The sequence below is a fragment of the Anolis sagrei genome, chromosome 1 (assembly GCF_037176765.1).
Source record: "Anolis sagrei isolate rAnoSag1 chromosome 1, rAnoSag1.mat, whole genome shotgun sequence".
NCBI classification, from domain to species: Eukaryota; Metazoa; Chordata; class Lepidosauria; order Squamata; family Dactyloidae; genus Anolis; species Anolis sagrei.
Window position 1 is genome coordinate 81167522 of NC_090021.1, and position 144179 is coordinate 81311700.

Here is a 144179-nt window from a genome sequence, read left to right on the forward strand (position 1 = left end):
ACATCAGGAATCCAGCACTGTGCAAACAGAATTCCACTTTTGGGAAAGGATTGTTTCCTAGTTTTCTTCTCCTTGCAGCTCTACATAACGCATGTATGCTGCCAAGGGAACCCTGCTCTTAAAGAGCAGGTGTTGATGTTAATTGCATTTTTTCTTTTTGCAGATATACTTCTTACACAGAAACAGGAACAGTGATGATTTTTCTTTCCTACTTTGCTGATAGAAGCAGGAAGACTTAACTATCATCAAGTTCAATGGAACTTATGCCCAAGAAAGTATGAAAAGGAAATAAGTGCTTGGCATTGCACTGCGATAACTGAGTATAAAGTGTAGTCTTCTATTTATATAAATAGCAATTGGCACAGCTCGCTATTGAAGCAGAAAGCCAAGAAGTAATCTGTTCCCAGTTCCTGTATTTAGTACAATGCTTTCCATTATCCTTTCTAAATAAAGAGGGTCTACTTTTGCAGGTTTAAATGCTTTGCTTAGGAGCACAATCCAAATTGCCTGAGGGCCAGCAAAGGCAATGTTATCTGAAGCTGCAATGCATTCCAACCCCTCCCAACCTTGAAGGGATGGAAATTATTTAAGACTTTTCTCTGCTCAGCCTGACTCTCCCATCCTGTGGCTATGATCTTGGGTAGGAGAGATTTGGATCAACTCCCTTACATCTGTATGTTCTCTGCTCCCTTTCTCTCTCCCCCTCTCTTTCCCTTGGCAGAACATAGTCTGAAAAGTGGAATTGCCAGCAGATTGGCAGATGTCTGAGATCAGCTAGGAAAAACAATATTTCTGTTGGTTGAAGAGGCTTGGACCAAATCCTCATGTGATGCAACAAGGACATCTTTGGGTTAGGACTATACAGCCAGCCATCTTATAACAAAGTGTGTGGGGGTCCTTAAAGTGGAAGCTAAGATGATGAGAGCTGAGATATCAAAAAGGTCAACATCATCTGTATGTCAGTGTGAAATACATCCTTCATAACACTTCACATTTTCTTAAATATTTGAGTTTATTGACGGAATCAATTATTACATTTGGCCTGCAGTCCTGAATAATTTATGTTGAATAGCTCCCATTAGACTCCATAGGATTTACTTCTGAGTCAACATGTACGTAAGAGACGTATTGAAGAAACAACAGTAGTCAGCGAGTCACACAACATTTCCTCTTCTTTTCTCTTTTCAGCATTGTACCTGGTTTCTAAAGAACCGTAGTGGAAAAGAGATATTGTTGAAGCATATCTTTAAGATATTGTTGTGTGTCTACAAGTTATGGTAATGCTAACTTGTTATGCTGAAGCTAAAGTGTAGCTATCACCAAGTTTTGGGGCAAGATTTGCTCAGAGAGGACTTGTCTTCCTCTAAAGCCAAGAGAGTCCCAGGGTTCAAATTCCTGCTCAGCCATGGAAAGCCCTTGGTGACCTTGGGCAAGTCACATTTTCTCAGTAATGAAGGATCATGGAAACTCGGGTGCTGTCGATGTGTGCCTTCAAGCCATGTCTGACTAACAGTGACCTTCAGATGAACCTATTAAGTTTTTCTTAGTCCAGTGCTCAAACCACACTGGCTCTTATAAATTTACACAATGATTTTACATAAAACAACACATAAACCCTTGTTAATAAGATTTAAAATTCCATAAAACGCAGCAGTGCATGCAGATATAAAATAAGCTGTATTCAAAGAATCAGTCCAAAATGTATCGTATCAGTTCATTAATATGAGAGCTGTGCTATTGCCATCTCTACATTTAAACACAGGCTCCATCCAGTTCAAAGCTAGCTTGAAACTGTGGCAGCCAGACAACAAACTGGGTTGTTGTGAGTTTTCTGGACTGTATTCTATGTTCCAGAAGCATTCTCTCCTGAAGTTTCGCAGGCATCCTCAGAGGTTGAGGGGTCTGCTGGAAACTTGGAAAATAGGATTTATATATCTGTGGAATGTGGAACGTCCAAGTTGGGAGTAAGAACTCTTGTCTGTTTGAGGCAGGTGTGAATGTTTCAATTGGCCACCTTGATTAGCATTTAATGGCCCAGCACTCTTAACATTTACCATGTCAGACTACACAGAAAAGCCACTGAAATCCACAAACATGTGGACAATGTCAACAGAAAAGAAGAAACCATGAAAATGAACAAAATCTGGCTACCAGTATTTAAAAACTCTAAAATCATAACAGTAAATAAGGAAAAATACTCAAAAATGGGAATTCCTGACAAGAAACAACCAGGGCCAGCTAATCACCTCTCAACAAAGGATTCCCCCAGGCAGGAAGCAGCCAGACCTTGAAAACTGCTAGGCCATTAGATGCTAATCAAGGTGGCCAATTACTACATTCACATCTACCTCCAACAGACGAGAGTTCTTTCCCACACCCTGGACATTCCACAGATATACAAACCCCATTTTCCTAGTTTCCAACAGACCTCTCAATCTCTGAGGATGCCTGAGATAGATGCAGGTGAAATGCTAGGAGATAATACTTCTGGAACATGGCCCTACAGCCCGGAAAACACACAATCCAGTGATTCTGACCATGAAAGCCTTTGACAACACACCTCAAATTCCATTTGGTTTGCCTTGACTGGGTGATCTATCAGGTTGTGCATGTGCAAGCTCTGGTTAGTGAAATGGGACCATTTAGTAACAGACATAGATAGCACTTTGGTCATGGAATTGGATATGGAATTGACTGGAATGGTGATATAGCTGTTAATACTGTTTTTTGTTTTTTTACTGTTTTATGGAATGTTTTACTTATTGTTTTAATTGTTATTATATTGCTCTGTTATATGTAGTGGCATCGAATTGCTGCCAAATGTAAGCCGTCCTGAGTCCCCCTTCGGGGGTTGAGAAGGAACGGGATAGAAATACCGGAAATAAATAAATAAATACATACACATCTTAATAATAGATTGGGGAACATGAGAGAAGCCTCCACACAGGACTGCAAGACATCTGGGCATCCCCTGGGCAACGTCTTCGTAGATGGATGATTCTCTCACTCCAGAAGCGACTTGCTTCTGTTTTATTTTTAATGCAATACAACTGTTTTGGTTTGCTCCTGACATGATAAATAAATGATAACAATAGCAGGAGATTTAAGACCTTCAAAAGACAAGTTGGGCATCTCCTATGTCAAGGAGATCAGTTTAGGCTGAAAAAAGCTCCCACTTATCTGGTGATTTGAGCACTACTATTCTACCAAACAGACATTCACCGCCACTTTTATTTTACTCTGCTACTAGCCATATATCTGGTTGATGGCGCTGTCAATAAGATGCTTTAATGTCCACAACAACCGAGTGATTCCGGCTATGAAAGCCTTCGACAATACAGACAACAAACTCCCACAAAAGCCTGAGAACGAAAGCGTCAGTGCTCTGTGGTTTGTGAAATCACTCTCTGGGCCTCAGACTGGTTCCAGGATTTACTACCACATGTAGTCATCTGCACAGCAATGCCACTTTCTTCAATAGTGGTTTGAAACTGCAGATGGGGCCACAGTCACACTCTCTCCCATTTCCTTTTAGTAAACAAGAAGCGACACAATTTCCCCTCCTGGCCAGCAGGGGTCACTGTGGCATTTCAAGACCACAGCCCTGGCTTTGTGACCCTCTGCTGTATTCTTTGGCCAAGTAGGAAATGAAGACACGCAAGTCAGGGTAAGTGGCCGGGGCAGAACTGCTGGGCAACCGCTGGAAGGAGCCCTGAAATGGTGGAAATGCTGCTGGACTACATATGAGGCCTTGAGAAGTAAAGCAAATGCACAGGCAAAGCAAGACTAGCTGGGCCACAGTGCCTTGTGGAAAGTTATGTTTATCAGTATGGGCAGCTTGTTAAACATTGCTGTTATGCCCCTAGCAGCACAACTTTTGCTTTTACAGTGTTTCAAATAAATACCACATCCTGACCATGTAAAGAGTTGAATATGGGAAAATCTCATAGGCCAGGGTTTTCATCTGATGCAGGATTCCACTTCTGGGCCTTATTTTAATGCCAGGTTTTAGTCCCGGAAGATGGAAAGGGGGTGATTAGAGTACAATACACACCCCATGCCTGAAAGGGATGCATTCAAGACCTTCCCACGGACACCTGAAACTGTGGATAATAGCAAAAGCTAGATTTTGACTGTACCTGGGCTAGATTATTATTATTTGAAACACAACAAGGCGAGTCCATAACAGTGTATTTATTTTATGCTTTGTCTCAGCATTTTGTGCCACATATAAGCTGCCCCAAATCCCTTCGGGGAGATGGAGGCAGGGTACAAAAATAAAGATGATGATGATTATTATTTGATACACAACAAGATTAGTGCACAGCAAACAAGATCATTCTGCTGGCTTTTGTATTTGATCAGATGTTGAATACTTCCCTAATGTCTAGGATTGTGTGATGTATTGGCGAATAATGCATGCAGATCCCAGTAGGGTGGCCTTTTGCAGCTGACAGATAGTAATTTTGTTAGCGCCAATTGTGCTTAAGTGCAGGCCAAGGTCTTTAGGCACTGCACCCAGTGTGCCAATCACCACTGGGACCACCTTGACTGGCTTGGGGCAGAGTCTTTGCAGTTCTATCTTTAAATCCTCATATCGTGTAAGCTTTTCCACTTGCTTCTCGGAAATTCTGCTGTCACCTGGGATTGCAACATCAATGATCCATACTTTGCTATTTTCCACGATCGTGAGGTCAGGAGTATTATGTTCCAAAACTCTGTCAGTCTGAATTCGGAAGTCCCAGAGGATTTTGATGATGATGGTGATGATGATGATGGTGATATTATTATTATTATTATTATTATTATTATATTATGTTTTAATACCATAACCTTATCATATATGGAATATACTTGGTCTTTAACATAAATAATCCCGAACTGAATTCGGAAGTCCCAGAGTAATTTGAAGTGTTCATTTTCCATAACTTTTTTCAGGCTTGTGATCCCACCAGTTCTTTGTCACAGGCAGATCGTATTTGTGGCACAAGTTTCAGTGAATCATCTGAGCAACGATATTATGCCTATGCTTGTAGTCTGTCTGTGCAATCTTCTTACAGCAGCTGAGGATGTGATCTATCATTTCGTCTGCTTCCTTGCAGAGTCTACACTTGGGATCTCTTGTCGACTTTTCAATTCTGGCTTTGATGGCATTTGTTCTAATTGTCTGTTCTTGGGCTGCAAGAATCAGGCCCTTGGTCTCCTTTTTCAAAGTTCCATTTGTTGTTGTTACCATCATCACCTTCCGATGTTCATTTATTGTGTCAGAAGCAAACTGAGGGTACAGTTGTAATGTATTTAAAAACACAAGCAAAGTTAAAAAAACTTGGCATTGTACTAAATGTACTTTGACAGAAGCTGGCCACTTGGAGTGCCTCTGGTGTTGTATAAGAAGGTCCTCCATTGTGCATGTGGCAGGGCTCAGGCTGCATTGTAATAGGTGATCTATGGTTTGCTCTTCTCCACACTCACATGTCGTGGACTCCACTTTGTGGCCCCATTTATTAAGGTTGGATCTGCATCTTGTGGTTCTAGCGCACAGTCTGTTTAGTGCCTTCCAAGTTGCCCAGTCTTATGTGTACCCAGGAGAGAGTTTCTCATTCAGTATCAGCCATGGCTTGAGGCACCAGATTTTAGCCTGCCACTTTTGGCACCTCTTGATTGCTGAGGTGTTCCTGTGAATATCTCTGTAGATCTTAGAAAACTATTTCTTGATTTAAGGCATTGGCGTGCTGGTTGATATCCGAACAGGGAGTGGGCTGGAGATGCTACTGCCTTGGTCCTTTCATTATTGGCAGCTACTTGCCAGCAGATGTCAGGTGGTGCAATACTGGCTAAGCAATATAATTTCTCTAGTGGTGTAGGGCATAAACATCATGTGATAATACGACATGTCTCATTAAGAGCCACATTAAGAGCCACCGTTTTAACATGGTGAGATGTGTTCCACCTTCTAATGTGATTTGATAGTATGTTTTGATGTAAAAAGATTATTATTAGTAGTATTTATTACAAATAAATTTGCCTTATAACAATAATAATACTGTAATTTGGTACCTCAAAACATACCATCAGATCACACTGGAGGACCTGAAGAGGCTCACAAATCCTTTCAGGAAGAAATATTTTTGGAGCATGGGTAAGTTAAACCATAGATATCGAATCTGTGGGGAAGTGGATCATACTGATTGTATGATTGTGTGCCTCAAAAAGAGGGCTGGTCCAAGAGGAGGTAACTTGTGGCTCACCTGGTCTCTCAGCCCCTTGAAAGCCATTTGCAAACAGCCAATGCCAGATTTGTCCAAAAAGGGCCTGTCTCTGGGGAGGAAGAAATCACACAGAAAGGGGAAAGGGAAAGGGTCAGATCTACCTACTCTGGACAGTGGCAAAATGATGACATTCTTCCCCTGACAGCATTTTCCCAGGAGAGAAAGCTGACATGTGTGGCTGGTCACAACAAAACAAATGGATGATAGCTCATTATGTTCTGTTAAGTGTTTTGATAACTGTGTTGCCAAAGGCTTTCACTGCTGGAATCACTGGGTTGCTGTGAGTTTTCTGGGCTTATTGGCCATGTTCAAAAAGCAGGGGAATTCCAGACAAGAATCATTCAGGGCCAGCTAACACCTCTCAACAAAGGATTCCCTCAGCCAGCAGCCAGCCAGGCTTTGAAGTTGCAAGGCCATTAAATGCTAATCAAAGTGGACATTTACAACATTCACACTTGCCTCGAGCAGACAAAGAGTTCTTTCTTCCATCCTGGACATTCCACAGATATATAAACCTCACTTGCCTAGTTTCCAACAAACCCCTCAACCTCTGAGGATGCTTGCCATAGATGTAGGCGAAACATTCTGGAAAGAATACTTTTGGAACATGGCCATACAGCCCGGAAAACTCACAGCAAACAACAGTTTTGACAAAGCTGAAAAGGTAAAATAGAAAAAGGGATTGCTTCATGACTCTGTTTACTCATGTTGACTACCATACATTTCATTGGCCCTGTAAGGGCCGCTTTAATGACCATGATACATAGAGCGATAACGGCAGCCTGCATTATTATTCCTATTATTTATATGATGTTTTTCTCTCTTAATAGAGACTACCAGGCTGTTCAAAACAAAAGTAGAGCCATATCAGCAAAGGTGAGATTAGATCTTCTGCAAAACAAAATCCAGGCTCAATAGTAGCCTTGTTAGGCCTTCTCAATCAGTTAAAAGATCTGCCATGACCAAGGAGGAACTAGGGTGAGTTAAGGATTTCTTTAGCATATTTCTCAAAGATATTCAGCTCACCCCCGAGGCTGTTTTTGTCCCATGGGGGAACTTATACCCTATGGAACAAGTGAAGTTATGTATGCAGAGTGCTTTTGTGCTATATATATGCCATATTTATGTGTGTGTATGTGTGCATGTGAGAATCCAAAGTCAATGTCCAGTGAGTACAGCACACATTTGTGATAGATTTAGATATTCATATGCCTCTTTTCAGGGAAAACATTTTATCATTTTTTACTGCACCCCTCTGGTTTAAGCTGGGGTTGATGTCTCACTGAAAACAGATTGTAGTCCTGTGTCTGCTAAAATGAGTTGAATCTCCATAGATCTGGTCAGTTACACATAGGATTGAGTAGAATATGGATTGGATAGTATTGTGCTGTAAGTCACCTAGAGTTAAAAATAATTGGGTCTTCTTTCCCACTATAATTCAGCATGCATGGAAATTTGTACACAGTGTGCTCAAATTATGTACTTTATTAATAGAATAATCAGAGATTAACCTCGCAAGTCTGTTATTGAGATTCATGATTTCAAGGGGAGGAATGCATTTTGTAGATATAATGGTTTTGACACAAAAGTTTCTTTACTATGGTAAATTACAGTGATTCTGTACACCCTATCCCTCTCCGAAAATTCTATCCTAGTTATATTTCACCTGGTCACGCTCAGCATTATTTTTTAAATTTTAATTATTACATTTGGCCTAGCCATAGGTTTTTAAACGTTGTTGTGTTATTGTTAATGTTTATTGCTTATTTTCTGTTTATGAGTTTTATTTATTGTTTTGTATTACTGTTGTTATTGTTTTTACTGTTGTGTTGTGGGCTCAGCCTCATGTAAGCCGCACCGAGTCCCTTGGGGAGATGGTAGCGAGGTACAAATAAAGTTATTATTATTATTATTATTATTATTATTATTATTATTATTACAGAGCTTCACATCTGGAAAGAAGCATTAGGAATATGTAGCTAGACCTGGCCAGTCTTGATGTTAAACAGTGAAACAGTTATCTCAGGTGGCAATTGCTGAGGGGAAACAAGAGACGAGAACTGTGTGCCATATGATTTGCCCTATTACACTCCCTTTCTGCCTTTAAGTGTTGACAATGTATACTGCCCCAGTTTCCTTGTTAAATAAAAGGGCCACCTGCCTGTCAGCTTTTATGCATAGAATGGAAGGAAGCACCATTGGTTTATTCACCTCAAATAGCAAGATGTCTTGGCCTGTCCTTATGTTTAGCAGTTTTACAATGACCCATTGTGTCAAGTCCTTCCTCCAATTCATGGAACAATCCTGGTCTGCCAGTTAATTCAATGGTTGAGTGTACTGATATTATCACAAAGAAGAATAAGATGATTTTGATCGTGTCTGAAGTGAAGGCCATGTCTAGTGTTGTGATTCTTTCTCCTGATGGGAGGGGATTCCTCGCCTTCCCCTGTTCCAGAAAATCATCCTTTGAATCCTATAATCCTGAGTGCAGGAAGCATGAAGTGCTGGTATGTGGGTGCAAGTGGTTTCCAGGATGTTTGTTTCTTCAAAATTTATCTTACTCCATTTGTAGGGAAGAAAGCAGCAGGGAGGAGTGATTGTGACAGGACAAATAACAGACAAGGGAAGGGTTAACCTGATATCTCCGCTTGTCTACAAGTTTCTAGCATCTTGTAGAAATCTTTTCTTGGACAAGAAAGGAAGAAAATTAGTATAAGTGTATGTGTGGTCTGGCAAACAACTGCAGAGATTCATGTAGTATGTAATTTAGAGCTCCAGGTCCATCTATGGCAAGTTGTTGTTTTCATTGTTGTTATTGTTTGCTCTTAAGTAATTTATGATTTAGATAACCCTAAAGTGAATCTATCATGGGGTTTTCTTGGCATGTTTTGTACAGAGGGATTCTGCCTTTGCCTTCTTCTGGGGCTGAGGGACATGACTTTTGAAAGGCAACCCACTGGGCTTCTAAAGTTGGTTGGTTGGAGATTTGAGCCTGGTCTTCATAGTTCAGTGTTCAAACTACTACAATACACTGGCACTTTTCTGATGTTTATGTGTGAGTTCAATTTGCATGTCAACTGAGTGTAAAGTCCTATAGTTTAGAACAACAACAAAAAACCCCTAACAACAATAACAACTTTACAGGATATGGTTCAAAGTGCAACTAAACCCAAACGTCTTCCTTAACAGTGTGCCTAAAATGAAGTTTTGGTGACATCTACTGGAAGAAATGTGAATATATGTCACAACTTTTACTGCGGATCTAATTTTAGACTTTATTTTTCTTCTGCTTGCTGCAGAAATCAGTATTACCTGCTTACATTAGTTTTTTAACAACAAGTGCTAACTGCTGTGTTTAGAATCTTGGAGTTTTGGAAGTAAGAATGTAGACTCCTCTGATACTTCTAAAATTCAGATTTTATTGTGTTGGTAGCCGGAATCTCTGCGTTGCTGTGAGTTTTCTGGGCTGTATGGCCATATTCTAGTAGCATTCTCTCCTGACATTTCACCTGCATCTGTGGCCGGCACAGATCTCTGAAAATGACGGCCATAGATGTAGGTGAAAGGTCAGGAGAGAATGCTACTGGAACATGGCCATACAGCCTGAAAAACTCATAACATGCTGCAGATTTTATTTTTCATAGCTCCGCATCCAAGAACAACTGTTCTAATCTTCACAGTTAGAAAACCTGGGATAAACTTTCAGGTCCCATCTACACGGACCTACATTATATAGTCAATGTAGACTCATATCACCCAGTTTAGTGCAGTTAAACTGCATTAGATGAGTCAGAATGTAATTCAGTCCGCATTGTAATGGCAGTGTAGATGGGACCTTAGTCAAGCCTTTAACAAGGAATGGATCTACTGCAACGTTAAACCCACCATTGCATAGAAACGTAATTGTACCTTGAACATAATTGTTAACCGAGACCATTTCACCAACAACAAATAATAGAAACATTATATAGGACACAGATCACATAATTGGAAGAGGAACAATGACTTAGTTTAATAAAAAGTTTCCATCATATTATCATAGAGATAGTTTGGAGCTGCAGGCTATTTTATATAACATGAATTTCCCAATACTTTTGCTCAAATTTGCTCCAAACTAGTGCTGGTAGTATACAGTGATTGACACCAGTGCTTTTAAAGTAATAATAATCGTAATCATGGACGTCATAATTTGTAAGTAACCACATAATGGGGAGAAATTCACTCCAGAGCTGACCCCTGCTGTAGAGATACTACTGGGGATTGCTATCTTTTAAAGCAAGCAAGCAGATGGCCATAGTTAAGTATAGGGCTAGTTTGCTCATTGGCATTGTTAGTGGGAATCCATGACTCTGGCACAGCTAATTTTCACGCCACCCTTCATTGTTGTTGACTCACTGATATGGTACTTCACATGTGTCAAAGATAAATTTGGAGGCAAAGGACTTTAAAAAATACTCAAAACCACACTGCCTCCAAATCTTTGTGGTAGTCCCATTAATTTCATAGGGCTTTCTTAGACTTTTCATTCCTCTGAAACTGATAGAAAATAACATTTTTGAAAAAAATTAAGTAATGTTTTACTGAAAGCAAGAGAAAAGACAAGACTTGGTTGTTTTCTTGTTGTTTCAAACAGCAGAAATCTTTATTAAGACATTTTCCCCAAATGAGGAGTGAGAGACCTCTTTTTTGTCCAGAGAGCAGAATTGGTTCTAGGCAACTATGAGGTCTACATGTGGACAAGGGCTGTTTCCTTTGGTGCCAGTGGAGTATTTTAAGAATTGCATTACATGGCATAACAGTCAAAACATTAGAGACAAGTATTTAGCTGCAGCCCTTCCCTCTCCCCTCAATAGCAGTGTAGTGAGGCGTTTAAAAGCTTGTGAGGACACCAATTGAGGTTTCTTTAAAGCTTCATTTTAACATATGTGAGGACTTCATCACATTATGACAGGGAAGTGTCTGGCAGAGAAGAGCTCAGTCTTACTCCGTTTTGTTATGAAATGGATGTTTTCTCTAACTTCATCACTGTAAAATGTCTCAGTTTTCTTTCCATATTCTTTCACTGCAGTTGCCTTCAGACTGCAGAGATTTGGCCCCGCTCACCATCCCTTTTCCTTTTCATTGTTGAAAAAAAGAAAACCACCTCTTTGAAATCCCTACTAATGCGAGATTCTAGGTGAGATCTGAGAAGTTCTGTGCATGCTCAGTCTGTCCAAACACTACATGCTCCATGCATGGAGACATATAATAATAATAATAATAATAATAATAATAATAATAATGAAAAAGGAGACAGAGGGCCTGATTCTGGCAACCCAAGAACAAGTCATTAAAACAAATGCCATCAAAGCCAGAATTGAAAGGTTGGCGACAGATCCCAAATGTAGACTCTGCAAGGAAGCAGATGAAACAATAGATCACATCCTCAGCTGCTGTAAGAAGATTGCACAGACAGACTACAAGCAGAGGCATAACACAGTTGCTCAGATGATTCATTGGAACTTGTGCCACAAATACCATCTGCCTGCGACAAATATCTGGTGGGATCATAAGCCGGAAAAAGTTATAGAGAATGAACATGTTAAGCTACTCTGGGACTTCCGAACTCAGACAGAGTTTTGGAGCACAATACTCCTGACCTCACGATCGTGTTAAAAAACAAAGTGTGGATTGTCGATGTTCCAGTTCCAGGTGACATTAGGGTGGAAGAAAAACAACTGGAAAAGATGACACGATATGAGGATTTAAAGATCAAACTGCAAAGACTCTGACACAAGCCAGTAAAGGTGGTCCCAGTGATGATCGGCACACTGGGTGCAGTGCTTAAAGACCTTGACCTGCATTTAAACACAAGCAGCGCTGACAAAATTACCATCTGCCAGCTGCATAAGGCCACCTTACTGGAATCTGCACACTTTATTCACTGATACATCACACAGTCCTAGACACGTGAGAAGTGTCTAACGTGTGGTCCAGTACAACAGCCAGCAGAGTGTCTGCTGTGGACTCATCTTGTTGTGTTTCTAATAATAATAATAATAATAATAATAATAATAATAAATGCAGATGCATCCAGAGAAGGGTATGGATCTTCGGAAACTATAACTCCCAGGACTGCACAGCATGGAGACATGGCATAACAACAACAACAACAACAATCCTTCTCTCCTGGCTTTCCCATGCAACACAAGGCTCAGACCTATCACGGAAGGAAGGAAAGGACAGGGGAGGGGAAGGAAAAGACCCAGAGAGGCTATTTTTAAAAAAGAAATTGTTCTGGTAAAGTAAAAATTCAGTTAGCAAAAGGGAATGCTAACAAGGACACTTTGGGCTCCTCCCACAATTTCCCTTCTCACAAATTGGGGAAACTTTTCATTTCAAACCTGGGAGCAACAAATGCTGTCACATTAGAGAATTGGCCAAACATCCGGATCATTACCAAAAATCTACTTACCCATCACCTCCTGAAGCGTTTGAAAAGCATGCTCACCCCCCATGCTTAAAATACGCAAAGAATGCTCTATCCTACACTTGAAGCCAAACTAATGTGATGAGAACAGTGGCTTCTCGGATTTTAAGTGTAGCACTCAGTGGAATTTAGTAAATGTGTTGAAGTGTTGAGTGAGGTGTGTGTGTGTGTGTGTGTGTGTGTGTGTTGGGGGGGGGAGGTAGTTGTGGGGAGAGGAGGGTTAACCTAGGCCCCTTCTACACTGCCATATAATCCAGGTTATCAAAGCAGATACCCCACATTTTCTGCTTTGGACTGGATTATCAGAGTCTACATTGCCATATAATCCAGTTCAAAGCAGATCATTTGGATTGTATACAGCTGTCAGCTGTGTAGAAGAGAACCTAGATGAAGGGACATTGTGGGGGAGAAAGAAGGTACACATTGAAGTGTTGATAAGATCCTTTACTAACTAGAACTCTAAAAGCAATGGAATCTATTGTGTCTAAAATTCAGCTGCTTTTCTGAACTGTAGAAATGCCTTCTGGTGGCTTCAAGCTCACATTTTCCTTGATGGTTTGTTTTGATAACCTCATCTAAATACTTCTTCCTTTTCAAAATGGCATGGTGGTGTAAAACCACTGAGCTATGTTTCACACGTTTCTTATTATCATGTGTCTTATCATTTTTACATAACCAGATTGTGCCTCCTTGCGGTATAATTTAACCCTAAGATACTAGATGGTTTTCATTGCTATTTTTATTATTTTCATTATGTGAGTTGTCATATTTATTTTGGTTTTCAGAATTTCATTGTATTGTGGAATATTTAAAATGCTCCAATTTCAAGGGAGCAATTACAGTATGTGTTTCACTCAAACGCCTACAACCAGAAAATACAAGGTGGGATGAGATAAGATTGAATGAAACACAGTTCTTAGATCTCTTTCACATTACACAGTCATAACACTTTGATACCATTTTAACTGCCTTAGTTCCTGTATAATGTGTAATTCTGTATAATGCTGGGAGCTGTAGTTTAGAGAGACTTAAAATCATTCAGCAAAATACAAATCCCAGGATTTCATGGATGCAGCCACAGAACTTCAAAGTGATATGAAAGTACTGCAATTGTGTAACATGAAAGGGCTTGTCGTCCTTCTTAACCGTGACCAAATGGCAGGTTTATTGAACAGAGGGAAAGAAAGCAATGTACATTGTCTTTAGCTCACTTGGGGGGGGGGGGGGATTAGTGTAGCTATTAAATAACAGTTAAGCTGAGTTGCCATAAGGAACATGTTGCACTAGGAGGGGAGAAGATGTTCATATTTGTTAACAAGAGGCTTTACCAAGCGAGAGGGCATTGCTCTTTAGGTCATATGTTTGGCTAATTTTGAAGAAGGCAAATGGCATTTTTTATTCCAATGGAGAGAATTCCTGAGCTGGCTGGCTGCAAAAAAATGTTCAGTATGTGTTCTGGGTTTATGACTTATTTGTTCCCAAGGTTTTCTTAGCTGAACAGTGGCGGAGCCTGCTGGTGTTTCCTTTCTTTGTTCAGATTTATTTGCTACGGCCAGAGCTTTTTCCAGTTTATTCCTACATGAGGATCTCCGCTATGTATGTATAGTATTCATGCCTCAGCTTTTTCACAAAGTACAACTTGAATTATCCTCTCAAGTTACTGTACTTTGCTGCTTTTCTCTACGACACCACAAATGGTAGTAATAAACCAGCACAAAGAACTGATGTGAATCTGATAGAGCATGAAGTCATCAGTTTTAACAGAATCATACTCAGAAAGGGAAAGCATCTTGACTTTGACATCAAAAATCCCACATTTCATGCACATAACATGTGTTCGTAGAAGTAAATATTCCCGTAGAAAAAAAATCATTAAAATAATGAAACCACAAACAATCAAACTGCTCTGATTAGGTGATGATGCCATCACTTTATTTATCTACCATTTTCACTTTCCTGAGCATGTGTGGATGTTGGCAGTCCTAGCAGAACAATGACCCAAACTCACAACGTGTAGGATGAAATAAGGTCTCAACTTTATTTGGTTACAGCTTATAAGGTTGGCACATCCGCTGGGTCTTAGATCCCCTTTCTGTGTGGCATGTTTGATGTTAATGTGTTGACTTGCTCCCTGAGACAGCTGCTGGGCTGTCTCAGTCATGACCTGTCTCAGGATATATGAATTTTGATGCCCTCGCTTGGAAAACCCTGATTCCACCGCATCTAGAAACCAAGGTTACCATGTTGGAAACTCCTCCAGTTTCCAGTATCTGTATACACCGACACCTATTTCTGCATCCAGGATTCATGCTAACTTCCACAAAGTTGGGCAGAAATGACTGACTGCTGCCAACCCTAAGCTGCAACAAAGGAAAGTTTATTTATTTATTATTTATTTATTTGCTTTATTTCTATACCGCGTTTCTCAACCTATAATAGGTGACTCAATGCGGTTTACACAATATTAATTACCACAACAATAACAATTAAAACACAGCATACCCAATAACAAACACACAATCATTCATACAATGCCTCGATCGCAACCAAGATCCAGTCTCATATCCTTATACCGTTCCTATGTTCAGTTTACCGTCATTCTGTGTACAATTGCGCTGATTAGCCAAACGCTTGCTCAAAAAGCCAGGTTTTGAGCTTCTTCCTAAATGCCAGCAACGAAGGGGCCTGTCTGATGTCGCTTGGTAGGGCATTCCATAACCGAGGGGCCACCACCGAGAAGGCCCTGTCTCTCGTTCCCGCCAACCGTGCCTGTGACGCAGGCGGAACCGAGAGCAGGGCCTCCCCGGACGATCTTAATGTCCGTGTCGGTTCATAGGAGGAGATGCGTTCGGAGAGGTAGGTGGGGCCGGAACCGTTTAGGGCTTTGTAGGCTAATGCCAGCACCTTGAATTGTGCCCGGTAGGGAATTGGCAGCCAGTGGAGCTGGCTCAACAGAGGAGTGGTATGCTCCCTGAGAGCTGCTCCTGTTAGCAACCTGGCTGCCGAGCGCTGGACCATCTGGAGCTTCCGGGCAGTCTTCAAGGGCAGCCCCACGTAGAGCGCGTTACTCTTTAAGCAACCACACTACACTGGCATTTTATCTGACAGCAGTTGCTGAATTGTGACAGCAGTATTGGATTTAGGACAAATGAGGTCCTGGGCTAGTAAAGTTATGAGCTCCTTGCTTGGGTCCTGAGGGAGGTAGGACTACACTGTCTGCATTGTGGCACACTCCTATATGCGATCAACTTTATCATTATGCCTGGCATCGCTCTGAAACAGAACGCCTTCAAATTTAGAATTGAACCATGAAAGCAAAATCCATCGTAAAAAAAAATTGGCAGAAAGATGAGGCCGCTTGGTCAACGGGGCCCTGTGCTTAAGCACACCTAAGCGCAATGCTAAATACAGTACTGAGTGACATACAAATGGACACACAGGCACAGATACAGATACACACCAGGTTGAGAAACATTCCTGTTTTGTATTACAGGTTGAGTATCCTTCTGCCAAAATGCTTGGGACCAGAAATTTTTTTTGGGGGGGGGGGGGGGATCCAAAAATATTTTTGGAATTTTTTTTGGTATACCTGTATTTTTATATGAGATATCTTGGAGATGACACCGAAGTCTAAACACCAAAATCATTTATGTTCCATATACAGTTTATACATGTAGCCTAAAGGTAATTTTATACAATATTATAATAATTGTGTGCATGAAACAGAGTTTGTGTACACTGAGTCTTCGGAAAATGGAAGTGTCACTTTCTTAGCCACCCATATGGGCATTTTTGAATTTGAAGTATTTCAGATTTTGGATTTCTGGATAAGGAAATTTATATGTATTGATTGTCCATAGTCCATTCATAACTACAGGCTCCTTTGTTGCAGAATAATTCGTTGGATGCGGAAGTATTAAATTAAAAATGGTAGATTCAATCTTACACAAAAGTTGTACATTTAACAACTTTTAGAGGTCATGATTGTGTGGACAAGTGATTGATTGGCTACAGTTGCAGGGTATTATGGAGGCAGGCAGAAAATTGTTTGTAATACTTACATGTGTATTTATATATTTACTTTGAAATACGCCCTACTTTCATCTACGGTGCTATCCTCTTGCACAACTACATTTACTGCTGTGATTATAGAACATGATCTTATGCTAGGCAATATTAGAATCAAGCATCAGTAGTTCTTTTGGCTTAGATGCTGTTTACAGAGATATGGAGTAAATGCATGTGCAAACCTTACTGTTGATTTTTTTTTTAGCTCAAGGGATGTGTGTCAAGCTTGAATTCATTTCTTTGATGGCAGAGGTTAATAGGGGTGTGGTGAGATATTACTTGCTTTCTGCCATACTTAATATTAAACTAGAGATGTATTCATCTTCCCATGACCATTCATATTTATCTCGGTATATAGGAAAGATGAAAAGCATGTATGATAAGAAACATATCTTTCACTGCTCATAGGAGAACCCCTTCTAAATATGAGCTTATGATTAAAATATGTTTTATTTGATGCCTAGGTGGCATAGAAGTGGTCCTGCCCTGCAATCCTATCCGATCAACTATTTTCAACTTACCTTAGCTGAGATGTAACTGAACTACATAGCTCTTATTATAATTTTTAAATTGCCATAAAAACTTATGTATAAGTCAACCTCATGTATACATTTAAACCAGGTTTGGGGGCAAAAATAATATGTTTTCATCTGACCCATGGCAAAGTCAAGGGTCATTCTGTGAAGAGAGAGAGCATCAATGTTGCTTCAAGGAACCAGTGACCTCTGACCCCCTCCTACATTTCCCCACCTGGGAATTCAAAAAGGCCAGAAGTAATGCCACAATGGAGAAAGTAGAGGTGGTCAGTGCTTCTTTTAGATCAGTAGTTCTCAACCTGTGGGTCCCCGAATGTTTTGGCCTTCAACTCCCAGAAATTCTAACAGCTGGTAAACTGGCTGGGATTTCTGGGAGTTGTAGGCCAAAACACGTGGGGATCCACAGGTTGAGAACCACTGTTTTAGATTATCCCAGGACAGATTAAGATCTCGCCTATAACCACTCTGCCCAGAGAAAGGGATGATCCACCCCCTTTTTGGTAAGAATTAAGGTACAACACTAAACATTAAAAAAACCAAGATTATGGCAACCAGACAGATTGATAACTGGCAAATAGAGGGAGAAAATGGAGGCAGTGACAGACTTTGCATTTCTAGCCACGAAAATTACTGCAGATGTAGACTGCAGCCAAGAAATCAGAAGATGTTTACTTCTTGGGAGGAGAGCAATGACCAATCTCAATAAAATAGTGAAGAGTAGGGACATCACATTGGCAACGAAGATCCGCATGATTAAAGCAGTGGTATTCCCCGTAGTAACCTATGGATGTGAGAGCTGGACCATAAGGAAGCTGAGCGAAGGAAGATAGATGCTTTTGAAATGTGGTGTTAAAGGAAAAGTCTGAGAATGCCTTGGTCCGTGAGAAGATCAAATTGGTCCATACTCCAGGAAATAATGCTTGGCTGCTCACTGGAGGGAAGGATAAAGAGGCAAAGGTGAAGTACTGTAGCCACATAATGAGAAGACAGGAAAGCTTGGAGAAGATAATGATGCTGGGGGAAATGGAAGGAAAAAGGAAGGGGGGGGGGCGACCAAGGGCAAGATGGAAGATGGATGGTATCCTTGAAGTGACTGGCTTGACCTTGAAGGAGCTGGGGGTGGCAATGACCAACAGGGAGCTCTGGTATGGGCTGGTCCATGATTTCAAAAAGAGTTGGAAGCGACTGAACAAATAACAAAAACTTACACTGACCTGTGGATAAGTTGACCCAGGCTTTTGGGGTTGATTTTTTTTTTACTAATACTTCTAAACCTGTTCATGGGTATATAGAATATTTAGGCATCTTTGGGAGAGAGTTGGGGGATGGCAATGATTTATTATAAAATATAGATAAAGAGATAGCCACCATTGCCCCCTGTTCCTTATTTGTAGAATACGAACATGGTACTTTAGCTTTTACTAATACCATAATGTGTCTTCTATATTACTGTTTGCCACCTGTTCTATTCAACTCTTCCTTCCTTTCTTGGTGCTACAGCCTTCTTGTAATTCAAATGTAGTTTTTCCCTACAGGTTTGAAGTTCAGTAGCAGCTATTAACAAACAATCAGTCCAGGCATGAATGACCTTGCCATACTGTACTTATGCTACAGTGATACAATGCTACAGTGATACAATGTTAAAGTGTTCACCTCATTATGAGAACATTGGTCTCCCTCATGTTCCAGCTCTAGAAATTTCATCTGTAGCAAAGAAGCATGGGGATGATAAAGTATTATAATAACAGAGCACTAAGGGCCAGGTAAAACAAGATCTCATCCTTCACCTCTGATGACAAGCCTTTTTATATAGTTTCTAAGATAAATAAAGAATGTGTGTGCATTTTCTTTCCAAGAGAGACTGGTATTAAAATAATCCTGATGCTTAAAAATGACCTATGTTCTGAACCAGGACAGTTTAATCTTTTGCACAGGATATATATTTAAAGCACAACTGGTTCTTCTGTGGTACTGGCATACATCACACACATGGAAGGACAGGAGCAGCTGAAGAAGCAGCTTCCAACACACCATAATACTTCATAAATAATCATATCTAAATTCAAACCCCACTACCCTGACTAAACAGAACAAACTGCAGCTTTCCAAATGTTTCTGCATCACAACTCCCATCAGCTATAGTCATGATGTCCAATAATGAGGAATACATGACATCTATCTAGAGCAGTGGTTCCCAATCTTTGGGCCTCCAAGTGTTTCAGACTTCTGCTCTCACAGTTCCCAACAGCTGGTAAGGTGGCTGGGTTTCCGGAAGTTGAAGTCCAAAACACCTGGAGGCCCAAAGGTTGGGAACCACTGCTCTAGAGGGCCATACAAAATAACATGGTGGGCTGGATTTGGCCTGTGGGCCTTGAGTTTCACACACGTGTCCTAGGTCCTCCAGGGCAACTCTGTGGCCAACCTCTGCTGGCCCTGGTGAATCTAGATATTCCTAAAGAGATGTTCTCCCAGGTAAATGAATATAGCATTTTTAAAATTTGCATTTTCCCCACTTTTATGGGGTTCTTTTGCCTCTAACCCATGCAAAAGTGGAGAGCCTACTGTACAATAGTAAAACCAATTTAGCTCTTTATACATACACACATATACACATCCAAACAATGTGTATATCTTATTTCTGTTGGTTTGGGAAGTAGCTCCTGATGCCACATATTTGAATGAAAATGTTATTGTTAAAATAACAATCCATATTGACACAGATAACAAATCTTCAGTTCAAAAAATCAAAACATAATTCAATTTTAAAATACCCACTTGATTAAGGGTGGGGCAACTTTTGCCAGACAGCACAAAAAGTCAAGGAGAGGAGCATCCAGGAAGAGGTATTGCCCTTGAGCTATGGGTACATGCAAAAAGAAGCAGAAAAGGTTGTTTTGTGAACTTGAATATAGTGTGTAATTTAGTTTGTGCAAAGTATCTACCAGAATATGGGGTGTGCAAACAGTTCATTTAAAGTACATGTAGAAGCTGAAAATGACATCTTGGACAAAAAGCGAAGTGCTCTTATGTACTGGTGTGGAATTATCTAAATAATTCCTAACTGGTTCCCACATCCTCTTAGTTATTGTAACCTTTTCAATTTTATCTATATTATTCCATTTGCAATTTGTTATTTCCACATTCATAGAATCATAGAATCAAAGAGTTGGAAGAGACCTCATGGGCCATCCAGTCCAACCCCCTGCCAAGAAGCAGGAATATTGCATTCAAATCACCCCTGACAGATGGCCATCCAGCCTCTGTTTAAAAGCCTCTAAAGAAGGAGTCTCCACCACACTCCGGGGCAGTGAGTTCCACTGCTGAACAGCTCTCACAGTCAGGAAGTTCTTCCTCATGTTCAGATGGAATCTCCTCTCTTGTAGTTTGAAGCCATTGTTCAGCGTTCTAGTCTCCAAGGAAGCAGAAAACAAGCTTGCTCCCTCCTCCCTGTGGCTTCCTCTCACATATTTATACATGGCTATCATATCTCCTCTCAGCCTTCTCTTCTTCAGGCTAAACATGCCCAGCTCCTTAAGCCACTCCTCATAGGGCTTGTTCTCCAGACCCTTGATCATTTTAGTCGCTCTCCTCTGGACACATTCCAGCTTGTCAATATCTCTCTTGAGTTGTGGTGCCCAGAATTGGACACAATATTCCAGATGTGGTCTAACCAAAGCAGAATAGAGGGGTAGCATTACTTCCCTAGATCTAGACACTATGCTCCTATTGATGCAGGCCAAAATCCCATTGGCTTTTTTTGCCGCCACATCACATTGTTGGCTCATGTTTAACTTGTTGTCCACGAGGACTCCAAGATCTTTTTCACACGTACTGCTCTCGAGCCAGGCCTCCCCCATTTTGTATCTTTGTATTTCATTTTTCCTGCCAAAGTGGAGTATCTTGCATTTGTCACTGTTGAATTTCATTTTGTTAGTTTTGGCCCATCTCTCTAATCTGTCAAGATCATTTTGAATCCTGCTCCTGTCCTCTGGACTATTGGCTATCCTTCCCAATTTGGTGTTGTCTGCAAATTTGATGATCCTGCCTTCTAACCCTTCATCTAAATCATTAATAAAGATGTTGAACAGGACCGGGCCCAGGACGGAACCCTGCAGCACTCCGCTCATCACTTCTTTCCAAGATGAAGAGGAAACATTGGTGAGCACCCTCTGGGTTCGTCCATTTAACCAATTACAGATCCACCTCACCGTAGTTTTGCCTAGCCCACATTGGACTAGTTTCCTTGCCAGCAGGTCATGGGGGACCTTGTTGAAGGCCTTACTGAAATCCAGGTACGCCACATCCACGGCATTCCCCACATCTACCCAGCTTGTAACTCTATCGAAAAAAGAGATCAGATTAGTCTGGCATGACTTGTTTTTGATAAATCCATGTTGACTATTAGCGATGACCGCATTTGTTTCTAAGTGTTTGCAGACCACTTCCTTAACAATCTTTTCCAGAATCTTGCCTGGTATCGACGTGAAGCTGACCGGACGGTAATTGTTTGGGTCATCCTTTTTTCCCTTCCTGAAGATTGGGACCACATTGGCCCTCCTCCAGTCTGCTGGAACTTCTCCCGTTCTCCAAGAACTCTCAAAGATGATTGCCAATGGTTCTGAAATGACTTCCGTTAGTTCCTTCAGTACTCTTGGGTGTAGTTGATCTTGGCCCTGGGGACTTGAACTCATTTAGAGCGGCCAGGTATTCCTGGACGACTTGTTTCCCAATTTGGGGTTGGATGTCCTCTGATCCCTCATCCACTCCATCTTGCTGAGGTTGAAGATTACCTTCTTTTTGTGAGAAGACCAAGGCAAAGAAGGCATTAAGTAGTTCTTAACCCATGGGCAAACAGGACATTTGGGGGGGGGGGGGGAGGGAAGGGAGAGAGAGAGAGAGAGTTCTTCATCCCTGAAACTTAAGATGCACCAAACTGGATTCAATCAAAGCCAGGAATTGTATATGATCCTGAAGACATTCTTCCTGTCACATCAGCCTATCAGCAGAATTAAATAAAATGATTACAGAATCTATATAATGCAGGGAAGCAGACAGAAATGTCAGATGAAATTATGCTCAAAAGAAAGACTCTAATTGTCCTGGTTTGTCTTACACTTGGAGAAAACATTGCAGCAGTTTAAGCTGCATTCAGTCAACTGCATACTGGTGACTAGATGGAGGAGACTTTATGAATCTTTTTGGAAAGACAACCAAACAATTCTATATTAAATTGTGAAAGTCTGGTGGTAGCATTGGAGATTCACTAATGTAAGCTTTTAGGCAGAAATGTGAGCACATGCAAGACTGGTGTTGTGATATGGGGGCACCAGGAGGGGAATGTATATAATTTGTTTCTGTCAATGAAAAAGACTGCATGTTAGCAGGAAGCTGGGTGGCACAGGTGTGCACACGTCTCCCTATGTTCAAGCCAACTTTGCAAGAAAAACTTTGCATGCTGTCTAGCCACATGGATAAGAAGACTATGTCCAGAAGTCACACATAATAACACTGGGCAATTTGATTATTTAGGAACAAGTTCAAGACAGGAGAGTGAATGTGTGTACTAAACTATTGGAAAGCATGTGCTGAAAGTGACTTATACCTTTGTACAGTACCTGCCGCATGTAAATTTGCAAACAATTTATCTCAATAGTCTGTTTATGGACAGCAAGATCAGTGCCCAACTAAAAAGCACAATAGATCTTGAAAATAAGAATTTTCGAAAGGGGGGAACAACACTGATATTTTCAGTCTGATGTGCACATAGATCTGCCTATATAGTCTGAGTACTTTCTGAAGTGAGGTGAATGGAGAACTGAGAAAAGGATCTTTATCATGGTGATACGTTTATGGAACTTCCTTCATAAATATGGTGGTAATTACTGCTAGGAGGCACAAACTTTATACCCTCGCAAACTTTTCAAGTTGATAGACTCTGACTTTCAAGTTTTTATCTACTATTATTCACTATGTTTCCTTCTGCCCTGTTTGATTTTATTCTGATTTTGTGTTGGTTGAAGCTGTATGTGATGCATGATAAAACATGATTTTGTGAGACTGTGTTTCTGTATTTTAGAATAATGTCTAGGTGTTGTGATAGAATCATGGTTCATAATGTACCCAGGCATCTCTTTTTCCACTCTGGAAAACATATTTTGCAAGAGTTTGGATTTTTCCATAAACAGAGCAGAGCTTGTTTGAGTACAAGAAAGATTGGTGGTGGTGGTGAAACAGAGAGATTCAGTGTGGCTGAATACATATAGAATGGCTCAACGTATGCATAGAATTACAGCTAATGAAGTTTATAATAATCTCAATATTGCACCTTTTGCAAGAGTTTGGAAGAAATAAACCAGAACCTCTTTTGGACCAGAAGTGGTTTTAGAATACAAGAAAGATGTATTGTCAAAGGCTTTCATGGCCGGAATCACTGGGTTGTTGTAGGTTTTTTCGGGCTATATGGCCATGTTCTAGAGGAAGGCGAAATGTCAGGAGAGAATGCCTCTAGAACATGGCCATATAGCCCGAAAAAAATCTACAACAACCCAACAAGAAAGATGTTTTGTCTAATACACCATAGAAATGATTGCCTGTGTAAAACCAATGATTGTCCCTGTCTAGCTTATATATACCCATTTTTCTTTCAGACACTGTTTTTTTTCCTCTTTAAATGGGTATGTCACAGATTGCTAAGAAATAATAATAATATAAAAATAAAGACCACCAGTAGTTCTAACATGCGTAAAGAGGCTGTTTTCCTTTTGCTTTTTTCCCAATTGCTCATAGTGGCACAAGAATTAATTCCAGCTGTTATGTGCTTTTTTTGGTGCCCTATTTTTTTTCAAAAATATTTGCTGACACTGCAAACACATTAGTTGTTATTATTATTTTTTTAACAGAGGGAAGAAAAGGCGAGAGGGGAAAGTATGCTGCCTGGAGAGATGGAAAAGCTTTAAGCCAAAAGCTCTGGAGTGCCTGTTGAGCCCTGTGCAAGTCTTTGGCTGTTTGTTTAAAGGCAAAAACAATACTTCTGAGCGAAAGCCCTCCCCTCTGGCTCATGATAGGCTCACCCGGAATAGCAACAAGCTGTGTCACTTAGGAGGCAAAGCCTGCTGAAAGAGAAAGGAAAGTTGTTCATGGATCCCTTGGTAACTTTCACTGAGCAGCCAGCTCCTGTCATATGTTACCATGCTTAACGGCAGCAGGAAGTGGCGCCAGCTTTGACAGCAAAGGTCTTGGAAGGAGTCTTTCAGCTCTGAAGCACACTTGGAAAACTGTTTCCACAGCCATGATACCTGTGCCGAATACCGAGGACCTCAGCCAACAGTGCCAGAAAATAAGGGGAGAGGAGTGCAACCAGTACAGCAACCTGAATAGGCTTCCAGCTCAAACAGGTAACGCAACATAGCCTGGATGGCAATTATGCCTACAGGACAATAGGTGCAAATACGTGTGTGATTAATGTTCCAGCTTTAGAGAGTGTAATAGCCAGAGGAACCAAATAAAAGAGACCAAAGTCCCAGTCTTAACCTAATAAGCCAGACTTCTGAATCCAGATTTTCAAATAGAACTGTTTTAAATGTTATATTTTAATATGTATGCATTCATTGGCTTTGCATTTCACCTTTCCTCTGGAGAATAGAGGTAGGTGAATATGGAGAATTCTGGTTATTCCAGTTTGACCTCAAAACAAGGCCGTGAGGGGAGTGAAGCTGTGACACCAGAGCAAGGAGGTTGTGTGGCCCAGTTTTCTATCAATTCCAGTACCATTCCAGTACTCACATTTGAATGATTACTATTGAAAAACTCAGTTTAATGCTTGGTATATCTTGTGATGAACATCTGAGAGCTTTCCCCCTTTTCACCAAATCCATCATTGCCTAGAACAGATGTAGTATTTGCATCACAATGTGGAAATAACATTTGTTAACTTGTATTGAAGTTTCTAGATTTCATTAGAAGTTCGGTTTTGGTTTCTAAACCGACACAGCAAAGTACTTCTAAGGGGCACAGAATTCAATGTTGCTGTTCTTTCCTTATGATTATCCCAAGATAGCATTTTTGTTTCACCTTTTAGTTTAGAAAGTAACACATAATGGTTCTAGAACATACAGATATGAGCTGAGTGAAGATATAATGATGATGATGATGATGATGAATGATGATGATGATTTTATTTCTTACCTGTCTCTCCTCGTGTATAGGACATATTATAGTGGAACATTTTCTTTTGATAGTTGGAAATAGATCGAGTCATTTGCAGTCTATGGACACAGGTTCACTGACACAAAAAAGACAAATAAAATAGAAATATTCTTCAATAGCCTGTAAATCTGAGGTCTATTCAGCCCAAGTTCTATTATCGGTTTTCCTTCATGTTGCGACTTCTAGTGCCTCATTCCCTTTCCTTCTGTATTCGTGGTGTGCCCAAGTTAATCAACTTGTAAGATTCTTGGCTGCTGTTTTTCTTGTTTTTAAAAGGCCAAATGAAAGAAAACCTATATGTATCTGTGCAATAGGGGCCTGTGGAGTGTGTTTCATTTTGTAAAAATCCTCTATTGTTCAACTTTGGGATTTTAGTGAAATATAAGTCTGTGGTGATTCACCATATATGTTAAATAGAAGTTGGGGGTTGTTTATGTTACAAACAAGTATATTCCATATATGATAAGGTTTTGGTATTAAACATAATAATAATAATAATAATAATAATAATAATAATAATAATAACCATCATCAAAATCATCATTGTCGTCAAACTCCTTTGGGACTTCCGAATTCAGACTGAATTCAGAGCATAATACTCCTGACCTCACGCTCGTGGAAAATAACAAAGTACGGATCATCGATATTGCAATCCCAGGTGACAGCAGAATTGACGAGAAGCAAGTGGAAAAGCTTACACGATATGAAGATTTAAAGATAGAACTTCAAAGACTCTGTCCCAAGCCAGTCAAAGTGGTCACAGTGGTGATTGGCACACTGGGTGCAGTGCCTAAAGATCTTGGCCTGCACTTAAACACAATTGGTGCTGACAAAATTACTATCTGTCAGCTGCAAAAGGCCACCCTACTCGGATCTGCATGCATTATTCGCCAATACATCACACACATGGGAAGTGTTCAACGTGTGATCAAATACAAAAGCCAGCAGAGTGATCTTGTTTACTGTGTACTAAAATCGTTGTGTATCAAATAATAACAACAACAGCAACAACAACTTCATTTTTGTACCCTGCCTCCATCTCCCCGAAGGGATTTGGGGCAGCTTATATATGGCACAAAATGCTGAGACAAAGCATAAAATGAGTAGACAGTACAATATAAAGGAAAAACTATAGCATATACTAGTCTGTCACTAGTAAGTATGTGTTTTCATTATCAAGTTGACTTTGACTTATAATGACCCTATGAATGAAAGATATCCAAGTCACCCTGTCATCAACAGCCTCATTGCAGTTTGCGGACTCCAGGCTATAGCTTCCTTGTTTGAGTCTATCCATCTGGAATGTTGTCTTTCTCCTTTTTACTGCCTTGTATCTTACAAAAACCTACTGTTGTCTTCGCACGATATGGCCAAAGTTGTGGCAAACCCATTTCTTTAAGCATGATCCAAAGTTTATCATGATATCACAGTCTTTGCTATAATCTATAAAGTGCAGGCTGATTTTCTTCTAAAATTCTTTTCTGTACTTCATTAACCAAAATACATGTACAATATGAGCCCTAGTGCTCCTTTCTTTCCTGAACCCAGCTAGGACATCCGGCATTTCTCACTTCATATGTGATAAAAGTATTTGTTATAGAATTTGAGCATTATTGTAGCTGTGGCTGTTGTAATCAATGGTGTCATCTTTCTTGTGGACTGTATATTGAGTAAAGTACCACCTCTGTGCCCATAAGAGAGTACCTGAAACCCTGTATTTTGACTATATTTGGGGTGGAAACATATCACAAAATTGCACTGGAGGACCTGGTGAGGCCCACAGACATTTTTATAGAGTATGGGAAACTGAATCTGGATATCTTATTCATGGATAAGAAAATCATACGGTATTTCCAATTTGTGGGTCATTGTTTTGTCTTCCATATTTGTTGAAAGATTTTAGTTCGAACTAGAGTACATTCCATCCCAATCACATCTGTTAATGTTGATTTATTTCTCCCAAATGCCTTGAGTGAAGCTTCCAATTCATTTTTGTACAACTACATTGGCTGCAAACTCATTTCCAGACCCAATTCAGAGTGCTGTTTTTGACCTACAAAGCCCTTATACAACTTCAGTCCAGGATATATGAATGATCTTTCTACAAAACTGTCAGACATCTACGATCAACTGGGGAGGGTCTTCTCTCTATCTCACCATCTGCTCAAGTGTGTTTGGTGGGAACATAGAAGAGGGCCTATTCGGTGGCTGCTCCCAGACTCTGGAACTCCCTCCCAAGAGAGACCAGGAGGGCCTCATATCTGCTTGCCTTTCACAAGCAGGTAAACACCTCTCTGTGCTAGCAGTTATTTAGGGAAGGATGAGGGGCATGCTGCTGGGGCAGTTGTGAGTGGAATTCTGTGGGGATTTTGAGTTTTACTATAATTTTAATTGTACTTACTATGTTATAACTATATTTTAATCTAAATCCACACAATACTATTTAATGGTTTTTTTTTAAAAATGTTGTATTTGATTTGTTTTAAACTGTGACCAAATTGTGTGGTTGTTAGCCGCTTTGAGTGCCCATATAGAGAAAGGCGGGACATAAATAAAATAAACTAATAAGTAATGAATACATTGTCTAAAATTTTAGGTTCATCTGCAAATGAATGAATGATTTTATTATCCTTTCCACTTTTAAAAAATAGATCTTCTGGGTAATGGTTCTATCATTTTTAAAATTTCTTCTTTGTCCTGCCACTTGTTCTCTTGCTGGTAACCTCCATTCTTGGTTTAAATCTCCTTTTGATTTCTTTGATCTTGGAGGTGAATTGTATCTGGATTGTTGGAGGTTTTTTCAGACTATATCGCCATGTTCTAGAGGCATTCTCTCCTGACGTTTCGCCTGCATCTATGGCAAGCATCCTCACTACCTCTGAGGTCAGGAAAGAATGCCTCTAGAACATGGCCATATAGCCCAAAAAAACCTACAACAACCCAGTGATTCCGGCCATGAAAACCTTCAACAATACAGTGAATTGTCTCATGGCTAAAAATTCTCAATATCGTTCCCTAAATTTCAAATCCCAGAATTCCATAGAATGCAATCTTGGTACTTAAAGTTTAATAGTTAAAGACATCTGCATCTTCCATCATTCCCTCCATAGTGTTTCCCTTCTACTACTTTTTATGGCATTATTTTCTTTCCATAGAAAATCCTGAAATGGAATCAAGAAACAATAATTTATGGTGTGTTTTAACTGACAAAGGCAGGACGTATTTATCCTGAAAACCTTTGTAATTTCAATTGGTTTAACATCTTATTATGTTGTTGGGAAAGAGATTGCTAATGTGACATAAGAACCTAAATCCTGTTGAGGCCCCACTTAGCATAAAATGATTTAAATAGTAAGCTAATGCTTTTGTAAACCCTACTTCTCAAAAGTTTTAGTCTGTTGGGATTGTTCCATGAAATGTAGGCAAAGGTACAAAGGATAGACAGGATTGTATAGTGAAATTGATGCATACACAGTATTTCCTTAGGTCACCAAAAAAGCACAAAAAAACCCCTTAGCACCCCAGTTTTCCAAAATCAATTGCTCTATGGCAGCCTGGTGCTTCTAGGCTTTTTGTTATTAGCAAATAATTAACATGCTCAAGTCCCTTGACCCCTCCTCTTTTCAGCACTTTCTCATATATTGTCATCCAGAGAAAGTAAATGCATCCCAGATGTTGAGAGAGTCGAAAAAAAGTTAAATGCATAAACAGCTCACTTGGTGGGGAAAGGCATACTAGAAGGGAGAAAGAAGGGGGGAAAGAGAAAAAAAATCCCTCTGTAGGCATACACTAGTTCTACCATGATTCACATCATTCAGCAATATATTCATTGGCTATGTATATACATGGTAACGAAGGTCCATGTAGTCATGCTGGCCAGATGACCTTGGAGGTGTCTATGGACAACGCTGGCTCTTCAGCTTAAAAATGGAGTTGAGCACCACCCTCCAGATTTGGACTCAACTAGTCTTAATGTCAGGGAAAAACTTTACCTTTACCTCATGTATGAATATATGTGTGTGCATGTGCCTTCCTTATGTAGTGACCCCATTAAATTCATAGGAATTTGTAGTCAAGGAAGATTCAGGCAGGGTTTTGTAATTTCCTTCCTCTGAAATATAGCCCAGACCACCTGCTATTTGATGGTGGTCTCTTAAGAATACACTTTATACTTTATCTCACTGGATAAAAAACCCACTTAAAATCCGGTTTCTGCCTCCTTCTGAATTCTGGGGTTTGTAGTTTAGGGAGGAGCCTTTAACAGCCTCACTAAACTGCAAACCCCAGAATTCTGAAGAAGGCAGAAACCGAATTTTAAGTGGATTTTTTCTCCAGTGTGATGACGTAGCCAATTTGTATTCTGCACTTCTCCCCTAGGGGAATGGATTACAGTATATACATCAGACATAGGCAAATATTCAATGCCTTACAGTCACAGTGAGACACACAAACACAGACAAGGCAAAGGCTTCTTCTTTCATTTCTGGATCATCTCTGGCTCTGCTGGGGGGTGCTTTCATCCATTTCCAAGCCGAGGTGTCTGTGTTGTCCCTTCCTGGTTGTGTGGCTGGCAAGCGTCTTTTTACCTTTTCCCGCTGAAGCGGTACCTATTTACCTATCCACATTTCCAGGTTTTCAAACTGCTAGGTTGACAGGAGCGAGGGCTAACAGCAGGAGCTCATCCCATCCCGCAGATTCGAACTGCCAACCTTCAAGATACCAGTTCAGCAGCACAAGGGTTTAACCCATTGCGCCACTGCAACCCCTTGTTTAAGTACTAATCAGAGCTAGCCCTGCTTAGCATTTGCTTGTTGTTATTCATTCAGTTGCTTCCAACTCTTTGTGACCTCATGGACCAGCCCACGCCAGAGCTCTCTGTTGGCCACCCCCCCCCCCCAGTTGCTTCAAGGTCAAGCCAGTCACTTCAAGGATACCATCCATCCATCTTGCCCTTGGTCGGCACCTCCTTCCATTTTCCCCAGCCTCATTATCTTCTCCAAGCTTTCCTGTATCCTCATTATGTGCCTCATTAGCACTTGCTATCTTTTCACAATTTTAAATAATTATTTAAATACATATTTTTTATGACTGGATACAATAAACAGATTTTACACTCATCTTTTTCTTCTTCTTCCTATATTCTTCATATAAAATAGTTTTGCCAGGAGATGCAGATTTTCAGTGTGTGCTCAAGCCTATCTTCACATCACATTTATCTCAGTCAGAACCATTTGAAAAGAGGTGGGATGGCCAGAGAAGTTGCAAGAAACCACCAAAAGATAGACAGGATTGTACAGTGAAATTGATGCATACACAGTATTTCCTTAGGTCACCAAAAAAGCACAAAAAACCCCCTTAGCACCCAGCTTTGATATGACTGCTTAAACCAGTCTGGAAGCCTAGGCTGTAAAACTGCTTCCATTAAAAATAAATAAATAATGTATTGTACAAAATATGCCTACTAGAAAAAAAATACATTATGCACACAAAAATAATTGAAGAGGTCAGCAATATATTTGCAGCCAGAGGGAAGCGAGAGATTGATATATAGATTTTGCCGCATTGTGGAGAGTTCATTATAAGTTGTAAAGCAGCAAAAATTATCCAGGATTGTATTTGCAAAGAAAAATTATTTTGCCACTATAAAGTCAGCCTTGATGCACTCTGAAGATGAAACTATCTACTGTAAATAACTTGTTCCCATTTCACTACAATTAAAACTGTGTGGTGCACCTTAGAATGAGCAGTAAAGTTACAACTTACACCAGAGGTAGATATATCTAAGGAAACAGGTACATTTTAGTATCTGGATGGGTGTGGTGGTGGTGGTGGTGTGAGTTGTACTTTAGAATCCCCTTACTTGTGAAGTCTGAGTATCTTGTAGCTGCTTCTGGACTCTCTTACTGAGTCTCGAGGAGGAATAATGCCACACCCTTTCCTCTTCCCCCATTCCTTACACATCCACACCTGCATACACTTTTGCCTGTGCATGTCTTCCTGGTGGATGGGCAAAGAGGATGGTTCTTTTCCTCCAAGCCCAGTGTGGAAATGCTATCAATGGAAGCACTGAAGGTTTGGGCTAAGGATGCAAATGAACCTGTAATGAACCACACATTCCTTATCCCTGTTTTAAAGGTCAGGGTTCGATTCACCACTCGACCATGGAAACCTACTGAATGATCCTGTATGAATTACATACTTTCCGGCTTCAAAACCCCCATAGCAGGATCATTTTGGATTACCAAAGGTAAAAAAAAAATGGCAACAAACTCAAAATTAAGTGATAAGTCACTTCGGAGCACCCACATGATGCTCAGGGCATTCAAGCCCCCATCTCAGGTTTGCCCCACATTAAGAAAAGTTGGGAAACAGTCCAGAGTCAGTTCCGATTAGGAACTGGCCCCATTGTTCACACGGGCCAGTGCTGCCATCTTGCTTTCCCCGTGCTCTATGGCATGGGGGGAAAGAGAATAGCACTTAGCTGTGTTGATCTTCGTTTTGCAGCAGCAGCCGTGCAGCTCCAGAGAACTCCTGATCATTGCTCACTGCCTTTGTTGAGTGCCTACTTGACTTGGAGACGTGAGGGGAATCATTCCTCCTTTCTCCACGTCATGTAGGTATCTTTGCTGATATCAGCAAAAGTGCTGAGGAATGGCCAGAAGCTCTCCAGAATTTTTTGGCCACTGGTGGCGGCAAACAAAAGTGAAACAGACCATCTGTTGGGTCGGGGGTGCTTTGAATGTGATTTTCCTTCTTCTTGGCAGGGGGTTGGACTGGATGACTGACAAGGTCTCTTCCAACTCTGTGATTCTATGATTCTAGTAAGGGTCATGCTGTCATGCTGTCGCAGCAGGATGAAGACAGGCCGTGTAGCTGCCCCCAGGGCTGGTCCAGGGTATTGGCGCTCTGAACTAGCCTTGTGGCCTGAGTAAATGAACCTTTTATCCAGTTATTTTGCTCATGAAACAAAATAATCCTTAATGTACATCTCTCCCACGTATGCTAGTAAAATTCAATGATTACAAAGTAAACAAATACATTTTCTTTTTTTAACATTCATTTTCTTTTTTAACATTCAGAGGTGGCCATTCCACTCTGTCTTATGTTAGTGCTGGCTTTCATCCACCATCTTTCTAGATTTCAACTTACAGAAGCAGCGTGATTGCAACTGCACATGACTTGTATTTCAGAAAGGACATACTGTTTAAACATTCTTAGCACTCTGGGTTTATGTTCCATTAAATGTGCGTAAATATGGGCAGACCTGAGATTCTGCTTTGCCTGCCGCCAATGGCATGCAGGCTGCATTATTTATGTGAAGAATGTGTCAGCTTTTTCTCCAAGGAATCCACCCAAAGATCTCAGAAAGGTAGGACTGGTGGGGAGGGGGGCTTGTGTTAGAAAGAAGCAACTGAAGATTGCCATACATGATTACAGTAACAAGAGATACATGTATTAATCTCCCTTTGCTGATCAAGCAAGATAAAGGATTTGGCTTATATGTTTGTTGAATAGCTGCTGGCATAATAATTTGCAAAGATAAGTTGAAACACGAGAAAACTTCCTTCCAGAAACCAAAAACAAGAGTCATTGCTAGGTGCTTCCCAGAAACTATCAGTTTTGTACACATTTATTCAAAAGTAAGTATTAGGTTCAGTAAGTTTTACTCTCAGGTAAGATAATCTAATGTTAAATGTTTTTGTCTTATGCCTTTGGGCAGCTTGGCAGTTTCCTGACATGCTCCTCCCCTCTGGTCTCATTAAATCAGACGTGCACAGTGTTGTGTACAAGTTATCTTCAAGGCTTACGAACTGTCAAATTGCTTGAGAGGTTTGACATTTTGTGCAAAGTATGAGTTATGCTGGAATGACTGGCAAAAGTAAGTGCCATATTTACCAGATAAAGGATTTTTGTTTCTGACTTACATGTCACAAGTCACCTGACAAAAGGGGAACTCCTGGTGCAGGGATGTGAATCTTTGACTTTCCACAAATATCTGACTATAGTTACCGTCCATCACACATTTTGGTGCTTCAAATGCTAGACCTTTTTGGATATATTTGAACTGCCGATTCCAAAATGGCACCAGTTTCCTCCTTTCAGCTCTAGTTTTTGAGATACAGAATATATACCATCTACCAGTCACCATCTGCTCACCCATAGAAAACCATGATAATAATATCTAAGAAACTAAAGCTGATGCAGTCTATCCAGTGCAATTTTTTGAATCAGCACTCCAAATAAGCCCAGGAACAGGACAAAAAAACTACAACACCATTTTTTTTGTTGGACTATGTAATCATGTGTTGTTGGCCACATTAGTTGGGGCTGAATGTAACTGGCATTTTCTAGGTGGATAAACTAGTATTTGAAAGTAGCACACTAGTAAGGCAATCATCAGAATCAACCTGTGATTGAGGAAAACCAGGAGGAAAACTTAACTGAGTTATTTAATATGAACTGGTATGCACCAGTTTCTGTTTCGGGTTAGTGAACAAATAGGGACCACCAAATACAGTTTATTGCATACCGTGCAGCTGTGGACAAGTCAGCATTTGGGACCACCAAATACAGTGGCCATACACGAATCAAAGAACATGAAAGGCACTGCAGACTACTTCAGCCAGAAAAATCAGTAATAGCAGAACGTGTGATGAACCAAGCTGGGCACAGAATATTCTTTGAAAACACAGAAATTCTGGACCACTCTGGCAATCACTTTGTCAGACCACACAGAGAAGCCACTGAAATCCACAAGCACATGGATAATTTCAACAGAAAGGAAGAAACCATGAAAATGAACAAAGTCTGGCTACCTTTATTGAGAAACACCACAATCAGACAGTAACTAATGAACACCATCCAGACACAGGTAGCCCCTAGGCAGCAAGTAATCAAGGGCCAGTGAACACCACCCAAACAAAGGATGCCACCAGGCAATAAACACTCCAAGAACATGGGCCTGGCTACTTCCAGGCAGATGTCCTCACTATTGACTTTGCAGTCTCCTCAGTTACTCATATGCTAATAGGTAGATCCCACTCAACTTTCAAACCAGACTTGCTAATTGCACTCTTCACACTTGGTTAATAGACATTGGTTCTTTCTCACACCCTGGACATTCCACATGTATATATTCTCCACTTGCTTTACCACCATCAGATCCTCTGAAGATGCCAGTCACAGATGTAGGTGAAACGTCAGGAGAGAATGCTGCTAGAAGATGGCCATACAGCCCAGAAACCATACAACAGTCCTATAAGCAGAAACATTTTAAGTGTCTGAGAGAAGATAATCACTGCTAAGAAAAATCCACTTTATGTAGATTAAGATGGGGATAAGAAATGATCCAGAAAACTGGGGATTTCTCCCCAGCACCATATGAATGAAGGGGTTTCTGCTGCTAAAATACATTGTCTTTTTCTTTACATCCACAGAATAAGCATGTTTGACCACCAACACTCATGTTAATTAAAAAAGGGAACCTGATAATAGTAAACAAATATTATCCAGCAATGGTTGCCGTACAAAAGGGTGCACTGGAAGCAGAATGTGAGCAGTTGCTTCTGTGTTGTGATAATAAACAGGATGTGCAGCTATTGAAGGCAGTGTTTACTCTTTCTAATGAAAAATAAAATGGCAATATGCTCTCCACTACGTCACCATCATGGGCTGTGTTCATGTTTTCTATGCTTGATGGTGGTGTCATTACAATATTAGGTGATAGGTAATTTAATTAATAATCAGAAAGCCAGAGGTTGCTGATAAGTGAAAGCTCATAGTCCTGATTTCAAATGGAGCTTGTAAAGAAGCCAGCATTATGTAACAATGCTTGATCAACTTCGGAATTTTTCAGCACAAGACATGGCAATGGTAATTCATTGAGCAGATGTAATTAAGGATTAAGCAGATTAATATCAACAGTTGTTAATCAGATCTTAAATTTGATTGAGCTTAGTGCCCTATCAGGTCCTAGTCAAGCTCGGCTGATTCTGGTCTATCTTTCAATCCTAAATAATGAAAACCTGTGTATGCAAAATCTAAAACTAAAGACATCAAAATGGCAATGAAAAACATCTGGCAAAAAGGATTAAAACTATGATTAATATGTCTATTAAATTAGAATTGTAATTAATATACCTATGGGAGTATGGGATAAGAGTGAGGAAGGAAACATTCTTCCTTTAGAGTAGGAAGTTTCTATATTAACACAACTTGACCATCTTTCTTCTACTTTTGTTTAATTTACTTCCTAATTCAAAACTGGCACTACAGAGCAAATAAATACTAACAGAATTGTTGAATGTAGATAATGCAGATGGCAGAGACTGTCTCCATTTTTACCTAAAGTACAGCCATTTTGTTGTTGTTGTTGTTGTTGTTGTTGTTATTTTAACCTGTTAGCATTTTGAAGAGGCCTGTAGGATGTATGTTTTGTGATGATGCAGAAATAAAACAATGTTTCTCTATTTTTTAATTCCAGGCTGTGGAATGCTTACACTTCTGTCATCTGCTATTGCTGCTCTCAGTGGTTTTTTGATGGGATATGAAATAGGAGTTATCTCTGGAGCTGTTCTTCAGCTGAAAAGCATATTAGCACTTTCATGCCAACAACAGGAGATGGTTGTCAGTTCTCTTCTCATTGGTGCCTTCCTAGCTTCATTAACCGGTGGCATCCTCATAGACAAATATGGACGCCGAGTTACCATCATGTTATCATCTTGTTTACTTGTGCTGGGCAGTCTGATCTTGATACTCTTTGCCTCATATGGATTCCTTATAGTAGGACGGATTGCGATAGGGGTTTCCATTTCACTTTCTTCAACTGCAACATGTGTGTATATTGCAGAGATCGCTCCTCCACATCGAAGAGGCTTGCTTGTGTCCTTGAATGAACTGATGATCGTATTAGGTATTCTTTTTGCCTATGTTTCCAACTATGCCTTTGCCAGTGTAAACCATGGCTGGAAATACATGTTCAGCCTTGTCATTCCACTGGGGATCGTTCAGGCCATTGCTTTATATTTCCTTCTGCCCAGTCCACGGTTCCTGGTTATGAAAGGTTTTGATGAAGCTGCTAGCCAAGTACTTGGAAAGCTCAGGGCAACATCAGACACTACTGAAGAACTTGCTGTTATCAAATCTTCCTTGAAGGATGAGCGCCAGTATAGTTTCTTGGATCTGTTCCGTTCAAAAGACAACATGAGGGCTCGGATGCTGATTGGCATTACCCTAGTGTTTTTTGTACAAACTACAGGACAACCCAATATCTTATTTTATGCATCTACTGTTTTGAAATCAGTTGGGTTCCATAGCAATGAGGCAGCCACCTTGGCTTCTACTGGTGTTGGAGCAGTTAAAGTGATCAGTACAATCCCTGCCACCCTTTTTGTGGACCGTATAGGAAGCAAAACATTCCTCTGTATTGGCTCATCCCTCATGTCTGTGTCATTAGTCACCATGGGCTTCATAGTGCTTAATATACATATGAATGCAACAACTGTTTGTAAAAACCAGTCTTTGGGAAATTCCACTTTCCTGGGATTAGAAAAAGTCATATCCACAAATGAAACTCTGAAGAAGCAATTTGCTGGCATGGCTTCTTATACCAAAAGTCCACAGTGGAAGGCTGAAATGGCAAATGCAGTGGTGCAGAACAGAACAACCTTGGAAGAAACCACAGTTTATCCCACAAGCCAAGCAGAATCCCAGCTGAAAACAGAAGCTTTGAAAGTTCGATCTGCTCTGAAATGGCTGTCTTTGGCTGGATTGCTTGTTTATGTGGCTGCTTTCTCCATAGGACTTGGACCAAGTAAGTGTCTCATATTTTTCTCCTCTTTATTTCAATTTTAATTGCTAAATAACTTTGAGTGTAAGACACACAGACCGATGTCACTGAAATAAGAGAAAATCCAAAACCTTGCAAAATAAAGCTTTACTCATATGTCCTTGACAATGTGATGGGACAATTTTGTCTTGTCAGCCAACTGAGGGAAGTCTGGTCCAGTTTTATACAAATTGCAACTGATTTGCCGTATTCTTCAGAACTTGAAGGCACCTGATCTTTATCATATGAGGTACATAAAAAAAAAGAAGCTAGTGGACAGTTAAAAATGCTCTCCATTACACAAATAGCACTTCCACTTTTGCACAGAAGTACACACATTTGGTTTCAATGGACTGTAACATTTATTATTTATCATGTCAGAAGCGAGTTGAGGGTACAGTTAAAATGCATTTAAAAGCAAAGTTGTTTTTGTTTTAAAAAAAAGAACGAACCATGTACTATTAAGTAAGTGATTTGTTAGTAAGTTAGGAAGGATTTTAAAAACTGCCTTTTAATGCTGTACAGTGATGTTTTTAACATTTGTACATAGGATTGTAATACATTTTAATGTTAATGTTTAATATTGTAACTTTATAAACATTTTAAATTTTTTACACTTTATACTTTTATTAATGGTTTGTATTGTTTTGAGTTTGTTGTTTTAAATATGTTATTAGTCGTCTTGAGTCCTCCTTTTGGGAGAAGCAAGTAGAAATGAATACGCCTTTATACCCCTAGCCTGTGCGGAATTTATAGAAGAGATAAAACTGGAGATGACCCTGTTTGAAATCGGAGATTTTCAGTGGAGGTCCTATTGCATGTTCCTTTACTCTCAGAGACTGGGTTGGTGAGTTCATAAGGCATGGCATTCTCAGCCCCCTTCCACACAGCTGTATAAAATCCACATTGAACTGGATTATATATCAGTGTGGACTCAGATAACCCAGTTCAAAGCAGATATTGTGGATTATCTACCTAGATATTCTGGGTCATATGGCTGTGTGGAAGGGCCCTCCATTGTGGCACTAATTTGCGGGATAAATTCAAGGTATTATTATTTATTTATTTATTTATTAACTTTATTTGTACCTGCTAACATCTCCCAAAGGACTCGGTGCGGCTTACAAAGGTCAAGGCCCTCATAACAAGTACACAATAAAACTCAAGCAAACCAATAAACATTAAGCAATAACAATAAACATTAAACAATAACATCATGACACAGTTAAAACTAGGGCCGGGCCAAATTTAATGAATAAAAATTAAAAGTGCTGAACATGACAGGTAAATGTAAGGATTTTTGGGTAGGTGCGATGTGCCGGCAGTCTTAAATCTCTAATACAGTGCATTTGGGATATGATGCTGGGAGTTTCCTATTCTGGAAAGGCACAATGAAACAGACAGGTCTTCAAGCTCTTCCTAAAGACTTCCAACTTTGGGGCTTGTCTGATGTCCTTGGGGAGAGAGTTCCAGAGTCGGGGGGCTACCACAGAGAAGGCCCTGTCCCTCGTCCCCACCAAACGCGCTTGCAACGCAGGAGAGATCGTGAGGAGGGTCTCTCCAGATGAACGGAGTGATCGTGTGAGTTCATATACAGAGATGCGGTCACGAAGGTAGGCGGGTCCCAAACCGTTTAGGGCTTAGTAGGTAAACACCTGCACCTTGAATTGGGACCGGAAAATGAATGGCAGCCAATGGAGCTCCTTGAACAGGAGGGTTGACCTGTTGCAATCAATAAGATAGTGGAATATTCTAAAGATAAAACATCGGAGTGGATATTTATGTTGATATTATCTGAAATCACTCCTGATGAGTAGATCATGGATGAACCACTTTCATGTCTGTCCTGAGAGAAAAGTGGGATATTACATACATACATACATACATACTTAAATCCTACAAAATGTTTTGAAGGAGATAAAGTGCTTTTTTCATACCTCCATATCCTATAAAATTCCCCGTACTTTCTAATACTGTTTTGTAATTTTTGAGTTACACTGTTAAAAATTAGCTGGCAAAATGCTGTAATAAATAAATACTGTAACACCTAAATGGCTTAACAACAATCCCAAATATGACATTGCTTGTTATGTGAGTCTAAAATGTTACACAAGAGCCTATTGTTTCAATGTAGCAAGTAATATTTACTCATTGCTTATACAACATGCTTATTTTAGCAAACAGTTGGGTTCTTGGGGGCATTTTTCTGTTTTAAAATATAGCAGAAATAATTTGCAATAATTATATACTATATGTACAAATCCACTTATAGATACATTAAGTGTGACTTTTTCAAGTGAAAAGGCAACATGTTACCAATGCATTGTAATTTGAACAGATTGACACATTGTCCTAATGTATTGTTGTTGTTTTTTTTAAAAAAGCAAACAGTACAAGCCCTGATAAATCTAGATCATAGAATCATAGAGTTGGGACCTCATGGGCCATCCAGTCCAACCCCCTGCCAAGAAGCAGGAAAATTGCATTCAAAGCATCCCTGGCAGATGGCCATCCAGCCTCTGTTTAAAATTCTCCAAAGAAGGAACCTCCACCACATACTGTTCTTAATTACGCCTGTGTACAAAAAAGTAAAGCTGCTTTTACCTAGTCAGGGTAGATATGTTAGTTCCATAGGTTTCTAGGTGTCTGTGAAAACAGTATTCAGCCTATAGTAAAATATAGAGCCCCTAAGATAGGCAGTGGACAATTTGGGGGACACAAAGGGCCAAAAGTGGTTTTAGCCCTCTCAAAAATGTGAATATATTCCTCCAAGCCCCCTTTATCACTGGAAGTAACATTACCAAGCTCTGCTTCGTAGCAATGTAGCCAGTACAGGTACTGCAACAAAGGAGGCAACCATCCACTCTTGGCAACATTTCAAGAGCTGTTTATTACTCCACACACAGAAGCTTTGCTAGTTTACGTTGTTTTTTGTTTTCCTCTTTCTTTTGCTCGGAGACTTTAGGAAATCAGATGTGATCAATAATACAGTAGCACAAAGACATTCCAGTAGATTGCCTTGTGTTTACACCCGTGCTTTTGAGAGAAATGTCCTGCCCAAGATGACTTATGCCCATCGCAAGCAGAATGTTTCCCTGTGTTCAGGTGAACAATGTCTAGAAAGTACTGCAAGTACCTCAGCAAAATAATTGAGGACCAAACAAGAATAGACTTGCCTCGAGGTTATGAAAAGGAACCATTACAAACTTCACTTCTCATGTACATTATGGTGGCTGTACTGCCAGCTTCAGATGCTCAGTTACCATGAGTCAGACCCACAGAACATTAGGATTTGTCACCCCCTCCCCCCACCCACTCCAATTTCTAATCCACTTGGTCACATTCCCTTTCTTTTTTAAAACAAGCGCCACTTTCAAATTTAAAATTGTGCTTCTGCTTCTAAATGCCCAAATGCAATGTACCAAGCTGATGAATCCACTTTAAATCCAGTAGCTGCCGCCTGCAAAATTCTGGGGTTTGCAGTTTAGGGAAGAGCCCTTAACAGTCCAACTAAACTACAAACCCCAGAATTCTGCAGGAGGCAGAAACTGGATTTAAAGTGGATTAATTCTCTAGTTTGATGAAGTGTCATGTCTATATTGTCATGGCTAGCTCCAACAGTACTAACAGCATGTCTAGGAAATGGATTTGATATGCTATCTTACCTGGCTTTTAATGGTTTAAATGTTGATCATTTAATTGTTATTATTTAAATTACTTGTTTTAACTTGTGTAATGTATTTTATTGTTTGTTGTATATATATATATTACTTTTTTATAAATTTTACTTTTTTTAGGTATTGAATGTTCGCTTTTATTATGTTGGAAGCCATCCTGAGTCCCCTCAGGGAGATAGGGCGGGCTATAAATTATTATTATTATTATTATTATTATTATTATTATTATTATTGCCTTCCAGCTGTTATGATTTGACAGGGACAAAATGATCTTTCATCCCACCTTTTCAACTGTTTTCTTGTCACACTTACACCCTTTGTCGTCAGTTTATTTCAGTTCATGCAAACTATATTTTCATTCATCTCATAATTTTGGAAAGGAAAGGAGGGGGCTGAATCTTTCCCTTTTCTGTAGACTCAAGCAAGATCGATCTGCTGCAGTCTCTCCTAGGGCCTTTCCACAACCCTATATCTCAGAATATCAAGGCAGGAAATCCCACATTATTTGAGTGTGGACTCAGATAACCCAGTTCAAAGCAGATATTGTGGGATTTTCTGTGTTGATATTCTGGGATATAGGGTTGTGTGGAAGGGCCCCTTGTTATAACTTTTGCCATTTTGACTAACCTCTCATATTGCTTTGCCACATATGTCCATGATTTCATATGTGAAATGTTGGAGAGCATGTAACTGGCCATCATGGTGTGATGGTTTGAGCACTGGACCACAACTGTGGAGATCAGGGTTTGAATCCCTGTTTGACATGAGACCCACACTCTCTTAGCCTCAGGGGAAAGCAATAGCAAACATCTTCTGAATACATCTTGCCAAGAAAAGCCTCCCTTAGGGTTGTCATAGGCCAGAAATGAGTTGAAGACACATATCAACAATGTAACTGATAATATAAGTCTGCTCACATCCTTTTTCCACTCAGTTGAAATGCCATGGAGTCGTGACAGCCAATTGTTTCCCAATATACCCCACTGCTGCCTATGAATAATTAACCAAACAAACTTTGGTTGCTTTCATCTGCCATGGGCTAGAGTTTTTAATGTGGATCTGCCAACTCTAAGCCTGTTTCTTAAGTAAGGAAACACCTTTGTTTCATCATAGTCTGCTGTACACCTTTTCTGGCCCACAAAACAGGAAGCCAGAAGTCTGCTCAACCGGTCTCTTTTCTCCCATGTAGTGTATTCTAGCAACAAAAAGAGAAGTCATAGGTGAGTCTTCCTGGCAGTGTGGTTTTCCTGACACCAATGGGTGGTTCTTCCTGTCACCACTTCTTTTGACTGATGAAACAGTTCTAGGCTGCATTGATAGTGGTTGTTTAAAGGGTTGGCACTGGGGTGGGCTTTCAGGCAGTACAGATCTTTCCCATACCATTTCCATCCCATTAGATGTGTGTGTTCATCAAGCCTTGGGTTGTGACAAGGCCTTGGCCCAGTCATAATACTGCCAGAGGTAAAGGAGGAGATGACCACCCCATACATCCTTCATTTTTTTTAAACAGAAACCACCTGGAATTGGCAGCTTCTTCCTCATCGGAAATGGCTTCACCACCATATTGAAGGTAGCAGGCCATTTTAAGGGTTGCAAATCGAGCTGTGAAGCACACACAGTTCTGTTACCTAAGGGAGAGGAATGCCAGGGGCTCAAGAGAAATAATGGTGTGGGTGCCACTTCTGGCTTACAATTTCAAAGGCAATAGCCCCACCCTGCTTAATGGTAAAACCTCCTCTGTCCGTTGTGTTGAATTACACAATGGACAGGCCTTTCTGGGGCAGGATTAGTACCTCTGCCTAGTTGTTGATTGCAGTTTTTGAGCTCCTCCTTTCTAGAGCAGTTTTCCACTTTTTGATTCTATTCTTTAATCTATTGATTAATCTTCCCTTTGAAAACATATTCTATGATTGTGGCAGTCTCCCCTTTCTGCTCTTTAAAACATTCTGCCCTCATTACTTAGGGGATAATCCCCTTCCTTATCATCCCTTAGCTGGTGCCACTTCTTAATACTTCATTTCCTTCAGAGGCTTTGATATTCCTTTCCTCATTCATTTCTAAACTGTAAGTATGGCTAATCTGTTTTTGACCACAATTGTACCTTTGAAACTTCTGAAAAATAATTTCCAGTACTGTACTTTGAACTTTGGGAGAAAAAAAAACTGCCTTAAGCATGTTTTCTGCTCTAAGTACTAGGCAGAGAAGAAAAGTCAAGAAAGAATATAAATTCTTTCCTGTACTATTAATACTGCAGACTCATAGAAAACCTAGCAACATCTAATATTTTTAAATAATTTTAATGGATGCTTCAGATATATATTCAGGAAGTTACATGTATTTCCTCCTTCTCAGTGAGATAACTAACTGATAAAGGCTTTGTCAGATAAGTTTAGTCCTGGCTCTGTGGCTATTTTGGAGGTAGTCCTCCAAGGTCATAGAGAAGTACACTTTCTATAGCCCTGATTGGAAAGTATCTCAAAGGCATGTAAGACCTGAATCAAGGGAAGCAATAATACCACTATGTCCCGCTTTAGTCAGACCTCCTCTGAGTTACTGTGTCTAGTTATCAAACTAACAGCCCAAGAAACATATTGACAAGATGGAAGGTGTCCAGTGTGATGGAGTTTGACGAGGCTAGATGGCTATCTGTCAGGAGTACTTTGATTGGGTGTTCCTGCATGGCAGGGAATGTGCTGGCTGGCCATTGTGGTCTCTTGCAACTCTGGGCCCATCCACACAGCCATATAACTCAGAATATCAAGGCAGAAAATCCCACAATATCTGCTTTGAACTGGATTATCTGAGTCCACGCTGCCATATATTCCAGTTCAAAGCAGAAAATGTGGGATGTTATTCAGCTGTGTGGAAGGAGCCTCAATGATTGTGTTCTGTGATTCTTAGGCCACTTCCACATAGCTGAATAAAACCCCACATTTTCTGCTTTGAGCTGGAATGTATGGCAGTGTGGACTCTGATAACCCAGTTCAAAGCAGACATTGTTGGATTTTCTGCCTTAATATTCTGGGTTATATGGCTGTGTGGAAGGACCCTTAGATGAAAGCCAGACAGCTGCATGAAACAGCTGGAACAGAGCTAGGTTTGTTCATCAGACCAGCAAATTAAACTGTTTTATTTATTAATCACAATAACATAGTGTTCCCTCAGTGTTCTCCTGAAGATGGTATTATGATACATTTTGTCAAAGCATAGTCTTGATTCACATTTGACTGGGCAAAGTATTGATATGTTGAATATGTAATCCAGGATGAACTGCAGCACTAAATGCTGCCATTACAGTTGGATACTGGCAGTCAAACATTGGAATGTCATACATAAAGGGCAGTGAGTGGGCAGGTGTTAGCTTTATCTTCTCCAGAAATGTGTTAGTTAATGGAGATGGAAAGCTGTGTACTATGCCAGCTGTCAAAATTCAGATGGTCTTGTTGAGCAGAGAGCTGGAGAATGGAATTTTCACCTGCAAAATGTTTATTATGGAAAGCTGGTGTCTGCTTACAGGCATTGCTCAAGAGGAAAGATCCTTTTGGGTTGCTGTGGTTGCTTGCTGGAAGGGAAAAAGGCATTTTTAACAGTGGAAGAAGACACTGATAAAGAAGCTTCCACAAGTGCGGTGGTGGTGATCTATCTTCCTGTAGCTGTGTTTTTATAAAGCATATTCTGTAAGATAGTAGAGTTTTTCACTACCAAAATGTATAATTTTGTTTTTACACCTGGACACAACCTTCTCCAATCCTTCCAGCTGTTTAGCACTACAACTTTGTCCCTGGCTTGTGGTGGCCAAGAGTAATGGGAATTGTAGTCTGAAAGTGGTAAACTGCATTAGTAGCATATTCCAATGTATGTTTATTCGGAAGTATAGTAATGGAACATAATTCTAGGAAATGTACTGCAGGCAATCCCCGAGTTACAAACATCAAATTTACAAACAGTTCATAGTTAAGAACAGATAATAGGAAGTGAGAGAAATCTACCCCTCAGAAGGGAAATTCACTCATGAAAGAGTTATCATGGGGAAAATGTGTCTCAATGGAAGCTTTAGCACCCATCCTTGTTTCCACAACAAGCTAAATTTTTCAAAATCCAATAATCACAGGGACAGAAAGTGAGGGAAAATATTCTTAACAGGAGCACAAACAATAAAACAAACACCACAGGGTTATTAACCCTTCCCTATACTATTCAAAGCTAGCTAGCTAGCTAGCTAAAAAGATAGATAGATAGATAGATAGATAGATAGACAGACAGACAGACAGACAGACAGACAGACAGACTGACTGACTGACTGACTGACTGACTGACTGACTGACTGACTGGAGTTACACCTTAAAAATGTACCTGTTCTGACTTATATACAAATTCAGCTTAAGAGCAAACATACACAACCTATCTATTTCATAACTTGGAGACTATCTGTATAGGGTTGCATCTTAAATCACAAATAAAATTAGGATACATGACCAATTTTCGTGTACATTTCTAGTAAATGTAATAGTTCTCATTGGAGAGTCTTAGTTTCTGCATATAGTAGGCACTTGATAAACACTAGGGTTGGCATCCAGGTAGCTCCCTGTGAATACAAAAATATTTAAATGTCCCAATTACATTATATACAGCCCACTTATCCATAAACTCAATATCCACGATTTTGCTTATCCACACTCCACAAAAACATCTCACTGGAAGGGTTGAGGCTGGCCATGATCCCCACATCTCCTCTGTCGGTTCCAGCACCCATACTGTAGTAAGCAACTCAACAAAAGTCATGAGTTCAGTCTAGAAGCATGTGAAGCTGGACTAGACCATTTTTAATTGACATATTAAATGTTTATGCTTGAATTGCAGTGTCGTGGTTGGTATTAAGTGAAATATTTCCAGGTGGGATCAGAGGAAGAGCAATGTCTCTAACCTCCAGCATGAACTGGGGTGTTAATCTACTAATTTCATCAACGTTTTTGACTACAACAGGTAAGGATAGAAGGGCTCTGGGTGAGCATAATGTGGACCTTTTTGCTAGTTGCTTATATTCAAATTATAAGGAAGAAATAAATCCAGGTGTATGAACAGAATTCCAAGAATCTGGAAAGCGCTCAGCATGTAAGGTCCCAGTACACTCATAGCTTAGATATCTCTGCCATGTTATTTTTAGCACTCAGGTGGAATAAAAACAATAATAACCACAAAACTTGCCTCTAGGGTGCTTCCTTAGATAACAATCTGTTGGCAAGATACTTTCAGGAGAAGGAGAACCTGCTAACATTAAACTGAACCAGTCTTAATGTTATTTCAGTCATTTGTGTTTCTTAGAATCCTTTAATCTATAGGGCAGCAGTTATTGATAGCTTTTGTTTCAGTGGGAGGGTGAATCCACTCACTTGTATATGTGTATGCTCATAAATACTTTTACTTTAAGGACAAAACTTGTGGAACCTTCTGATTATTTCCAATAAACTGTAGTTGTATTGTGGCAATCGCAACCTTTTTGGCCTAGGAGCAGCAACTATCAAGCTTCTGACACTAACTGGTGTTTTGTTTTATTCCATAGACCTAATTGGCCTACCATGGATATATTTCATTTATGCCGTAATGAGCCTGGCATCCTTAGCTTTTGTCATCATGTTTATACCTGAGACAAAAGGGTGCTCCCTAGAGCAGATATCTATTAAACTGGCCAAACAGTAAGTATTAAATGCAATTCTACAAAGCTATGTTGTTAACACAATGTTAGGATATCTTTATATTCAATAATTATTCAAATGTGATAAACCTGTATTGTACAACTCTCCCTTTATAGGTTATTGATTGAAGTTAACTTGAAATGTTTCCTCAAGTCAAGCTTGTTCATGGAATGATTCCCTTAAACAGGAAAATTCTGCCATCTTGTGGACAATTCACATCTTTGCAATAATGGAAAAGGAATAAACAGCAGATACAATTCCTAGCCATTTCTTTTCTTCCTGATTTCAAAGTCCATATGAAAGAGATTATGTAATGGATCCTGTCTCTGGATTGGCCCCTCATTTCCAAACCCTTGAGCCCTTATCCTCACCCTTGACCCTTAAGATCCTCCCTCAGATTGGGAATTTGGGCCTCAAAATGTTCCTTCTATAGCAGTGGTTCTCAACCAGATGTTTTGGCCTTCAATTCCCAGAAATCCTAACAACTGGTAAACTGGATGGGATTTCTGGGAGCTGTGGGCCAAAATACCTGTGGATGCACAGGTTGAGAACCACCGTTCTATACTGACCAGTAGATTCATTGTTCAGTGGGTTCACTGTGGTAAGCACAACCAGACTTTCTATCAAAGCTTAACAGGAACAAGGAAGAGTATATTAATGCATTGTTAGATCACATTTGAATCCAGTTAACTATTTAATCATCCAGAGCTTCCCATTCAGTTATTCCCCCTGCCTGACTTTCATATGTCGATTCCAGCTATTCGCTAGACCAGATTTCCCCTTTATGCTGTATGCCTTTAAGTTGTTTTCAACTTATCATGACTTGAAGGTGAACTTATCACTGAGTTTTCCACAACTCAGGCCCCTTTACACAGCTAAATAAAATCCCATATTATCTGCTTTGAACTAGGATATTTGGCAGCGTGGACTCAAATAACCCAGCTCAAAGCAGATATTGTGGGTTATTTTGCTTTGATATTATGGGTTATAGGGCTGTGAGGAAGGACCCTAAGTGTGTGACTCATGACTTGCCAAAGGACATTCATTGGATTTCCATTGCTGAGTGGGGAATTGAATCCTGGCCTCTAGTGTCATTGCCAGAGCTCAAACTGCTGTCTCTTCTTTTAGCCTCTCTTTCTGCAAACATTTCCCTATCTCTAGGCCATCTTTTTCCCTAACCCCAATCTCGCCCCTACAATGTTTCCTCTGTTTCTAAGTCATCTTTCTCCACCCGCGTTCTCTCAGAGATAACTCTTTGTTTTGTATCTTTTCTCCCTCATGGACCTCTCTTCACAACATCCCCAGAATCATGATTTGATTGTCACAAAACAGGTTTGCCCAGTAGCAATGACATCATCATCGGGGGCCCCTGAAGAATCCCAGGTGTTCCTCAGGGATCCCCAAGGATGATGTCTATTGCTCTGCACAGCAATAGGCAAGGATGGTGGCTATTGCTATGCATTCAGATACAGGAAAATAGCCAGGTACGGTTATGTCACTCCCATCACTATCCATTGACCAGGAAATGGCCAAGGAGGGATGAGACTTTGGTTGTTTCACAGTCAGTGAAGAACTCTAACCATGAGAACAGCCAAACAAGTGCTTTACAATGTGTAATGTTTATTTATACCATTGTAACTCCCTAAGAGGATGCCAGCCATTGTCTAAAACAGCTTCTTAAATGCTTCCACTTGGGACCCCTTTTGGCCTGAGAAATTTTTACATGACTCTGGGTATATAGGTATATAAAATAAGTATAAAATCAAACATTTTCTGATTACAAACCAGCATTTACAAGACAGGCTTTCTAGACAGGCTAATTTTCCTTTTTGTGAAGTACACCTGAAGTATCTTCTGAGAGTCCACTGCAAACACTGCACAACAGATTCATGTCTAAAACAGCCAGGTTTCGGAACCCCAACATTGAACTAAGGGGACCCATAACTTAAGAAGCAGTAGTCCAAAGAGATAGAAATGCTGATTATTTTTTAAAAATAAAATAAATTATTCTCTTCTTCCAGAAAGCACACAAGGAACAATCATTGTTGGATGGGCCGCCGGCAGGATCAGTTGATAGAACCAACTATAGAACTTCCTAACAAAGAAACCCATGAAGAATTCTACTAGCCAGAAGATGGTGATTGCAAACAATGCTAGAAGGTTGTTTTTTTCTCAGAGGACAAGATGGTAGAACACTGAGAATTGTTGCCATTGGATTCACATGCACACGCACACACATATACTCTTAACCATCTTTCTTGCATTCTGTAGAGGTTCTTTTGGTTAGTGAACACTCTACAGGAAAGAAATGTTTTTGCACATTAAGATCCCCTTCTTACTAGGTTAGAGAGATTGATAATAATGGCCTTATAAACATGGTACAAAAAAATCTGACAGAACAAATATTCTACTTATTTTAAATGTAAGGAACTGAGTTATTATTAAGGCAAGTAACCAGTTCAGCATCACGTGGCCAATCTTGTTCAAGCACTTCTTTTCTAGATTTTCTTGCTAAGTACTTCAAATTGAAAATATTGAGGATCCACAATTTGGGGAAATGTATTATTTGTTTAAAGAAGTGGTTCTCAACCTGTGGGTCCCCAGGTGTTTTGGCCTACAACTCCCAGAAATCCCAGCCAGTTTACCAGTTGTTAGGATTTCTGGGAGTTGAAGGCTAAATGATTGAGAACCACTGATTTAGAGGAAATGAACACCAACATGGCAAAGTTTAAACTCAGCTGACATCTCTTCCTCATGGGCATGGAGTATCTGAGGTTCATCAACAGCAGTTCCTGTGGTATTGAACTAATATTTAGAATTGTGTCCAAAATGGATCTTTCTATTATGATTTGAAAGACTATAAAAACTTCCAATTGTAACAGTCTTTTGCTAAAGGGCTACAGCTTCTTTAGCAACAGTGAAGGAAAAAGCTATGCTTTTAAGCATATCATAAAGTCATAAAGAAAATGATTTAAGAACATTCATATCAAAGAGTTGTTTTTCAATCAATTGGACAGAATTGCTTAACCCCTTTTTTTTCTTTTTGCACTTCAAGAAGCCAAACCTGTCTCTATAGCTGCTCACAAACAATTGACCCTCATCCACCTGGGATACAGATCAACAATAAAAGGCAGCAAATACTTGAAACCTTTTGAGTTGAGGAGGTATACGGATCAGTAACATGTAACACAGCAATGAAGCCTCAGTTCATTTTTACTGCTCACTGTTTTTGTTCCATATTCTCCCAATTTGCTAGCTCATGTACACGACAGTAACACCACGAACATAATTTGATCTTGCAGTATTTATATCTGCCAGGTGGATGGGTTTCTTTGGAAAGAAAAGGAAAAAAGCATGATTAATGTGTTGTTGAAGGCTTTCATGGCCAGAATCATTGGGTTGCTGTGAGTTTTTCAGGCTGTATGGCCATATTCCAGAAGGATACTCTCCTGACATTTCACCCACATCTATGGCAGGCATCCTCAGAGGTTGTGAGGTCTGTTGGAAACTAGGCAAGTGGGGTTTATATATCTGTGGAATGTCCAGGTGGGACGAAGAACTCTAGTCTGTTTGAGGCAAGTGTGAATGTTGCAATTGGTCATCTTGATTAGCAAAGCCTGGCTGGTTACCGTCTGGGGGAATCCTTTGTTGGAGGTGATTAGCTGTCCCTGATTGTTTCTTTTCTGGAATCCCCCTGCTTTTTGAGTGTTGTTCTTTATTTACTGTTCTGATTTTGGAGGTTTTTAAAATACTGGTAGCCAGATTTTGTTCATTTTCATGCTTTCCTCCTTTCTTTTGAAATTGTCCACATGCTTATGGATTTCAAACGCTTCTCTGTGTAAACTCTAAAATAAAGAACAACTCTTAAAAAAACGGGAATTCCAGTCAGGAATCAATCAGGGCAAGCTAATACCTCCCAACAAAGGATTTTCCCAGGCAGGAAGCAGCTAGGCTTTGAAGCTGCAAGGCCATTCAATGCTAATCAAAGTGGCCTATTGCAACATTTACACTTGCCTCAAAAAGACAAGAGTTCTTTCTCTCACAGATATATACACATCACTTGCCTAGTTTCCAACAGACCTCACAATCTCTGAGGATGCCTGCCATAGATGTGGGCAAAACTTCAGGAGAGAATGCTTCTGGAACACGGCCATAGAGCCTGGAATATTCACAGCAACCCAAAGCATGATTCATTTTCAAAAACCGTTTCTGTTGCTTGCTCGACGTTTGGAACTGACGGGATGATTGGAGTTTGTATGTTTGACCCAGAGTTTGGAAACCATGTTGACTGTGAGACATTCTAGAGATGTTTTAGTTTCCCAGGCTTCTTCTTCCAAGCTCCTGGGATTGTGGCCTGGGATTACATGGCAGTTCCTTGTCAACACACAGGCAAAAGGACATCTGAACTAGGAAGAGGGCGGGGATCATCCCATAACTACAGGGCCAGTACCTCACTTTGCAGTGCTCAGGACAGATGCTCAAATTGCCTAGTGGCCAGCTATGTGGACTGCCATTTTTATTAAGAGTAATCTCTGGGTACTTTTCCAAGAGTGTGCTTACATAAACACATGTATCAGTTATGATGATATAGAGCATATTTCAGTGTCACTGTTCACGAAGTAAATATATATCCCCTTATTTTAACTTCTTGAATAGTTTCTTTTTTACTACTTTTTCTCTTTGATCACACACAGGGTTTTTTTTAAAAAAATAAGTGATCCTAATTTCTCAGGTAGACACTTATGAAGAGTAATAGGTCAAAAGACTGGGGATACACCCAATGTATGAATTTGGTGGCAATTACCCCAGTGGATATCTTTGCAGGTATTGCTAGGTGCATGAATGATCACCTAGGAGCATGTTGTTTTCCCTGTTACCATATGTCACTCTGCTGCTGGACTGCTTCCTTGGAGAAAATCTAAGTAGTGAACCTATCTCCAACAATCTCTTTTTCCCGGCACCCCTTTTAGAACATTTTTTAAAGTTAGCATTGGAATGGTCTCCCTCAGTTTGTATCTTCCCATGTATCTCAAAATGTTGATTTTTTTAGTGCCTTCCCCCATATTCTCTCCAAGATTTTCTTGTGATTTCTAGGAAATAAAAATAAATTTTTAATTTTGATTCCGTGCCTTCAGCAGGATTTTGTTTACAAAACTGAAAGTTGAATGTACATTTCCTCTAATGTTCAGGTACACTTTCTGTTCATCTGTAGAGACTTGTGTATGGCAAAACTTTGTTGTGTTGTAGATGGCCAGAGTCACTTTTATAAGTTTACTTAGAGTTTTCAACTCATCTGTTCCATTGGTAAATGAACTAAGATACCTCAGCATAATTATAATAAGCTGCCGTGTAACTAATATGATACAATACAGTTGTATACATATCTACTAAGAGCAGGCATAATTATGGGCACGGGGTAACTTTCCCTTTAAAATTTGGATCCTTGACCACCATTCCATAACAACCATGTTTTTTCCCAATTTAAAAAATAAATTTGCAAAATAACACTACATCTGAAGATGTGGATATGCAGACTGATAGTGGCTACATAACTGATCTCAAGATATAACACTTAATAAATTAAACTTAATTACCAAGCCATAGTTTGAGAGTTGAACAATGGCTCAAATTATAATTACTGTCAAAATTGTGTCTTGAGTTGGTTTGATGTAAAGGAACTTCAGTGGAGGTCTGAAGACTAATTCATCAGGCCAGAGCTGTCTGTTGACACACGTAGCAAAAAATAGATCTGTGATTTATTTGGATTGGCCACTATAAGGGTCGTGAATGACAGTTATTTATCTGATAAAATTCTTGACAAATTGGCCCAGGGTAGGGAATATGTTGAATGGGTCAGGGATGAGGTGAATGGGGCCCATCCCACTGGACACAAAGCTTTGAAGAGAACAGAAAATAATAACTTCTCATTGTTGTGATAACCAGCCTTAAGCTCATCTGAAATACCTTCACCGTATTCTGGAAATCACTAATGTGTAACTTAGCTAGGCTTCACTTCATTGGCATCCTCCAATTTCCATATCCATGTACTTCATACTAACCACACTCATGACTCCCATCCAACAGAAAAAGAAAGTTGGAAGAAAGAGTTGGATTTGCATCCTCTCCTCAGAGATAAAGACAGAACTGGGTCTATTCAGTTAACTTGAAGTTTCTTTAAAGTCAGATCTTTCTCTGTGTTCCAGGGTATTTTTAAATAAATGGCATTAGTTGAAGACGGCTGTGTGGGGTGCTGTTTCTCATATATAAGAGAATATCTGGCCCCTTCGCTTTGTTGGGAGCCCAGCTGATGTCAGTTCTCTTAAGTTCCATGTGAAATGCTTACTCTGGCTCCATCTCTCCCCCCCCCCCCCCCCCACACACACAATCCTATTAATCCACATGTTAATTCCACAAACTGTGACCTGTCTAGTTTGGCCCCTGAAATAATTGAAATGACTTGTACATTTTGTCTCATATTAGGGAAGGCTTTCCCAATGCATAGTTGCACCATTTTTTGATGAAACGTGGAATACTTTTTATTTTCAGATAAAGGGAATAAACTAAGCAATGTTGCTTATGTGAAAACTTTGAAAAAATGCAAAAAATATTTCTGACACATTGCAACCAATCCTGTACAATGCTAGAGGATGAATGGAAAGTTTGTCAGGAGGGCAGGGTTCTTATTTGAGGGCCAAGACCTTTGTGATACTCACCCACACCCCATGCCCTAAAGTCACAAAGTGTGGCTCATGGACTGCCTATGGCCCCCAGGGGCCAGTTTCCCCCTCTATTCTTACAAAACAAGTGCATGGCGGTTAATGAGGTGCAATGAGGGCATTCCCATTACTGTCCACCTCCCATCCAAGTACTAGACAGGGCTTACCTTGCTTAGCATCCAAAATCAAATGCTTTTTGAATATTGGAGCAGCTAGTCACTAAAACTTATGTATAACTATAGCACTGTTTCCACAATTATAAATGCCCCTCAGTCCGACTTAAAGCCAGCAGCTGGATTGATCAACTGCCTGTTCGGCCTTTCATTGGGTGCAAGGAGGAGGATGTTTGCAGCCAGAAAATGAGGCAGTGGCAATGAGGAGGAGGCCTGCTGCAACTCCTCATTGCTGCCTCACTCACAAGCAGGAAGCGGCTAGAAACATCCTCCTCTTTCTGTCCCAATTTCCAGCTGAGCACAGATCTTTTATAGGATGGGGCTATTGGCGATTAAGTTGGTTTGGAAGAGAGTCAAACTAGGACAATGTTACTTTGTTATGAATGTGTAACTAAGCAACTGATGTAAGATAGTTATAAACATCTTTTTTTAATGTTGCAAACTTATCCAGTCGGCTTCAAGATGTTACAAACAAGAGCCAATTAGCAGTTGGCAAATTAGCACAACAAACAACTTGCTTTTTCTACAGATTTGCAGAATATACTCTTCCCCAAGCTTGGTCCTTTTAAAAAAAGGTAATGTGACAACATAACTTAAACTTCCAGTATGGATCAAACCTGGAAATGTTTTGCTTATACATCCGTCTGCCCTTATAAGATACTTACATTTCTAAGATTGGGCTTCAAAGGACTAGATTTCTTTAGATATTAAATGTGTGGTTTAAACACTGCATGGTTCTCCCCTTCCCTTATTGACAAATGTGAAATTTCCTTCCCAATACGAATAACAACTTTGCATGCACGCAGTTTGGGAGGAAAATCAGAGTGGCACAGAAGGAAAGTGTTCTGTGTGCTTTGGGTCCAGTTCTGCTCAAGCTCTATGGTGACTTGTGACATGAAAGCGACTTACTATTCCTTGTAGTTTGGTCCTAAACATTTAAGACATTTGGCACAAATTATTTAAACAAAATATACATACTTGGGAAATGTTGGACCCTACAGAGTTTGGTAGATAGATCTGTAAGATTACTCCATGTGAACTAATTATCCCACAACACTGTTTCAGTCTGTTATGGTGTCCTTTCCCTGCATCTATTCAGTACATGGTTTTAAATGTGGATGAGGAATGTGCAGTTCTACAGCTGTCAGATTGCAGATCTGACCATTAGCTATGCTGCTGGATAGGAGCTGTAAGTCAAGAACATTTGAAAAATCACACATTTTTTCAAACCTAGTTTAAAATAAAGGATCCAAATTCGTATTCATTAACATAGAAACATGTGCATTGAGTAAAAGCATATGATCTGATATACATAATACCAGATGTATATATTCCATGTGACACATTTACACCTTCCCACTTACGGATTCGTGAATTTAAATTGTCATTGACACCACTTACAATTCCCTCTTCATAAACCATACATGTACTGTGCAACTAACTCCCAATATGAAGCTACCAAAATGGAACAATTTATCAAATCTGACATTGTGAAACTCAATCTCAACAAATCTTGGGAAGTTTCAGTTCACTCTAAAAGCTATTTGGCTCTCTTTAGGTGTTTATTTACTACTGCATATGCCTGTTACTCACTGTGTGTACATTCTGGAGTGGTTCACATGGCAACAGAAGTAAGGAAATTATTCATTTGTGTTCTGTATTCACTTGTACACTTTAACAAACTTATAGTTACAGTCGGCTCTTCATATCCATGGATTCTGTATCACATAATTCAACTATAAATTGCTTGAAAATATTTTTGGGGGGAAAAAAACCCAAAAGCAAACCTTGATTTTGTCATTTTGTATAAAGGACATCATTTTACTATGCAATTATATATAATGACATTTGAGGAACCACAGATTTTAGTATCCATGGGAGTCCTGTAACAAAACCCCAGTGGATACCAAGGTCCCTCTTGTCTAACACTGAAATGTTTTGCTTGTACATACACTGTCTTTTTGGTTTCGATTTGTAAACAGCAACAACATTTTCAGTTTCTGTTTGGAATCAAGATACATTTATTTTATAACTAGCTTTACCCACCACATGTTGCTGTGGCCAACCTTCCCTCTCTCTTTCTCTCCTTTCTTTCTCTCCTTCCTTCCCTCCCTTCTTTTCCCCCCTTTCGTTCTCTCCTTCCTCTTTCTCCCCTTTCTTCCTTTTCTCCCTATTCTTGGACTGCAACTCCCAGCAGCCCTCCTGATCAATCTACCTTCCTATCTCTATCTAATCTATCTATCTGGAGGATTGCTGGGAGTCGCAGTCCAGGAATAGGAAATTGGAAATATGCAGGGATTGGGATGCTCTCAAAGAAATCCAAGGAGAAGAAAGCTTCCATCTTGGAAGCAGTGCTTTTGAATCATCCTCCTCTCCTAAAGGGCGTGGTCTAGGGGATGCTGGGGGCTGAAGTCCGGAAGTGAGAGTGGATATACTATTGTGTGTTTTATTTGCCAGGGGGAGTCGTTTTTGCGCATGTGCTGTAGTGTTTTTTTGATTTTTGGCTTTTAAGTCCCTTCCTCTGTGTTTTTCAGTATGTTTGTGAGTGATTGTCACTCATTGGCCTGATAGGTGTATTCTGTCCAAATTTGGTGTCAATTCATCCAGTGGTTTTTGAGTTATGTTAATCCCACAAATGAACATTACATTTTTATTTATATAGATTTCAATTAGAACTGTTTATATATCCTGGCCGATGAGGGCTTTGCCACAATCGTGTTTCAGTTCTGGACACACTTATTAGGAAACATAACCACCTTGAACTCAGTGGGACTTACTTCTAAGTTAACACATACAGGGTTGTACTGTTAGTTTATTGGTTTGGAAGATGCGGATGGACAATTCTTGATGCAGCTTGAGGAATCTTAAGCATGTCTTCCTGTGCTACCATGTTTCTCTAAAACATCCTTCTGTTTTCTTACTTATCTTCTGCTGGATTTCTGTACATTTCCTAATCAGCATTTACTTTCAGCATGGATTTGTTCCTTGGGAATGTTACCACAAGCCCCTTTCTTTCCCCAAAGGAAAATGCCTCAAAACACCCAGGTATTGCATTGAATGGAATAGAAACACAGACACCCTCCCAGAAAGGCAGAGAGAGAAATAGTAAGTGAAGCGGAAATTTAAAGCCCCTCTGTTGGGAATAACAGTATAAATAACTGAAGACATCTTGTAAACAGTGCGGTCATAACCTTGAAACGTTAAACAGTTTCTCTGGGATCTGGCGCATCAGCTGCCTCTGGACTGAGCTGGTTCAAGAGAAAGAGCCAAGCACTTTCTGTTTATCTCTCAGCTTAATCTCTCACAGAGTAACAAATCAGATCAATAGAGAAAAAGATGTTTAAATTAAGAAGCCACCGTAGGGTGAACCAAGCAGGGCTATCCCTCCCTTGCAAAGAATTCCCACTTCATCAGCAGTCTATACTCCTTAAGATATTTCCGCTGGTTCCGCCACCATATAACACAGAACTGGTAACTTCCAGATGTGTTGAACTATACTGTCCTATAGACTCAAACATCACGGCCAGTTATCTGGGATTATTGGAATTATCCAAAACATCTGGAGGGCTGCAGATTGATGCAATGAGGGACTTTCTGGAAGTATCATTGCATCCAGTCTTTGTCACTGGGTAATGAGCATCCCTTGGTCCACAGCTCCAAAACTTGCTCCCAAAATCAAAGATGCCATTGAATAAAATGAAGAATGGAATTCATTTGAGCATATCATCCCACCATCCCAGAACAATCACAATTACTCTTTCTAGGTCATGGGAATATACAGACATATTGGAGTTCCCAAGCCTTTTAAGAAATTAAACAGTACTTTATACAGAAATTATTGCTGTATTGTAATTTGATCTATACAAAAATATATATAATTTAACATATGTCACACGTATGAAAACAGGGTTTCAATGATACAGTCATGCACAGAGTAGAAAGCACAAATATTGTACATACATAATCCAATCCAATCTGGAGAGAATTGTGGTAGAAAATTCTGGAAGACCTCTTGTCCAAATTCTGCCTTACAATTGTAGCCATTACACAAGGAAATAACAAAACGAGACTGCAAAATTCCCACATCATTTTTTCTGAATATAAAACTGTGTGCCAAGCCAATAGACTCTGCAAAGGTGCTACAGTTTAAAATTGAGAGCAATCACCAAACTATTTTTTCTCATACCATTGCTTTTTAAATCAGATGCCCAGATGGACAAATGTCATCATTAAGGCAACACCTTAAGTGGATGTCAGGCAATGTGTTTAGTATTTCTGTCCAAATGCTTATTGCCTCAAATAACTTGTTCATTAAAATAGTCTCACTGGACTCCAAATGACTGAATTGAGATACCATTTTAAACACATGAGACAATTCATAATTAGTTTTATAAAAACCACCCCAAACGATAGCAGGCAGATTCACAACTTAGCCAACAAGATTGCTAGGTTACACAAACGCACACAGAGTTCCTATCTTCATATGTTTTATATGCACATATAATCCCATCTCCAACAACAGAGGAGCCTCTTGATAAAATCTATCATATTTGACAAATGCAGGCTAGGACTGATGGGAGTTGTACTCCCAAAAAATGAGAGAGTACTGATTTGAATAATTTAGGCCCCTTCTACGCTGCCATATAATCCAGATTATCAAAGCAGATAACCCACATTATCTGCTTTGCATTGGATTATATGAGTTCACTGCCATATAATCCAGTTTAAAACAAATAATCTGGATTTTACATGGCAGTGTAGAAGGGCCTTAGGCCCCTTTTACTCTGCTCCTGTATCCTAGGGTCTGATCCCAGATTATCTGTCATTGGAGACTCCTATAATCCAGTGCAAAGCAGATAATCTGGGATCAGATCCTGGCATATAGGGCAGTGAAGAAGAGGCTCAAGTTGTATTTATTTACAATCAGCAGTTATGAATAACCTACTGGATTGAATGAAGCCAACACATGGTTGAAACTTCTTGGCAGTAAATCCCATTGAAATCAGTTGGTGGCATTATTATCCCCCCCCCCCCCCCCCCACCGGCCAGGCAAATAAGAATAAATTAATTTGTCCTATGAACACTCTGGGTACTTCCAGATGAGCTACTCTAACTCCTACTAGGCTAAAAGGATCATACAGCTATTCAAAGATATCGAAGGAATTGCATTAATCTATGAAATCTTATGCTACAACCTTTGTTCTCTCTCAGATGCTACAAGATCCCTTTGCAAACTTTCCTCCAGAATGGTTGTGGTCTCTTCCCACTATATGATTTTATCATTCTAATAATATTTTGCAAGGAAAAAGGATAGATTACAAAAGAACAAAGGAAACATTTCAATTTCACATAAAAACTCCAAGTTTGAGACTCGAGACAAGGCAGAATGACTGCACAAGCAACAAATGAATCTTAGATCTCCCTTCATTACAAAGTTTATCTAGTGAGACTGAAGATTGAATTACTAATTTCACAAAACAGTGAATTGCACTAACAATTCCACAATCCATCCAACTCCCCATAAAATGCATTGCATATCTTTTTCCTTCCCTTCCCTTCTTTTTTCTGTGTATAGGGGCCACTCTATGTTGTTTTTCTAGTCTGCTAAACCACCCTCCCCGAAAAGGACATGGTCTACGTCTCCTTAATTAAGAAAATAAACATTTCATAAACTGGGGTCAAATGATTTGACACTATCAGGCTCTGTGGGGCTTCAAGATGTGTAGTTGTACCAATATCATCACCCTCTCCAGCAAAATTGAAAATAAATAATCTTCATTTTGAACAAATCAAAGGAAACTCACACCATCATTATTATTTGTTGTTGTTTCTTTTCATATGAAGGGGCCTTTAAGTTATTGTTCACGTGGAAATATAAGAAACCCTGTCTGATGAAAATATATCCATAGCATTATCTTTAATGTGAATTTTTTAAAGAGAAAGGTGACTATGAGATTCTAGGAATCTGTCTTTCACAAGGCCAGTTACACAAAGGCAGATGGTGACAAATGTCTGGTTGGAGAGAAATCACAGCACTTGAACCAGCAAGGCACGGTTGTGGGACATTCAAATATGTACAAGTTAATAAAGTTAAATATACGCTCTTTGGGATGCTAGATTGTTCCTCCCGCCCTTTGGCATATGACGCATTTGGTCGTGTGTTCAGCGTTAGGGTTCTTTCGTGGGAAAGCAACCTTGTTGTTTGTTTCCTGACTGCCCCCCTTCATACATACACGCCTGTACATAGGCATGCAGAAACACCTGCACATATACACAGATGGCTGGCTTTCCTATGTTTAAAAATCCTGGGTCAGGATGCTGTGGGACCGCACAACCGGGCTGTGTTCACTGCTTCTTTCAGCTCATTCTCTGGTTTGCCAGCAACCATGAAGGGCCAAGTCTGCAAAGGGGTGGAATGGAGAAAAAAGGATGGGAAAGAGAGAGGGGGAAAAAATCAGCACTTCAAATAGTGTAGCACTTGAACGTGTGATAAATGAAGCCAACTGCCAGAATTTCATAGACTGCCCAGGTGTTCTTTTTAAACAATGCATAGAAGTGGTTCAAGCAGACAGTCTCAGCTACTGAGTGTAACCAGGTTTTTAAGATGGCTCCACCGAACTACACAGTCGCTACACAATCATAAAGTTTTTTTATCTGCATTTTCTTGCATTGTGTTAATTCTTCTCTCACTCTCTCTCTTATCATAGTTATCTGTAATATCTGGAGCAATTGATTATGCTTTCTTCATCTCCCATTGCTCCAGATACTACACATAACTATTACATATAGCCACCCTGGCTGGATATTACATATAGCCACACTGAGCCCCCCCCCCCCCAGGGCGGGGTATAAAAATTTGAAATAAATAAATAAATAAATGATACTTTCTTCATCTCTGATACTGGAGCCCTGGTGCACCAACAGGACTGCTGACTGCTAGGATCTGAATCTGGGGAGAGTGGGTTAAGCTCCCTCTCTCAGCTCCAGCTCTCCATGCAGGGACATGAGAGAAGCCTCCAACAAAGATGGTAAAACATCAAAACATCTGGGCATCCTCTGGGCAACGTCATTGCAGACAGCTAATTCTTTCACACCAGAAATGACTTGCAGTTTCTCAAGTCACTCCTGACATGGAAAAAAAATCTCTGATACTAACACAGATCACCTTTGTTCAGGGGTGTAAGTTACTAGGGTGGTGTAAAACAAAAGAATTGTTCCCTGTAATAAGAATGATACCTCCTCTGTGAAATTTCCTTTCAGTTCCCAAATTTGTAATTTAGCAGTAAATTACAACTTCATCTAGAAATATAGTTTGGCATCCACAAAAAAGGCAAAAATACCAAACCTAAGGTGTTAACCATTTTCCAAAATCTCATTCTCTGCAATCCTAGTTATTTGGAGACTGAAGAAACATTTCATGGCTCGGGTAGAATTCCTATTTGGGGGACAACGGTTTCATTTTGCCACCCCCCCCCCCCCGCCTTTGATTGAAAATATTTGCCCAAGCTAAACAACACAACTGACAAAGGCATACTGTGACACACAGACAAGGGAAGGGTGAAACCCCGACCCTATCCATTCTCCACTGGGTAATGTCAAGGCACAGCTCCCCCTCCATGTCTGCTTTGTTTTGAAAATGATAAGAGTGCTATCTCTTTCTAAAAGCATTTCAGAATTGGAGATTTAGTTTCTCATCTACGACATACTATGGCTCAGATTTGTCCAAAAGTTCCATTGAGATCAGACACATGTTAGATGATCAGAGTGAATGCATAATGTTAGAACTAAAGATTACCATTTCATTATTTTGGAAAAGAAACCAAATGATTTTTAAAACTATAGATAATTATATTTAATTTATATATTTAAACTGCCTGGACATTTTTTGGTTCTTTTTTTCTGTTCTGTGAAAACTGTCACTAATTTCCCAGATAGTCTAATAACTGTGACATTGTAAGTATGTAACAATTATTTGTTCCCTGATGGGTCTATGATAAATGTTGTTGTTGTTGTGGCGTTGCCTTTCAGAAACTCATAAAATGGTTTAAAAGTAATGTTTATAATTCTACAGTAACAATATGATCAAGATAGAGCAGCTCTGTCACAAACTATATTATGAAAATATCAATCAATTGGAATATATTTTATTTCTGTTATTTTCTATTTGCTGTCTAATCCATTTTTGTTTTGATAGCTCATTGGAATTTTCAGCAATGTCTTCAAGATTATTATTTTTTATCAATTGTTACACAATTAATTTATATTAATAATATTATTATTGTGATTATTTTAAAAAAGAAGACAACAGCTGGACTCGATGACTGAAACTTCTCATTTTTATAGAAGCAACTTAAGAGTTTCTGAAGTTGCTCCTGACATGATTTTTTAAAAATAGAGTTTCATTTATGATAACGGAAATTATGTTTCAGTCCTTACTTAGAATTAAGGGCTTTGGGCTCAAACAGCCATTCTAGAGTTTGTTTCACTAAGGACCCTTCCACACAGCCATATAACCCTGAATATCAAGGCAGAAAATCCCACAATTTTGAACTGGGTTATCTGAGTCCACACTGCCATATATTCCAGCTCAAAGCAGATATTGTGGGATTTGATTCAGCTGTGTGGAAAGGACCTAATAGGTCTAGATTCTTTTCTTTTTGTTCCCCTTGAAAAAGAATAAACCTTTTTTATTTGTTTTCGGGTCTAAAAAGGGATGCCAAACGTTTTCATCTTTATTATCCAGTCAGTGGGGGGGGGGGGGGGGGGAATCAATGAACCAAATACATAAAACTGATTTTGTTTTGTGTACAAATTCCCAACATATCAAAATCTCTTGAAAGTTCACAAACCTTCCAAGAGGGCCAAATATCAAATCGAAGGAGGGAAAGTGGCCATCAGTTTGAAGAGGTGCCTTCACTCCCATTTGGGACCCCTTTCTCCAATTCAGGTATCATTTACAGAAATGCATTTGGGTGGCTCAAAACCCAACGAAAGGAAAGGCTGCTCGTCCTTCTTTTAAACCTCGGGGTAGTTTGGTTTCTACGGCTTACATTTCAAGCATATTATTATTATTATTATTATTATTATTATTATTAGAAACAAAACAAGATGAGTCCACAGCAAACACTCTGCTGGGTGTTGTATTGGATCATTATTATTATAAATTATTATTATTATTATTATTATTATTATTATTATTATTATGCCAGTATCTCTGAATTAAAAGGCAAGCAAAACGATTAAGTCCCGTCTTTTGGGTTTTCTCTTGGGCAAACCAGATCCAGGACCTCCCTGCTCATCAGAGCTCTCCCTTCCTTCAGATCAAACATCACACTAGAGAATGAATCCACTTAAACCCGGTTTCTGCCTCCTGCAGAATTCTGGGTTTTGTAGTTTAGTGAGGCTGTTAAAGGCTCCTCCCTAAACTACAAACCCCAGAATTCTGCAGGAGGCAGAAAGAGGATTTTAAGTGGATTTTTTCCCTCTAGTGTGATGAAGTTAGACTAAGTGCATTTCATCAGAGCAATCTCCCTCCGCCCTTGGATTCATACTAAACGGGTGGCAACGCTACTTGGAAGAGTGGTGCCCAGTTTCCAAATCTTGAAAGGTATCGATTCCGTACTGGGGGGTGGTTGTTGTTTTAAACCAAAGCCTCTAATAAACAAGCTCAGATATTTAGGAATTGTGGTATGCCTTCAAGTCGTTTCCCACTTACGGCGACCTTAACATGAACCTATCATGGGGTTGTTGTTTTTTCTTTAAGACCTCATCACACTAGAGAATGAATCCATCTTAAATCTGGTTTTTTGCCATCTGCAGAATTCTGGAGTTTGTAGTTTAGGGAGGAGCCTTTAACAGCCTCACTAAACTACAAACCCCAGAATTCTGCAGGAGGCAGAAACCGGATTTAAAGTGGATTCATTCTCTACTGTGATAATAAGTCTGAGGTCACCCAATGGGTTTCCAGGCCGAGTAAGGCTCCAAACCCTGATGGTTGTCCAACGACCCTAACCATGACCTGCTTAAGGCGAATTAGTCCCCATGTTTGAAAGGTTGCGGCCGAAACAGTCCTGAAGTTCCTTTAATCAGCCTGGAAGGATCCAAAGGAGCTCTGTTTTTGAAAACAGGAAGAGAAGGAGAAGGGAGGCTGAGGGCCATTCCACACAGCCTTATATCTCAGAATACCTTTGAACTGGGTTATCTGAGGCCACACTCAAATAAGGTAGGATTTTCTGCCCTGATATTCTGGGATATAGGGCTGTGTGGAAGGGCCCTCGGAGAAGGAGAGAGACGGGGGAAATAAATCCTGCTTTCCAGGAAAGTTCACTACAGATTCCAGAGCCTTGGAGTAGGCGCCAAAGCCCTGGGCCAACATGACAAGATTTCTCCGACAAATCTCGCCTTTTCAGCGTTGGACTTACCTAATCACATTAGACAATGAATCCACTTTAAATCCGGTTTCTGCCTCTTGCAGAATTCCGGAGGCAGAAACCGGATTTAACGTGGATTCATTCTCTAGTGTGATGAGGTTCCTCTCCTAGGGCTGCATCTACACGGTGGACCTACTGCACTTTGGCACGACTCGAAGTGCCACCGCTCTATGCAGTTATGGAAGTTGCAGTTTGGTGATGCCACTCCTTCTCTGCCAAGGAGAAGGCTCAAGTACAACTTCCCAAGCTTCCATAGCATCCAGTTATAACAGGTGACGCGCTCTCAAAAGGCATTCATCCTGCAGTGTATTTGATGGTGCGTTTCCCGTAACGGCGCTCCAGGCAGTCATGCCGGCCACATGACCTTGGAGCTGTCTACGGACAACGCCGGCTCATCGGCTTAGAAATGGAGATGAGCACCAGCCCCCAGAGTCAGACACGACTAGACTTCATGTCAGGGGGAAACTTTTACCTTTACCTTTACCTTCCCGCATGGCAAGGGGAAGGACTGGATGGCCTCTGGGGTCTTTCCCAACTCTGTGTTCATGTGCAGATGCACCCCAAATGACCCCAGTTCAAATCCCCCTTCGGCCATGAGGAGGAAAACTCACGCAAGGCACACCCTCTCAACCTCAGAGGAAGGCGAAGGCAACGTCTCTGGGCAGGCCCGTAGCCAGGATTTTGATGGGGGGGGGGGCTGAGTTTGAGGGGGGGGGCTGAGTCTGAGTGAAAGAGGGTCTAGCCTAGCAAACCTTTTGTATCGTTACCCCAACACCCCCATGCATATGGGATATATTGAGCATGGTGATCAGATCACGATATGAATAAGCATAACAGTTTAAATAATGTACCAGTAAGGCCTTTTTGCAGACCACCATGAGAATTTCGGGGGGGGGGGTATATGCCTGTCTCTGGGAAGAAACCCTCCCTCATTCAGAAATGCCTCCAAAGCGCCCCACCATGACCAAGCCCCCTCTTTCTCCTTTTCCTCTTTGACGCACCGAAAGGGCTCTCAAGTGGAGAGAAATCCCGGCAGAAAGACCTTGTCAAACTACAACTCCCCACAATTCCATAGCATTGAGCCAGGGCAGTTTAAGGTAAAGGTAAAGGTTTTCCTCTGACATTAAGTCCAGTCTTGTCCGATTCTGGGTGCTGGTGCTCGATTTCTAAGCCGAAGAGCCGGCGTTGCAAGTAGACACCTCCAAGGTTATGCGGCCGGCATGACTGCATAAAGCGCCCTAAACCTTCCCGTCGGAGCGGTACCTATTGCTCTACTCGCATTTGCATGTTTTCGAACTGCTAGGTTGGCAGAAGCTGGGGCTGACAGGGGGAGCTCACGCCGCTCCAGGGATTCGAACCTGCGACCTTTCGGTTAGCAAGTTTAGCAGCTCAGGGGTTTAACCCACCGGGGGCAGTTCAAACTGCCTTCATTCTACACTAGAGATGCAATCAAGGAAGGAGACTTTGAGAAGGCCTCTTTGGACCCACGGATTGAGAGAACACGGCTTGGTTGCCCACGCCTCTCTCTCCTCTCTGAAGGAGTGGAAAGGACTGAAAGGCTCCCAATGGGCTGTGCCCACCCCGGGGTTGGCCACCACTTGCAAGTGCCCTGGCTCAACAGCCTTTGGCGTTGGGTGCTGCCTCCCCAAAGGACAAACCCCACCGCCTGGCACCAAAGGTGTCGATGCCAGGCCCTCCCCTCAGCCCAACTCACCAGGTTGACGGGGTGGCTGTACCCGTTCTCGTACTTGTCGCTGGCCAGGATCTGGCGGAGGTGGGCGATGTAGCTGGAGGCCAGGCGGAGGGTGTCCAGCTTGGAGAGCTTGGTGTCGGGGGGCACCCAGGGCAGCGTGGTCTTGAGCCGGGAGAAGGCCTTGCTCAGCACCCGCATGCGGGCCCGCTCCCGGGCGTTGGCGGCGTGCCGCTGGACCTGCTTGCCCTCCGCAGCGCCCCCCAAGTGCGCGCCGCCCCGCTTGCCGGACCCCGAGGAAGCCTTCCTCCGCGCCTTGCCCCCCGCCGCCGCCGCCGCTTTGCCGGGGAGAGCAGCCGGAGGGGGAGGCAGAGGGGCCGCAGGGGGCTGCCTGGCCTTCAGGGCCCCCTCCTCCTCCTCTTCCTCCTCCTCCTCCTCCTCTTCCTCCTCGCAGGCCAGCATCTCCCCCTCGGCATCGCTCAGGGAGCCCGTGGACATGGCCTCCCGGGAGGCGCCCCTCCTCGATGCCGCGCTCTCGCCGGGAAAGCCGACGGGGAGGGCGCCTCGGGCGTTTATCTGGGGGAGGCGGGCCCTGGGTGGGTGCGGGCAGGAGGGAGGGGAGGAGGAGGAGGAGGAGGGGCCGGCCCCCAACCCAAAGCCGCATCTCCCCTGCGCCTACAGCACGACCCTCCAGGGAGACCCCCAAAAGAGGCCCTCCAGTTGATTCCAGATCATCATCATCATCATCATCATCATCATCATCATCATCATCATCATCATCATCATGTACACCAGACACAAATATATGTCATTACCTTAAAAAACATATTTTAAAAAATATAATATTTATTTTATATTATACTGTATACAGTAGTTTTGTTTTTCCAACATAAACGGGCAGCAGAATGTTGGATAAGCGAAAATGTTGGATAATAATGAGGGATTAAGGAAAAGCCTATCAAACGTCAACGTTATGATTTTACAAATTAAGCACCAAAACATCATGTTTTACAACAAATTGTCAGGGTGGAAGGCAGACGGCATTAGATAATACAAAACTCTGGATGAGTGAAGGCTGGATAAGGGAGACTCTACTGTGTTTTAAAAATATATAATTTATAATATATATATAATTTATAATATATATTATTTATAATATATATATATATATATAATTTATAATATATATATAATTATATATATATATATATATATATATATATATATATATACTGCTGAGCTGCTGAACTTGCTGACCTAAGGGTTGACCATTTGAATCCAAGGAGCGGGTCCACCTCAGCTTCTAGCAACCTAGCAAATGAAACTTTGATAAAGGAGACGGAGGACCTGATTCTTGCAGCCCAAGAACAAGCCATTGGAACCAATGTCATCAAAGTCAGAATTGAAAAGTCCATGATAGTTTCCAAGTGTAGACTATGCAAGGAAGCAGATGGAAGGGTGAATCACATCCTCAACTGCTGCAAGGAAATCGAGCAGATGGACTACAAGCAGGTACATAATACGGTTGCTCAGGTGATCCACTGGAACTTGTGCCACAGATACCATCTGCCTGCGACAAAGAACTGGTGGGATCACAAGCCTGAAAAGGTTACGGAAAACGAACACATCAAACTACTCTGGGACTTCCAAATTCAGACTGACAGAGTTTTGGAGCACAATAGCCCTGGCTTCATGATTGTGGGAGGAAAAAAAGGATGGATCATCGATGTTGCAATCCCAGGCAACAGCAGAATTGATGAAAAGCAACTGGAATAGCTTACATGATATGAGGATTTGAAAAATCGAAGTGCAAAGACTCTGGCACAAGCCAGTCAAGGTAGTCCCAGTGGTGACTGGCACACTGGGTGCAGTGCCTAAAGACCTTGGTTTACACTTAAAAAAATGGTGCTGACAAAATTACCATCTGTCAGCTGCAAAAGGCCACCCTACTTGGATCTGCACACATTATTCACCAATACATCACACATTCCTAGACACTTCGGAAGTGTCCGATGTGCGATCCAATAAAAAACCCAGCATATATGTATCCTATCCTGCTCCATCTTCCTGAGGAGACTCGAAGCGGCTCACAACAATTAATGCAATTTGACACTATTATCCATAAGGGATATGAAATCTAAATGAAAGGTGGGGTACAAATAAAGCTTAATAATAATAATAATATTTGAATGAGATATGTTTCATTCCTATGCATTTTGTTATTGCAATTTGTGTATGTGTACATATTACCTATAAAGTGTTGGTTTAACAGTCCAGACATGGGCAAACTTCAGCCCTCCAGGTGTTTTGGACCTCAACTCCCAGGAATCCCAGTCAGTTTACTGGCTGTTAGGAATTGTGGGAGTTGAAGTTCAGGAGGGCCAATGTTCACTCATGCCTGGGAACCTCTGGATTGCTAATAAAACGTCACAAAATAATGCATGTGTAAAATGTGTGCCACCCACACAAAATGTTTGGAAAGCTCTGATCTACAGTGAATAATAATCAAAATAATAATTGTGTGCATTCCTGCATGGCAGGCAGAAAGGAGTTGAGCTGGGTGCCCCCCCCCCCCCTTCCTTTTTCTTCTTCTGTTATGGAATCCTGGAAGTCGCAGTTGGGTGAGGCAATGGCCTTTTTTTGCCAGGGAGGACTAAAGAGCTTGTAAAACTTCAACCCTTGTGATTCCATAGCATTGAGCCATGGCAGTTAAAGTGTGGTAAAACTTCATTCATTCTACAGTGTAGATGCACCAGAGAGTTCTTCAGGATCAATAAACTACAAACCCCACAATTTTATGGAATGGAATAACAAAATGGAATAATAGTGCAATACAGTACAATGTGATGATAGTTCATAAAACAGGGAGTTCAAGCTCGGGTGTTTGCAAATGCTTCCATTACCAGTCTTTTCTATCAGCCAATCAGTTATAGTAATTCAAGCTTCTAGCTTCTAACCCTTTGCAGGCCCATCTCAGTAACTCAGGAGGCCATATCTAATCTTGGGATATGGCTGGCCTCTAAGGAAGGAGGAGATCTAGTTGAGCTTGCACCAGTAGTATTCACACCAGCTTCCTTACACAGAACCCCTATCTACACATTCCCTGAAGAATTCAAGCCATCACGAAATGCAATACAAACCATTTTGTGATGGGGGGGGGGGGCGTGTAGGGTGTAATGAGGCATGTTCCATATGTCAGCAAAATTGAATCATAACGGAACATGTTGCAAAACAAGTCAGAATTTTCCTTTGTCTGGAGGAACAGCTGTTACAGGAAAAGCAGGCCAGTGTGTGTTTGGCATCTTCCTTGAGGCCAGTCTATCCAAATGATGTCCTCATATAAAGTGTGAAGACCTTTCTATGTCCTATGGGTTGGAGAAGTTGGTCAGAATTCTATTGGTATCATGTACCAACAGGGTTCTGCTTTCCAAAGTTATTATTAGTTTTAAATGTAATGTTAATTGTATTTTATTGTACCATAAATTTATTTCAACTTGTATTCATGACAAAAATATTTAATTGTTTTTCAATTTTTGTGTTTGCCATGTTTTAAAATTTTATTGCGCTGTGTCATGTTAATATTAGCTGTCTTGAGTCCCTATGGGGAGAAAGGAATAATAATAATAATAATAATAATAATAATAATAATAATAATGTATTCATGTACATTACACATAGTTTTAGATCTACCATGCAACAAACTTAGTCAATTTATGGTTGCATAAGTAAGGTCTTACAGGTGTAACTATTCTGTATAGACTTGAACTCTTAGCTAGGAGGTCCACGTTGAATTAGTTGGATTGGGTTTGGTTTTGTTCAACGATTATCTGTTTTGAGCTGTATTATATGGCAGTGTAGAAGGGGCCTGAGAAACGTCCTCTGAATAACCTTAATAAACCTTTGAGAGGATCACCATAAGTCAGAGTTGACTTGAGAACATACAAGAACAGTAGCAAAGGATGGATGAAACTTGTCAGTTTCACTTTCTCCTACATTTTTCATTTTTTTAAAAACCTACCTGAGATTATATCCTTCCAAAATATGAAGAAATTTGTAATTTTGGGTAAATTATTTTGAAATGAACTGAAACAAAATATGCCCTAATTTGTATTGGTGAAATTCAGTACCTATGGCTGTTGCCATATCTTAACTGTATTATATTTTTAATTTGCAAGTTTTGGGGGGAAGGCTGTAAAAGAAGCTAGTATCATCATCACCATCATCATCATCGTCATCACCATCATCATCATCCAATACTAATACAATACTAGGCCTGTCAGCGGCTTATGATACTTCAAACCACTGCCTCCTCCTGAGAAAAATGTATAATATTACAAAGGACTATCATCTCACCTGCCTCAACCTGCTACAAAACAGGAGCTTTTTTGTTGAGTTCCAGGGCTAGAGAAGCAAATGACGAAAACAGAAGAACGGCCTGCCTCAGGGGAGCGTGCTTGCACCTTCAATGTTTAACATTTACACAAATGACCAGCCACTGCCAGAAGGGACAGAGAGTTTCATCTATGCCGATGATCGTGCCATTACCGCTCAAGCAGGGAGCTTTGAAATGGTTGAACAGAAGCTCTCTGAAGCTCTAGGTGCTCTTACTGCCTATTACAGGGAAAACCAGCTGATCCCTAATCCATCTAAAACACAGACATGTGCTTTTCACCTTAAGAACAGACAAGCATCCCGAGCTCTGAGGATTACCTGGGAAGGAATCCCACTGGAGCATTGCAGCGCACCCAAATACCTGGGAGTCACTCTGGACTGTGCTCTAACCTACAAGAAGCTCTGCCTCAATATTAAGCAAAAAGTGGGCACTAGAAACAATATCATACAAAAGCTGACTGGCACAACCTGGGGATCACAACCAGACACAGTGAAGACATCTGCCTTTGTGTTTTGCTACTCTGCTGCTGAGTATGCATGCCCAGTGTGGAACATATCTCACCACACTAAAACAGTAGATGTGGCTCTTAATGAGACATGCTGCATTATCACAGGGTGCCTGCGCCCTACAACACTGGAGAAATTACACTGTTTAGCCGGTATTGCACCACCAGTGTCAATTTTAATGTTTTATACTGTTTTATCAATGGCATTGAATTGTTGCCAATGCTCAGGATGACTGGATATCTGCCATGTACATACAGTTCTGATTTTAGCACACTCTTCATAAGGCCGTGATACATTTACTTCAAGGTAGTCCCATTAAAATCAATTTTGGGTGAACATGCATAGGACCAGACTTTAAGGGACTACAGGCAACCTCTTTCCTTGTTTACACATACATTTCCAAGTGAGAGAATTTTGAAACACAGAAGCTTGCTTGCTTGGGTCATGATTAAGACCTATACTTGGAGCCAAGAGATCTGGATTCTATTCAGTTCTGCTGCGGACTTCCTGTATGACCTTTGGCAAGTCTGTTTAACCTCAAAGGATTTGAGTTTCCCCATCTGTGAAATGGGAATGATAGATACTATAATTTCACTTCTTCACAGCTGTGTATGAGATACAATTCATCAGTGCTTTGCTGAAAACTTAGATCCCTTCTCTTGGATGTTGCTGACTCAAATGTAGTATACAGTATTTTCTTTGGTTCTTCTTTGTCTAAAAAGAACCCCTCTACTTCTGAAATAAAGATAGTATCTACTATTTTAAAAGATTGCATAACAAATTTTGTTTAAAGCAAAATATTATAACAGCTTCCTTGTTCCAGTATCTATATTTTAGATTTATGGTTGCATTTATCCAGTTCTGTTTTGCCAGGAAAGATATATAATGATGTACAAAACCAAGTCCCTGGGAAAAAGCATTTGAGCAACCAAATAAGCCCAAATTTAGTCCACAGGACATTACAGATCTGTTTTTTTTTTCAGACTCAGCACAAGTGCTGCCATAGCACTAGTGCTTTAAAAAATGGGATGAAAGAAGCTGCTACTTCATCTATTGCAATCAAATATCCCTTTTCTATCTTTCCCAGTTATATTTTCTTCCTGAATCTTCTCTAAGCTACTCTCTTAGAGATAAAAGAGTGCATTTATATTACATAGTTATACTTGGCTGGTTAATGCCAATTACTGTAGCAGTAATTACAACTGCTGAGGTGCCATCCTATGTATTCATGGGATTTGTGGTTTGATGTGGGACTTGGAATTCTCTATTGAAGAGTTCAGGGGAATAGACTCAAGCCCTGCACCACAGAACTCTTCTATGCCTTTCCAAACTATAAATCCAGTGATGAAGCTGTGACAAACGAATTGACATCAAATTACTATAAATATGCCATGAAGATCCATTCTTACATTGTTCTTTACTTTATTTCACTTAGGTTATCTCAGTGAGAACTGATTTATTCTAACATTTGGTGAGGGATTCAAGTGGAAATGGGGTGTCAAAAGTTACAGTATATCATCCTATTAAGCTACAAAAATTTTCAGAGTCTTACTAATCCTAAAAGTACTGATGGATAGAACTAATTAACTGATATTCCATCTTTATCCTACTGCTTACAGTAGTATGCTATTCAATGTTGTGGTCCTTGGACCTGTGCCAGTCCTTGAGCCATCATCTGCTGGTCCCTAGCATATTACCAGGAAGAAAGAGACAATTGTAGCAAGTGGGCATAAAAATGGTATGCACATTGAATAGAAAGATAATTACCCATCCTTCACATCAGATAGCAAATTTTACAATTTCTCAGGCATTCTAGATTAACTATGTGCATCAGTGGCCCTCCAAATGTATTTCTGGAGTCTGTTTTTTGGGGGGGGGAACGGAACTTAAAGTCATCACCATTATCTACGCTGAGAAGGACTGGTGGGAGCTTTAAGTGAAAAGCATATGAAGGCCCATAGTAACCAATTCTTTAAACACAAGGATGAGGCATTTGTTGCACCATAAAACATGTTTTAAGTGACCAACTCAGCAACCTTGCAGATAGCCAATTAGAGCAGTAATTCCTAAACTGTGTATCTGTCATACTCCAATCTTGAGTGGCAATCAGGACACAAAGGAGGCAGAACAAGGGGAGTTAACCAGGGCATAGCCTTAGAAGTCCTGAAGCAAAGATCTGGCATTGGACATGAATCACACCAAGAGCTCCATGAACCAAATCAGAACTTCCAAAGATGATTCCTTCTAGCAAATTCCTCTGGGGAACTAACTCTCCACTACCACTTGTAGATTTCTTTGGCAGCATATGAATTAAGAGTTATCCTAGAAATGTTCTAGGTCAAAATTGCAACCCCTAAGCCTTTCAGGAAGAGGAGAGAGTATCTACAAGGAATAAAAGCCTCCACAGGTCCTCTTTACCAGAGGTTATAATCTGTAGTATTCTGACAGTCACCGGCAACTGAGGAAATGATGGTTGTGTATATCCACCTTGGTAATCTGGGTAGGAAGAGATGCCAGCAGAAAAAACACATATATAATTAAATGTAGTTTGGCAGTTTTGAGAATAAGTGCTGAAAGATGATCTGGATGTTTTTGGGTTGATTTGCATGACCGAGGAGCAATTCAGAAGTGACCTCATGTTGAGAGAAGTGTTGTGCTTCTACTTCATGATAAGCAACAGAAGTATTTAATTTCTCCACAAAAATCTGAAAGACCAGAGGAAAAAATTGTTCTTTAAGCAGAAGCTAAAAGCCTCCCTCATCCACAGGTACATTAAGAGCATTTCAATTACCATTGTGCTCCATTTTGGACATTTACTACACTTACTTTTGTGCTGTGGTAACTATGGTTTATTTCGTCATCTTTGTACTTTGTTGCCAGCATTTCAAGCTTGATCAGAGCTGTGTAACATTAGACATCCCTTCTTACAGACCACCCCTCATTACCAATCATCAGTTCTGAGATTTATGGCCTTTTTTAATTTTATGCACCTGATGGTTGTTTGTGCAAGTAGAGCCCTACATGTCCATTTTACACAGCAAAGATTTATGGTTCATGTGGCAGATACTACAAACATGTACGGGGGCCCTCTCCCAGGTGATGGATGGCAGAAAAAGCAATTTGAAGTTGGTTATCATTAGACCAAGGGCTTCCATGACAGTGGAACATTGCATTTCCCCTGGGATTTATTCCAAGGTTTAAAGGAGCTATCCAAAGTGCTGAACTCTATCCTACCACTCCTTGGATGGAACCTTTTATGCCTGGAATAAAACCAGAGCAGATTGATTGCATTACTAATATGGAAGCCCTGGCTACCTGGCATCATGTCACTGAATCTAAGCATCTGAACTGAGAAGTGCATAAAATGATCAGAAACTTAGCATACATTGCAGGAAAAAATATATTGCAAATCTATACAGAGTTTCATATGTTCAGTCAGCAAAAACAGATGCATATTAGAGTCTGTATTGGCTGTAATATTAGTAAAGGGAATGCCCCCATCCCTACATTTTTGAACATTTAAGCAGTGGAAGGTAAAGAGAACTTAAGAGACAGAGCTTCCAGACAAAGAAAGCTGAGGCACTCGAACTAGGAAAAAGCCAAGCAGAGGATCTATTAAACTCTTCCTCCTTGGAGGGCTAACTGGCACCAGCGTTGGATAATTGCTGATGACAGTCTAAAACATAGTTCTTATTCAATCATCTGGGCTTAATTTGTGTATGTGTGTGTGTATATATATGGCTTTAATCTGGAATCTATCTATCTATCTATCTATCTATCTATCTATCTATCTATTTATTTCACTTCCAGATTAAAGCCCCATATATATATATATATATATATATATATATATATATAATCACATCCAGGTTAATAGATAGATAGATAGATAGATAGATAGATAGATAGATAGCCACCCTGAGATCCCATGACAAAAGATGGGAATTAAGGATGGGTTGTGAATGTGATCATTTAGAATTCAGTAAGGATCCACCTAAGAAACTCAATATAACTTTTAAAGGAACTATCCAGGGTGCTGGGATTTTTTTAATATAAGGATCAGCACCCTGGATAGTTTCTTTAAAGTGTAGAATGAAACTTGTGTAGGTTCACTGCCCTACTGCCATAAAAGCCACCAACTGCCTTTATCAAACCATCTAAGATGCCCCCAGGGAGACTGGAGTGGATTTTAGATGGTATTGACTCAGGATAGGGATGTCCTTTACAGGAAGGTGCCCAATATAATGAAAAGGTTTAAAGTCATCACTTGAGACCCTGCATTGCTGAGTAGTTACAAATGCATGACTAAGTGTCATTCCCTGGCCCAGTCATCTAAACCAACAAAAGTAACAGGCAATCATTCTGAGCAATGGAGATATATTTAGTTGATCAGATCACAATAGAATGGTGGTTTTGAGACCCCTCCTGCCAGTTGTATGTGATATGACAAGGAATATCAACAGGGTCCTGGTTGTGATGATGGCACAATCGCTTTCTGGTGGGAGGGGATAAGAAATGTCATCTTGTGCAAATATATATTATGTCTGTCCCTTCAAGTGATCTGTTGGTTTATGGTGACCTCATGGTTTTATAAGGTTTTCTAAGGCAAGGAATATATAGAGATGGTTTTGCTAGCACCTAGTATTCATTTTGATCTCCCATTCAAGTACTAACCAGGGCTGATCCTTCTTAATTTCCAAGATCAGACAGGATCTGGTGTCTTTGGAGTATTTAATCACTACTTAGGCATCATCATGAATACAAAATATACCTGAATGTGGCTACCCATCTCTAACTCTTATGAATCTGTAACTACAGTACAGGGTGTGAGTGATCCAGTATACGAAGAATAATTGAGTCAATATCCAATATGAATAAGAAGAAAAGTAAGCAAACAGAATTTTTGCTGGGGTTCCATTCTGCAGTGTATTTAGAAAAATGTTGAATCTGGCTTCACTGATGAGAAATGCATCAAATATTTACTCTGTGTTCTACTCTGGACATAAATGTTGCAATCCTTTTCTTCCAAATATTCAGAATAAGTGTACCAGCGGGGGGGGGGTGCTGGGAACTACCACAGTGTTTCATGACAACTTATTACCAAAAGATTAAAGTGTTTTGATTTTGAAACTTTCTTTACATGCTGTTTCTATGTTGGCTAATCCTTTTACATTTTTGTGGTTTAGGAACATGATGAAATTGTTTGATAAGAAACAATCTTTCGGGGTTGCTTTCCAGTAATTAGGCTTGGATAATATACTTCAGAAAGACAGTTCCAGCTTCTTAAAAGCATAAAGACACAAACTTTCATAGTATGAATCAGTAAAGGCTGTATCTTGGGGGCATACCTACATTTCAGCTGAACACATTCATGGGAAATAGCCAAGAGTAGAATAAAAGTCTCTCTAGAGTAGAGGCTTCTGATCAAGCATCTGACTCCATGCATTGGGCTGCCAGATGCCTCTGAAAAAGCCACATGCAAGCCTTGAAGACAACTGTCCTCACCTATAAGTGGTATCAAAACATAATGCAACTATTTTGTTGAAGCTAAGCAAACCTGGAATTGTTCTGTGTCTGGATTGGAGGTCAACACTTTCATAGAATCATAGAATCATAGAGCTGGAAGAGACCATCCAGTATAACCAGGAAGCTAGAAAATCACATTCCAAGCACCCCTGACAGATGGCCATCCAGCCTCTGCTTAAAAGCCTCAAAAGAAGGAGCCTCCACCACACTCTGGGCAGAGAGTTCCACTGCTGAACTCTCACAGTCAGGAAGTTCTTCCTAATGTTCAGGTGGAGTTCCATGGTGGAAGAAAGGTAGGAAATGTACCACCTCCAACAACATCTGATTCTCAGATTGTTTGACTTCAATTTCCCTCCATCCTATCCAACAATATAAACAATATATTGAGAAGTGCTGAGACATGTAGTCTAACAAGATCTGAGAACAGCGGTATATAAATAAGTAAGTAAATAAATAAATAAATAATTCCTTCCTTTAACACCCCCCCCCCCCACACACAAACGCCCACACATGCATGCATACTCCAGAGGTACCATGTAGTTACTCTAAATTACTATTGTTAGACTTTAGTTGACCTAAATTCAAAATTAAACCATGTAAGGTTTTCACTACATCTTGTGATAGTGAATAAAAGGAAGAGAATATTCCTGTCTGTATGACCTGAACCCATTGCCAATCAATTTATTGGAATAAACTGCTGAAATCTACTCATATCTACAGACTTTCTTTCCTATTACCATTGAATGGATCCATTGTGTCTTGGGTTCTACCCCTCTGGGACTATTGTTTAAATTAAGCAAAGTTATAAAATTGTTGGAACATGCAGTTTCTTGTAGTGATCAGGACTTTTATTTCATTTGCTCTTTTCCTTCTCAGTATTGAAAATGCACATGCATTCACTTCCAAAAGAAACTTTGATGAACATTATTGCCACAATAATCTCTTTAATTATACATTTTATAGTGATGCATATGTGTTCCTATATACTGGCAAAACAACATGCAAACAGAGTCTTGATATGACAATCCTATAATCACAGCAAAATTGGTTTTTCTTGCAGAGCTGTTACTTTGTAGAGAAGACAAAAGGCTATAATGTCCAACTTGAGCCAGCATGGTGTAGTGGTTTGAGTGTTGGGCTAGGACTCTAGAGATAAGGATTCAAATCTATGTGCAGTCATGGAAAACCAGTGGGGACCATAGGCAAATCATACACTCAGCCTAAAATGAAAGCAATATAGCCGGTTCCTGAATGAATCAGACAAACCTTTCTAAATATTGCCAAGACATGATAGGTTCACCATAGGTTAGAGTCAATTTGAAAACACAGAACAACAACAAATTCAGCCTAAATCATTTAAATCAGATTTGGAGCCCACTATTCCATCTTCTTCCAGGGACATCACTATATCCGATTTGTGTCTGTAAAGGGTTCAGGTATCTAGATGCCAAACACTTATAGGAAGGCTATTTCAGGAGCATCCCTAAGTGACTGTTCATATGTCATTGAATCTTGTAAACAGTTGTTCCTCACAACCTCTGAGGATGGTTGCCTCCTCAGGTGAAATGTCAGGAGAGAATACTTCTAGAACATGGCCATATAGCCCAAAAAACCTACAACAACACAGTGATTCCAGCCATGGAAGCCTTCAAAATAGTTTGTTCCATGTCTGAATCAGAAGCCAGCATTCACTGGGGAAGTTAAAAATGAAGCAAAACAATCAAAATGTAAATATAGTCTCTAAGAAAAACACTGCTTCATGAATTAGGTAAACTAGACTAGTTGGATTTAAACTGAATGAATTTTAACTAAGGGTTCCCACTTCGTAACATTATAGCCCCAAAAGAAAATGACCTTTACCTAAATTAATCAAAGTCCCTTGGCTCCCTGCAGGAAGGAAAACAAAGTGCTACTTAAAAGTTTCCTGTAATCCTTCCCCTCGGATAACACTGAGGTCTCAGAGGAGACTTATGATAGCCTTAGAGTGTTTTCTTACATTGTCCCGTGTTTGTTGTCTACTTTACAAACTACTCATCTTGAGACTATCTCTCATGTAATTCCATGATATAATTCAGAGTGTGTGTAAGGCATCACATTTACCCCATGAGCACTGCTTTCTAAATTTAAGTTTAGGTAGGTGTAAGTTAAGGATGAACAGCAGACAGACTTCGGGGTTGTGGGATTTAATTTATTAGTGGAAGTCAGTTTTGCATAGCTTAGAAATCCATGAGGATGCATCTATACTGTAGAATTAATGCAGTTTGGCACTATTTTAGATGTCATGGTCCAATGCTGTGGAATTCTGGGTGTTGTGGATTTTCCTGCATGGCAGGGGGTTGAACTGGATGGCTCACATGGTTTCTCCCAACTCTGTGATCCTGTGATTCTAGGTCTTTAGCCTTCTCTGTCTAAGAGTGCTGCTGCCTCACCAAATGACAAATTCCATGATCCTATGGCAGTTAAGAGTAGTGTCAAACTGCATTAATTCTCAGTCCATTAGTTGGGTGGGAACAAAAGCAATTGCTTCATTACACATAATTCAAGAGTTTTCATCACCGCACATATAACAAGATGAATCTTGTAAGAGACTGTTGAAAAATCAAGAAAATCAACTTTTGGTAAGCAGATGTATTGCTTTCTCCCACCAACATGAACTGGTCATTATAAAGATCTGAAAGATCTGTGTTGCTTTGTCCAGGCATTTGAACATTCAGGACAAGGATCATTATTTACATTCTTCTTTATCCTATTACATTCCAGCCCAATCCCGTTTCCAGAAAATGTAAATATGCTTTATATCTTGAATTCTAGGGTCCTTCCACAAAGCCATATAACTCAGAATATCAAGGCAGATAATCCACAGTAACTGCCTTGAACTGGGTTATATGAGTCCACATTACCATATAATCCAATTTAATCCAGTTGTGTGGAAAGGGGCCGAGATATCATGGTCTACTGCAAGTGGATTTATAGCTATGAAAGCTCATGCTGAAGTAAAACCAGTTAGTATTAAAGATGATACTACATTCATTCCCCCCTCTCATCCTTCTCTTCATGCTGCAAGAAACATACATGCTTGAAAACTGTTTTCTAAATATGAGGTTTTTGTGGTGATCTCTGAGGGTGTTTTTGAGTGCATAGGGATACATGCAACTTGCCATAAAAGCATGCTTCCCACTACAGATGTAACATGTGATATATTTGCTAGAATAATCCATGACGCTGTGCCCTGTACACATTTTGACATGTGATCATTCCTCCCCAGTATCTCATGTAGTCTGAATTCCTGAAACTCTTTGAAAAGGATCTGTGGAGTAGCTAATTCTCTCAAGGAGGCAGGAAAACTTTACATCTTATTACTGTCTGGCTCTTTAACTGCCATAGATAGATCTTCCAGCATTTAGAATGTGATTAATGCTTTTGTCTAGTTTTTCCTCTTCTAAGCCGTCTGTAAATTAACATTATCTTCTTTCAGAAAGGGAGTAAACTGGCATTTGGGGAACAAGGTTTTTATTCAGTGACCTGCATATTTTCCCCTAGTTTATTATAGTTAAAAGAATACATGCCAAAAGGTAAAGTGGGGAGGGAGAATCTTAAACATTATGGCTTAAATCCAGTTGTTACTCCCAACCAGAGTACAGCCATTGAACCAATGAGAGGTTAGTAAGCACATGTAAATTTACTTCAACTTTAGTTGGGACTAACAAGTGAATTTATGCCAATGTTTTCTGCAATGCGGTGTTTACCAACTATTTTAAAACACCAATTGCCTTAAAAAATAGGGGTTATATTTATTCAGGGAGAGAGAACTGATTTAGACTGCCCTTGTGTTTTCCTTTCATTGAACGGGATGCAATTATTAAGCTGCTTGTGACTTGGTGACTTTACTCCCACCTATGTGTAGCTGTACTATTGGTTGTAATCTGAGAGTCAACTACTTTGACCTATAAGAATGGTAGCAGCCAGCCTGGGTGTGGAAAATTCCTGAAATTAACAGAGTCCCTCCAGTCACCTTCATGCTAAGAAAGGTGGGATAGAAATACTGTAAATAAATACATTTTCACTGCACAAAGAGGAGTAAAGATGGGCAGAGGTTTGATGGATGAAACCACATTGAGTCGCCTGTTTGGGCTGAAAAATGCGGTATAGAAATAAAGCAAATAAATAAAATGAATGCTAGACCTAACCTTGTTAAAATCTGCTAACACTGCTACTCAAAGTGGTAATCCCTGGACTGGTGCTGACCATTGGCTGCTGGTCCCCAGAGCTTCAAGGAAATAAAAACTCAGTTGTAGCCATTGGACAAAAATGGTTCTGGAAAAATGAGGAGGGAAAAATTTCCAGTTAGCCCCAGTGAAATAACCCAAGAAAACCCAGTCTACAAGACCCTCATCTCCGGAGATCATTTGGTGACTCACTCACTCAGCTTTGTTTATTTGTGTCTTCAAATCATTTTTGACTCATGTGGACCATAAAGGGAACTTATCATGAGATTTTCTTGGAAAGATTTGTTCAGAGGGAGTTTGTTGTTGCCTTTCTTTCAGTTTAAAAGTGTGTGATCCACACAATTTTTTATGGCTGAACAAGGATTAAAACTTTGGCCTTTGAAATTGCAGTCTGGTGTTCAAATCAGAACATTATAGATCTATATAAGTCTACCCACACATGTTTTAAAATCCTTGGGGGAGGGCTTTCTCTCAGTTCAACCACCCTGATACACTGCTATAAAAATCTAGATTATCCACTGTAAACTAGATTATATGGCAGTGTAAACTCATATAATCCAGTTCAAAGCAGATAATGTGGATTATCTCCTTTGATAATCTAGATGATATGGCAGTGTAGAAGAGCATTTAGCCTTCTGGATGGTTACTGCCATGCTGTGGAATTCTTTCCCACAAGAGATGATCCCCTTCCTTGCCCTCCTTCTGCCTGCAGATAAAGACTGCTTTTAAAAATCTCCTGAAAACTTGGGAAGTCAGGCTACTATTTTATTTATTTATTTATTTATCTATCATATTTATACCCCCTCTCTTCTCACCCCATAGGAGACTCAAGGCAGCTTACATATATAGTCAGAAATTTGATGCCATATGGACTTACATACTAAACTTACAAACCTCTGCAATATTGAAGGGCAAGAATATAACAAGAATCCTGACAAAGCAGGTCAATGGACATAGATATTGCTTTGAACTTGACATCATTTGAGTATTTATTTTAAATAGCTAAAATTTAGGTTCTTCATATGACTAAGCAAATGGTTCCAGGGAATCCATAAACCACCACTAATATCCTGTAATGCATTGTCATTAACAGATCTGCATTCTGTGAATCAGCTAGCAGTATGATAGATGTGAGGACTCATCTATTTGCAATTGTGTATGTATATGTTTGGTGTGAGTATGTGTAAGTGTGTGTCTGAGAGAGGGGGGGGGGAGGGAGGGAGGCAGGGAGGGAGGTGCCTGAAACCCTGTTTGCTTATATTAATAGTGCAATGGTGGATCTGGACAGGTTTTATTTACTTCTAACCTATTCCTCCTCTTTAAAGTTCAATGATGGCCCACACCAATAAAACAAATAAATAACTTTGAACCCCTTCAGTGTAATTATTGAAAGTTAGACTAAACCAGAGACTATAAATCTTCTCTGCAGTGTTTCACAGAGAATCAAAAGCCCTCTAGAAGATGTCCTCCATCCAAAAGTGTAGACCCAACACCATATTTTACATAGTATCAAAGGAGAATCATTCATTACAAATGGTTGAACAGCTGCTACATGGCACAGGGTCTGTGTGCAGAAGTAAATGATCAAAGTGTTACTTTACAAATGATGATTTAGGATGTATGTCCATCAGCACACTTAATTATGCATCCTAAGTCTCCTTCTCACCCTTCTCAGGTTCTATAGGTTTACAAAATTCACAACCATTTCATGACTGCTGCTCAAATTCCCCCAGCTCTCCAATCCACATCGTGAAGCCTTTTATACTTGCCTATAGAGAAGTAAAATAGATATTCAAATGGTGCCAAATTTAGCATAATGGTTTTGAAACAGGTTCAGCAATTTGAAACAGAATTCAGTTGGAAAGCCATTAGGTGGATGTGATTACTTTGGCTGAGTTGGGGGACAGAGGCCTGAACTGATGTAATGGAATTGTAAAGATAGAAAGTCATTTGATACAAGGAAGAGAGAAACTGGTCTAAGACTGGTTGACTTTACAAGGTGAGCATAAACAAGAAGGGGCTTCCGTATTTGAAGATCTGTTCATGTTTCATTTGTACTTTAGTGCTATTTATTTGATTTTTTCATTTGAAGCCATGAGAACAATAGCTATAAGTCAGAACAGAAATCTTTTAACAAATAAAATTAATGTACAGGCAGTCCCTGAGTTAAAGACATCCCATTTACAAATGACTCATTCTTAAGAATGGGGGTGAGAGAACAGGAAGTGAGAGAAATCTATTCCTAGGAAGGGAAAATCACTCCTGAAAGAGTTATCATGGAGAACAGGTGTCTCTACTGGAACTTTATCATCAATCCTTGTTTCTACAACTAGTTTTTTTTTCAATATCTAATTCTCATAGGGACAGAAAGTGAGGTGATATGTCCTGAAAGGGGCACAGACAGCAAAACAAACACTACAGGGGTGTTAACCCTTCTCAGTGTTATCCATGTTATCCAGGGGTGTTAACCCATCTCTATGCTATCCAAAGCATGCATGCTTTGTAAAAAGAAACAGAAGTTCAGTCTGATTGGCTGATGAAATTGGAGGGAAAAGCTTAGCAACTGGAGATGAATAGAGCCAGATGCAAAGAGAAGAAGCTGAAGTAGCCATTTTAGGGTCAGTTGGGAGTTTGGTGTGAAAGACGAAGGGTTAGGAGTTTTGGAGGGGGAAGGAAGAGATTTGAGAACTGTTCGTTATATGAAAGATACCTCTTTGAGAATAATAGTTAATAGCCTTGACTCTGAAGGAGCTGGGAGTGGTGACAGCTGACAGGGAGCTCTGACGTGGGCTGGTCCATGAGGTCATGAAGAGTCAGAAGCGACTGAACGAATAAACAACAACAACAAAGTGAATAGGCATCTATAGAGAATAGAGTGCTGTGGGAGGAAGGGAGATTCAAAAGGTTTAAAAGATCCTGTTTGGATTCCTGTGTATGGAACTTTGTTTTATGAAACTCAATATAAAAGTACCATCCTCTGTTAGAAGTAAAGCCTGACAAGTTATTTGAAGCCATTATGCATATTGACTGTTAAAAATAAACAACATTTTCCTGTATTGTTCCAACTGAAGTCTTTGTGTAGCTTTTTAAACATTTCATTAAAGGAGGTGGCCAATGAAAATAATAAATTGGTGGCAGAAAAAGAAATCTTTAATAAGTAATTGGAGGCAGCAAAGGCAAAATATAATATACAGTGGTGGCTTCCCTCTGCCTGGCCCTGAGTGTGTGTCTGATCCCCTCACGGCCTTGCCTTGGACCAGACTTGTCATTTGTCCTTTGTCCTCCATCTTGTGTGTGATGGTGCCTTTTGCAATTTCTGCCTTCCGTCCTCCCTCCATCTTTGTTGCAACCTCTAAGATGGCTTCCCAAACAATGCAAAGGAAACATCAACAATTTTTCTATAAATATATTGAAACAAATTATTTGCAATCCCTCTGTTTTGCAGGCAGTTACACTTCTTTGGAGGTCATGTAAGAAGGATTGTGCAACGCTAGTGAAAGCCATACAAACGACTGCATAAGCAGTTATGTTGCCAAAGAGCAAAAGTGTAGTCTCAAAACAGCAGGTAGCTGTATTGATTGCTGCACAATGGGAGGATGCATATAAGCATACTATCTATTACAAGAATAAAATAGATACAATGTGATCCAGTAATTCCACCATAGCTGTTTGTGAATGTCTGATGTCTTCAAGTCAACTGTTGACTTATGGCAACTCTGTGAATGTCCTTAGATTTTCTTAGACAAGAATATTCAGAGATGGTTTTGCCAGTTCTTCCCTCTGAAATATAGCCACCAATATCTGGCATTTGTTGGCAGTCTTCCATCCAGATGGAAACAAAAAAACACAAGTGAGAAGGGTTTGCACAATTGAGCACACAAATAAATTCTTAGAATACATTCCCAATATTTCCTGCTTGCAAACTATAGTACAATTCTGTGAACAATATTTAAAATTGATGCAGGATATTGAAAGAGCAAGATGTTCCCTATCCCTGGACAAGATCAAACTGAATAAACCACAATACAAAAATCACAGTGCCACCCAGTTAGAGCCATGTAAACAGTTCAAGTATTAAAACAGCAGCAACAGCCTAAAACCATCCTCAGGTCCCAAAGGTCTCCCACAATCCTTTGCCCTTTGTGCAGATTAAAGTTCATCATGACTAAATTTCCAAAGATGTCATTAATCTAACATTGTTGATTGCACCATTATTGGACCAGTGCATGTGTTTATTTGCACAAGACTTTGCTGCTGAGGTATAACTCTAACTTCAGTTTTTAGGGGTCTGATTTAAATACAGCTTTCATCTCTTCACATCTAAAATATCCATTACTTTTGTTCTATGAAAATAACAAATGTTGTGCAAAGAACTGCAGTCCTCATTACATTTCAAATGGAGAACAACTCTACATGTTCTTGAAAGCAAATGGTAAAAAAGTATTAATGGGACGGAGAATATTGCAGTGTGTTTTCCTAAAGAATAAACAAAACATTAGAGAGCGGAGAGAAGAAAAAAGCAAAATACCTCTGGGATACATTATAGAGGTGTCAGTGTGGGGAGGGGGATATACAGTGATGAATGAGCAGTCATGTGAATGTTTTCTTTCTTTCTCCAAAGTAGTGATAAAGTACAGTTTAGGTTTGCCTTGATTCTAAGAATATACACACGGCATGAAGTCGTCCCCAAGTCAAATTCATAAGGCATCAGGTTGTCTAAAATATATGGGGCCTCCCCTAAAGATCTCTAAAGAGCCCTGAAGCAGGTTTGAAGAGGAAAACACTTCAACTGGCCTGTGCTAGGGTCTGATAGATCTGAAGCAGTACACTGAATTGTATCCAGAAACTGGTCTATAGTCAGTAAAGCTGTTGTAACAAGGGAGTTGCTTGTTCTGTATAATCTGTTCTTGTAAACACTTTGGCTGCATCTGCATTTCCACACACCTATCAAAGATATCCTGCATGCTGCAGTAATCCAAATAGAATACAATGAAAGCATGCATTACAACAAGCAGAGCAGTAATTTCCAGGAGGTGATTAATTTGTCCACTGGCTGTACAAATGCACTCCTGGCCACTGAATCTGGGAATTCCTCAAAACCGAAAATCTCAATTTTCCAGGGGAACATGACCTATTCCATGATCTGCCTTTGGACTGAACAGGAGTACTGCTGTCTTGTTTGGATTTTTGTTGTTCTCAATTGCTCTCATTCAACTATCCTATGAATGAGAGACCTCTAAGTCACCCTGTTATCAATAGCCCTGCTCAGGTCTTGTAGATTCAGGATCATGGCTTCTTTGATTGATCTATCCATCTGTAGTGCAGTCTTCCCCTTTTTTTTCTATTGCCTTTGACCTTATTAAGTAATATTGTCTGGGCTTCAATTTATTTGCCCTCTTGCAATCTATTAATCATGTCAAACACTGTTTTGGAACAAAAACAAGATTTTGACATTTGATGAAAAGGAGTGGTAGAATTAGATATCATCAGTGTAGTGGTGGCACTGAAACTTAAATCTCTGAACAACTTTTCAGAGCAATTTTGCATATATTTTAAACACAATGGAAAAATGGAGGGAGAAAACACAACTCTGAAGGACTCCATAGGTCATAGGTAATGGAGTTGAACAGAAGTCTTTCAGCTTGCAGTGGCTGATACCTGGTAAATCAGGAGGGACAGGGACAAGCCAGAAAGCCCCACTAATATCTGTTAACTATACCTAATGAGGTACCTGCTCTAGAATCTTGGCCATTGTTAACCTGTATTACTGAGATGTAATAAAACTATGATAAGCACAAAGAAAACAGAAAGAAACAATGACTTGATCACATGCAGTGCGAAAGGTGAGCAATGAGCATCAACTCGATAGTAAATTCCTACAGAAAGTAACCCTTCATTGGTTGCTATGAGTTTTCTGGGTTATATGGCCATGTTCCAGAAGCATTCTCTCCTGACATTTTGCACACATCTATGGCAGGCATTCTCAGAGGTTGTGAGGTCTGTCAGAAACTAGGCAAGTTGACTGTATATATTTGTGGAATGTCCAATGTGGGAGAAAGATGTCTCATCTGTTTGAAGCAAGTGTGAATGCTGCAATTGGCCACCTTGATTAGCACTGAGAAGCCTTGCAGCTTCAAAGCCTGACTGCTTCCTGCCTGGGGGAATCATTTCTTAGGAGGTGTTAGCTGGCCCTGATTGTTTCCTGTCTGGAACTCCCCTGTTTTTGAGTATTGCTCTTTGCCCATCCAGAAAGGATGCTTTTGGGTCTTGTCTGGATGACCTTTTAGTCTCCTCCTGAGGCCCCTTCCACACAGCTGTATAAAATCCACATTGAACTGGATTATATGGCAATTCAAAGCCATATTGTGGATTATCTGCCCTGATATTCTGGGTTATGTAGCTGTGTAGAAGGGCCCTAAGAAGAACTGTGACAGAGAGCCTATAGTATTTATTTATTTACAGTAATTTATAGTTTACATGACATTATAACTAACAGATGTCAAAATCAAAGTAATGAAAAACCAATTACAAATCTGAGATAAAGCATTTTTAAGTCTTAAAATATAATTAATACTTCACATTGCACAATTGGTAATTTTGTAATTTAATTGTTTTGTGTAAGGCAATGCTGATTATAATCAAGATTTCCTTCTACTTCAGAACATACAAAATGCCAATGATCAGTGCATGGGTCATTATCTTCCTTTATCCATTTATTTTAGAATAACAGTTTAACAGAAGCTTTTGAGTATCAAACATTTAATGAGTGCTTGACCCTGGTGTGTTAAAGACCTTAATGCCTTGATCATTATAGCCCCAGAATTCAATCTTAGTTTCTTCTCCACTGGGATACATCCAGAAACTTACTCAAACATGATGACGCCAGAGATAAGGCTCTTGTAATAAATACCCTGCAATATAAATAAATAAATAAATAAATTATGTTGATTTCAAGTTTATCTTCTTTTTTGCTCAACCTCATCAACCTGCTCCTTGGCCAACAAGGCCAAAATAGCTCCATTTTGCATTTGATCACCACGTTTGCCTAAATATACAGCAGAAGGAACTGAGGCAAACAGATGCAGACATTTAACCACCCTTTACTGGAAAGTTTCAGAGTGGGAGGTGGGTACTACCTAGAATTAATGAGAAAAATGCATATGATAGAACCATGGCAACTCAAGTGGAATAATAGTGCTATACTTGTGCAGTATGCAGAGTCACCAAGGCAGAAGGAAAATTGCATGGATATATTTTTCAAAATCCAAATTTGTCCCATTTAAATTCTCTAAAGGCACCAAACCCCATTTGAAAGTTAAGCAGGGTCAACCCCTGCCTAGTACCTGAGTGGGAAACCATCAACAAATAACAGATGCTGTATGGTATATATATACCTTTTAGTATTCCTAGTAAAATGTGTGGGGTCATAAGTTCACAGGCAACATGAAGGCACACACATGTACAGTTACATTTCCTGTCAAATCCAGAGGTTTTGGGACAATATGTGGGAACCCTAAGAAGGACTCAGATTTGACATTGGGAACTCTTGAAAACACAAAGTCATAGTTGGAATGTTCTTCTCACCCCAAGCCATCTACCACTAACTGTCTTCTGGGAAAGAACATCAGATACCAGCCCATACATTCCTCATGCTATATGTAGTGGTGCCTCAATTACATGTTGTAAGCCACTTGGAAGACTCTGGTTGTAAAGTGGGATGCAAATATATTTTGTACCAAATAAATATAATTGTCCCTTAGACGAAGCTGCAAGCAACAAAAAGTAGGCTAAGGCTCCTTCCACACAGCTGTATAAAATCCACACTGGTAGTGTGGACTCAGATAATCCAGTTCAAAGCAGGTATTATGGATTATCTGCTTTAATATTCTGGGGGCCCTTCCAGACAGGCCCTATATCCCAGGATCTGATCCCAGGTTTTCTGCTTTAAACTGGATTATATGAGTCTGCACTGCTAGATATTCTGGGATAAACAGAAAACCTGGGATCAGACCGTGGGATATAGGACATGTCTGGAAGTGTCCTGGGTTATAAGGGTGTGGAAGGGCCCTCAGTGAGTTGTTTCGGTTCCGGCCCAGCTTACCTGTCTGAATGTATCTCTCCTTATGAACTATTTAGGAATTTAAGATCGTCTGGGGAGGCCCTGCTCTTGATCCCACCTTCTTCACAGGTGCACCTGGTGGGGACGAGAGACAGGGTCTTCTCAGTGGTGGCCCCTCAGCTGTGGAACTCCCTCCCTAGGGATATTAGATTGGCCCTCTTCCTCCTGACTTTCTGAAAAAAAACTAAAAACCTAGCTCTTTGAACAAGCCTTTGGAAATGCAGCATAATAAATAAACATGGAACTATGAAAGAGTGAAACATGGAACGGCTTAGATGATGCTACTGGAAAATGAGGTCAACAGCAAGACATTGATGATTATGTTTTTAATGTTTTTTTTGTATGGATTTTTATAATGTCATTTTAAATGTTTTAATTGTATTGAGTCACCTCCAGTCTGAGAAAAGCAGTACAGAAATATTGTAAATAAATAAATAAATAAATGTTTTGATCTGAAGGGGGTGAGAAAGGTGTTTTATAAATACTGCAAATAAATAAATAAATATAAATAAATTACAGGAAATGAATGACACACTTGCCCGTCAGTTATGTGGTTCTTGTTTCACAATAGATAAGATACATATTAAAATCAGGCACTTTGGGATGTATGGATGTTATACAGTTCCTTATCAAGTATAGTTACATACAACAAGAAAACAAGTAAATAAATAATGCAAATAACCTCTACTACCTTTTAAACAAAACACTAACAGAGCCCACATCTGTACAGTCAGAGAATATTACACATTTTTCTTAGATTGACTCAGCATTACTCAGTTTTTAGATATATTTACAACTTGCCCTTACCAGCAGACTTAAAATTAAGCTTGGAGAATAATTACCTCAAGAAATAAGAGCTGAGCACAAGATGTGTAATTGCTCTATTATAGCCTTATTATTTGAAAGCATTAGGGAGTTGTTTATAATAACCGTCTTAGATTACCAAAGCGATGGTTTAGTCATTCATCAGACGTTCACGTGAAAAGTGGTGAATCAGTACGATCCCCCCCCCCCCCACCTTCGTTCTTGTCTCTAAAGTGTTCTGGTGGGTGACAGAGCATAGCAGTGTGTTGGGTTTGACATTATTAGGTTATCCTGGAAATAAATCACATTGGATAGCCCTAAAGGGTAAATAATTGAACACAGATTAGTGCTGACAAGTGAGAAGGTGGAATAAAGTGAGCTGAATCTGGGAGGCCACCAATATATACAAGAGTCAATGTTGACTCAGTTTTCCCTTTGGCCAATGAGGATAACAGTTGGTCTCATAAAACATATAGCTATTTGTGGTTCCTCAAAGTTGTTTTTGACTCAATAAAGAACTGGGCATATAAATACCTTGTACTGTAATCTACACTACAAAAAGAGATATCATTTCCCAAGGCAATTACAGATCAGTAAGTTTAGACTGGGTAATAGCAACCCACCCACTCATTCTTGCCTACCCACACATTTAGATAATCTGTAGAGCTCTATGTCACAGATAATGTATTAAGATGGATTTTTTAAAAAAAGACTTGGCTTAATTTGTGACCATTAAGTGCATGTTTAAATATTAAGATTAAAAATCCATTCAGTTTGATAAAAAAAAGACTTGGTTTAATTTGTGACCATTAGGAGCATGTTTAAATATTATAAGAAAACATCCATTCAGTGTGGAAAAAACGTTTAGGTACATTTCAGATTATTACTCGATGTATTTCAGGTGACATGAAAAGTTCACGATTTTTCCTCTGGATTAATTAATCATAATATCTTCCTAGTATCTAGCATCATATTAGATGTTTAATATTAATTCAGAATAACAGGAAGTATTAGAAGAGCACTGAGAACACGGGAGGCTTCTCATTGTTCTCATTACCTACAACAGTGCGAGTGCAGATGGAAGTTGGGCAGTGATGCTTTCCCCAATGTGATGGGGAAGGTGATGGGGAAAGTGATGCTGCAGGCACTGTGGGGCGAGGGGCAATGGATTTCTCTGCTGCCCATCAGATTCACCACACTGCCTGACAAAGCCTCTCACTGTCACCCACATTGGGTGACTGTATGTGTTGAGGTCCCAGGTTGGTTTATTTTAACCCAGTAGAATATTGGAAGGAATAGGAACAAAATCTGGGATCTTTACTTCTGATTGTATTTTTTTTTAAAATACCATATAAACCGGAATTACTTACAACTACTAACAGTATAATTACATCTTATAGTGCAAGGCCTTGCAATGTGTGCTCTACAAATGTGGAGGAGAGAGAGTAACCACAGCCCACAAAATGGAGGGCAAATCGATTCAGATTAATTACAGACTAAGGTAACTGATGCAGGAAGACAGAGGGCATGTTTAAAAACAACAAACAGAAATGGCATGAACATATTCTCTGCCTGTACTCTTAGGTTGGATCTACACTGCCCTATATCCCAGGATTTAATCCCAGATTATTTGCTTATCCCATATTCTCTGGCAGTGTAGACTCATATAATCCAGTTCAAAGCATATAATCTGGGATGAGATCCTGGGATATAGGTCAGTGTAGATCCAGCCTTAGGGACACATTTGTACTGGCATTTACTGAGCATAGTAAAGGTAGTGGTTTTCCCCTGACATTAAGTGTAGTCATGTCCAACTCTGGGGGTTGGTGTTCATCTCAATTTCTAAGCCAAAGAGCCATTGTCCATAGAAACCTCCAGGTCATGTGGCGAGCATGAATGCATGGAGCACTGTTACCTTCCTGCTGGAGTGGTACCTATTGATCTACTCACATTTGCATGTTTTCAAACTGCTAGGTTGGCAGAAGCTAACCTAGTCATATAGTGAGACTATATTGAGTATAGTCATGCTAAGACTGCAAATTTGAAAAATAACTAAATTACGGTATAATTTAAAGATTGATATCTTCATTTGTTTTGTGATATACCATAACTGTGGTTTTTAGTCATTTTGGTAGTTGTTATTATCTGGTCTCACTGAATGATTGAAAAGGAGTATTGTGGTTCAAGGGCTGACTCGTGGTAATGCCTTCTCCTTTGTTGAGTCAACAATGAAGCATAGTGTAAAGAAGTGGGTTTAGTGCCACATGCTAGTGGCTGGTAATATTCAGGGGGTTTAAAAAAGAAAAACTCAAAGTAAATATTTGAGTTACTTTTGAGAACTGTAAATATATATTTTTTAAAAATTATACTTGTAACCATTATTGCCATGTGCCTTTAAGTCATTACTAGCTCATCGGTGAACTTAAAGCACATCTTATATGCATTTTTAAAAGAGATTTGTTCAGAGGCGGTTTGCTTTTGCCTTTCTCTGAAACAGAGTGTGATTTGCCTAAAGTCACCCAATAGGTGTCCATAGCCAAGCAGGGATTCAAACCAGAGTTGAAGTCTAACACTCAGACTACTACTCCAGAATAGCTCTCATATAGAAGTTTTTTTTAAAGTAACCTTTCTAGCTCTGGGAATTTCAATCATTTCCAATACTGAATTACGAAATTATTTTAATATTAATAGTGTAAAGCTTTAAAGGAAACATGCTTGAAGAGGATGTTACCAAAATATAACATTGAATGGAAAGTCAGTGCCCCAAATCCTCCATCATGGCAAGTTTATAAGAAAAAACATTGCTGGGGCAGGGTCTTAACATTAGATAAGAGAAAATGATCAATAAGCAATGAAAGCAAGACGTTTAAATCTGTGTGGGATAATCTTAAAGCCAGTCTTCTGATAGAGGATTGCATTTGCATTCATTCACTAAGCAAGACCATTACACTTATCAGGATTCCCAGTTGTTTGTTTTCTTTTTCTGCTGCCAAGGAAGCTCCAGTAAGACAAAACAGATCATTACCCAGTTTGGACACTGACAAGATGAAAACCCAAAGAGGATCCTGTGCCAGAACGAATGTGCACATGGCTTGAGAGACTTCCTTCTTTATTTCATTCAGCTTTATTGGCATTCATGTCCTATTTGTCATTCCCCACATTTTCATCTGAACCAAAGAGGGATAAAATATTTGTCATGAGTCCCAAAGAAATAGTATTAAGGTGTTAGGTCAGGGGTGGAGAGATCTTTGTCAGTTACACATGCCCTCATGGGATATGTGGATAGATTCCTTTTGATGAATTCTGCTGGTGTAAACTTCTGTTGAAGTTTACCTGGCTATGATTCAACATAAAGAGGAACTGGATACCTCTTTCTGCAATGCCTAAAAAAGTACTAGCGCTGGTATGAGTGAAGTGTACAGTTAACTGAGGGTAGCTGTACTTCTGTGTGAAACAGATTTGTTGTGCATGTGTAAAAATAATAGTTTTATCCTCTTCCTTAGTTCTCCAATCTTATGAGATTGCCATGAGATTGGAGAACTGGTGAGACAGTACTAAAAACTTCACCTTGTGGCTCCTCCATTGTGGTTTGAAATAACACAATCCAAGACATGGACTTATCGCTTCAGCACAGTCTGTGAAACTAGATCACAATTTCCTAAGAACGATGTGTATGCCTTGAGGGATAAATTCATTGGAAATTGCACATGAACAAAAATATGGCTAAGTACATTGTGGAAAGTGCAGGACTATGCCCTGCATCACAACACAAGCAGACATTCTGATATTGATACTGAACACAGAGTTCCATTTATACAAAGTTAAAAATAATAGATTTCCAAGTACACAAAAAATCATATTAAAAGTGTGATTCTGAATTGTACTTCCCTCTCTGCTTCTGAAATCATGGACCATTATTTAGGCTGGAGCTAGTATTGTGTTTACATAACTTTTAAAAAGAAATGTATATTAAAGATCTGGAAGCATTCCATTGGTTACAAAAAAAATTGTTCAGTGTAAATTCATTTTTAAAGATAGGCACTGATTCACATGCAAGAAGACTAAATGAGGAGGATTCCATTTATCTGTGGAGTGCATGGTTCAAAATGTGACTTCATGCACCGGCAGCAAAGGCACACACTCTTGCATTTCACTTGACATAATTGCCATTGCACTTTCCCCATAAGACATTTATTTATACTATGTAATTACCACTAATCAAATGGATCCTACACTATGTGAATAGTGTTTATATTTGTGAATTCATTTACAATTCTGCTACTACTCAAAACTGAGGCACTAAGTAGTTTTTTGGCTTAAGACACCTATAAGCCTCTGCTATTGGCTTTCTTCCAACAGTCATATTATTGTTTGCAAATTATTTGAGGATGCTCATCATTAAAACGAATGTGCAAGATTGTATTATTCCTTTTTTTGTTTTGTTTTGCCCAGGGGATAATGTAAAATCTTGCATTTGAGAGCCTAGTTTAAACCAGAGGAATGCAATATCACTCCAATGTTAAATATGCATTGTTTTTACTTCTTTAGATCCTCTCTTTCATTTATAAATGCATCTGCTCTGTGTGGAACCTTTGAAAAGCTCCAGTAACCTGACTGGGTCAGTTGTTTAACCTGACAGTGTAAACACTTAAGGATCCAGGACACTGAATAATTATGGACCAACTTTTACACACAAGCAAACCAAAGACATAATCTAGTATTCAGTATCACAGGTAAGGATTCATACCCTAAAATTATGGATTCATAATTTATTTGTAATTAATAAGATTAAACCAGCTTCCTGTTCATCTATGTACACAATACCCAATTCACCTTAAAAGCCAGCTGACTTATCAGATGATGAAAGTCAATTCAGCTGTCGATCAGGGTGGAAGGAGGACTTTTAATGCCTCCATCTTTATTTTACTAGCAAGCAAGGCTATGACCATCAGAATCAGGACTTTCAATGCCTTCATCTTTCTTTTGGTAGCAAATTAGGCTGTGGCCATCAGAATCAGGACCTTTAATAACTCCACATTTCTTTTAATGCTTCTACCTCTTTCTTGCCAGTAACATCTTCTTGCTAGCAAGTGGGGATGTCACCATCTTATGTCCTCATCTTTCTCTTGTCAGCAAGTGTGGCTGTGATAATCAGAATTAGACACTCTTGTTCACTGGTGGGAGGAGGATGGCGACATCAACCTCATAGTGCTCCATTTGCTAGCTGAATGAGATTTTTATGCCCAGTCTTGCAACTGGGATCTTGAAGTGTCTGAGAGCTTAGACCAGAAGATATTACTTAGATATTGTGCCTTCTTAACTAAGCAACCAGTAGGATTCTGGGGACCATATGTATTTGATGAAAATTAAGCACATGCACACTTACTATGATAAAATATGTTAGGAGTGGTTACACTTGTCAATGCAATTTGAGCAATATTTTTCTTAAAATGTGGAAGAAATGCTCCATGTTTGTGGCTCCAGGCACACAAGAAGCACTGACATAATTATTTAATTTATATGTCTGCTTCTTTAAGGACCCTGTTTGATTACCCCTATCATTTAATATCTTTTAAAGCTTTTTGTATTGTAGCAGAAGTAAATACAGGAAGGGAGAAAAGAGCTAGTCCTGCCTTATCTGTGCTGTAATGAAGGGGAGCCCTTTCTGAATAATCAGGTTACAGAGATGTCATAATATTGTTTCTGACATTATGAAGGTCCTTATTTACACTGGACAAGTGTAAATAAGTTCTCATATTTCCCATTCGGAGACCTCATAGTGCCCAATACTGCTTCTAGTAGTCACAGAGTTTGGCCTTATTTATTCTAATTCCATTTTTTGCTTGAAGACTTCTCTAGGGCCCGGGCAATAGACACAACCCATAAAATGCTCCCTCATTTAGGAGCCCAGAGATAATTTTGATTAAGATCAAGTCAAGGAGGAAGTCACAGGAAGGAACATTGGCCTTTAACAGAAGGGAGTTGACAAGTGATGAAGCCAGGAATGTGCTGATGTCCTTGAGCTGAATGAGGGGGAAAAGTGTGGGAAGCTGCAGCCACATGAAGATAAAATCACTGTTGGGCTAATTAATTCTGGTGGGATGCCTGCAATTTGTTGGGAGGCAGGAGGCTTGTATTGCTTTACATCTAAAGTAGCAGCTACAAAGAACCCTGGAAGCCCAGGAAGCCTGGAAACTGTTGGGCACAGCTTAAATTGGCTAAGATTCAAAGAAGGATGTCAAATATTCATAAAAACAGGCTGTAGCTGCTGTTTTTGAGAATGCTTCCCCAGCAGAAGGCGCCAGGGCCTTTTCTACTTACCAGCTCAGCATTTTGAGCTTTCTTAGGTGAAATTTCACTAGAGCTGACCCAAGACATACTGCTACCTCATGCAAGAGTAAGGTAACACCCTTTGCTCAATCCAGGCATAGAAGCAGATTGGGGACTCCTGTGTCAATGAGACTGAATGCGTGCTGAGTTTTAGCAGGAATTTTAAAGTTTTTTGTCAACAGGGTTCAGCACTTTGGATAGTTCCTTGATCACTGATGTTCATACTGAGGACATTATCACAAGAAGCTTTACCCTATCTGACCATGAATGAAATTGCTTACAATTGCATGTGCTATATTCATTCCAAACAAGTCTACAACTCATCTGGAACTCATGCTTCTCAAAAAAAAAATCAATTCTGAAATATAGCCAGGTTGTGGAAAGCAGCAGTTTATGTGGGAATTATTAAACTGCTGTGGATAATTATTTTAAGAGTATAAAAGGACAGTGCTTGTGAACTTGCAGAAATATTTAATTGCATGATTTTGAATATTTTGAGTAATTTCTAAAAATAAGGCAGGGAATGGATGAACAGGCAATTGGGAGGAGACAATCCCTGAAGATGGGGTAAGTTAAATGAGTTTGCTACTTTGCTAAAGCAATTATAGAACTAATCGGTATGATAAGAAGAGTTGCTATTCTGCCGTGATCTAATTAAAATCTGAGATGGATTTGCAATGCCAGACCCATCTGCTCATGTGAGAATGCCCATAATTTATTGTTTTGTCTTATTTCATGTGATTTGTCAATGTGATTAATTAAAATTAGATTCTAGAACAAATTGACTGTAGGGGCTAATGTTCTTCTGCATGCCAAGAAATTGCACTGCTGAAATATGTTACTGGGTTTGTTTAATTTGGGAGTTTGGAAGGCCACCGAAAGGATTTGAGGGCTACATAAGGACTGTACTTTCCATACTCCCTAGCCCAGTGGTTCTCAACCTGGGATCCCCAGATGTTTTTGGCCTACAACTCCCAGAAATCCTAATAGCTGGTAAACTGGCTGGGATTTCTGGGAGTTGTAGGCCAAAAACATCAGGGGACCCCAGGTTGAGAACCACTGCCCTAGCCTAAATAGATTAGTAGCTTGGGACTCTTCTCAGTTCTGCACTTATTTTTTCATGTCATATATTTCTGTCTTTGTTTTTCCTATTGTTTTGTAGTACTACGCAAGTTGGGGTTTGGAAGAAGAAGAGTGCATGTTGCTGTTCTTCCATTCCTTCATTCATACATGCACACGCATGTGTGTGCATGCACACACACATCTGGACCCACACTAGATATTGATGCAACTGCTGTCTCCTGCCTCAAGTGCAAAACACACAATCTAACCCTCTCTGCTGTGCATTCTTACATATACATTTCAGAGACTTTGGAGATAAAATAGTAATCCTCTTAAAATATTTTAAGAGCGTGGAGTAAGCTATACTATCAGCACACACAGGATGTATTAACTCGTTAAATTTTTGCAGTATTTCTTTTAACTTCCTGCATTTTGTCCTGGATTATGTATGGTGAAATGAAAAGAAAGCCAGAAATGACCTCAGGATAATAATTCCAGAAAAAAAACCTCAGAGGCTTTCTGGTCTTCCTTGATTTTCATAGTTAATACATATTCTGTTAATATTGAGTAGTGATCATAGGATCTATCAATTTAGAATGCATTGCATTAGCAACTCTAGTCACATCTCTTTCAGTTCCCCCCAAGGGTAATCCATGGACACAATATTCTGTGAATCATAGTTGTACTAATGGAGCCTACATTTTTTTAGGATTGCCTACTACATTTCATTGTTGTTCTGAAGAAAGAAAAATGCATGACAGAAATCAAGACCAGGATCTATCATCTTACATTTTGTCTTCAATTTATGTGGCAGATAGAGGTAATCTTCTGTTACATAGCAAATATCAGTGGATCATTTCACTGCCATTACATATATTTGGAAAAAATGAAGGCAGATTATCTCATTCAAATGAAGTATAAACTAACTTTGTACTTAAAAGATCCATCATGGTGTAGTGATTTGAGCATTGGGCTATGACTCTGGAGACTAGAGTTCAAATACCTGCCTGAGCATGGAAACCCACTGGCTGACTTTGGGTAAGTCATACTTTCTCAAAGGAAGGCCCATTCTGAACAAATCTTTCTAAGAAAACCAGGTAATGGGTTCATCATAATATTGCCAGAAGTCAGAAACAATGTCAAGGTATATGACAACAACAACATTTTAAAATGTACAGATTTTGTAAAAGAGAAAGTTCTAATATGTATATATCACAGAAGTAAACATAACTCATTAAAATAACAATATAAATAAAAACAGGAATACAAGTACTATGAGCACCACAATATAATTGTGGAGGACTGAAATATCAGCCCTATTGTATTTTTTCAGGTTGACACAAAGCTAGGCTGAATCCTGAAACTGAACGGGATGCAAATGGCCAACAAACAATGACTTTGGCCAAAAGATCTAACATGCTCAGCATGGCTTTTAATCCAACTTAGTACTTGTTGATACAGCTAACGTTTATTCCAAGCACCAATATGTTATAGAACAAAGTTACACAGACAAAGACCAGGAACAAGATCACATTAGCATTATAGAATGGAGGCTTTCATCTAGCTATCACCCAGTTTGCTCCTGCAGAATTCTGGGAAATGTCATTTAGGGAATCCAAGGATCTCTCTAGCTGAAAATTCCAATTTTTCCAACTAAATTTCCAAGACTTCTGAGAGAGCAATCTGAGAGACAGGGAGATGAAAGTCTCCATTCTATAATACTAATGTGATCTCATCCAAACTGCTCATGAGCAATATCTAATGCGTATGTGGTAATTCTTATCTGAAGCCTATGCAATCAGCACAGAATGAGAGGATATTCTCAGGGTCTGGCACTGTATGTAGCTTTAATATGAGGCTTGTGGCCCTGGGCACATAATGTTGCATTTTCAGCCTTTCTAGCAAAACACAGAGTTCAGCAAAAAAAAAATACAGGCCATGGGAAGATATCTGCTATTGTCAAAATAGAGTTTATTAGGCTTACAAAAACAGATCAGCATACAGGGGAATCTTTAATTTTTCTATTAAAACAACATAACAATCTCAAAGCAAATTTATAGGAAAAAAATCCAACAAAATCTGCAGGGACAGCCCCTGCAGATAAAACAGTTTCTCACCAAAGCCAACCTAGGACATGTCTGACAAATGGATGAAACCATTCAAACTACACGGGACACAGTGTTCCACAATACTGGTTAGGTCACTACAAGAGTGTTATTTATCTTTCATGTAATCATACTTTAAGCAAAGATGGAACACAGTGATGGATGTACTATAGATGATATACACCAGTCTAGTCCCTAGCTTGGGTGGCATATGTACTTCCCCAGACTCTACGAAAGGATGCATCTACTGTCTCCTTGTTCCATATCCCTGTCTCAGGTGCAACTCCAATTTGATATTGCCAGGAAAGACTCTCATAACCAATTAACTACCAATGGTTGTTACAAGCACCCAGGCTTCATTTAGGTACAGTTGTACAGACAGAAAAATAAGAGTCCTCACTCTCCTGTACCCCAGTTACATTGCATGTTTGGCCAGCCATTGACTTTGGGGAAGCTGGTACTGATGTGTCAGGTTGCAGTTGTGTGGCTGTGGTATGTAAAAGTCAAGCAGAGGTAATGCTGGCAAAAGGTTATGTTCCACTACATTGCCCTTGGATCTCGGCCTTGAAAAGGCACTAGGTGGGTAAGGAAAGAGATGGTCTTTCAAATATCATGAAGAGAGGTCATTTATGAATGTAAAGGAAAGAATCGCCATTTCAGATTTTGCTTTCAATCAAACTGTTAACCAGTCTGCATAGCAGAATACATTTTATAGGTTTCCTTGGGGTTCCCAGCAGTGTTGTGTAGCAACTGTTGCTGTACAGCAAATCCAGTGGTGGTGGGACTTCTAGAGTATGTCCAATACACTCCCCTGACTCCAAGGATGTTGTCCACCACTTCCTAAAAGATTACTACATTTCTAGCTGAATTTTGAACTTTCTTGTTGCATCAGAAATATTTAGTACAAACTGAGTCATTTCTTTAATTTTAGCACATAACTTTTATTTGAAGAGTTTTGAAACATAGAGAGGTCATTGCTCTCCCCTCCCTCTTTTAGGGTATGCAGACTATCATTGAGCCAGGTTTGCTTACTGAAAGGAAGATAACAGTTGATGAAGTTCAGAAATATAACTGGGGCCAGCAGAATAAACAAGTTAATCATACTTTCTGAGCAGGAACAGAGAAAGTCTGTAAACAACTGCCATCCGTATTTGTCATTCCTCTGCATAAAATCTTAAAATGCAAGAATAGCCTTAAAGCATCAACATCTTATTTTGCTCACTTTCCCATTTATTTTTTTAATGTTTTCTAATCAGGGGCTCTTTATTGACTTATTAGTTAATATGGCACAATCCATCAAGACTAACTGGTTTATTTCAAAATGCCAAAATGATGAAAGTATAAACAAGTTTCCAAATATATGTACCTATTTTTAATAAACCTTTTTTTTTAATGAAGATTCAAAATGTTTTCACATATCCTCTTGGTTGTCAAGTTAATGCATGGAAAAACAATGCAAATCAGTGTTTTTGCATTTTTTTTACATTTAAGCTAAGTTTCACAAAGCTGCTGTGAGCATTAATATTATCTGCTAGAACCACCCTTCAGTCAGTTTTGTGAGGTGGGTCATTCACAGTTTATTTGGGGGTGGGGGATGGGCACTTTGGAAGGGCTGGCCACGCTCCCCAGTTACTGTGAAGAGAATGTAAGGGCTTGGCAGAAAGTACAGTTGACCATCCATATACATGGATTCAACTAATCACAGTTTGAAAATATTCCCACCCACCCAAAATAATTTTCAGAAACAAGTCTTGATTATTTGCTGTTGCAGAGTACTTTGCTATTTTGTTCCAGTTTAAATATTCCAGCAGTCAAGAAGCGTGAGTAGATGTGTTTCTCCTCTTCTTTCCCTTCCTCTCTTCCAAGCCGAGTGAAATCACTTTGATTTACTCCATTCTCTTAGTTTCATATTATTTTATATTTTTTGTATTACTGTAATTCCACAATTGCATTACCATGAGTGTGGAGTGGGGAATAAATGATTGGGTTCAGGGAGTGACAGCAGAGAAAGGAGGATTGAGGAGAATCAGGGTGTGTGATGTGTTGTAGATACATCTCCAGGTGTATGGTCCTGGCCATCAGTTATCTCTACAGGTAAGTCATGAGTCACAATTTATATTACAAGTGGGGTGCTAAGACTAAATGAGAGACACTTACATAAGGCCACAGATAAAGTTCATGACTAAGCTGATATTCAGGCTGACCAAAATTGGCTCATATTCTTATGGACTAAATTTATGGAGGTTTACTCAACAACAAGTAGTATAGTGAAGGATATACCCAGGTAGGAAGGAAGAGAATCATAGTAAATATTGCTTCATTTGGACTTCCTGAACTTCTGCATTTTAGCTATGCAGTTCTCCAGTCAAAAATGTGCACAAAAATTAGGTATGTGTGCAGCATCACATTTTGCAGGGGAGGGAAAGTTGGATCTCCATTCCTATACCATGTGAACATTATATAGACAAAAATGCACTTTGCATATGAAAGACTTTTGATCTTCCAGTAGTTTAGCATGTGTACATTTTAAAAGTTCACATGGCACAAAATAGGCATTTTTCCTTATGAGTAGATTGATGTACACAAAATATAATATGACTCACATACCTGCAAGACCTGTACCTGCAGTTTCATTAGTCTGTGTAACATGAAACATGTTACTTCTCCATGCATTTTTTATGTTCTCTAGCATGACCCAATGGTATTATTGGGCCAGAATAGGCTCTATTTGTGGTTTTCTGTAGTCCCATTAAATCTGGGAACTTATGCATCATAAATACAGGGCTGATACTGTATATGATGTGAGGTTGAGAAGACCGGGATATAAAAGTTCTGAATAAATAAAATAAAATAATAAAAACATTTTACAAAATTTATTTATTTATTTATTTATTTATTTATTTTTTGCATTTATTGACCGCCCCTCTCAGCCCGAAGGCGACTCGGGGCGGTGAACAGCAACATAAAGGACAGTGTACAAAAATCAAGACAATACAAACCAGACAATACAACATGACATATACTTATACTAAAAAATCCGCTTCGTCAAGTCCTGGGGTCATAGCCAAATTTCATAATCCTAGTCCATTCCAGTGTCGTTCAAGATACTCTCAGTTGAAGGCCTGCTCGAAGAGCCATGTTTTCAGGCCCCTACGAAAGGCCAACAAGGAGGGCGCCTGTCTAACTTCAACAGGGAGGGTGTTCCACAGCCGGGGGGCCACCACCGAGAAGGCCCGCTCTCTCGTCCCCGCCAGACGTGCCTGTGAGGCAGGCGGGACCGAGAGAAGGGCCTCCCCGGAAGATCTCAAGGCCCTCGTGGGCTCATAGGCCGAGATGCGGTCTGCAAGGTATTTTGGGCCGGAACCGTTTAGGGCTTTGTAGGATAATACCAGCACCTTAAATTGGGCCCGGTAGCGAATCGGCAGCCAGTGGAGCTGGGACAGCAGGGGCGTTGTATGCTCTCTGCGTCCTGCTCCCGTTAACACCATGGCTGCCGCGCGTTGGACTAGCTGTAGCTTCCGGGCCGTCTTCAAGGGCAGCCCCACGTAGAGAGCGTTGCAGTAGTCGAGGCGGGATGTGACCAAAGCGTGTACCACCGTGGCCAAGTCAGACTTCCCAAGATACGGGCGCAGCTGGCGCACGAGCCTAAGCTGTGCAAATGCTCCCCTGGTCACCGCTGAAACCTGAGGCTCCAGGCTCAGCGATGAGTCCAGGGTCACACCCAAGCTGCGAACCTGCGCCTTCAAGGGGAGTGCGACCCCGTCCAGCACAGGCTGTAACCCTATACCCTGTTCGGCCTTGCGACTGACCAGGAGTACCTCTGTCTTGTCTGGATTTAGTTTCAGTTTGTTCGCCCTCATCCAGACCATTACAGCGGCCAGGCACCGGTTCAGGACTTCGACGGCCTCCTTAGTAGCAGGTGGGAAGGAGTGACAGAGTTGGACATCATCTGCGTACAGGTGACACCGCACCCCGAAACTCCGGATGATCTGACCCAGCGGCTTCATGTAGATGTTAAACAGCAAGGGGGACAAGATGGAACCCTGAGGAACGCCACAGATCAACGGCTGTGGCGCTGAACAGGAGTCCCCCAGCAACACCTTCTGAGTACGACCCTCCAGAAATGACCGGAGCCACTGCAAAGCAGTGCCCCCAAGCCCCATCTCTGCAAGGCGCCCCAGAAGAATACCGTGGTCGACGGTATCGAAGGCCGCTGAGAGGTCCAGGAGCACCAACAGGGACACACTCCCCCTGTCTAGCTCCCGGCGCAGATCATCCACTAAGGCGACCAAGACCGTCTCGGTACCATGTCCCGGTCTGAAACCAGACTGTGCCGGATCCAGAATATCCGTGTCTCTCAAGAATACCTGGAGTTGTGAGGCCACCACGCTTTCCATGACTTTGCCCAAGAAGGGAAGATTGGAAACAGGCCGAAAGTTGTCCAATTTAGTGGGGTCGAGTGATGGTTTCTTCAACAGCGGCTTTACAACAGCCTGTTTTAGGCTCGCTGGAATCTTGCCTTCCCGAAGGGAGGCATTAACCACCACCGTTACCCACTCGGCCAATCCCCCTCTGGCCTCTTTCAGAAGCCAGGATGGGCAGGGGTCTAGGATGGACGTGGTGGGTCTCATTCCTCCAAGTATCTTGTCCACATCCTCGGGTTTCACAAACTGAAAAGAATCCAACAAAATCGGACAAGCAGGTGCTTGTGTCACATCCACTGAGACTGCATCTAATGCGGCGTCCAGCCCATAGCGGATCGAAGCGACTTTGTCTGCAAAGAACCGAGCAAATGCTTCACAGCGTGCTGTCGAGTTGTCAGGGCTCCCACCTGAGGTAGGGGGAGTTAAAAGACCTCTGACAACCCGAAACAACTCCGCCGGACGGTTCTTTGCAGACGCAATAGTGGCCGCAAAGAAGGTTTTCTTTGCGGCTTTTATTGCCGCGGCATATGCCCTTAAAAAGGACACAAACCGTGTTCGGTTTGACTCGCTTGGGTCTGAGCGCCACACGCTCTCTAGAACCCTCTTCTTTCGCTTCATCGCTGCCAGCTCCTCAGTAAACCAAGGGGCTGGTTTAGCTCGGTTACTCGAGAGGGGACGTTCCGGAGCGATCCTGTCAATAGCCCTGGTCATCTCCCCATTCCAGAGAGCGACCAAGGCCTCGACATGATCACCTACCGCGGCGGCGGGAAACTCCCCAAGAGCCGTCAGGAATCCACTCGGATCCATTAGCCTCCTGGGGCGGACCATCTTAATGGGTCCTCCACCCTTGCGGAGGTTAGGGGGCGCAGTGAGTCTAAATCTAATCAGGAAGTGGTCGGACCATGGCAACGGAGAGCTAGACAACTCCTCCACACCGCCACCCTGCTCCCATCCCTGACAGAAAACCAAGTCCAATGTGTGTCCAGCACAGTGGGTGGGGCCAGTTATTCGTTGGGACAGCCCCATGGTTGCCATGGCGGACATGAAGTCCTGAGCCGCACCTGTGAGGGTTGCCTCGGCGTGGATGTTGAAGTCCCCCAGCACAAGGAGCCGCTGGGACTCCACCGCCAGGCTCGAGACCACCCCCGCTAGCTCAGGTAGGGAGACTGTAGTGCAGCGAGGTGGACGGTACACTAGCAGAATCCCTATTCTGTCCCGGTCACCCACCCTCAGGTGGACGCATTCAAAATTTGTGGTCTGCGGGATGGGGCTCCTGGTTAGATGGATGGAATCTCTATAGACCACTGCAACACCGCCTCCCCGTCCTCCGGCTCTTGGTTGGTGTTGCACGGAGAAACCTGGAGGACAGAGCTGGGAGAGGTTTACGCCCCCCGCTTCATCCAGCCAGGTTTCCGTGATGCACGCCAGATCTGCCCGCTCCTCCAGGATTAAATCCTGGATCCAAGTTGTTTTTCCGTTGACAGATCTGGCGTTCAACAACACCACCTTCAAGCCAGAGGGCCCGCTCACCTGGTTACACCAATTTACCTTAGGAGACCGATTGGGAATAGTCAATTTGGCTAAGCGGTCCGAATTAAGCCGAATTCGAGGTCTCCTTCTCCCGCATCTCCTCCTTCCCACCACGACCTCTATGGGGGCCCCTCGGCTAGTGGGACACCTCCCCCCCCCTATGCCGCAGTTCCGAACCATAAGATTACTTTCTCCTGCGTTTGTTGTTATACTTATAGGCTCTTGCCAACTTCCCCTCTCCCCCCCCTCCCCCCTCCCCCCCACATCTTCAATCGCAGGCTCCAGAACTCCACCCCTTTTGCCCCCTCCGCTACAGTAAAGCAACAGGAACAATACACAAAGGGGGGCAGGGGGCCACATGGGTAGCAGCAATACAGATGGTGGTTGATGTTCCGACTCTTACAACGGAGCAGTTCTTAAAGTGCATAGAGTTAGGAGCAGTTCGTCAATGATCGTAATAACCGTAGTTAGTTAGCAGCAGCACACATTCATAAAAGCACATTAACAAGGTGCAAGGTCTAAAGACACATTAATAAAGTGCAGGTCTAGATAAGGTGCTAGGTCTAAAGTGCTCTACTTAACGATAATAAAGTGCGGCACAGAGGGATAAGGAAGGGGAGTAAGTGCTGGTGCAATCTGGAGTTGATATCAGGCGCCTAAGTGATCTATTCTACAGTGATCTAATCCACACATTCATAAAGCACATACTTACCCCATTCCCATAGCTCTTGTCCATATTAATCCACATTGAAACAGGATGCTTGCTAAATAATAATAATAATAATAATAATAATAATAATAATAATAAACTTTATTTGTATTTTGCCCTATTTCCCTGAGGGGATTCAGGGCAGATTCCAACATAACAATGGCAAATATTCAATGCCTATATAAAACACATGATACTGACATAAAATACCAGAAAAACCCCACATATAAAAGTAGCATTAAAACCTAACATCAAATTACAAACCCGGCATCAGTAAATTAAACTTGACATCAATAAATTAAACTACACATTGTCAAACAAAATTCTATAATAAGATACATCTAAAAAAAAATCTATACTAGTGTATAACAGCCAGAAAGGGTTCACCGAACAGTGTGGGTTGGTAATGTGGTCGTTGGGCTGCTGTGGAGCATCAATAAAAATAATGAAGGCAAGATAACCTCATTGTAACTAGATAAACTCAGTATTGTGAATGAATATGGAACAGCTTAATGATGCAAATGGACATGGACTTAAACCTGGAAATCATTGATTTTTATAGTTTTAAATTATTTTTAATATGAATTTTATGTGATTTAACCTGTTTTAAACTATGTATTTATGTGTGTTCGGCATATAATTGTTGCCAGTCTGTATGGTGCCGTGAGTTGCCTTTGGGCTGAAAAGGGCGGGATAAAAGTGTGATAAATAAATAATAAATAAATAAGGTAAATATTAAATCAGCAAAAATAGTCCTGTGCATATTTTAGGAGAAAATATGCACAACAATTTATATGCCAATGAAAAATAATGTGCTTATTATTAAAAAGATGAGATTTGGAGAGAAATAAAGAACTGAGGGATGCAATCGCAAGCATTACATTAAATAAGCTTCAGGGGGCTTCCTATTTGCTTATGAAGGATACCAAAACTGTAGCAGTAACATAATTTGTGTAAGCATTTAAAGCATTCACCCTCTGACAGCCATTTTCTTTTTAGATCCAGATGTTACTGACATGTAAAGACAGCTAGAGGTCTCACTAGAACAAATTGAAGATTACTTCTTTTCCTGCAAAAGCAGCCAGCAAAGAGGCCAAAGCTGTACTTATTTACAGTGTTATCTGGTTCAGTTTCTTAGAGTCTAGAAATCTTCTCTCCAGGAAACTCCAAGAAAAACATCAGAGAGATAACACCGGGGGTAATGTTGAACATGTTGAAAGTTAAGTAATGCTCTTCCACTTACAAGTAAGATTTGTTCTGTCAAACTGTCAAAAAGATCTGATTGGAACATGACCCAATCTGCTGCATAATGAAACTCTCTTGGTGTGCAAATGTTCCTGGCTGCTGTGCTGCAAAGGAAAGTGGAAAATGGATGTCTCCCAACTCTTTAAGATAGATATGCCCCCACTTCAGTGTTCTTGGATAACATGGGAAGGAGCAGAAGCTGTCTTCAAAAATACAGATCACTCTCCAACTGCTGTGAGACCTTTGGACAAGTGGATATTCACCCACATATAGTTGTAGATCTATTCATATGGAGCCACAGAATCTTTTTTCATATTGACATGTCTATCAAAGTTTATTATGGAGAACATATCTAGCATACATGCTCAGAATATATGACACAGGGCCCTTTTAGACAGGTCCAAATGCAAAACCAATCTCACTTTTTGCCCAAGGTGTCTAAACGATGCCTCAGATAAAAGCGAATTAATGCAGAGTAACTGGGTTCATATTCCTAACAGCAGTATTGCCAAATGGAATGAAAGCTGTAAAAGTTTTCTTTTGATGGTTTTCACATCATGCAGTAAGGAAAGAGGGACTTTTTAAGAAGCTCCAAAGGGAATTTTGGGAAATTCAGTGTCTCTCCCATGTTCTATTCTTTTTATCTCAAAATGACTACTCTTTCCTTGGAAATAGATACTTTTGTATAAGTCATTTTCTCTGGAACTGATATCATTGCAGAGCATCCAGAGGAATCTGGGGTCAAACAATTGTTTCCCAGGATTGTTTCTTGTGGTTTGCCTGTCTGGAGTTTGCGGCCATTTGTTAGACTTCTGCAATTGCAGTACTAGCTTGCAGTGCCAGCTTGGGTATATGGGGTATCATCCAGATGTTATCTATTCTCTTAAGGAAAGATAAAAGTAGAAAGTATTCATTGGAGTGGTTTCTACATTACTTTGCATTTCTAGGGTCACCATTGTTCCATATGCAAAGACCTTTCAAACCTTTAGAATCTGGTAGTATCATGAATCAGATGGAATGTAAGTGATCAGCTTTATCCTTTTCACCATTACATTTTGATAGCCAACATTTACTTTGCTCTTTCTTAATGTTTTATTTTGCTTTTCGATTAAATCACAAGTGAGCTAATCAAACGAAAATATTGCCCATGACTGTATGTCAGCAGCTTAGTCAACTAAGCTGCTGACATACACTTTTTGCTGTATGCTCCCAGAATGTAGAAATCACTATCAAGAGAGCCTAGATTGACTCACTGTTCTTTTACCAACAGATAAATACTTTCATTTGTTCTATCAGATCTTTGTTTTCTGGAAAGGACTTTTAATAGACTGGTACCATACTGCTATTTTTATTATTTTTATTTTTGTACATTTATCTGTACTTGTTTCAATCAGTATCTGTTTTAATCTTGTGTCCAAGGGGATGGGGACAAATTTAAAAATATTGGGAAAATGATCAAAAAAGATTTCTTGAGTGTCAAAAAATGTTGATGAAAAGAAACCTGGACCAATCAGAATCTTTGCAGTTCAGGACTTAATCTATGCTAAATGTTGTGGTTTCTCACAAAAAAAAATAGCATTTGTTGCTCCCCAAAACAATGATTGATCTTGTCCTTTAGTTATAAAATCATAATTTGGAATGATGCTCTTAAAACTGCTGGGAATTCAGTTTAGAATTGTTATAAATCAAACATGACTACCTAAAATCTAGCATTTCAGCCTTGCAGCATCTACATTTCAGATACCTCATAGTTATGGAGCTACCAGGCTGAAAAATTGTGTGTGAATGTGTTGTGTGGCATTGTTAGCTGTAACCATGATACCTGTTATATCTTTTTGATATGTCTAACATGACAGAATCTTGGCCATTATTTTTTCACCAAAATACAATATTTTGCAGAATTTTTTGTGCAATGAAAAAAAGTGTTTTCTGCACAAAATCAACCATGTGCAAATTTTGCACATTGTGAATGGTTTTTTGAAAACTGCAATTTTTGAAAACTTTCTTGCAGGAGGAAAAGTTATATACTAAACTTACTCATTGCTTCCTTAGAGAAGAAAATGAGTGAGAATGACATGCTCACACACCACTAGCTTAGCCCAGATGTTCCAAATGTGAACATAAACCGCATACACTGTTATTAAGAAACGAAGCTTCCATTTTGGAACCCAGCTGGATGTTACTATCCTAAATCCCTGTATGCAAAAGTAAGTATCACTAATCTCAGTGGAACGTCTAAGTCTTTCCCATGTTTCTTGCCTTGGAGTAATATCCCCAAAGCAAAATATAAAGAACACCCTTACCCCCCCCCCCCCCGCCATCCCCAGCTTTTAGATCATAAAGTAAATGTTTTCACACAGCAATGGACTATGTCCAAACCAATGTGTATAAGATGACATTTCTGGAAGCTTTTGCATCTTTACATTATATTTGGTTTACACAATATGTTCTACAAGGGGAAGAAAGAGTCACACAAGCCAGGCCAGAGTTTGACCTTCGACAGAGCTGCTTTTGAGAAGCAGCTATTCTATACGCCTCCCCTTGCACTAGCACCTTTTACATCAGGCCATTTCAAAACAAGGAATGGCTTTGAAGTCTATGTTCATTCTTACATAGTTTACTTAAAATATTACAAATTATCCATGCACTGCTTCACCATGCCCGCTTTCTTTTTCCTCTTCAGATTTAAGCACATGAAGCATAGTTTTGAATGACATCTGCTATTTCAGGTCTTCTTCTCACCCAATCTATGTTTAATGCAGAGGTGGACAAAATGAAGCCTGTGGGCCATCTGTAGCCCTAGGGCCATTTGTGTGACACCTACAGATCATATTTCCCCTAAAATGATCCCAAATTGCTTCTTTAGGGTGTGGAGGCATATTTATTATGTTTGCACACTAAAAATAAGGGCAAACATAATAAACATATGATTTTTTTTAGTGTCATATGTTGTTTGGCCCTTAGTCAGGAAGACAAAGTTCTTTAACGTAATTGATTTCCCCATGTGGTGAAAGCAGTTCTTGTCTAGCTATGCTAGGCTGCAATTAGTTGCTGTGGATGGGATGTGCACCCATGCCTTGCATTTATCAACTATATTTAATGAACACCCAATGGGAACTGCAATGCGTGCTTCATTTCATGCAATATTTCACAGATGAAAACTAGGGCAAGTGATGAAGAAACATCAGAGTATAATCAGGACTGCTAGACTTGCTAATGAAGAAGAACAGATAAATTAGGAGAGGCTGCAGCAGCTTGCTCTAGCTCAGTGATGGGCAACCTTTTGAGCTTGGTGTGTCAAAATTCGCCAAAAAACCAAGCATAATTCAGGTGGGGTGCCACTGAGAAAAAAACCCAAAATTTTGCGATATTTAGTTTAAATAGCAAAAATGCATAATTGTAATATATAACTGTATTTAATAACCCAAAAACTAATTATTTAACTGCTTAGTGACTTCTTTGTTCATCCTTCAGTCGGTTTCTTTTGTTGGTCTTGATATTATTTAACACACACCCTTGAAAAATTGGATACAAGAAGCTAAACCAGAACATTGGGGAAAAAAAACTAGATAGAATGCAATGAAGGCTCGAATAAATGAAGAAGGACCATCTTGTCAATGTGGGGAGGGGGGAGGATTAGGGGTGGAAGAAAACATGTATTGAAACTAAAGCAATGTAAAGATAAATATTTTAAAAATTATTTAACATTGAGAATAAGGTCTCACAAAAGTACGTCGAGGGAAAAATTGTGAGAAGCCACTGAAAGCCACAAGCATGTGGACAATTTCAACAAAAAGGAGGAAACCATGAAAATGAGCATAATCTGGCTACCAATATTTAAAAAACTCTAAAATCAGGACAGTAAAGAAAGAGCAACACTCAGAAAACAGAGGAATTCCAGACATGAATCAGTCAGGCCCAGCTAACACCTCCCAACAAAGGATTTCCCTGAACAGGAAGGAGCCAGATTTTGAAGCTGCAAGGCCATTTAGTGCTAATCAATTGCAACATTCACACTTGCCTCCAACAGACAAGAGTTATTTCTCCCACCCTGGACGTTATTCCACAGGGATATAAACCCCACTTGCCTAGTTTCCAACAAACCTCTGAGGATGCCCGCCATAAGATGTGAGCAAAATGTCAGGAGAGAATGCTCCTGGAACATGGCCAGACAGCTCAGAAAACTCACAGCAACCCAGTGTGTGTAAAACTTTGGTTGATGTCTTTTAATATAGGCATTTGATTGCTTGTAATTATGTGTATTAGCTATGTTGCACCCCACCCTGAGCAGAGAGGCTGATAAGAACAGGAATATACGGTCAGAAGGATGTTGGGATGGGAGGAGAGATCTAAAAACTGCAGTGAAAATGCCAGGATCACAGGATGGAGGAAAGGAAGGGTGGGGTGAATAGGAAGGAGGAGAAAAGAAAGAAAGAAAGAAAGAAAGAAAGGAAGGAAGGAAGGAAGGAAGGAAGGAAGGAAGGGAAAATCTGGAAAAGTGAGGAAGAGAGAGGAGGGAATGCAGGAAGGGGCCAGCGGCTGCAGGAAACCCGCCCCCTCCCTAACTTGGCCCTCCTGCCTCAGGAAAGTTTGACTAGTTGCCAGCCCAGCCTGAGACAGAAGCAGCAGCGCCAGATGGGTTTAGCTGAGGAGGAGGAAAAAAAGACCCCTCCCTCCACCAAAAGTGGCCAGGTCAATGGCGCAGCCAGGTGATTGGCAGGCGAGGGGCAGGGCCGGAGGATCCTTTCTCCTGTGACGCGCTCCTGCCTTAAAGAGACAGCACACTTTTTTCCTCTCTCCCTCTGTTTCGACCGTTTGGAGGAGCGAGCAAGCAAGCAACCAGCCAGGGGCATGCCCTTCGGGATTTGGCGCTATGTCGCCACGTGTCATTGAAAAGGGCTATGCGTCTCGGTGCTGACACGTGTGTCATAGGTTCGCCATCACGGCTCTAGCTGAATCTACTGGAAAAGGCATGATCCCGACTTCTCTTCTTTTCCCTCTGCTGAGTTAATTGAGTGCAAACTACTTTGGCATTTTGAACTCAGTTTGCAGCAACGAAAATATGCTAAGAACAAATGGAGAAAGTAGGAGGAGTAGGGAGAAAATGGGACATTTTAAAAGTGGAATGAAAAATGGAGACTGGCTCTGCCAAATTGGAACAGCTGGAGGGAATGGCTTACACAGCTTGCACTAGCCTCGGCCTGGACTTTTAAAATTGTCTTAACCCCCCTTTCTTCACCCTAACAAACAGGCACGAAGAACAGGCAGGATTATTTTTTAATATGTATGTGTGTTGTGACTTTTTATGCTTATGTTGTTTTGCTAATTTTATGCTTATTGTTTACTCTATGTTTTGGTGTTGTTACTTGGAAACCGCCCTGAGTCCCCTCGGGGAGATAGAGCAGTATATAAAAAAAGTTTTATTATTTTTGCAGCTAAACATCAAAAAAACCAAGATTATGGCAACAAGAATGATTGACAACTGGAAAATAGAGGGAGAAAATGTGGAGGCCGTGACAGACTTTGCATTTCTAGGCGCAAAGATTACTGCAGATGAAGACTGTGGCCAGGAAATCAGAAGACGCTTACTTCTTGGGAGGAGAGCAATGTCCAGTCTCGATAAAATAGTAAAGAGTAGAGACATCACTCTGGCAACAAAGATCCGCATAGTCAAAGCTATGGTATTCCCTGTAGTAACCTATGGATGTAAGAGCTGGACCTTAGGGAAGGCTGAGCGAAGGAAGATCGGTGCTTTTGAGCTGTGGTGTTGGAGGAAAGTTCTGAGAGTGCCTTGGACTGCGAGAAGATCCAACCAGTCCATCCTCCAGGAAATAAAGCCCGACTGCTCACTGGAGGGAAAGATACTAGAGACAAAGTTGAAGTACTTTGGCCACATCATGAGGAGACAGGAAAGCCTAGAGAAGACAATTATGCTGGGGAAAGTAGAAGGAAAAAGGAAGAGGGGCCGACCAAGGGCAAGATGGATGGATGGCATCCTTGAAGTGACTGGACTGACCTTGAAGGAGCTGGGGGTGGTGACGGCCTACAGGGAGCTCTGGCGTGGGCTGGTCCATGAGGTCACGAAGATTCGGAGTCGACTGAACGAATGAACAACAAGGCTATGTATTCAAAGGCCTGTTTCTGAACAAAGAAGAGGAAGGGATAATATCTCAGAGAGATTTTGCAGGAGGTCTCAGGCTCAGCTCTTGACCTCTGCAGTTATATAAAAAAAAGATGGGACAACAGCTTTGGCCTGAAAATCTCAAGAATTACTGCCATTCAGTATTAGAGTAGAAGAATAAATAATCTGGCTATGTATAGAGGGCATCTTCCTGTGTCTCTTGCGAATCCTGGGTCCATGTGCTTTACCATCCAGGTAACCTTTAAAAAGTCAAAGTATTTAAGAATTTGCAAACTGAGACTCTGCCAGGGCCAGGGCATTTTACACACCATTAATTGTTCTATGTCATATTTCAGGGAACAGAGTGGGAAATGAAAAGCTTCCCATTTCAAACTGAGACAGAGCAAGTAAATGGTTAACTAGATGATAAAATAATTGACCTTATAAAACTAAAGCATTTTAAAAAACCAGCAAATTTTCAAATAAGAGCATTAAAAAAAGAAATCCTTATGGGAAATTGAGAAATATGAAGCCATCTGGCTCCTGGTCAAAATATTCCAAGCACGCCTCTCAAGCAGTGACACATTTGAAGAGAATCTGTAACCTTAAGAACACTGTGATAAATTGTAATCATGGCAGGATCCAGCTTTGTGGGAGGTGCCCAATACACAGACATCATTTATAGGTTCCCAGGATGACCTATGTCCAACAGACATTTTAATGATAACAAGGGAAAATAGATGGATTGTCTTTCGGAGAGTGTTGAATGCCCTGCTTGTTGTCATCCTCAGCTTCTATGCAGGCCAGAGATTTTCAGAGGTACTCATCCGTCTCCCTATCAGTCCACAGTACCAAAAGGACGGAACTATCAGAGATAAAACATGCCAGAGAGAGACATTCACGCCTTAGGATTTCCTGTGGGAGTCTGAACCAAACAGAGCCATATTAATAAATATAAATTCTGAGGCATTCTCGTCTCCAGAAATGACTGGGCAGTGAGGTTTTGTACTCTTGGATTCTTAACAACCTTAAGAAGTTTTCTCAGGCAGTTCATGCATCCTTCACTGTCACTGGCCGGAATATCAGAATTCCCTCACTGGGACAATTGCTTTAAATTACATTAAAACTCAAAGACTCTGATTAGACATCTCTGATGAGGAGTATATTTTGCTAAATGTTTCAGTCATTTGGGATCTAGGAGACCCACACACAAACAGACTTTGAAAATGTTCACCAAACAGAGGAAATCTGGAAACATTTTTGCCATTGTACTCCCTTCGCATATAGGAAACAAGAAGTTGATTAAAAACATGGCTGATGCTGGCCACTGCTGGTTTGATGGGCAGAATGACACAATGAAACAGTTCACACACACCTGGAGATGGGTTGAAAATTAATTTGGTTTGCGTTTTTTAATATAAAATGTGCACATTTCTCCACAAAATTGAATAAAAAGAATTCAAGATTTGAAAATGGTTTTGGCAGCATCTTTAAGCCTAACTGGTTTTTATTGTCTCACAAGGTTTCATGATATAATTGCACTTTTTCAGAGCTCTATGGCGGGGATGGGAAACCTGTAGATGTCTGTGGGCTATTTCCCTACTGAATCTTGGAGCGCTGCAATTCTCTCCACATATCCAGGTTTTTCATCCTGGATTGTGGAAAGAATTGCAGGCCTACCGAAAGAGTGCTCTGCCTTGATTCACCGTGTTTTTAATTGACCTTGATTTGTTTTAGGCCCAAGACCATTTTTCAAAATTGAATGTGGTGTTACGTCTTGGTGAGTGTGAACTAATGCCTTTCTCTAAACCAGTGGTTTTCAACCTGTGGGTCACCAAGTATTTTGGCCTACAACTCCCAGAAATCCCAGTGAGTTTACCAGCTGTTAGAATTTCTGGGAGTTGAAGGCCAAAACATCTGGGCACACACAGACTGAGAACCAGTGTACCTAGAGCGTATGAGGGATTTTTTCATTTTTTTAAGAAAGTGGCTAGGATTTCCAGATTGAAAAATTGAGGAGAATTCCTATACTATTAATGGTTGAGTGGGAGACGTAATTTCAGAAAGGGTTGTTACTTTTCACACAATAATAATATAATAATATACTTTATTTATATTCCACCTTATCTCCCCAAGGGGATTCAGAGCAGACTACAGTACACATATACAGCAAACATTCAATGTAATTATATAATTAACAAAGACAGGCGGTACATAAACAGAGGTAAAGGCTTCCCATCTTTTTCCATCTCTGGCATCTGTAGGCTGTGCTTGACTCCGGCCATGGGGTGGTGGTGGTGGTGGTGTCAATCCATCTTCCATGCTGAGATGTTTTGTTGTCTTTAGATGCTCTCCTGATTGAATTGCCGGCATATCCGCATGGGCGCCTTTTATTATTTCCTCGCCTTTTATTATCTACTCACATTACTGTTTCTGAATTGCTAGGTGAGCAGAAACTGGGCTGATGGTTGGGAGCTCACCCCAACTTTGGCTTGAACTGTTGACTTTTCAATTGGCAAGATTTTCTGCAGCTGGCAATTTAACCCACTGTGCTAAAGCCACAATCAGGTAATAAGCAGTGTCTGGGAAATATCCTCTTCTGCACAATCATTAAAAGTACGGGAATCCTCTCTACTTTTCACTCTGGCAATTCTAGGGATGCTATGCCCATGTGCCTGTATGTATGTGGCAAAGATGTAACCCCAAAGACAGACTGTAGAAGTGCACATAAGCACTAGAGAGTTAGAAAAATGGGTTCTAATTTGCCATACCATTTAATGCACTTTTAGAGTGCATTAATTTTTATTGTTTTGCATGTTTAAATTGTTTTAAATTATTTAAATTAATTTTATGGTATACCACCAGAATTCTTTGGATATAGGGCAGATTATAAATATTTAAACCAATCAATCAATCAATGCTTTAAAAGGTAACATTGAATTCTCTCTCTCTCTCTCTCTCTCTCTCTCTTTCTCTATCTATCATCCCCCCAATCTATCTATTATCCAAAATTCCTGTGAAATCTCAGACAAAGAAAGGATAAATTCTCTTCAGTGAAAAAAAAAGCACAAGTCTAGTTTCCCATTACATGATTTCAATTGAAGAGAATGGCTCTCATCCAAAGCGCAGGGTGTCCTCCAGGGTTCTCATGGAATGATTGGGATCTGGCCCTCAACATCAATCTAGTTTATTTGTGAAGAATATTTTCAATAGTTCAGTGTTAACTATAGATGTAGAATTCCAAAGAAAAAGGATTAAATATTGAGCTTTCAGATGACTTTTCAGCTTTTTGTTAAAAAAAATGAGTACTACTGAGTTGGTATTCTCAACTTATTGTAAAAACATTTTTGTATTACTACAGCCTTAACAAACTTTTCTCACTTCTTTGGGTCACATTTATTCCTTTCCCTATGGACATCATTTAATTGCTTCTTGGCTGACCCTCCACCTTGTCCTAACAACCTTGCCCCAGAGGTCATGCCACTAATCCATTATTTTCATAGTGGAAAAAAAGCACTTCCTAAGAGTAAGCTCCTGTTCCTATTAATTCTTATTAGTAGAGTCTCAGCTGGAAATGAGTCATGCGCAATAAACTTTAATTTTTCTCAATTAAAACCACTTTTTATAAAATATCAATTGATTTATATGTATATTTTACCTTAACCATTGTCAGTATTTTATGTATGCATATTTGGTTTGATATGGTCATATGAATTCTTTTTTAAAAAGAGATAATGGGTAGAATTTATGTGGGCAGTTACAAATGTGTAACAACTATATATATATGGCTTTGCAGTGATTCTCAGACCAATCTCCACTGTACAGGCAACAGCCACCATGATTGACAGCAATCTGTCCCTCTTCCAATCAGGAAGCAGGTGACACACATTGTGAATTTTGTCACAATTCCTTCTTGCACTTGAAATAATTGCTACGAAGAGGTGGGTGAGAATGTAGTCAGCTGCTTCCTGATCAGCAGAGGAACAGACCAATGTTGATCACAGTCAATACTTTATAGTATATACATTATAGTACTTTTGCAGTCCCTATATATCTTGTAAACTAGGGAATATTGAAGGATCATTAATACAAAATAGTCAAAAACACATTACTCTAAGTTATGAATTTATAATTGTCCATGCAGATTCTGGCCCATGATCACAATTCAGTCCGATGTGCTATCTATAGCTTTCCTGTATACACACATTTCCACTAAAGGGGAGAAATGTGTGGATGGGAGTATCATAGCAGGATTCCACAGAAGAGAGTATCAGGACTATTATAAACATCTTCACGTGGCCCACATGGACTGGGCCATTGCACAAGCAGTCTGATGGGGAAAAGGGTGGCAATGTGTGGCAATGTGCATTGCCCTGCTGCCCTTTCTCCCATCATATGGGACAAAGGGGAGAAAAGTGTGGGTAGTTCCTTTTGGTGCTTCCCCTCCACTTCAGGAGGAATGTGGACAGGGCTTGCTGTGCATTGTCTGATGGCACTCGGCAGGCCTTGTCCAAACCGCAGATAAAAGCAATAAAACAGGGCTATTTTTGCCCCATCTGAAAAGGTCCTAGTAACTTGGAGCAACTGCTGAGGACCCATCACTCTAGCAGGTCCCGCTGCAGTCACTTGCAATGTGTTATCCATCCTACCCCACTGCTCCCACTGCTCTAAGTAGAACCAGGACACGGAATCTGGCTGTCATTTCAAGTTTCTGCAATGCCCCTAGAGTAGAATAGCTGGGGCTTCATGAAAAATTAAAATAAAGGCCTTTAGAAACCTGGCATTTATCATCACAGTACTTTATCTTGCAGCAGTTGCAACCACCAGCAGTAGCAGTGTGAGGCAAATAAAGGCCACTGTTTCAGTTGTTTCACACTAACAAAAATAATCTAATAAAATAAAATGTGTTCAACAAATTGTGAAAATTCATATATATTAGAGAAAAGACAACAAAATTGCACCTGACATTTGTGTGTTCTGTTTTTTAGAGTTACAAAAAATGTGGAAATGAGACAAAATATATTAAAGAACAGGAAAATGTGAAATGGAGTGATAATGAAATGAACAGAAGTGCCCTGCCCTAAGTATGATGCTGTCAAATTTCAGGAAATACACCAATGATTTCAGAATGAAAATGAAGCAAGTATTTCCTTCTTCTTATATGAAATCAGTGGGAAATTACTGAGTATAATTTCAATGGGATTATGTTCTAAGTTGATAAAACAGTGTCACAATGTATTTAAGTTTGGTGGCCAATAGTGTGATCCCACACGTTTGCTTAGAAGTCAGTCTCCTCCTTTTGTTTCAGTGGGATTTAGTCTGAAGTAACCTTATCAATTCATGGGATTACCATGAGTCAACATGCAACTTGAAGGCATACGCGTTATATGACAAAGCATCAATCTACTTTATTTAATTTAAAATGACATTTTAAAACATGCATTGGGATGCCATACTGCTCATTGTCAGTGATAACCACTCTTATCCATTGAGAATAAGTGACATTTATGCAGTCACATTCCAAACTATTAATATTAGACAATCTAATTGGGGTGATTTTTTTAAAAGATCACATCCACCCAGCAAAATAATTCTATGCTGAAGGGAAGATATATAGATCAATAGTATGCTACAAAACAAATAAGTGTTGGATGTTTATTTTGCTAAAAATGTATCCTGGAAGAGTCCTGAGACAATAAAGGGGTGCAGAGGAGATCCAGTCAGAATTTGGTGGAGGAGGAAGTCTCTTTGCAATGCTTTTGTGCGAACAAGCAGATAGGCAGGACATGAGGCTAAAGCAAACAACCAAACAGGGGCCTTATGTTGTACATGCTGACAAGAGTCTAGGCACTAGACTGACAATGTTTCATCCCAAGTATCCAGTATCTCTCCCAATGGACATCTAGAAAGAGGAAGGAGGAAGCAAGAGGTTAAGAATTTAGAAAGACTGGACTAATAGTCAAAGAGCACGAATAGACAGGATGGATTGCAACTCATTACCAAAAGCAGGTCCTTGGAGGTTTCAGACAACCACCAACATTCTATAAACACCAGAAAGGAAGTAGCAGACAATTTAGAACCAAGTGATAACGGGAAGAGCATAATGCATTAGGATTTTATATATCTGGTTTGGGCTGTGTGCTTTCTTGGACAGTCTCTTGTTTCTTAAAGACTTCTGTACAGTAGCAAAACATTTTACATTTTGTACCTCTCTTCCTTAATTGAGTCAAATGATTGTTCAAGCAGAAAACAGCCTGCCTAACTGATCTTTCATATGCAACTCGAGCCCTCTGTTTAAATGAGACAAACTTCACACTATACTGCTGTGTGACATAGCCCATATGACTTGGCACTTCCAGACATACCAATATTACGCCAGGAAGTGGGGGGGGGGGGGGGGGAAGGAGTGATTCCCTCCACCTCCTAGCACAACATTGGTACACATTAGGAAGCCTCCAGAGAGGCCTAATGGCAGCCAGGTAAGTTTTTATTTTATTTCAAAGCTTTTAGGGGGGATTTGGGGAGGGGGTGGGTTTTCTCTTCACTTCTTCAGGCCCATGGGGTCCGAAGAAGCGGTAGTCTGCCCCCACAGGGCCCATACTCCATTAGACCTGGGCTTTTCAGAAAGACACAGGTCTAATAGAGTATCTAAATAATTTGTGGCAAAGCAGGAGTTCCCTGCTTTGTAGCAAATTATTCCTCTTTTACCGGAGGCGTAATTTGGATGCCTGTGGTAAAAGCATGAGAGCTCTCATATTTTGTGCCCTCTCATATTTTGGACCCTCATGTGCACACAGCTGTGACCCATAGGGATCCTGTATGGCAGGAAAGGAGAAGGGAAATATTGGTGGTTGCATTGGAGTCATGCCCCGTGCATATATTTATTTGCACATTCAGTTGTTGACATTAGTTAAAACACACTTGGTGTGGCAAGCATAAAGTTACATTCTGGATCCAGATGCAGGATTTCAGTCATGATTTTAGATTTAAAACATTCTGGTAAAAAATTCTAAACATACTTCTTCAGATTCTTTGTTAATTTCTTTTTTCTTGACCCAAGTACAAATAGACACAATTAGTCCTCAATCTTCTACAGTACACGAATGTTCTCTTACTCCCATAATAGCATGGCTCCATGGCACTCTGCTGTTTTTTTATTCCTGGGAGAGGAGGGTGTGAATGTAGGCAACCAAAGTTGCTGAATGTAGAAGTGTCTAGCAAAGACTGCTGTCAGCACAATGCGTCTTGTTGTTGCATGTTCCTCAGGAGCCATATAACAAGGCAGTGTCGAAGTGACTGCTTCCGTCTTGTGGCATTCTCTTGTGCTGAGTAGCAGAAGTCAATATCCTCTCAGCAAATTTCTTTGTGAACTGATCTGTCTTGTTTTGGTTTTGCTTAATAATTTTGATTGGTTTAAATTGTTCTAAGATCATTTTTGATTTTTATTTATTATAAACCATTTTGAGAACCTTTCATTGAGGGGAGAATATAAATACTGATAATACTTTAAAATTCAAAATCAAATAATTGTATTCTCAGCAAAATTTACCTCACTTTGTCTGTGGGAATTGGAGGGTGTAGATGCAGAGGGTGCATAATTTATTTATTTTATTTACTTACTGTGTTTATACCATGCACTTCTCACCCTGAAGGGACCTCAGAGCAGCTTACAAAAAGGAATGATTCAATGCTGCATATGCATATCATAAAACAAAACATACACATTAAAACCAAAGAGTTAAAAACATCCCAATCTTAAAAACAATTAAAACTATGCAATCCAAAGGCATCGTTCAGGTGCCATTCCAGTTGTAAATTGCACTATTCCATATTCACTTATTGAACTGAAAATTACTGTTCAAAGTCTTGGTCCTACATCCACATTTGAAATTTCTTTCTGAAGGTCAGGAGGGAGAGAGCTGGTCTAATTTCACTGGGGAGGGAGTTCCATAGCTGGGGGCACCACTGAGAAGGCCCTGTCTCTCATCCGCACCAGCCATGCCTGCAAAGGGGATGGAACCAAGAGTAGAGCCTCCATAGAAGATCTTAAACTCCGAGATGGTTCATAGAGGGGGATATGATTGGACAGGTAAACTGGGCATAAGCATAACCATCCAAACTCTTGAAGTCACCTCACCTTTGGGTGAACCAGGTTTTTCTGGAGCCTAAAGTGTGTGATTTGTCTAAAGTCACACACTGGGATTCTATAACCAAACATGAAACTGAACTTTGATCTCCAAAGTTGTAATCCCATGCTCAAAGCACTACACTATGCTCCAGCCAAGTATATTTTGATCTAAATCTGTTGTCAGCAACTGCTATTGTCCTAGCTAGACAAATAATTAGGTCTCTTTCAGGCAACATTTTGTGTGTGTGTGTATGTGCATGCCTATAAAACCTTTGAACAATATTTACACACTGTAATTTAAGAAGGTTCTTGACTTAACTGTGTTCTGTTCAAAACCCCCCAGTGTGTATCCATCACTTATTCCATCTTTTTTGGAACCACAGAAAATCAGATGAGAAAGGGAAAATGAAATTGCTACACAATGCCTTTTGAAAATTAGGTCTAGGAAGTAAAGAGCAACCTCAAATAACCACTCGTGTTTCCCAGCAGGGCAAAAAACAGCTGAGCATTAGATAATTTATAAACCTTAGATATGTGAAAGGGTTAAATATCTGTTCAGTTTCCACCACAGTGGATATGATCCAATTGATTTGTAACTTTTTTCTTGAAGGAGGTAGTAGCATGGATATTCTGTGTTTTTCTGCTTTACCCAACTATTTCTGACTTATTTTCTGCAGATGAATTTACCTGCTTAAGTCTACAAACATGCATTGGATCCAGTGCAAATATTCAGCATAACATTGTGTACAATTGGAAAAAAGTTCTACACGTTTGAATATTTGTTTGATTACTATAAAATTAAAATTTACCCAGTAAATTAAAAGATTCTAAAGCAGTTTAAACTTTCTGTTTTTGTTCTTCTTATCAGCAATTGGTTTACCCTATAGGTTTCTCTGTGGAATTGTGTCTTCTTAAGTTTCTTCTTCTTTTGAAACAGCAAGATTTAAGATCTAGATTCTAGAACTACACATGCATGTGAACTAATCAGGAAAATATGCAGTTCTGCCCATGTATTCTTTCAAAATATGTATAAATATTTACAAATGATAGAATGAAATCCAACTCGTGGAAATGAAATATACACTGCAATTGGATAAGAAACACTGAATTCCAGAATACATGAGAATGACACATCAACTCCTTTCCAGTGAACATCTTTCAAACGTCAATCATTTACAACAACTTTGGAAAGCTTTCCCTTTAATGAATAGGAGCTTTATTCATAATTTGCACACAGTGGTTCTATACTTAGACTTTCTACAGAATATATTCTCCATGTAAAATAAGCAAAGAAGTGACTTTGCCTTTAAAATCACGGCACATCTGCACCACAAGCAATACAAATCAACCATTAATTATTAAGGGCTTTCTTAATCCCAAACTTTGGCCATATTATTGATGCATGATTCATAGTTCATGATCCTTAGCATCCACTTTCCAAAAATTCAGTCACTGCCACTTTTTTCTCTTCCCTTCTTCTTGCGTTCACAGACTTTGATGAAAAGAGTTTTATGAAAGGGCTTTTTCTTGCATTGAAATAACAGAATGGCCAGATAGTTATTAGATAATGTGGTGGAACAGTTTGGATTAATGGATTATATGGTATCATACAAGCCTACCCTTCCCTGCCTTTTAATGTGTTTAGCCAGTTATTGAAATCTCACAATTCTGCTTGATATTTGTGACCAAATTCTTCTCAATTTCACTTTCCAGTTTCTTGGGTTAAAGTTACATGTTTTCAGGATTATATTTGTTTTGAGGGAAAATCTAACAGACAGACCATATTCCAAACACTACACAAAATGTGATGGAGCCACTGGGGTGAAGGAGGAAAGTAACAAAACAAAGTAAAACCTGTGATACAGTTAACAATATTTGAGATTTGATGCTGTTGTTTTTATGACCTGCTTAATGTGACACTTTTTATTCATTTTTATTAGAAATCAAGAAAAATATTAAGTTCAATGTATTGTTGGAGGCTTTCATGGCTGGAATCATTGGGTTGTTGTAGGTTTTTCGGGCTGTATGGCCATGTTCTAGAAGCATTCTCTCCTGACGTTTCACCTGCATCTATGGCAGGCATCCTCATAGGTTGTGAGGTCTGTTGGAAACTAGGAAAATTGGGTTTATATATCTGTGGAAAGTCCAGGATGAGAGAAAGAACTCTTGTCTGTTGAAGCTAGGTATGAATGTTTCAGTTGGCCACTTTGATTAGTATTTGATGTCCTAATAGTTTTTAGGTGTGACTTATTACTGCCTGGGGGGAATCCTTTGTTGATAGGTGATTAGTTGTCCCTGATTGTTTCTTGTCTATGAGTGTTCTTTATTTACTGTTATAATTTTAGAGTTTTTTAATACTGGTAGCCAGATTTTGTTCATTTTCATGGTTTCTTCCTTTCTGTTGAAATTGTCCACATGCTTGTGGATTTCAATGGCTTCTCTGTGTAGTCACTGAAATCCACAAGTATATTAAGTTCTATTAAAAAAAGGAGATAAAGTTCACTTGCTGCCTGAAGTGGGTGGAAAAGTATCCACTCTCTTGTTGCCAGATTCTTCCACTTGATCTTGCTTCTCCCTTTTACTACTGCCTCTGCTACTATGTCTCGAGTGGCAGTTTTGTGCAACCACTGCCTCTTTAGAAAGAAGGCAGACAGCAGGATGAAGTGAATCAAGAGGTAGGATGAGCTAGCTGAGTTAAACCTGGAGCTGAAATGAAAGTGAAGTTAGATGGGGAGTATGGGAGAAAGGGTAAGAGGCTGGTATGTGGATGCCATATGCAAGAAGAGGGGGGAGTCTTTTGACCTACAGTGCAAGGAAAGAGAGTGGAACAGGGGAAGGTAGAATGAGGAGATGCAATGTTAGGGTGCAAGAAGCAAGAGAAGTAAGCATAAGATGAGACATACGAGAAAAAGGGAGGGAGGCATGGCAAAGATGTGAGGTGAAGCAAGAGAAAGAGAGGGTGGCTGCAAGGGACCATAAAAGTCTGTATAAGGCCACTGAGGGAGCAAGAGGGGAAGATGTGGTAGTACAGATTAAGGGAAGGAGGGTGTGTAATGCAAGCAACAGTGCAAAAAGCAAGGAAAGGGAGCATAGTCAAGCTACAAAGCTCCCGAGGTAAGGAAGAGAGATATATACAGCTACATGGTAGGGGAAGAAGGCCGTGAAGGCACAAGATGAGTCAAGACAGGGGAAAAGGAAGGAAGAGAAAGTGAGAAATGAAGCAAAAGGATACAATGATCGAGAGAAGTATGTACTAAGTGAAGGAAGCAGGTGTGATTTCCTCTCCATTTTTCTCTTATGGAGAGAAAAGGCAGGGTATAAATAAACACAAACAATCTGAGAATCAGATAGTATGTGCAGGGCATCATGTGATAATTTCATGCACCTATGTCTTTTTGCCAAGAGGAAAAAATGGCAAAAGCAAACAAACAACTCCAGACTATAGCAATATAAAAATGACTTTGTTAGGAAAACCTGTGCATAACCACTACCATTGTACCAGGAAAGTGCATGGCAACTTTGCGTGATTCCTGTCTTTCTATTAATATCTATAACAGCATGGAAGGCAGAGTTAATAAATGGTAGAGATTGGACAAGATCGCATGGTAAATTCTGTGACCAAGCACAACTAAAATGCAGATTAATAATATGTGTAATAATAAATTCAATAATGTGCAAAATATATGCCTGGATTTGAGGGGCTGAAATATGGCAAGTTTACACATTATTTAGTTACATCATATCTGTATTATTGCAATGAACCCTAACATAGGACCATCTTACTTACTGCTACACGTTTCCTTATTTTCAATTGGAGCAAATGTTCAAATGTTTTATATTTGTTTAAACAATATTTCCACTCCTAAAAGAAAAATGCAGGGTATAAATATTTTAAAATGTGTTTTTGCAGGACACACAAGAAGTCAATCTCAAAATGTAAAAATACCTGACTGGTCCAAGATTACTGACCAAAGAAAGAATGTCGTGGGGGGATAGCTCTAACCTCCAATCCTTCAACCACAAATGACCAACTTCCAAGTCAGTTATTTTTTGAGGCTTAACTAAACCTTGACATACTCCCCTTAAGCATCGTTTTCTAGAGATTTATTTCCTCAGAGGGACTTCAGAGAAGACAAACATATTTCTCTTTCCTTTTTGTTTAGCATTGCATTATCAGATTTCCTGACATCTTCTAAATGTAACTCAGTTGCATTCTTCTATTGGAGCTTCTGGTTACATTCTTGTACCCATGCTTTCAAAATGGATATTAGGAAATAGGTTGAAAAATCCAAATATGTACTTTTTCATGATCTTGGGGAGGTCATAAATTTAAATTTTGGAAAACTTTGCTTCTCAGATTTTCATATGAACTTCTGATGTTGCTTTTTTCATGTCAGGAGAGACTTGAGAAACTGCAAGTCACTTCTGGTGTGAGAGAATTGGTCATCTGCAAGCACTTGCCTGTCATTTTACACTTTTTTACATTTTGTTTTCATTAGTTACTTTATGTCAGTACACTATTTTAATGCAGTAATGGCACATGTTGAAGGTATGATCCACATAGTAGAAACAACTCACATCTAAATTGTAATATTAAGTAATTAAGTATAATTTGAGAAGAATTTAAGAAGTCTCCCCTTCCAAAGGGATGGAAGATTCTTTCCTAAATTATGAAATTGGATGTGTATGCAGAGTCCTAGCTGCTAGAGAAATTTGACAACGCCCACAGGGCACTGCAGTAAAAAGCAACCTTTACAAGCTCTACTTGGCACCCTTGTCTTCATATTTTTGCGGGGATAATGTCCTCCAAGAAGCCACATGAATCTGCCTCATTGTGGATCAGGTGTTAATTCCTTGTTCTCAGGGAGTCTGTCTAACACAGTGGTTCTTAACTTGTGGGCCGCAGACCACCAGTGGGCCGCGAGGATGAAAATCTCTTCCGCGAGCCTCCTTCCTCTTTATTTATTTATTTATTTATTTATTTATTTATTTTCTGCTCCTTTCACACAGCCTTTGACTCCTTCCCTGCCATTGTCCATGGCATATGCTCTGTATCAGAAACTAGAACTGATACGGTCTAATCAATGCAATTTTCTGAGTCAATACCCCAAACTGAATCTAAAGTTGACCAAAAACTGATGGTACTAATGTTGGAGAGTGGTCCTGGTCAAAGTGGTCCCTGGTCAAAAAAAGACTGGGAACCACTGGTCTAACACCAAGGTCCTTGCAAGTTTTAGTAGTCCAAAATCCTAAAGCTGGAATCTGAATTTTAAGACCTGCTGCATGAAACACCACTGAATTATACCAACAAAAAGGATCTGAAATCATAATTATCCACTTGCTACTCATGTGTTGTTTATTGAAAAACTAGGCAAGACTTTTGAAGAGGAACTTAGCACTACTTGCTTAGCACCACAGAGTACAAGATGAAAAGAAAAGGACAGTTTTTGCAAAGTTTCATTTCTCAGTCATCAGTTGCTAATTCTTAAGGTTCCTTGCCATTCTGAATGGATTTCAAAACAAATCAACAGACACATGAAGGACTTGGGTTATTTTTGGCTTCAACTGGAGAAATGAATAGCCCCAATGGTTTCTGACACTGTGCCAAGTATCTATGAACATAAAGCTTAACAGTGGTGTTTGTCGAGAAATCTTGAAGTTTGCCCAAGATTTATTGTTCTGATATTGTCATCCATTACTGTAATTCAAAGGAGCTGCCTTCATAGAGGTTGATAGAGGGCAGTCAAACCTTTTGCGCTGCTCAAAATTATATCATTAGGTGTCTGCTTGCAGGCTGACTTGTTCTCAAGCCCCCAAAGCTAAACACAGCTGAGATCTAAATCCCCTGACAAATGAAGGAAATGTGCGAGGATCATGAATAACACATGGCAAATGGAATTTCTAAACATCACTCTGCCATGCGACCGTACACCTGATAAATGACTGTCTAAAATAATGCTGTTGAAAAGATACTGGAAAAAGGCCTCTTGTATGACAGAGGGAAAAGGAAAATCTTAACAGAAAATCTAAGTCTTGTAGCACTTTAAGACTTGCTACTTTACTCTGCCATAAACTTTTGTGGACTCCTGCCTGCTTCTTCAGGCGCATCTTGGACTAGAGTCTGTGAAAGCTTAGACTGAAATGCAATGCCCTCCTAAAGTACCCATTTCCATTTGACCTTTTATCTGTGTGGTTGTGTTATAATCTGGACCTGGAGTGGATGTAATTGGCATGGCTGCCACTTAAGGTTCACAAAGTATCAAAATAGTGAAGGTAGAAGCTATTAAAAGCTACATTAGCAAAATAAACTGGCAACCATAGTATCAGATGTCTGGCCAATAGGCATAACTATCTTTGACAGACTTCCTGAGGCCATCAAAACCTCCAGTTTCTTGACCTGAAAGAATAAATGAACCTCGATTTTCTTGGCAAAACTTCTTCAGAGGAAGTTTGCCTTTGCCTTCATCTAAGCCTGAAAGAGTGGGATTTACCCAAGTTCAACCAGTTGGTTTCTTTGACCTATGAGTGAGGATTTGAACCCTGGTCTCCCAAAGTCCTAGTCTGAAACTAAAATCCCTATGCCACTCCAGCTGTCTGCCAAACAATACCAATATTTTGCTGAAGGCTTTCATGGCTGGAATCACTAGGTTCTTGTGGGTTTTTTCGGGCTATAGGGCCATGTTCTAGAGGCATCTATGGTAAGCATCCTCAGAGGTAGTGAGCTACCTCTGAGGATGCTTGCCATAGATGCAGGCGAAACATCAGGAGAAATGCCTCTAGAACATGGCCCTATAGCCTGAAAAAACCCACAAGAACCTAATACCAATATTATTAATAACACTATGTAACAAAATTTGAAAAAAATCTGTTTTTTGTTTGAAAGTGTTTTTTGTTTAATTGTACAGTGCTTGCTTTGAAAGTAGCTGTTATACTCCAAAAACTTTCTTTTTGTGGCTGCCATAAACGGTTGAATTGGTTAAGACTTCATGACATGTTCAGTGAAAAATTATAGCAAAATGTGGTGCAGGATGTCCTGCAAAAACAAAGTTTTTGGAGTTTAATGGACATTTCCTATGTTTTATGATAGAAGCAATTAGGAAATGACATTTATAACCCAGGAACAAAAATTGTGCTACATAGTGTAATGTATTATTTACACGAAAGGTTCTCAGTCTGTGTTCTGCGGAGCCCTTGGAGCTCCATGAGTGATAATGAGGAGCTCTGCAGCATCATGCTGCTTCCCATCTCCTCTTTCCTGAAAAATGCAGGGAAATTAAAGTTTTGAGCTGCCGGAAACAACAGCAAAAGCATCCTCCTGGGGCACAGATTCTTTCTCCCCTGCCTCCTTCACCACCCAGACTCTTTTCCTTGCTGCCCAGACCTATTCCCCTGCCTCCCTCACTGCCCAGACTCCTTTTCTCACTGCCTGCCTACAGCCGAGTGCCTCGTCTGGAGTAAACTTGCCACCTTGCCTTGGAAAGTGTGTGTGGCATGCAGGTCCAGAAAGTGTGCACACCTGCTTTCAGCTGAGTTTGTCCTCTATAGTAAGAAACTGGTAAGATGCCTTCTGAAAGTGTGCACCTTCCTGCAGCTGAGTGCCTCTCCTCTAGAGTAGTGCTTAAATGCCTAAAATGATGGGAAAGGGAGCCTAAGAAGTCCCCCCATCCAATAATGGTCCAATAGAAAATGGATCTTTCAGCACCCCAGAGCGAAAACAGATATCCGCCCTTCCGATTTCAGGAGGCTCCCAAAAATGGATTGGGCCCTTCACTGAAAGCCGGGACATGAAATGGGTAAAGATTTATCTGGATTGGATAGTAACCATTGAATTTTCATTTGAAAATTTTCAACTTCAAAGTGTTTCCATCCCAAATATGAATTCTTGATTTTTTTTCCATGTACATATTGCTGAACTACAATCCCCATTATTCCTGACCATTGCTGTTGATCATTGTGGCAAACAGGAACAATTGGAAGGCCAGAAATTGCTCTTCCCTTGCTCTACGCATGCCTTTATCGTCTGTTGTTGGTTTTCTCCAGGAACATCCTATCTTCTTAACAGGAAGTATCTACACTAAACACAATACAGACTATTTCAAGATGAGAGCATCACTTAGATCTCACATGAAAGCTCTTTGTTTACATTGCCATGGGCTCCTTGTTGAGGATCCCACAGCTCATTCTATCTGCTTCTTCCAATGTGTAATTGCTATCAAGTAGATAAGCTTTTGGAAGTGGAATACTCCCAGCTGTTGTGGCTGTGCCTTCTCTAACAGCAGCAGCCGGAGGAGCAGGAGGCTCCCATCCACAGACAGCAGAACAATCCAGAGCACCCGCAGCCATAGCAGTGTCACGGGAGGGAACATATGTTCCCTGTAAACAGTAGCAGGGAGCCCAACCGACAGCAATTAGCACCAGCCAAATGAAGATGAACAGTCATATACATAACCTTAATAAAAATGTCACCAAAGCTGCGGGAATGGAGGAATCTCACCCCTTATGAATCTGCGTTAGGCATCTTCCTTGGTCGAAAAGTAGTAGTTGTGGTATATATTTTTCTTGCTTCTTACCAATCTGGTCAAAGAAAACAATCGTTCCTTTAAAAAAGGGAAAAGGATTCCTCATTTTCCTGTTAAGAATGTATAGTCACATGTAGGGGTCCTTTCACACTAGACAATTATAGGATTAGGATTCTACTTTTACTGGCATGGCTGCATCCTGTGGGTCCTGGACTCGTAACTGAGGGCGGGATTAGAGTTCACTGGATAAGAATTCTAAATCCTCTCCCTAAACAGCAAACCTCAAGATTTCATAGGATGCCATGATAATTCAAAGGGAATCATACAGTGGTGGTGCTTATTACATGAACTTATTGGACATGGCTTTTTTAATGCATGAAGAGCTTTGAACACCATAGAATTACTCTGGAGAACCTACCAATTTCTACAGAACTGTTCTCTTTGGGCCTTCAGCACAATTTCTTGGTCACCCTAGGGCCAGAAATTTCACAAAAAGTTGATCATCATGCTGGATGTCTTGATATTACATTTATCTAGGCATTTTCAAGGTCAATATTTTTCAAAGGTCCTCCAGAGCAATTTTTTTAGTATGCTTTGGCCAGAAATTGTGAAGACATCACTTCAGGTAAGAAAAATAGGGTGCTAAATTGTGTGAAAATCTTAGTACAGGAAAGGTCCTGAAAGGTATCCTTCACATACTAGGTAGGCCTATTGTAATTATATAATGTGAATGAGCCACATACAACTTTTAGGATGTTTTTCCTGATTTTAATTGTATTAATTGGATGTTGTCTAGTTTCAGGGAATACATGACTTGTTACAATAGCTCTGCTTCCAATTTTTCTGTTTCCAAGCACAATTCAAATAGTTATGACTTATCTAGTCATATACAACTTGGGTCCAAGTCTGTATTCTGAATAAACATATTCTTTCATGTGCACTTCCCTGGCTTTAAGATGTTAGGAGGAGATCCTTCTCTCAGTCCTGCTATCCTCAGCAAGAGGGCTTTCCTTGTGTTCATTCACAGACACAATCCTCCTAGTGCCATCTCACCTTCTTCCCAGTTTCCTTTGCTGTTGACAGATTTCAACTTACAGTATGCGCGGAACCCTGAAAGTCTTAAAAACTCACAAAGCATTTCTTCACAAAACCTTAGACCTCCTATAAAAGAAAAGGAATATCTTCCTGTAAAAATAGCATTTGACCACATCAACTTTCCTGAATAATGAATCTCTCTTGAATAGAATACAGTCAGCCAATCCTCCCCCATATCTGCCCCCACTACCTATTCCATCTATGTTTGGAATATTAACTTATAAGGACTATTGACTTAAGAAGATTAAAGGGAGCGACTGTTTTCCATCAATAGACCCCAAATCCATTCTATTATCTTTCTTATGTCAGAGTCTGATAAGAAACAAGAAAGATGAAGCCATTTGTAATTGAGGTCTGCTACCCCAAAATATTTCAACCAACTTCACTGTTAAGTCAGAATGTGACTTTAAATCAGCTGACATGAAAGTCATTTTTTTCAAGGCAGTTTCTAAAATGGACATTGCCATTTCTGGCCTTACTGTCAACTCAGCATTTTAGCACCAAAATTATATGATATTGTGTGTGTGTGAGAGAGGGGGGGGGGGGGGGCACATACGTAGTTCTTTCAAGGTCAGGTAGACATTTTCTTATTACTCCATTCACATTAGAAATGCTCTCCTCTGCCCTGCTTTATGTCCTGCCCATCCCATTCAACTATCTCAGTTTGGCAAGGATGACCTTGGTTAATCCTTTGCCATCTCTCTTTCTCAGATTCTTTTGTAATGTCCTGGTCTCCTCCTCCTTTTTCCATAATCCCCCTTTTCCCCTCTTTAATTATTGATGTGACCCACCTCGAGTCATGAGGAGAGGCAGGTAAGAAATAAAATCATTTATTTATTTATTTAGAACATGTATGTCCTCCGCTATGTAAAGTTTTGAGTAGAAGTTAGGAGGAGCTGTAGGGGACTCCACAACGCCTCAAAATCTAGGGCAGTCCTGGGCTTATTTTATCGACCAGCGTTCCTGCTGATCAATAAAGCATAAGACACCAGCCTTCTTGCTGAATATTGCTCCAGAACAATAGTTATTGGATTCCATATGAACATATGCTACTGCATTGGTTCCCTGACACCTGGGAGTGGGACAAAACCAGACTCCCTCAATGCCCCCAAGGTCTCCATAAGTGGGCTGTCCCTTTTTCTTCACCCAGTAGTACAAACCCTATCACCTTTCTCACAAATCTGTATTGGATAGTCAAAATACTAATCAATATTGTAGCCAAACCTGTGGAGATATGTGGGAATGAAGTTCCAAAGGTAAGAACTGTTCGGCAGTGAAAGATGCTGCCTTTGAGTTTTAACATTTTTGTTCATTTTACCCATGTTTTAATATATGGCATTGAATTGTTGCCTTTCTAAGGCCACCCTGAGTTCCCTTTGGGGCTGAGAAGGGTAGGATATAAATATGGTAAATAAATACATAAATAAATTTGAGTGTGGTGGAATCTCCTTCTCTGGAGATTATTAAGCAGAGGCTGGCTGACTATCTGCCAGGAGTGCTGTAATTGTGTGTTCTTGTATGGCAGTTGATTGTACTGGGTGGTCTTTATAATCTCACCCAACTCCACTACCGATTTCTCTGGCCTTCATTTTTCTGAGAAGGTATAATTTTTTTCGGTATAATTCTATGATTCTCAGAAAAATGAAGGCCAGAGAAATCAGTAGTCTCCTTTTATACCCAATCATCCAACCTGAGTGAAGCGTTCACCTAGGCTTCTGTGGTCTTATATACCAATCAAAGATTTTGAATCCTATTACCTTGTATTTCCTACACTTTTTCTCAGAATGCTGGCACTCTTTGGTGTGTTGGTACAGAAATATAAGGGATTGGAAGCTATTGCAGGACTGGAAAATATTTATGGATTTTATCTGTCAATAGCTAGTGACAGAAGAATCATGGGATGGGAGAGGCAAACCAGAAGCAAGATGCACACAGTGTCATGTGATAGATTTGCCATCCCAGTTTGCTTGATTTGTATGATAAAGTCCTAAGTCAGGGAATGTTAGTTACTATTGACAAAACCTATATGAAAAACTATATTTGTCTGTTCTTGTATTAATCTTGCTAGACAAAGGAAAGCTACAGCTTGAGAAACTGAAGATGTTAGAAGCTACTTTCTCATATTGAGGTCTAGAGAGACAAGCTTGCTGCCATTTATCGACAGACCGTATAATATAATAATCTAACAAAAAAATGGGTGCATATACATTTTAGCAAAACTGGGTTCTATAGGTGAGCTAGCAGTAATATTTGAATTGGTGTTTATTTTATAGCCTTGAAACCGCATCTTAAATGTTAGTGCAAGTTTATATGACAGTTCTATTAAATATAAAATAGACCCATTACAAAGGAAACCCTTTTTGCCTGCTTTTATCTGTGTCTAAATGGCACAGCCAGCCCTGCAATTCCTCAAACAAGACATTTTTAGAACCTTATTTATATTAGAGCCATAACAAACTCGCAACTAGAAAATTATAATGGGCACAAACAGCTCATAAAAAGGAGATTGTTGAGAAATACTTCTTAATAGTAACACACGAGCTAGCCTGATAAAACAGAGCTGAAGCTCTCTCTGCTTGGAAAAAGGCCACCACTGTAACCGGAGACTTTTGGCAACAGGTTGTCCTGTCTACCTATCAGTCTTTAAGGGTCTGCTTTTCTCTGAGACTGCTGGAGAAGAATACTTTCAGTTTTTGTCTCTCAGTTAGTTGTCTCTACATTGGTTGTCTCTCAGTTGGTTTTCCTTTAGTCTTCACTAAGATATCAGGCATGTTCCATTTTCGATAGACAATGGATTACCACAAAAGGATGTGGTGAATAGGATACACATATATGCATGTGATTGGAGTCAGAATAATTTCCTTCACTGTGTTCTATTGGGAGGGCAAAATGGGAATGAGTAGATCACCCTCATTTTTTACCTCTATGTTTTAAGCTTACGACTTCTTCACACAGACTGAAATTTGGTGACAGTGACAGGGTTTTTTCGCTTTTGCCACTGGCTCCCACCACTCACCAGAAAAATACTTCTCAACAATCTCCTTCCAGGGTGGCTCCAGGACTAAAGTGAAAAAAAAAAAAAACTTCTGCTGCCACCAAAAAATTGCTGGCGGTGGACACTGGGAGGCTTTCGGAGGAACATTTATCTCACATTGAGCATTATCTTTTTTCATGTTTTTAAGGTATGCTAATGAGAATTGCCTTTGCTTACATATTGTTGAAAGTAACTGTTGAAAGTAACTGGCCTTATTCACCCTGAACTAAAGTGCAGATTACAATTGAATATGCTCACATTTCCAAATTCAACTTTTCCCTTCCCCCATTTTTAACAAATAATGTTTATTTTCCCCAAATTATTGAAAGCAAACAAGTACATAGACCAGGCCACAGTAGTGAATATAGAATACAGAGGCAGCATAATGAAATATGGTAGAATTATAAAGACATAAAAACCAAACATCATATAAGGTAGTAGTTAAAAACCACCAACATGTAACAAGGATTAAAATAGCAAAGGCTATTTGTGGAAACAAAGCAGCCAAAGTACCATATAGTAGATAAAGCATTCCTGACAGATGGCCATCTAGTCTCTGTTTAAAAACAGCTCTTCATAGGCATGGTTTCTATTCCATACCTTTTACCATTCTGATTGCCCTCCTCTAGACATGTTCCAACTTGTTTCTAGAACTATGGGGCCCAGAAGTGGACTTTGTTTTCCACCTTCGATATGACCAAACCTAATTAAGTGGTACTATTATTTTTCATCACACTATACATTATATTCCATTATATTACAGCCCAGAAGCACATTGGGTTTTTGGGGGGTTTTTTTGCTGTTGACTCATGTTCAGCTTGTGGTTTACTAAGACTACTATATCTCTTCCATATGTACTGTTACCAAGCCAGGTTTCACTCATCCTATATCTGTACATTTCATTTTTCTGCTCAAGTGTACTACCTTTCATTTCTCTTTGTTGAAATTCACTTTGTTAGTTTTGACCCAGCTGTCAAATCAGTTAAGGTCATTTTTAATTCTAGTCCTAAGTGGCAATGGATCAAAGGCAATGCTAATAGCTGGCAAATTTTCATAGGTAGAGCATCCTTCATGGAAAAAACACAGTCAGAACTATGAAATTAGGAATTCATCCAACAAAACATATACAAAGATTGAAAAATTATTACAGTTTCTTGACCTCATTAAAAATCCAGGCAACTTTGCCAATAAAAGCTTACACAGTGATTTCATTGGTTTAAATAGTATTCCTATTCTAGGTGGAAACAAATTTAGGTTTTGATGTATTATCGAAGGCTTTCATGGCTGGAATCACTGGGTTGTTGTGGGTTTTTTCGGGCTGTATGGCCATGTTCTAGAGGCATTCTCTCCTGATGTTTCACCTGCATCTATGGCAAACATCCTCAGAGGAAGTGAGGTATTGCCCCCTTGTTCAGTTCCTTTTGTTATAGACAGGAAAATATATTAAAGTGTGATTATCTAATCTAGCATGGTCTGCAGCTAAATGGGGGAATGGACCCATTTACAAAACAAAGGATAAGTTGAATAATTAGCTCATTTTTTAAAAAAAACTTGTCCAGAATGATGTAAACATCTTTGATTGTTTCTTCTCTTCTTTATATTATTCTATAAATTGACTATCAAGAAACAGTTGTGGCAAATGACACAAAATGACACAAATCTGGCACTGGTCCCTGGAAAAAGGGGTAAATTGGCAATCTGCAATATCAGATAATTTGAGAGCTCAGTTATAAGGGAGGTGATAGTTGCCGAAGAGAAACATGAATCACATTATTCATTTAAACTGGCAATATGCTGAAGCCATGAAAAATGTTTTTAAGGTATGCTAATGAGAATTGCCTTTGCTTACATATTTGCCCTTTTTATCATGAGAGCTTTAATCGAGTTGAATGTTTATCCTGGTAGGACATCAAAGGCAGTGATTGCAGAAATGGGATTTTATATAAGGCAGGACCCCCTGAACCTTCTGCAAAGGTTCACTACATTAGTTATCACTGATCATCTGTGAGTCTGGTGTTCTACCAACAAAAACATAACATGATGAATAATGGAATCCTCCACATCTAAAGTGAACTATGAATTAGCAGTCTGCAAGCAAACCAAGGCAATGAGCTGTGGGGTGCTAGGAGTTGAACTGGCAACAGGGTGTGTTAAACAAGTTTAAATCTCTAAAGGTTTTTTTTAAAAGAAAATTGTTGCTATCAAAGTCTGCAACAATTACAGACTCAGAAACATATTTTATTGCATCACTGTACAGAAGTTTATGGTGTCTAATTAATTCTTTTCAGAGTTCAGAAGAAGAAACATAGCAAAGGGTTAAAGTTTCTTCATTTAAGTTTATTCTAGATGGTGCATTTGCTGACATAAAGGTAGTGGATCACATGGTCAAAAAATATTTTCTTTGAAGTAATGTGAAACGAGAAACGATCAAGCTAGATTTCCCCAGGGGGAAAATTGAGTGCCCCGCATTTCACTGGCTCAATATACACCCACACACTTACAGAGCAAAGGTTTTCAAAGGTGAGAGGGAAAAGACAGTGGAAGGCAGTATAGAAAAAGCTGGCAGACTCTCAGGATGAGCATGGAGTAACAGTACAGTAAAAGGGACTTGGAGAACCCATCTAAACATATTAATTCACATTGGATGCAATATAAGCGAAGCACATTGCAAAAAAAGTAACAATTTCATTGTGTAGAAATACTACAAAGTTATACCAACAAGATGACTATGACAGGAATGACAATAATTATTTTAAAAAGAAGGAAAGCGTATTATTAGTTTCAGACTTTCCACAAAAAGCTTCTAAATAAAAATCTGGATGAATATAAGCTCTTAACCTGATATATATGAATACATCTATGTAAAGACTTTGTGCATATAACTATATTTTGCAGTGTTTGGCTTTTTATAACGTCCCTCTCTTTTTGATGAGAATGATTGACTGAAATCCATAAATCTTTTTGTCATTCTATGTTTCAACACAGCATTGATGGATTTCATGTCCTCCTTCTGATCTGGAACATGAACTAGATCTACAACCTGGTGAACACATTGACTTATCAATGATTATACTTGGATTGACTTGCTTACTGTAATCATGAGGGCTGTGATGATGTCCGCTCTTTCCTTACTCATGGAAAAGAACCATAATTCAAAGGAGCACATGTTTTACATAAAGAAGGTCCAAAGTTTTGGTCCTTCCAGGTATTGTTGTAAAATATTAACTGGTGCCTAAAATTAATGAAATGAAAGACCTTTACTTGAACTGCAAGACTGTTCACTAGACTAGATGAACAAAGAGCCATCCTTCCAATATTTTACAGTTGAAAACCAGGATACATATGGCCAAGCACCATCAAAGTATAATCTAAATGGCAAATGATGTTATTGAGGAATAGAAATCTTTACCACACTTTGATGTTGCTTAGCCACACTTATCCTGGTTTTTTCCTGTGAAATGTTGGAAGGTATGTAATGGTGAAGGGTCTCCACAGAAAGCTTATGTTTATTTCTTCAGGAAAGTGAACCAGAAGGAAAGTGAACCAAAAGGAAAGTGAACCAGAAGGAATAATTTCCCCAATTTTGATATAAAAATCAAAGGACCAAATAATTTATTCTTATTTCCCATAGACATCATGCTCTCCAGGCAACTCTAAAATAATAACTAATTGTTAATGGTGATTTAATTACTAATGGTGAATGAGCTATAGCTTTTTTAAATTTAGTGTTCATCTAAGGATGACTTTCCTTTACTCCATGGATAGAGTGTAAAGCAGGGAAGTTATCGTGTTGACACTTTTAATAACTTCCTGTGGGAATCCAAATACCATCCGGAGCTGTCTCTGCAAAAGAGTTAAATCATGTAATTTCACAGATTAGACAACATAGGGTTACTAATGAGAAACTTTATTTCAGTGATAAACTTTTTTTCCCCTTCAAGAATATTTTGAGAGGCTTGTAACCTTTGGCTGACACCCAAGGAGGCTATTAGTTTAACCATGGGATGCATCAGCAAATGTTCAAGAATCAGCAGAACTTTTCTTTTTCGGAAAGCAGTTCATAACCTTCCCCACAAAGACTTTGAAAACCCAGAAGGAGTCAATAGAAGGAAGAAAGTACAGAGAAAGGGGGCTCAACTTATCAGCTTCCGATAGCTACATTGCTTCGGCTTCCAATTTCTTTTCAACAACATCAGTTCACTATAGCTGCTCCGGATCCCATTTAAAATGTCATGCTGCCCTCTGTTCTATAAACATGTATCATCCATCACTAAATATTTAGATCTGAATTGTTGGAGCTGAGTTCTGTGCCAGGGGTAGGGGGATTAATTCTTTTCAAGGTCCTCACATGATGGATTTCTCACTGAACTAAACATCCGAGATGAGTCTTACATATGCGGTGGCCATAAAAACACAGAAATGCAGTTGAAAGTTTAATGAAGACATTATTTAAAGTGCTTTGTCATATATGATGAACTGTCCATATTTATTTTGTCGGATTCTCCATAAATAGGTTCCTCCCCATTAGACAAAAGACACTGCTGGGTCAAAAGCTCCATGCTTGCTTCTGGAAGGAGTATCCCTCATCCCCCCACTGCCAGGTCTTTGGGGGTTCCTAAACACAATGCATCATGGGCTTTTTGCTATCTCACATCTGCCTAATGAACTGAGATGTTTTACAGACACAGGAAAACCATGTCAGCATTTACAAAAGAGGTGACAGTCCTTTTGAGTGGGTTTCTGACTTCTCAGTTAGAGCTTTTTTTTTCTTCCATTGGGGTGGCCATTCACAGGACTCAAAGTAAACATGCTGGTTTCTCCCAATTCTAATATTTAATAGCAGCAACAATGCATCTTCATGAATTTCAGTCATGTTTTCCATAAATTTGCCTTAATTAAAAGAAAAGGAGCAAGTGTGGTGAAAATTTAACTGAAAATGAAAAAAAAGAATACATAAGAGGCAAGCTTTCTAGAGACATTGAACCCTTAAATGAGATTAATGACACAGCCTCCTCCCACTTCTGGTGCTTTGAAGAGTAAATAAAAGAATCTGTCAGAAACGTCCTGTGCTATGAATTCCACACAAAAATCCATGGAGCATTTTATCAATAAGAATGGAGAGTGAGATGTTTTAGCAAACTCTGTCTGTGGCTCCATCATTCTATTTGGGAAGAAAGGTGAGATAGGCATTAAAATCTATTTAATTAAGTAGTTAGATTCCAAACTCAAGATTCTGTCTTGCACTTGTGGAAATACTCTCCTCCTCTCTGCCTGAGTAATTCCACAAGTGTCCTCATGCTGAGGTGGCCTTCTCGCCATGTTGTTTGGTGACATGTCGATATCAAAGTGGCAGTCAAATGCAGAAAACTACACAAACTTTGGGGGCCTTAGATGACCCTAGGTGTTCAAGTTGACAGCTTTATTGTCCATTCTCTCCATTACTCCCATTGCATACTCATAAGAAATGCTCCATCACCAGGATAACTAAGGTCAGGATTTAACAGGCCAGTGCAGGTGACAGAGCTGAATTCTGCTTTAAACATTAACCATAATAATAAATAACGAGAATGAGTTGGATTTATGCATGCATATTAGGGATGTGCATTTTGGGTAAACCTCTTTATGTTTCTGGTGTCTGGTTTTTAGGTGCCCCTGGGTTCCATTTTTTTTCAGGAGCTGCTTGAATTTGGAAGGGCAAAATGCCATTTTTTTTTATTCCGGCAGCCTGAAAATTCATTTTTACCAGGAAGATCTGGAGGGAAATAGGCTCAGACTTCTTTTGTGAGAATCAGTCACCTCCCAAATCCAGAGGTTCACCAGAGCTTTGACAGAATCACCTATCGACAGGAAAATTCCCAAGAGCAGTCTGAAATCCCCCAGGATCCATAAGTCTCCTGGGGCGGACCTTCCTAATTGGTCCTCCACTCCTGCAGAAGTTTAGAGCCCAGCAAGTCTAAACCTGACCAGGTAGTGATAAGTCCATGATAAAAGAACCATAGATAGTTCCTCCATTAAACCGTCACGGTAATCTTGTCCCGAACAGAAGACCAAGTCAAGGGTATGGCCAGCACTCCGGTGGGGCTAGAAACCACTTGAGACAGAGCCATTGTTGTCATGGTGGCCATGAAATCCTGATCTGCTCCCTCAGAGTGGTCTCAGCATGGATGTTGAAGTCCCCCAGCACTATTAGCCATTGGGACTCCAACACCAGGCCTGAGATCACTTCATGAGCTGTAATATTGATCAGCTCTCCTCCTCTGAGTGCTAAAAGATAGACACACATCACATTTAATTCAAATTAAAGTGAGTGCAATTTACATTGTGGTAGCGGACCTCCATGTCTCTTCCATTTACTTTCTACCAATTTTGCTAGCTTTTGATTGAATGACGCAAGCTGTTATCCTGGCAAAAGGAAGGAATCTCTGAACATGGTTCTGCATGAACAATTAGAAATAAAAGAAACAGAGAAAGCTTTAAAACTTACTATTGTTGTGATGTAGCATTCATTTTTTTAAGAGGGGGTAATGCTACCGGGGGGGGGGGGGGAGGGGTGTCTTAAAAGATATGTGATATAGATTAATACAGACATGCTGGAGAAGGGCTTATGCATATGCCAAAGGCTTTCCATTTCCAAACACTCTTCTGCCACCAGAATAGGGAGAGACTATACCTTCCACTGGTTCCAATGAAAGGAATGTGTCAAAGAGAGAAGGAAATCAGGTCTTTTTTGTGTGTTCCCTCTCCCTCCTTCCACCCTGTCAGTTTGGATAAAACATGTTCACACATAATACATATGTGCGCACTAAGTAGGTTTGCTTTGCAAAATGTTTAACTCAGGTTGGATTGAATCCTAATTAATAATATATTTGAGCTATAATGCTGAGTTCACAGTTCTTGCCCCTCTTGCTTATATTTTGCTTTCACCATATAATACTACTTTAGCATGAAATCTGGGTTGGAATTTACCTTTAAAAGTAGTCAAAGTAAATACAAAAAAAGAATCTAAGACACAAGGAAGGGCAATTTTCTCCATCTGGGGTACATTTCAGTAACTAGAGCCTACACTGTATGTAAATCACTGAGTTATGTTGTTGTAAGCAATGTCAGAAAAAAATAGTGCGTAAAGAGGTTCTTCCACAGTTCATTATGTAACACATTGCTGATAAAGCTTTCCCCAAATCTTTAACATTAAATAACATTAAATGCTGTGACCTCATCAGATGGGTGTTTTTTCCCATCTCTGCATGCTGTAAGGCTACTTCTGGGAGGGCTCCGCATTGGCATCATGCTGGCAGCACACAGGGATGGAGCCCTGAGAAGCTGGGGACAGCATGGAAGGAAGCTGGGGACAGTGGGGAAGTGTTGTGGGATGGCAGCCCATGACCCACGACAGTAAAGGGACAAAGTGGAACTCTGCCCAACAGTTTCTCCTGACGTACTTCTGGAGTGGATATGGCCTGTCTCGTCCAGGGTCTGTGGAGAAGATCGCTACCATTTTGGGTCTGCTGTGCTTCCTTCATTTTGTGAAACCGTGACCAACAGATTTCTCTAATTCTCCAGTTGTAAACCAATTCAGGCAGGCTTAGCCCGGCACATAGTGCCTGCAAAGTTTCGTCACCCAAGGATGGTGATAAGATCCTCAGCTGAAGGATTAATGAAAGAGTATGGAATCGAAGAAGTCACTTGCAACTGAGGATTCAAACATTAGGTCACCTAAACAAGGTTTCAGGTGTTGCTTTCCCTTATTGTGAATGCCAAAAAAGAGAGATAAGAAATAAGAGGGAGAAATGGTCTTGCTTCACTACGGAACCCTGATAAAGGTTGCATTTAGGTTCAGGATGATGGGGCTGCTGTTTAATCCAATGCTACCAGTTTCAGGAAAGTTCTCTTGGAGGCTCTGGGTGGGAGCTCTTAAAAGAGCTGCATAAATCTATCCAAAAAATCCATATAAGTTCTGCATTGCAGAATGTAGCTTAAAAAACCCGTTATGAAAACTTTGCTGAGAAAGGACAGTGAAATTCCCTGCCATAAAAAGCTAGGTTGGACCCATGCCTGCTCTCTTTCTGCCACCAAGCAAGGACTCTTCTGTTTACTCAGTTCTTTTATGTTAAAAGTGTGGTTGTGGTATTTTATGTTAACTGTGTCTTTTATGTTCCCTTGAAGGACCTAACTAGAAATCTCAGATCTTCCTGGAAAGGCTCACCCATAGCCAACTAGGCTATTTCTGGTTGGCTGACATTTGGTCAATTTTAAGTGTCCATGAAAACTATGTGATTCCTGAGAAGAAGGGACAAGTGCTTCTGAAAATTGCACCTCACTTGTGCCTTCCAACTCTCCACTGTAGTCAACAACATGGCCATCCAGGTATATTTGGGGACATTCTATAGCACTGCATCTCCAATGTGATCTTTTCTCAATGACTGTTTCCCCCCACAAATAGCAGTTGACATAAATATAAGATACTATACACAGTCCAACAAGTGTTGTCATTAGAAAATTGCTAAGATTGTAACATTTACCATTCTTGGAATTAACAAGATATGTGGTCTGAAATGAGCTGAGGAATGACCATCTCTACCATAGTAACCAGGATCAACAATCCAGCTGCATCTGAGTTCAGAGCAAAAGGAATGATCCCTGGCTCATTTTATGCACTGATTTTATATACAGGAGCTGGTTCTGCATATGGATGTTAAACAATAGGAACATGGACATTTTTAAACTGTGTGAACAGCTCTAAGGACTTCAGATTACTGAAGTTTAGAGAATGAGAGGTCTGCTTTTTATCTTTCTTTGCAAAAATAATAAACAAAAAGCTAAGGAAAAAAACACAAAGAGAACTTGAGTGCATAGATAGATATAGATATGAAATGTATAAGAGTTCTGGTAAAGATTAATATTATACAAAATTTAACAGCTGCAAGGCCATTGACATTTTTGGCAACTTCTGACAAATGAAATTGTTAAGGTTTGACTTGCAGTATGAACTCTTCAGCCTACTTCCCATTCCCCCAGGACGACCTGTGCTGGATTAAAACTAGTTAAAACTAGGTGAGGTGTTTTAGCAGTTGTATCCAATCAGATCATATTCCTCTTCCAAAGTTCCATATATCTGGGATGAATCGTATAAAAATGTTGACGATGATGGTAAGAATTTTACAAGACATCGTTGCTCATATTCCACAGTGAGTAATAAATCCTCAAGGAGATCTTAAATATAAACATTAATAGTTTCCCACATCTTTGTTTAGAGAATAGGCCAAGGATTTCTAAACTTGAAGATCTTATGCTTTCCAGAAAAATGCTTTCACATAGAAGTACCTATTCTACAATCAGGCTTAACAGAAAGTTCAACAGGAATATGCCAGTTATAGAATTTCACTACCAACAAGATGTTATTCTTATACACTTCTCAATTAGCTGAGCGTGATAGAATCACTATAAGTCAGAATATGACTTGAAGACCCACAGCAATAACAAAATTTCAAGAACTATATTTTTGTTTATGTAAATTTTTATTTTCATATATTCTCAACTCTATTTTTTCCAATTCTACCATACAATTTTTAATGAAAGATTTCATGTAAAATTCACATTTTATGTGCAGATTTTAAAATTGGAATTAAAAAACTAGACATTTTGGCAGTTTGAGATCATTTTAACTTTAGGAAACTTCTCATCACCTCTCAGAGTTTCCTCAATTAGAACAGCTGAAAAAGAATTTTCCCATGAGTGATTCCACTGAACTTCACAGTAATAGGGTTGTTAAATACTGTCAAATATCAACTGTCGGATATAAAATATGAGCAGGTATCAGTGCCAAAGAAGTAATGAATGTAGATTGGAAATATAAGAGTTCAAACCCTTATTCAGTCTTTAAATTTGCTATGCAAACCTGGAAGAATCACTCCCTCTTATTTTATCTCATATCACAGGATTGTAATGAAAATAACATTTTCTTAACCCTTAGCCCCCAAACACTAACTTCACCTTCTTGGAGAAAGGAGCAGATAATGCCAGAGGCAAAGGAATATGCAAAATACCTGAAAAATAAAAATCTATCCTAAAACAATCATCCAAAAAAGGGGTGAGGGAGCAGAGCACTAACCATTGCAATGACTTAACTATGAAAGGTAATGCTAAGTTCAGGCATTTTTTCCTTTCCTTACCAAAAGTTGCAATCAAGTTATGGATAATGGGAATGAAGAAATGCACTGTGCTGTGAACTATAATTTGTTGACTTTTAATCTCCTTTGCATTAAAAAACCCATTATCTCAATAATAATAATAATAATAATAATAATAATAATAATAATAATAATAGAACTTTAAAAAGATTATTTTTCTAAAAGGCTCAGAAAATAATACTGACACAAAAGGCTATAGACTCTAATTGCCGGTAATCCGGCAGTTTCTAATGGGACATGTGTAGTTTAATTGTGTCATGGAGCAACTATAAATTTTCTGCCAGAACTCATATCCATGTTGTTTTTATAATGAAGATAAAGTAGCATACATACCAACAGTCACTTGAAGTATGTAGGCTGCAG

The 144179-nt window shown here is 39.9% G+C and overlaps 2 protein-coding genes across 5 annotated transcripts; one reads left to right on the forward strand and one right to left on the reverse strand.

Annotated features, from left to right (window-relative positions):
• Positions 1-3603: 3603 nt before the first annotated feature.
• Positions 3604-51865, forward strand: SLC2A12 (solute carrier family 2 member 12). Of its 4 annotated transcripts, XM_060753405.2 has the most exons (7): positions 3621-3667; positions 7100-7145; positions 24242-24736; positions 36031-37359; positions 45912-46034; positions 46612-46744; positions 48766-51865. In XM_060753405.2, exons 3-7 carry the CDS (start codon positions 24523-24525, stop codon positions 48869-48871), a joined length of 1905 nt encoding a protein of 634 aa, XP_060609388.2. In that variant the 5' UTR covers positions 3621-3667; positions 7100-7145; positions 24242-24522; the 3' UTR covers positions 48872-51865. The 4 variants fall into 4 exon arrangements, with proteins under 4 accessions (XP_060609391.2, XP_060609387.2, XP_060609388.2 ...); XM_060753404.2 differs by lacking the exon at positions 7100-7145 and having other exon boundaries at positions 3615-3667; XM_060753406.2 differs by lacking the exons at positions 3621-3667; positions 7100-7145 and adding an exon at positions 7164-7247.
• Positions 51866-59535: 7670 nt separating this feature from the next.
• Positions 59536-66293, reverse strand: TCF21 (transcription factor 21). Its single transcript, XM_060755069.2, has 2 exons — positions 65778-66293; positions 59536-60033 (listed from the first exon to the last, which is right to left on the reverse strand). The coding sequence occupies exons 1-2, from the start codon at positions 66249-66251 to the stop codon at positions 59944-59946; spliced, it is 564 nt and encodes a 187-aa protein (XP_060611052.2). The 5' UTR covers positions 66252-66293; the 3' UTR covers positions 59536-59943.
• Positions 66294-144179: the final 77886 nt, after the last annotated feature.

Bases quoted from the DNA above. Each gene is read 5' to 3' on its own strand.
- SLC2A12 (XM_060753404.2), top strand. From the start codon at position 24,523: ATGTTACCATGCTTAACGGCAGCAGGAAGTGGCGCCAGCTTTGACAGC. The intron at 37,360-45,911 runs GTAAGTGTCTCA...CTTGAATTGCAG, and splicing joins CTCCATAGGACTTGGACCAA to TGTCGTGGTTGGTATTAAGT. The intron at 46,745-48,765 runs GTAAGTATTAAA...CTCTTCTTCCAG, and splicing joins TCTATTAAACTGGCCAAACA to AAAGCACACAAGGAACAATC.
- TCF21 (XM_060755069.2), bottom strand. From the start codon at position 66,251: ATGTCCACGGGCTCCCTGAGCGATGCCGAGGGGGAGATGCTGGCCTGC. The intron at 60,034-65,777 runs GTGAGTTGGGCT...ACCCCTTTGCAG, and splicing joins ACAGCCACCCCGTCAACCTG to ACTTGGCCCTTCATGGTTGC.